This window comes from Lagopus muta, chromosome 1 (genome assembly GCF_023343835.1).
Source record: "Lagopus muta isolate bLagMut1 chromosome 1, bLagMut1 primary, whole genome shotgun sequence".
NCBI lineage: Eukaryota > Metazoa > Chordata > Aves > Galliformes > Phasianidae > Lagopus > Lagopus muta.
In genome coordinates, this window is record NC_064433.1 from 166,850,664 (window position 1) to 166,987,084 (window position 136,421).

The window sequence follows — 136,421 nt, forward strand, 5'->3', positions numbered from 1 at the left end:
ATGGCTTCCAGGGGAATTTCCACCATCAGCTTCCCAGAAATTGAGGTGAGCCTGTAACTACTGGAACCTCCTCCTTGACTTTTAATATAGTAGCAACATTTGCTTTCTTCCATATTCCAGGGAACTTGCTCTATCACTCATCTTTCAGAGATTATCAAGAGTTGCCTCACAATGTCATCAAGCCCCTGAGCACTTAACGGGTGCATCCCACCAGGTCTCACGAACCTATATAAGTTCAGTTTGAATGCTCCATAGCCTGATCTTCCTCCACCAAAGTTAAGGCTTCCTTATTCCAGACTTCACTGTTCCATTGTGGGAGCATACAGTTCCTGGATGTGGATGTTAACAGTAAAGTCCAACAAGAAGGCATTGAGTGTCACAGAACCATAGAACGTCCCAAGTTGGAAGAGACTCACCAGGATCATTGAGTGGCTCCGCAAAGAACCACCCAACATTCAAATCCTTTGTCTGAGACAACACCCACCTCTGCCATTTGCACTTAAACTACTAAAATGAGTTTAATTTTCTTTATGTGATTGGGATCTTTGTATGACAGCATTTATGGGGAAGAGTGCAGGTTAACATGTATGATATTAACTATTGTTTTGAAGCTAGTTGCTGGAAAAATTACAGGAGAATTCAAAATAGAGTAGCGTTCAAAAACAGGCCTGGAAATTCTCTCCAAAAATCCACTTCTAAGTTTCATCATAAGGGAACTAACCCGTCCTTCCAACCATTTTGAGTATTGATTTATCAGGAAAATTAAAATGTTTAATAGAGCATTTGCTAATTCAAAATAATATGCATGGTGTGTGTCCAAATCTTTGGTCTTACATGGATTTAGCCAACAGGCTTTGAACTATTCTTATTTTTCATTTTTAAAGGATCTTTTATTAATATGGTGGGAGAATGTCTGTCTGGTTTTGGAGCTATTATACAATTGTAAACACATTATCTTCCAGTTTCCTCCTATTGTGAATGTTTGGCTTGAGATAAAATGATTTGCCTAAAGGAAGTTTCTTAAATACTCATTTTTCCTTGTTTGTTTGGCTTAATTTACAGTTCAGTCTTGATATAGGTGTATTACATAAAAATTGGAAAGTGTAATTGCTACATTCTGAAAAGTGAGCTTATTTATTCTTGATGGGGTATGGCAGTCACGCACAACATCAACTAGAAACTCGCATAGATGTAGGCTGGATGTTTATGTGCAAATTACATTTCTGTAGCTGCACTTTGGTATAGGTCTAAGCAAGCTGGAAAATCCACTGGGAGAATTTCAGCTGCAGACGTTCAGGATGTTGAAATTGTGTGTTCACATAAAGGTCAAATATATGTCAGGAAACAGTTCCTATTTTTCATGAGTTAAACATGAAGTTTGTTATTTTTCAGTAAGCACTGCCCTTGATTTCAACATAAAACTCAGTAAGAAACTTTGTGATCTCTTCTGATGCAGATACCATCGAGCCAGGCTGCTGAAGGCAATGGTTGGAGAAATAGCTTTGTTCTTATGGATGGAAGGTTCATGTGATCATGCTGCATGCCTGTGTCTCTAACAGCTTCTGGGCCTGCTGACTGGTGAGGGGGCTTTAATTTCTATCAGTAGTTTGACAGCTTCGATGGAGAGAAACTTGGCTGGAATAAGAGAAAGCTCCCAGCAGGTGCTCACATCTTATTCAGTAGCAGGCACTGTGGATCAGGAGACCTAAAATCATGGAGTCATAGAATTGTTCGAGTTGGAAGGGACCTTTTAAAGGTCATCTGGTGCATGTCCCTTGCAACGAACAGGAACACCTACAGCTCCATCAGCTGCTCAGAGCCCCGTCCAGCCTGACCTTGAGTGTCTGCAGGGATGGGGCATCCACCACCTTTCTGGGCAACCTGTGCCACTGCCTCACCACCCTTACTGTAAAAAACTTCTTCCTTATATCCAATCAAAATCTCTCATCCTTTAGTTTGAAACCATTTCCCCATGTCCTAATACTTTGTGTCCAGGAAAAGAACCTGTTGGGACTTCTGTCCTTCTAGAAAAAGTCAATGGAGGATGAGACACAAATCTGTGGGGGAAAAAAAACAAACAAACACCTATAGGAACTGGGGAGGGGAGGAGAGGAGAGGGAGGATAGGGAGAGGAAGGGTGCTGTAACACAGCTTGTCATCAAAGGAGCAAAATCAAAGAAGTGCCACTACTTAGTTCATGCAGAAGGCTGTGTGCCCTTGAATGTGTGCCATGCAGCCTCTGATGCTCAATAGGTGTTGGTGCATACAAGGTTATTGTTTCCTGGTAGTGTGCATGACCTGGGCTTGCAAAATGCAGAAGAAGCTCCAACTCTTCCTTCGTTCTCTTGTTGAAGTGAAGAGGCCCAGGGGCAGGTTTTGGTATCAAGAAAGACTTGAAGGTCTGAATGACAGAAAACACGAGATTGGTTGTGTGATGGAATGAGATGCTGTGGGCTTACCTGAAGCAGTGACATGTGCGCATGCACAGACAAAAAGCAAGGGCAGGATTCATTTGTTCAAAAATGGTTTCCAGCTGAATCACTACTATGGAAGCCAACGGTGGTTTGTAATGACGTGTATCTGAGAGCTGTGTTCTCTGAAAGATGAGCTTTTGTTGCTACAAGTTGGGTGGGACGATGCCAGTCTGCCATGGCTGTGTGAGCAGTTACTGTGGTTAGGAACAACAGTAGGGCTGTCCTCTTACTGGCATTGTTTGCTCTGGTGTTAAGAGGATGCTTCGCTGTTATGGGGGAAAAACATTAAAGAGTCCATAAAGCTGTTGTGCTAAAAGGTTTGCCGGAATACCTTACACAAACACTCTCACCCGATTAGGTTGCTTAACTTAATGAAGAGTGTAGTTATCTTAGGCTCATTTTAAACAAAAAGATTACAGGTAGATTTAATTCAGAGAAATGCGCTTGTCTGTTGACTATATAGGCTGTGGCCACTGATTTTCAGCTGTTGGTTGAAACTGAGCCCTGAGACACTACTTCTAGCAGGGTGCCTTCTGTGAGCTTTGGAAGTCTTGGAAGAGGAAGCACAAGAAACATCCTTGCTGCAGACAGGGTGTTCCCCATGCCAGAGCACACTTTCTCACACAGAGAGAGGAAGCAGAAGCTGGGACTGAGCAGGATGGGAAGGGAGGGATCGGGACGGGGACATGAATAGGGCTGCATGGCTGCAAACTACAATAGGGCTGTGGTTTGTTTGCCAGCTGACCTTTATTTGTATTTAATTATCAGTACCAATCAGGATGAGCTGTACTCCAGAAGCAGTACAGGATGCCCGACATGTCCCAGGGACAGGATGTGCCTGGGGTTAGCAGCACTTTACCTGCATGTTGGCACATAGAGTCCAATATATGTGTACCTGTGTAACAAAACAGTGTGATGCAGCTGTGCATGCAAGGGTCTGTTTTGTACTAAGATAATGACATTTCCACAAGCAAGGAAAACCAGGATCAGTTAGTTTTTCTGATGTAGGTGCACTTGCTCTAAAGGCTTCTTTGAATAAATTGCATCACTGAGGGATTTTACTTTTTAGTACCCTGATCCTCAATACTAGCACAGATCTGTAAAGTAGACGCAACCCAGGTTGCAGTTTTCACTTAGAATGTGCAATACATAAAGTCCTTACACATCTAGAGATGGTTTTCTTATAAATAGATACATGCAATTATCTGAGTAAAAAGAAGGGAGAAGAAACAAGTCAAACTCAGGTCAAAATGCTTGATCAGTACAAAATCTCTGTAAATGAATCTCCAAGGGAGAGAACTGAAGGTATCCGTGCAAGATCTGGCTTGTGGGTTTGCATTTAGGTGTCACAGACACTCTCCACCCAGCCCTCGAAGGCACCAGTTCCTTTCAGATCTCTGAAGCAGTCATGGGCAGTGGGTGTGAGCATGTACACATCCAAGCTTTGCCTGAGACATTCCACTGGCAATTGGATTGAACACTTAATTGTTATGGATTTCCTCCCTTTGACTCTTCACTGTAGTATCTGGGACTCTGGCACCACACGGAGAAGAGCACAGTCATGGATGTGTGTAAATGCAGAGTGAAAATATTTTTGTGAGTAATGTGTCTAGAGGGAGCTTTGAACTGTTAGAGAAGCCAACAGCTAACAAATACCTCTCCATTTAGAGATAATTGGGTTGAAGTTCGTTCTGGTCCCAATGGATTATATATCAGTGCAGAAATATTCATTTTTATCCTTCGTATTTTTAATCAAGTATTTATTTAGGATACAATGATATCGGGGCCAGGCTAGGTGCAGTGTAAACAAGCGTGTTCTGAGTCTCAGAAATGCGCACTCTTTCTCCCCTTACCCTTGCCAGCATTTCCTAAGGTAACAGTTTAACTTAAACATCACCATGTTACTGTAAAAGGAGGCATAAACTCCTGAACATCAGTAGCTACAAGCCAGACGTTTCCATAGATTGCAAACCAGTGTAACTGCAAGGCAGTGTTACCAGTGGGGCTTCTGCTGGCCCGGCTAGAGGTGACTCAAACCCTTGGTGTCCTTGAGGCACTCTTGACACAGGACTGTCATTTAAATTCATGGATGCTCTGCATGGCTGCTCCAAAAAAGCATTGCTTCAGGCCTGCAGCATGCAGGGCTAGAGAGCAGCTCCAAAATATAGCATCATATCAGACATTATGAAAGAAAAATCAGCTCCATCCCAGCTGAAACCAGGACACCCACAGGGAGCTGGCAGGTACGTAATCACTGGTACTTGTACTGGGTCTCTGAATTTTACAGTCTTTGACCTGTGTTCAAGCAAATAATCTGTCAATACTTGGCACTTGGACTGATGTCAAGAAGTTCAGTGGCTTCAGTAAATACATTTATTTCATGCATCAGCAGAAGAAATGGTTTCATTAGACTCATAACTCAGGTGTTAGAGGTCTGCCCTAAAGCAGACAATAAGCAGGAAGACTTCATAGGCCGTGAGGTACAGTTAAGTCAGGTCACTCCATCACAAATATATCAGTTGTACAAAAACTACAAAAAGGAGCAAACTTCTACCTTATCTGAGCAGTCAGAGCCACCATAAAAAGGCTTGGCTTCATTTGTAATGAAAGCATGACTTTCCCTTTGGCAATTACTGTGAAACTATAGCAACACTTTTAAACGAAAAAAAAAATTCAAATAGCAAAATTACTTCAGGTTGTTCAGCAGCTGGGAGCAATGAGTCAGGCCTGCCTGAGTGGGGAACATTGCACAAACTGCTGCCTGTGTGTGACCTGCAATTTAAAAGCTGTTAGAACAAGATGTTTAGAACCAAGTTATTGTCCAATCCGATGTGAAAAAATAATTAATTCTCCGTTCTTATTACCTTTGTCATTTTACTCCAAAAGCAAAAGGCTACACTTAAAAGGGAAGGTTTTGAAATACGGGACTAAAATATTTAAATATCTAAGGAGGCAAAAAAAGAAAAGCAGCAATTTACATATAGCTTTACGCCTGCGTCTCTCTTATTGAGTACATACACACCCATTAGATCTTCCTCCATTTTAGGTGTAGTCGCTGTATCTGAGGGGTGGATTAGAGGTTACCGTAGCTCTGTTAATCTGCTGCCTCTCTTCTCCCTCTGGTTCTCCGTATGCTGTAATGTGAAGTAATAAGGGTATTTTTTAGTTATTTCTGAGCCTTGAGTTCCTTGTTTGATGAAAAACTGCATATGGTTTGACCTGAGCTCAGGCTTGGCACACTAAAGTTAGAAAAGTAGTATTTACACTGACACCGGTTGTCAACTGTTGAATAGGATACGATATTCCCTAAGCATTAATACACAGGGAGTTATGAGAGCAACACAAATTCTTTGTTTATCATTAGGGTGATCCAGGGCCTGGCTCTAAAAGCAGCTGAAGCAGCTGTGAGTGAACCGCCCAGGAGGGTGTGTTCCTTCTTGTTGACAGCTGGGAGGGTCGTGACCAAGTTTTCTGAGATGCTTTGCTCTCAGTTTGAGCTCCTCTGTGCTCTTAACACCAGTTGTGAGGAGAGGGCAATGCACTCATCAGTGGGTCAGGGGTCTGGCTTACTTTTCCAAGCTGGTAGGTCTGCCACTGTGGGCTGTTGTATAACTACTGCTGTGCTTATGCTTTATTATAAATCCAGACATTTGACATCAATCTCCCAAAACTAATTGCTTTACAAATGAATGATACATGTGTGTGTGTGTAGCAAGAGTCCTTACACATAAAGATTCTTCTTTTACTTGCAAGTTGCCACCTCAAGAAGAAAAAAAGGGAAAGAAGTGTGCTAATCTGCAGAAGTGATCTGCCTCTGAAGTGCAGATATGTGATCTCAGACAGAAGAGAATACTGCCCACGACTTTGAAGAGAAATTTCAAGAAGAATGAATTTCAAGAAGAATTTGAAGAAGAATCAACTCAAGTAATGAGCACACTTTGTGACTACATAGTTCTGACAGGCTGAGGGAGCTGGGCTTGTTCAGCCAGGAGAAGAGAAGGCTGTGAGGAAACCTCACTGCAGCCCTCTGGTATTTAAAAGAGGATTATAAACAAAAGGGGAATCAACTTTTATAAAAGGGGAGACAGTGATAGGACAAGAGGGAATGGTTTTAAAATAAAGGAAGGGAGATTTAGATTAAATATTGGGGGAAGCTCTTTACTGAGAGGGTGGTGAGGTGCTGCTAAGAGAGGCTGTGGATGCTCCATCCCTGGAGGTGTTGAAGACCAGGTTGGATGGGGCCCTGGGCAGCCTGATCTAGTACCAGATCTAGAGGTTGGTGGCCCTGCCTGTGGGGTTGGAACCTGATGATCCTTGGGGTCTCTTCCAAGCCATTCTATAATTCTATTCTATGAGCTGAAGCAGCCTCTCTTGACCATTGGTAGGTCATGCTGCAGCTCTGGCAGACAGGTATTTCACTCCTTCCCTTAGTACATCCTCAGCATTTACCTCATTTTGAGTGCTCAGTTCCATTTCAGAGTGGGCTCAGGTCCTCTCCAGTACCAGTAAGGGTTGGTGTTAGAGAAAACTGGTTTGCAGCAGGCTTGCATGGCCCAGAGACTGGGATTATGCTACGATACTATGCTCTTTAATATCTTCATAAATGATACTGACAATGGGTTCAAGTGCGCACTCAGCAAGTTTGTGGATGACATCCAGCTGTGTGGTGTGCCTGATACACTGAGGGATGAGTTGTCATTCAGAGAGACCTAGGCAGGCTTGAGCAGTGGGCCCAGGAGAACCTCATGAGGTTCAACAAAGCCAAGTATCTTGCATCTGGGTTGCGGCAACTCCCACTATCAATACAAGCTGAGATGTGTGGGGATAGAGCACAGCAATGCCAAAATAACCTGGGGGTACTGGTGGATGGTAAACTGGATGTGAGCCAGCAATATGCCACACAGTCCAAAAAGCCAACTGTATTCTGAGGTGCCTCAAATGCAGTGTGGCCAGCAGGGTGATCCAGCCCCTCTGCTTTGCACTGTGAGACCTCACCTGGAGTACTGCATCCAGATGTGGAGTTCTCAGCACAGGAGAGACACAGACCTGCTGGAGTGCATCCAGAGGAGGGCCACAAAAGTGATCCAAGGGATGGAAAACCTCTCCTATGAAGACAGGCTGAGAGAGCTGGGGCTGTTCAGCATGGAGAAGAGAAGGCTGTGAGGTGACCTGAGAGCAGCCTTTCAGTGTCTAAAGGGGAGCAAAAGAAAGAAGGGCAGGGTCTGCTGTGACAGGATAGGGGGAAATGGCTTCAAACTGAAAGAGGGGACATTTACACTGGATAGAAGGAAGAAGTTTTTTACAGTAAAGGTGGTGAGGCAGTGGCACAGGTTGCCCAGAGAGGTGGTGGATGCCCCATTCCTGCATACGCCCAAGGTCAGGCTGGACGGGGCTCTGAGCAGCTGATGGAGCTGTAGGTGTCCCTGCTCATTGCGGGTGAGCTGGACCGGATGGCCTTTAGGGGTCCCTTACAACTCAAACGATTCTGTGATTCTGATTTGAATTAAGTCTTTCACAGCAGCAGCTGCCCCGAGCGCAGCAGGGAGCCACAGAAGGAGAAAACCGCTCCAGCTGAGGCGCCGCCGTCATTCCGCCCGCCCACCACCTCACAGCGCCGCGAGCCACAGCCCTCGGCCGGTCGCCGTGCCGCCTAAAGCGGAGCCGCCTCCTATTGGTTAGCGCGGTAGAACTGAGCGCCCTCATTGGTCAAAAGGCATCCGCGCCCTGCGCCCTCCTTCTGAGTTCGGCGCCTTGTAGCGGGGCGTGGTGGGGAGCGGCGGCCGGCCCGGAAGTGACGCAGGGTGCGGGCGTTGACGCGAGTTTCCCGCGGTTCGGGCGCCGGGGAAGGGAGGGGAGCGAAACGAAGCGGAGCCCCTCGGTGGCCGTTTGTACGGCGGGGGCCCGACGGTCGCCATGCCGCCCAAGCCCCTTCGCAGGGCGGGCGCCGCCCGGAGCCAGCGCACCAGCCCCGAGGGCGGCGCCGGCACCGCCTCACCGCCCGGCGGCACCCGGTAAGCGCAACGCAGCGGCCGCGCCGCGTCCTCCGGGATGTATCGCAAACCCGTCCGCGAAGCGCACGGTGCCAGCGTGTTCCGCAATGCTTTTGTAGGCTGGAAGTGGGAGAAGCGGAGTTCGTGGCTCTCTGTGATGCGCTGAAGGCGTCGGACAGCGTGAGAGAGAAGGCCTGGAGGACGTACGAGAGCTTGGCGGCCGCCGACGGGGCTCCGGTGAGTGTGGGGGGGCTGCGGTCCGCTCGGAGCGTTGCCCGGCGGCACCGGGAACTGCTTGGGGTGACGGCGAAGTGACACAGCGCTGCATCGGGCTGCACGGGCCGGCTGCGGGGTCTCCTTCTTTGGAGATGTTTGAGACCCGTCTGGCTGCCTTCCCGTGTGAGCCACAGTAGGGAACCTGCTTTGGCACGGGGTTGGACTGGGGAGTCTCCTGACGTCCCTTTGATTTGTAAAAGCAGCAGGCTGTGGGCATCTTTATGCAGGTCACACTTTATCCGTGTGTCTGTGTGCAGACACCCATCGCCTCTTCTTGTGAGAGGCTGTGGAAGGGGTCTGCAAAAAATGATGTTCTCATTAAATGTTCCTCCTTACATGATGGTGATCTTAGAGCTGAGATCCCAGAATCGCAGCAACAACAAGGTTGGGAAAGACCTACAGGATCATCCAGTCCAACCATCCACCCATCACCAACAGTTCTCACTAAAAAATGTCCCTCAACACAAAATCCAAACGTTCCTTGAACACCTCCAGGGTCGGTGACTCCACCACCTCCCTGGGCAGCCCATTCAGTGCCTGACCACTCTTTCAAAGAAGTAGTGTTTCCTAACGTCCAGCCTAAATCTTCCCTGGCACAGCTTGAAGCCATTCTCTCTAGTTCTATCTCTAGTTACACGAGAGAAGAAGCCGACCCCCAGCTCACTGCAACCTCGCTTCAGGCGGTTATAGAGAGCAATGAGGTCTCCCCTGAGCCTCCTCCAGACTGAACAATCCCAGCTCCTTCAGCCGCTCCTCATAAGCCCTGCGCTCCCTCACCAGCTTTGCTGCCCTTCTTTGAACCCGCTCCAGGGCCTCCATGTCTTTCTTGCAGTGAGGGGCCCAAAACTGAGCACGGTGCTTGAGGTGTGGCCTCACTAGAGCTGAGTACAGGGGGAGATAATTCCATTCCAAGTTAATCACTGGGTGCACATAAATAGATTAAGGTGTTACGTGCCCTCCTGACCTTTTTTTTTCCCCTCACTGTATCACTGCTGGCTTGGAGAATAGCTGCAGCACAATCAAATAGTGATGCTGACCTGGGTGAGATTGAACATAGCCCACTGGGGAACTGTTCATAACTCAGGGTCTGGTGTGGGTTGGCATCCCTGTGCCTGGAGCTGATGTGCTGCTGATATAGCACCAATTGCAGTGTTCAAACCTCCCTCAGCTCTTGATGGGTTTGTGCTTGTCAGTGCTGCAGTGGCAGTGTGGGGGAAGCCGTGTGCTGCTTGGTATCAGATGGGCACTGGCTGTAGGGTTCCCCAGGGAGTGTTTACTTGAAAGCAAAGTCAAGCTTCTGTGTATGAACTGAAAGAGGAAGCAGTCAGCCCTAATGAGTGAAAACTGAGACAGGTTTTGGTGTAGTTCTGTGAATTTCACTTGCGGGTGAAGATTTCATTTCACTGATCAGGACTTAAAAGTGGACAGGTAAGATACAGAGCACTGGAAATCCTCCCTTTCTACATCTTCATTTCTCTGTTCAGGATGGGGCAATGGCTAGGCCTTCATCATTAAGTGCACTGATACTTATTGCACTGTGATGCAATAAAGCCTATCCAAGAGCCTCTCAGTGTGTAGGAAAAGGCCTGTGCTATATTTTAGCCCAATCCTGGCCATTTTCATCAAACTTTCTGACAGACCAACAAGGTGTTGGGATGAGGAAGCTGCCAAGGGTGCGCTTCCAACAGCTGCTGGAATTGATGCTTGTAGTTGAGATTAATGCAGGCTTCATTTGAGTCTGAAATCCAACAAATTAACTGCCTGGCTAATTGCTGCTTCTCTTCCCAAGTCAGGCTGTTACCATTTCTTTGCACCATGACTTTCTGCAATAGCTGGTGAGCACTCAGGATGAGGCTCTACTTAAATGTGTGCTGTTTTCTCCTCTGTGGTAGAGATAAGGGGTGTGAAGAGCTATCCTCGAGGTTGCTCTGAGAGCACCTGCTGTGCACATTTTTGGGCAGTACCAACCTCTCAGTTCAGAACTCAGAAGAAGCTGCTTATTTGGCTTCTTTCTTTCTTGGGTGGCAAGGGAAATAGCAGGACACAGACTGAGAAAAATGCCTACCTAAATGCTTGTTAGATTTGAGGCAGATTAAGTCATCAGATGGAGTGGAATTAGAGCTAGCACCCAATGATCCTGGCTCTCATCTTGGTACAGAGCATACAGACCTGAACCCTTTACCTGTTAACGCTGGCCTTGTTTTTTATGTCTGATTTCAAAGTTGTGCTTGCCAAGCCTCTGAGCACATGGAGGGGCAACTTGGAGGTCTAATGAAGAAGCAGTGTGGCCCTGACATGAGACGCTGTATAACTGGATGGGCACTCCGTGTGTGTAAATATGTGCAAAAATAATGTTTGCACTCCAAGAGTGCAAATATGGGCTTGGGCTGATCTGAACACCTGATATATCCTTGATTGATGAATGATTATAAACTTAAAATAATTAGTATTGGTTGTCACTTCGAGTACATGGAGCTGTGTGCTAAGAGATTGTTATTACAAACAAAGCTTATTGTTAATATTTTGGCAAATGCATACAAAAGATAGCTAGAATGCAGTGACCTATAAGCCTGGGTGTGCTTGTCCAGTAAGATATGTGAGGGTGCCTGGCCAGGCAGGCATCAGCCAGTATGAAAAAGGCTGGTATCTGCTGCTCTCTGAAATGAATCCTCTGTGCCATCATCCTCCAGTGCCCCCAAAACTGACTTGCTGTTTTTTTCCTTTAAGGTGTTACATCTTTTCATGTTGTGCTTTTCTTTTTTTTTCCTTTTTGAATCTGAGCTGCTAACGATCTTCTGTCTGTAATTTTACCTTTCTCACCTTGACATGTCCACACTGCAGCTTTTCATACAGCTCTCAGCTTCTTTGTTTCCTCAGCAGTTTGAGTCAAGGTTATGCAGCTGCTGTGTATCACAGCTGAGTCTTGAATCCTTGAACAGCTGAACGCTGGTGAGAGGTGTGCAGCAGGAGAAAGTATTGCCCTCTCCCTCCTATAGCCTGTATTTCTGGAAAATGAGAACAGCTTGTAGCTTAAAATTCTAAACCTGTGGAGAGAAGCTGTTCAAAACTCTGTTAAATGTGTTTTTCTTCTTCAGTGGGGAACATTAAAGCTGTGACAACCTGAGTTTAACTGCACTGTTTTACAGCAAAACTGTAATTCAAAACCTCTGAGGCAGAATCCCAAACGTTGATTCCTGAGATGCAGCACTGCTGATGTATGGTGTGAAAGAAGATATGTGATACGTGGCTAGAAATATGACTTTGCTTTAAATTCTTTCTATATCTGGTGGGCCCCAGTGCATGTTTCATGTAAACAGAGTAGTGTGTGTATACAGAAGTTCTGTGCTAATGTCACTGAAAGGCTTGGAATCTTGTCTACCAAACTAAGTTACTTATGTAAACAAAACAGTTGTTTTAGAGTTGTTTTTACAGTCTTCATTTCAAAAGTCTTACACCCTGACAGTTGTTGATTTGGGAAATTGGCTTCTTGAATGGGAACCTTTGTGCTCCAATTGTTTGTAACTGTTCCTAGATCTGTATTAAGAAGCAGTAGTGCTTCTGAGCCTCTAGGTGGAGTAAATAGGTATATTGGAGTTACTTATTGGTCTGTTTATTGGAGAGGACCTTGAAGCATGGAGTCTGCTGTGTTTCAGCCCATCTTGTTGCAGTACGTGGTGCCTGGGTAGAAGCTTTGCTTTGTTGTTTGCTGTTCCTCATGGTACTGCTTGCAAAACATGGCCTATCCTGCTGCTGCCAGCTCTTTGTACTCATGAATTCCTGAGTTGCTTTTATTGATTGTTTATCTAACTTTATTAAGAAAAAAAAACAAACCCTCTGAGGAAGGACCTATAATCACCATACTTAGTCTTCTATAGTTTAACCTTCCATGCCCATGAATCTCTTCCACAAGTACTGATCTAAACTGCTCTCATGTTTAAATTCAGGTGAGCAATAGTTATTTTGTAATCAACGAATGTAAGTATCACAGAATGGCCTGGGTTGAAAAGGACCACAATGCTCATCCAGTTTCAACCCCCTGCTATGTGCAGGGTCACCAACTACCAGACCAGGCTGCCCAGAGCCACATCCAGCCTGGCCTTGAATGCCTCCAGGGATGGGGCATCCACAGCCTCCTTGGGCAACCTGTTCCAGTGCGTCACCACCCTCTGTGTGGAAAATTTCCTCCTAATATCTAACCTAAACCTCCCCTGTCTCAGTTTAGAACCATCCCCCCTTGTTTTATTGCTATCCACTGTTGTAAACAGCCATTTCCCCTCCTGTTTATATGCTCACATCAAATATTGGAAGGGTGCAATGAGGTCTCCCTGGAGCCTTCTCTTCTCCAAGCTAAACAACTCCAGTTCCCTCAACCTTTCTTTATGAATATGTTATTGTCTTCTCAGTTTCAGTAAATCTAGCATCTGAAAGGAGTTTCTGTCACTCTTGATTCTGATTGCTCATCTTGCATTCTGAAACTCTCTCCACCTGGTGACTGCTATATGGATGCTGCAGCATACTCGACTCACTCAAGAGTTGAATTGTTCTCTTAACAGAGAGAACATTAAGGTGAACTGCAACCCAAACAGAAGAACGAAATAGTGAGTTTTAAAACATAACAAGTTTCCTCTAAATGTGCATAAGAGTTTGTCAGTGGGTCAAGTATCCCCAGCCCACAAAATGGGGAGCCCTCCAATCAGAAGAATTGTTTTCATTGATTCAATAACTTCCATGGGCTTCCGTTACTTGTAGCTAATATGTTTGATTTAATCTGTTAAGAACTAATAGTAATTGTCCATTTCAAATGTTTTTCTGTAGGAAGATTAAAACCATTGTTGCTGTAAATTGGAGGCTCTTTTCTTTAGATAGAACTTCTAAGGTCTAGGCAGTGGGTAATCGTAAACACACCTGTGAGTCTTCCTCTTGCCATTTAGTTCGTGTCTGTATTAAAATGTAGTGGCTGAGATTTTGGTAAGCTAATAAGTTAAATAGCTTCCTCTTCAAAAGTGAAATTCTGGTGTGACATCCTACTTTCCATTTAGTTGAAGTACCTGCCTGTGTTTGTGTGTTTCTCATGACCTTGTTTTACCCAGCACCTCTTCAAGTCTTTTTCCTGGATCACTCGGTCATGATAAGTGTTGTTGGAGATGTTGATAATTCTGCCAAGCCTTATCGTATGAACTGGAACCGGGACTTCCTCTTACTGTCTCTTTTTATCTGGAGGGCCCCTTGAGGTAGAGAACTGAAGTTATTTCCATTAGTGCCATCAATATTTTTGCAGTAACATATGGAAAGTGAAGCACGAAGGACCCCAGTGCACAGTAATTCAATTTGAGCATTTTAAGTCAATGACTGTTCCAGGTTGTTCTCACTAGATTTTAGGCAACTGGTGATCTGCTGAAAATAGATTAAGAAGTAGTAATAGTAACTCCAGAATGAGAACAGACCCGTATTGCCCAAAGTTACAGCATGATTTCCTCTGAAAAGCAAGTAAGTGAAACTTGAAATAAGGGTTTAATTACAACTATTGAGTACTGAATAATGTTGGAGATACTGATTGATAGGTTTTCATTTACGATAGGCTGAAATAAAGTTACTGGAAGTCACTTTATTGGGTTGACTGGCTGCCAAGAACAACTGCTGAGTCACTGTCCTGCCCATTTTCTGTAGTCTGTACTAATAAAGAATTTAAATCAGACTGTGGTCAATTAAGAAACAAACAAACAAAAAACACTAAGAAATGAGTTTCTGGCTGTGAATTTGTCTTGTATATGTTTCAATGCATTCAAGTCTGTCTGGGGTGGGTTGTCTGGCTTTAACTGTAGACCAAGCATTTATTTGTGTCATAGGGTTGGTTCCTCTGAGGGTATGGTATCAACAAAGTATTTGATCTGAGAGATGGTGCTGATTTTTGTTCTGCAGCTGGTTTTATCTAGTTTGTATAGGAAATTAATTGAAAAATATCTGCAAGCCAAGGAGGGGAGGAATATGAAAAGGAGAGCACTCTGCAGTCAGGTTTACTAGGAAGGACTCTTCTTACCTTGTTCCTCCTCTCCTACCTTCATGATATTTACATGTAGCCCAGTGTTCTTCTGTGTCTTCCAGGTTTTCCTCACTGTGCTGATGTTAAGAGGATAACACACTCAGATGCTGCTCACACCTGTTCTTTGCTAGTAGCAAAAAAATATGTATAATGATTTGTTAGTTTATCATAGAATGGCCTGGGTTGAAAAGGACCACACTGATCATCCAGTTTCAACCCCCTGCTATGTGCAGGGTTGCCAACCACCAGACCAGGCTGCCCAGAGCCACATCCAGCCTGGCCTTGAATGCCTCCAGGGATAGGGCATCCACAGCCTCCTTGGGCAACCTGTTCCAGTGCATCACCACCCTCTGGGTGAAAAACTTCCTCCTAATATCTAACCTAAACTTCCCCTGTCTCAGTTTAAAACCATCCCCCCTTGTCCTATCACTGTCCACCCTCATAAACAGCCATTCCCCTCCTGTTTATATGTTCCCTTCAAGTATTGGAAGGCCACAGTGAAGTCTCTCTGGAGCCTTCTGTTCTTCAATCTAAACAATCCCAGTTCCCTCAACCTTGCCTATCTTATGTTCCATGTAATTTTTGTGTTAGGCCAAAAATAATTCAGCATGTCTGATTGAGAATAAAATGCCCAAAGCAGTCTGTAATATCAGCAGTGGACATGGGAATAGTTCTGATAACTAGAGTTTGATTTGCTGTGATGGTTTGTATATGATTCAAAGACTGCTTCTGAGGCTGCCATCTTTGTTGGTCAAAAGAATGAGTTGGTCTCATCGAACCAATACTGTCTGGATTAGTTTAAAACTTCTTACAAAACCACATCTTGCTTCTACCAAGTAAACAATTGCTATAACATTGAAGCATTCATCATCCCTGTGTAGAGTTAAGCCTTCCAAATGAGCTGACCTTGTTTGGGTAGGCAACAAACTAGGAAAAATGGCACTATGGCTTTGCCCAACAAGACATGCTTTTATATGATGATGTAGGCTGTGTTTGCACTTGCTGATAAGACATTGTGAACTGACTCCAGCAGCAGTATTGCTCTCAGAAAGGAAATAGTCATCTCTAGGAGTTAACTAGTTAACCCTAATGTTCAAGACTTTTTTTTTTTTTTCCAACTCATAATAGATGTTAATGCAGAATATCCCAATCCTACAGATCATTTTTTTGTTCTTATGCTTTGGTATCTCATTGCACCTATTAGCAAAGGAGTGCTGGAGCTGTCTGATGCTGTGGGAATGTGTTTCTTAGCAAAGCTGTTCTCTGCAAAATCCCCTCAACAGCAGTGTTTTTATCTCTTGTGCAGGTTGCTGGTGGTGTACAGTATACACAAAATATCTAAAAAGGGAGGGCTTCCAATAAAAATAATTACAGTGACTATTTGATGTTGGATTCTTCTCAGTCTGTTAGGAGCTTGTTTCAAAATATGTACTGTACAAGTTTCCATGATTAATAGAAAAACTCTAATAGGAAAGTAACTTAAACAGCTGTCACGTTGTTGAAGGTGGCTGGTTAATCAGCGATCAGGTCTAGACTATGTCAGGCACAGGTGAAGTTTGGGCTCCATGATGTCATAAGGATACAGAATTATTAAGAGCCTCCAAAGGAGGGCTACAAAGATGCTGAAGGGTTTGAAGGGCAAGATATGTGAAGAGCAGCTGAGGTATCCTGGTGTGTTCAACCCAGAGCAGAGGAGCTGAGGGGCGGCCCGATGGCGGGCTGCAGCTCCTCACAGGGAGTGGAGGGCAGCGCTGAGCTCTGCTCTGTGTGACAGCGATAGGGCACGAGGGAACGGCAGCCGTGTGGGACTGCGTCAGGGGAGGGCAGCTGGGGGTTGAGGACAGGGTCTGCACCAGAGAGCAGTAGGGATGGCCATGAGCTGCTGGAGTTCAAGGAGCATTTGGGTAATGCTCAGTGTTTGAGTGTTGGGTGGTGCTGTGTGGAGCCAGGGGTTGGACTTGATCTTTGCAGGCCCCCACCGACTTGGGGTATTCTCTAATTCTAAGACTATAACTCTTTATCTAACTTAACATACTAACAAATAAGGCTTTTCAAGCTTTGCAGGAGGCCCCAGCCTCTCTTCACTGACTTACGAACACTGATCTCAAAAAAGCAGCAGAGCAGTTGTAAAAGACTTATTAGCAGCATCAGTGAAATTGTCCTTGTATCTTTTATGGGCAAGCTATTGGCTTCCAAAGAGGGCCAAATTCCTTATTTACAGGCTGAGTTGTGTGGACTCACTGGTAGTGGGACTGTTCAGGGTTTAGTCCTTTTTAGAAGAAAGCAGTGGGGCAACCATGCTAGTGCTTTGCCTGTAGTTTCCTCTGTCACCTTGTGGCCTCATGGCTGAGTAAGGGTAAGTTTTAAAAGTGGCCGAGAGGTCACAGGAGCTCGGTTATGGTTTGTTGGCAGAACCTGGGGTAGGTGCTACCTCCAGCGAAGATGTGGAGAGTGCAGAGCCTTCTGGGGGTGGTTTTGGAAGACCACATAAGATGGAGGAACCCAGATCTGGTGTGACCTGATTGCTGCTGCCTTTTGAAAGTATCTTCTTGAATGAGCTCCTGTGAATTGTCGTAGTATTGTCTGGTAGACAGCTAGTCAAGGTGATTGGGGAAGGAAAGAAGATAGGGCAGGGAGAGAGCTAAAATTGAGCAGTGTCAAAGAGCATGAGTTTGGTGTTTTGGCTCCCTCTGGGCTCCACTTAACCTTGATGGTCTTTGCTACTGCCTCGGTTTACTGCATGCATTTGTGGTTCAGCTGTGCTATTTAGATCTAGTAGTCGGATAAAGCTCATGAGTATTTATTTCTCAGTCCTCCTAATGACTTTTTTTTTCTTATGATTGCCTTCTTTCTAGGAAGGAACAAATCCATCTTTCCTCGTTCCTTAATCTCCTGTGTCTTGTTATGGTCAAAATTAGTTTGTGTCTGTAATAGCGTAGAAGCAACTGAATGGCAAGATCTGTGCAGGGAGAGAGATGTTGGCTTCCCTGAAGTAATCCTGAATAGGAAACAGTTACCATTTTCAATTTTTTAATTTTCTTGTAATTTTTATGTATGCATTTTGCTTTCAAAAAAAGGAGTTGGGGTGGATGCAGGAAAGTATGCAAAGCAGAAACCATTTCAATGAAACGAAAGCTGCTATTTTGCAGCCTTACTGAATTGTACAGGTAAAATTCATTACTCCCTGGGAAGATTTGAAACACTTGATCTGTCATCTGCAATGTACAACTTGTACCAGTTTCAGTTACCCAGTAATTGGTTATCATGGATGAATGTCTGCTTGAAGGTCTCTTGATTTGTCATTTCTAATCTACTGTGAACAAATTAACGTTCTCTATATACCACCCACTTGTATGACATAATAAAAATAAAACTCATTTTCTCTTTTTTTCTGAAAGGCTTATAACAAAAAGAAGAAGGAGACATGGGGAGTCTGTATCTTTATTGTAGCAATTGATCTGGATGAAATGACATTCACTTTTACAGAGCTGCTGAAAAGTTTAAGCACAAGGTGAGTCTTTCTGTGTGAATTTGTATTTCCATCTGTGTGAATTTTTGTGTGTATCAGGCTCATTGATTTTAAAATTAAGGTTACTTATGGGGATTACTGAGTATTTCATTGAACTAGGAGTCTTGCTATCATGTTTTAATTGAGGGAACAACAGTGTTTGCTTCAAATGAGATTGGTTTATGATTGTTTCACAACTTTAATTCTTGTTCTTGTTAAATCTAAAGTTTTCAGCAACTTTGTATAAATTACTTAACATTTGGTATAGGAAAAGAGAGATTTTCTATAAGAACTCTTTACAAACACTTAGCTCATGGAAAAAAGGGTTCAAATTGTTTGCTAATATGCTGCTCATTTTCAAAAACTTGAATGCCAGTTTAAATATTGTACTTTTCTAGGAAATTGCTGCTATTATATTTTTATATTTACCGTGCTCACGAGAAATGAGGCTTAAAGTACTTTTTAATTTTTTTAATGTAAATTTGGATGGTAACAGTGAGAGGTGTGCCCTTTCATCAGGTATATTAAAGGAACAGGATTCTGGTGCTGTCTGCCTAAATACCATGCCATGCATGTGGGACACATCCATGAGCAGAGCCTTTTCAGGCATTATTGTGTCCTGGCATTTGTTAGCAGCTTAGTACGTTTCTGTGGTCTTAATGTGCCTGGAGCCATTCCATAAGTATGTGGGAGATGGGCAACTTGTACCAATTATAATTGTGTTCCTTGCCTTCGTGATAGCAAAGGGATCAACTTGCAAGAGATTTTCTTTTTTTCCTGATGGGGGGAAGCCTTCACATCTACAAACCATGTTGTACAAATGGAAGAGCTACAGCAGGGGCTGGATATCTTGCAACAACGGGTTAAAATTTCCATTTCCTTCACACACAGTACTGAGGATGTCAGTGAGGAAGGACTCGGAGCACATCACAACAGTAATTCCAGGCTTGGAACAGAATATCCACTGGTTGCCATCATCAGTTGGGGATAGGCTTCCCCACGCCTCTTTTACCTCATGTAGTGTCCCATCACAGTGGTCAAGTCTTGTGTTTTGACTTAATCTCTTCAGTCTTGACTGACTTACAACTGCTTCTCCTTCCATGAAATGTAATTGCATTTGTGCAGTGATGTTCAGCGTGTTCCACTTGAGCACAGGATGCACTCACCCAACCAATGTGTTCTGCAGTCTGAAGGAGGCTTCTTCCCTTGGGGCTTCAAAAAATAAGCTGTTACTCTGATGACTTTGATTTTAGCAATACTCAATTGCTTGCTGGCCCTGGGCTTTTCAGCACTTATAAGGGCAATCTGGCAGAGATTTATGGCGGTCATCTCGCCCTGTGGAGCCACGTAAATAGATGTGAATGTTTGCTGTATTCTGTGGTAAAAGAATTTCTAAACTAACTCCTTTTCTTTATGAAAACAAAGAAACTAAACCCCACTCATAATACAGTATTTTTATACAGGATCAAAACATTTGATAGCTCCCTCCATCTTAATTTTTATCTATCTGCTCATTTTAATTATGAGTAGAAAGCTTTCTTGATGGCCATAGTATTACATGTTTACTGGGAAAGTAAACTGTGCAGTAATATTTCCAACAAGCAGCAGCATCCTTACCCCCACCCCCCAAATACTCATTGTAAGACATGAAATTCCATATAATTCAATGCATTTATTGCTATTTTAATTCCTGAATCTGTCTTTAGTACGGATGGAGCTATGGCTCATGTTCTTAGGGTAGTAAAAACATTCTAAATTTAGAACTCTTAGTCAGGATAGGAGTCAAGGTGTCACTGTTGGGTATTTCAGGTTTTCAATCACTGCTAGTGTTAGTAAAAATACATTGAAATCTGGTGAAGTGATGTTTTATGGTGATTTTTTTTTGGTGGAGCTATATCAGAATAGTCATTTTCAGAGTGATGTTAATCTACCATCTTTGTTTTTCAGTGTGTGCACATTTTTTCAGTTTCTCAAAGAGGTGGATGTTAACATGGATACTGTAAGCACTAAAGTTGATAGCACTGTATCAAGGCTGAAAAAGAAATATGATGTCTTACTTGCACTGTATCACAAGTTTGAAAGGTAGTGTGCATTTCTTCATTTCAAAATGATGAATTCTTGGTGTATCAGTGCTTAGAGTTTTGTATTTTTCAAATTGTGTGTGAGAAGTGCCCATTTCAATTGCTTGCTTTTACAGATCAGCTAAATGGAACTGTTTACATGTGCTGAATAAACACATCTTATATTCTGTTCCCTAACTGTTCCAATGCTCTGTGGAACATTCCCATTGTTGTAGTATAAACAGAAGTAAGAACAGCATGATGAATGTTTGCTTTTTACAAGTATAAGGAGGATTGTTTTGTGATCTAATATTTCTTATTTAATAGACTTTCCATTTTTGCCACACCCTACCCTCCAATTCCTTAGAATTCTCTCTAAAGAGCTTTGGAAAGGAGGAAAAAAAAAAAAAAACAAAAAGCAGGTGAGAATAAATAAGATTTTCTGTCCCTCAGACCTGGAGCCGAAGACAGTTTATTCCAGTCTATGGGCGCTGCAGATACAACTCTGTAATCAAGTCAAACCTTCCTAAGTGGTTTGGTTGACTGTACAGTCAAAATTGAGGGAAGCTTTTTTTTCTTTTAAATGGGGGTAAATTGAGTTTGCTTATGTCAACCTGCAAAGAGTTTTGTGTGTATCATTTAAAAATCAGGAGATTCTCAGGTGGAACTTCTTTTGGGATCCTGTTACTCCAAGTTGATGAGTAGCTGCTCTCTGTGTAGCTGTGCTTTGATCTGAAGTCAGAGATGATAAGAAGTCTATCTATGTTCCTCTAACAGGCTACTGCCTGGTAGCATAGGATGCATATTGGCAAGATCTGGTATGCTCTGAAGCAGTTTGTCTTGTCTATGAAATTCTATACTGTGCATACCAGTAAAAAACTGTTTAATATTTAACATTGATGAAGCATCAATAAAAAAATACTTGCATTGTGGGTTCCATTACTTCAAAAATAGTGTAGTATTTTTCACTTGCAAGAGTTTAAGCTAAAAGTCATAGTTTTCTCGTCTTGACCATGAAGAGGCTCTCAAACGTACCCTGAATGAGAGGGTCACTAGAATGTAGAAACAATTCACAGATGTGATTTAAATTATGTTTTTCCAAGGCTATTAGTATTAACTTGGTAATATCACAGTATTTTTGTAGAGTTCATAGTTGACTTAAAGCTGTTCAGTTCCATGCAAGTTGTAAATATTTAGTTTTTACCCATTGCAAGTCTTTTCTAAGCTATAAAAGCATCACTGCTTATTAACATGGGTATGTCTTGTTTTTCTGTCCCTCCTCTCACTCTTGAAACAGTGAATAAACAAATGAGAACTAGTTTATTTTTTCAAAACTTCTTTTTGTCCAGTGCATCACTGAGGGAAGGCATCGAGAGGCAAACTATGCAGGCATGTTAAAATATAGTCAAACTTACACATACAGAGTTTGAACCTAGCATTAAAAAGCTTTGTGTTTGAAAATGCCCTTTTTTTTCCTGTGCTTTTACACTGCTGCAGTTGAATTGCAGTTAAGAGTATTTTAACAAGAAGGATTTGAAATTCGTGTTCTGTTCATATTTTGTTTGATAGGAAAGAAACATCAACTGTCCCAAGGCTTGCAGTGGCACTGGTAAAAGTTAAGGTTTTAAAATGCCTTTGCCTTTATACAGAGCTGTGTGCACAGCTGTGGCACATGCTTTACTGAGTTTTACAAGCTGAGTAACAATGTACACACATCCATTCTTTCTGGAATAAAATAGTAACAAATGTTATTAAACCAAATTAAAATTGTTCTGCTGTTCAAGCTTGGACTTAAGCTCTTTTGCAATAATGTTATTACTTCAGCTCTGGAAGAGCTTTGGTTGGGCCTGTTAATGTTTTCTCTAAGAGTCACAAAAAAAAATATAAAATTCTCTAATGTTTTTGGTATTTTCTTACTGCATTGAAGTAAAAGATATTATATAGTTTCCTTTCATAGAGGTGCTTAAAAATAATGCAAAATTTTTATTTTCTAGGACTTGTGGCCTTATTTATCTGGAACAACCCAGTAGTGAGTAAGTTTGACTTTCCAAATTGTATTTGTCAAGATAAGATATCATTATTTTGTCTCCTAACTCATTAAAATTGATGTAAAATTATAGTATGCGGTGTTTAATTTAGATTTAGTGAGGGCTCTGGATTTCAGTGAGAACCATAGAATGGTTCAGGTTGGAAAAGACCTTAAAGATCATGAAGTCCAACCACAACCTGACCATACTACCCTAACAACCCTCTGCTAAATCATGTCCCTGAGCACCACATCCAAATGGTTTTTAAAAACATCCAGGGATGGTGACTCAACCACCTCCCTGAGCAGCCTATTCCAGTGCTTAGCAGCCCTTTTTGTGGAGAATTTTTTCCTGATATCCAACCTAAACCTCCCCTGGTACAACTTAAGGCCATTACGCTTCATCCTGTCATCAGTGGGAAGAGACCAACCCCACTCCCACTGCAATCACCTTTCAGATATTGGAAGAGAGCAATAAGGTCTCCCCTCAGCCTCCTTTTCCTGAAGAGCCCCAGTTCCTTCAGTCTCTCCTTGTAGGCTATATTCTCCAAGCCCTTCCCCAGCCTTGTTGCCCTTCTTTGGACCTGCTCCAGCACCTCAGTGTCCTTTCTGTACTGAGATGATGAAAGCTGCAGAAGTGATATGTATATATTTGATCACTTCCTGCATGAAGGATCGCCACCCAGTGGTGGGTGTCTCAGCGTGGTGGAAACAAGCATTTGGAGAGTGAGCTTCTTAATCATAGCAACAAACGCACAGATGAACAGATGCCTTAGCAACTCCCTAATGAGACTGAATTCATTCTGTGGCTTGAGAATAGGGTGTTAGTCAAGGGCATGAGAGGAAAACTGCTGCTAACACTGCAGATGTTGCCTGATACTTGAATGGCTTTACAAAGGACTTAATATTTTCTTATATGCGTAGTCTTAATTATGTAGGGAATGGAATGAAATAAGTAATAAGTGTAACTATATGGGGAACATCACATACTGTTGAAATTGCTCCACAGACTGAAGCATGTTTGTAGAAAATTATAGCTTTGTTTTACAGAGCTCTTAATGTGGAATCTTTATGTGCCAACTTACAGGATTTCTGCTGAACTCAGTTCTGTATTAGTCCTAAAAAATTACTGGATTACTTTTTTGCTGGCAAAAGGTGAGTTTTGATTAAAAACCATGTATTTAAATGAATATTGTTAAACTGAGTTTGCTTTGCATGTACTGTGTGGGAAATAGCATCGTTTGTACAAATACCCATTGTATAGATCCAGCATTTTCTGACTGCATGGCTTTTCTAATTAGTCAGTCATATTTCTTTCTATGCAGATCAGCTATTCTTTTAGCTGGTAATGCTGCCATTGTATAAATATCTTCTATAAATATTTCAATGAGTATTTTACTTGGAACACTGCTGTTCTGCACTTGAGATATGCTCTATAGTTTGCCTGTATTAGTATATGGCTGACTACCTGAAAAGACTGGCAGATCTTTTTAGACTAAGTCTCAGAAATTAAGTTCTTCAAACACTGTGATTCTTCCATGAAGAGGCTGAAGTCTCAGTGAAAGCTGGGTGATGAAATTTGGCTTTGGTAATGCAGGAAGTCCTTTCTTGTACTGCTCCTGTGATAAGGAGTGCATCATGTCTTAACTGCTTCCTGCTCCAGGTCCGTTTTTCTCAGCTGATCCTAAGCCAATTTCAGTAGCAGAGAGACTGGATCTTTTTAACTGGACTTCTCCAAGCATAGGCATAATCCAGAAGCCATAAAGTTTTTCTACCCTGTCATTTCTCTGAGAATCATAAGACAGACTGAAGTGGACCAGCAAGTATAATTTAAGTCCCTAGAGAGCCTGGGTGGTGCTTGTTAATTCACATTAGAACACAAGTAGTGGTCTGTAGCTGTTCTGAATTGCTCTTGGCTTTGAAACTTTTTATGGAAATGTAAGAAGTCTTGAAATGGCTCTGTAGATCTTCTCTGGCACACGAGTTGTACACTGGGAACAGCTGCAATAATGGAGTTCTTAAAGTATTCTTCATGCTAATGTCTTTATAATTTACAAACAACTCCCTACACAATGGAAGGACTGAAAGTACAGTCAGCATGTTTTGAATTTCTCTTTACTGTATATTAGGAGCTTATTTATGTGAAAGCTGCTAGATATTCAAAAAAGCAAAGCTTTAAGGTAATAAAAAGTGAGGATAGTGTAGATAGAGGTCTACACAGCTACTCCACTGTATAAAATGAAAAATGAAACAGGAAGGACTACTGAGAGCTTTAAAGAACGTTGACATCTTGCAGGATGTTTTCATTACTAATCATAGCGTGTTTTATTAAATAAACTTGTAAATCTTAATTTTTTCAGATAATGGTTTAAAAGTTGAGTATCTCACATCAACTTCTTAAACGTTTGCAGGTAAAGTGTTGCAAATGGAAGATGACCTAGTGATTTCTTTCCAGTTGTTGCTGTGCGTCTTAGATTATTTTATCAAACTGTCACCTCCTGCTATGCTCAAGGAACCATACAGTAAGGTTTTGAGTTTTTTGTTTATTACATCAAAGTAGAAAATAAATGGGTTAAATTTCCATTGGAGTCTTGCTAACATTCGCAGTTGATATAAAACTGCCAAAACATATTAAAATTGATTCTTTTTTAATATTTTAATTCAATTTAGATGATAATGGATTTGAATTAAGTTATTTTAAGGTGGCAATGTAATAATATTTCAGTTCTGCTGTCTGTTTGCTATGTCCCTGTATGGGAACTGCTGAGTCACGGCCTGAACCTCTGATTGATCACCTGAGGTGAGCCATGAGTCAGCCAGAGGAGCACAGGTGAAGGCAATTCACCTGTGCTGCTGGAAGGGGTGGAGCCAGGCTGCATCCCTCCTAGACCTATTTAAGAGCTGGCTACCAGAGGGGAAGGATCTCTTCTGGAGATCACCTCTCTTGGTGTTTTGTGGTGAGCCCAGCCGAAGTGTAAGCTCTTCCACCTATTCTCTTTTTGTGATTATTGTCTATTTTGCCTTACTCTCTTGATTATATTGTGATTATAACATCTTGATACCTATTGATTATACAGTCCCCTTTCCATTGAGTTGTTCAGAAGTTTGTGAGTAGTCTTGGCTTAGTAAAATAATTTATGTTCTGGGTGGACTATGAGGATTGAGTACTATTAGAAAGCTTGCTTTGAATTACGTAAAGAGAAAATGGTGCTATGGTTCTTATTTCAGTGATTCATAGCAATATGATGACAGCTGAAGTGTGCAAGGTACTGGACTATACAGATGCTAAAAAAGAAATGCATGATGGATTAGAAAAAATTACTGCAGTTGTAGCTCAAAATGGTAGAGCAAAAAGTAGATAATTTTTTTTACTGCATTCACTTTCTGTTAGAACCTGTTTCTTCCTCATTTTATGAAAAAGTGTAATGGATCTTAGCTGTAGAACTCCCGTTCAACAGAAACTGTTGTACATCCAACTTTTGTACATGAAGCATGGGAAATACCAATCAAAAGTCAGAGAAAGCAAGCATTTACTTTTCACTTGGAGCAACAGAAATCCTTTTTTTTTTTTTTTTTTTTTTTGTTGAATAACTTCTACAAGCTGTGGATTTGATATTCTAAAATATTTGCAGCCCTAGTAAGTAGAAAACAATTTTTAATTGAATGCTGGGTTTACCTGGTGTTGGATTTGAATGAGAGATTGGAATTTATGGCCTGAATCTTCCTGCTCTTCTCTTGTTTTACAGCTAAATATCCATAGGGAAAATGTGAAGACTGGCACCTCATTATTTAAAAAACAGGCTGTGTGTATTGTATCGCTGTGAAGTGTTACATTGTGAAGTGTTAAAATTTCTCACTTGTGCTGTGTAATAGGCACAGGTATTGTTCAAACTGTCACAAAGTGCTTCATTCCTTTAGCAAGTAACACCATTATTCAAGAGGCTTCACATTATGCTAAACAGTGTCAAGCTTTGTGATATTAAGAGTGTGGGGATTAAGATGCATCCACCAGAGCACTGTCGTTTGTCAGAATTTCTCATGGAACAGTTGTCAAATGCAAATGTAGTTACAGTTGAGAACAGCTCGCTCGTAAAGAGTATAAATTTTAAAGCAGGTAATTGTGTTAACATATGTTAATATAATTTGGATATTTCAAGCTGATGATATTGAGGCCATTTGCACTGGAACAGGTTGCCCAAGGAGGCTGTGGATGCCCCATCCCTGGAGGCATTCAAGGCCAGGCTGGATGTGGCTCTGGGCAGCCTGGTCTGCTGGTTGGCGACCCTGCACATAGCAGGGGGGTTGAAACTGGATGAGCATTGTGGTCCTTTTCAACCCAGGCCATTCTGTGATCCTGTGAAAATGCAACATTTTTACTGCATTTAAGTAAGGGTTTTTGCTATCTTCAAGGTGAAGTTTGTTTTTTGTACTTGTTTGGCTGGGGTATTTGGAGAAAGGAAGAACTCCCTCATGTTTCCACCAGCACTTGAGTTCTGCTTGACTTCATCAACCTTTAGAAGCATTAAGTCACTCTTTCAGCTCGTTGTTCCCCACTTCTGTAAAAACACAAGAAATAATTACCCATCTCTGAAAGCACAAGGCTTTCCTAGCTTCACAGAACAGCTGCTTATTTAAAGCTGCTTACAACAAATGCTATTAAATGGCATTGAATACTTTTAAAATCAAAATGTCTAAATATTGATACAGGAGTTGAAAAACTAGTTTTGTTTTTTTTTGGGGTTTTTTTTTGTTTTTTTTTGTAGGAATGTTTGTAATGGAGGTTGCTTACCCAGCTAAAGAGAGAGGGAAGGGAAAAATTTAAGACTGCCTGAGAAGTCATAAATATTTAAATCTCCAAAGTTTTTTAGGTTTTTTTGTTCCTTAAGATGACTGTAAACTTGTAATGGTCCTGCCTGTTTTTCCAGAGTCTGCTGTGACTGCACGGACTGTTAATGGTTCAACTCGAACCCCACGAAGAGGTCAGAACAGGAATGCACGTGCTTCAAAGCAAACTGATACAGATACAAAAGTTATTGAAATCCTTTGTAAAGAGCATGATTGTAATTTAGATGAGGTAATGCCTACGTTTTAATATATGTTGGATCTTGCTGCTAAACCCTTGCTGGGATATGAGCTTATTTAAGCATTTTGGTTTTAAAAGACTGCCTGTGTTTACTAATTATTCTCTCAAGTTCAGTAGTGAAGGTATTGTGCCATTGTACAGTTCTCTAGTAGGTAGGCTGAAAAGATTAAGTCCTTTGGTATGGTATGGGTGATGAGTTTCCCTGCTAAGGTTAACTGTGAAAAATGTATGAAGGTTCATACTGATCCAGCATCTAGTATGTGGATGCAGGCCTGCTCTGATGGGGGTTCACAGCTGCATCTCACGATAAGAAAATGACTGCAGATAATGCACTACTTCTGCATGGGATCTTGAAAGCCTCATTCTCCTTTTTCTCTGCTGAGAAATCTATTTCTGTGTGAAAATGACTTATTTCTGAATATCTGAGCAGATGAGTAGAAGAAAGAGGCTGGAAAGGCTAATTCTTTCCCAGTTTAGTTCCTGCAGAGGATTATATGCTAAATGCTTACAATTGGAGTGGGTCCAGAGGAAGGTCACAAGGATGATCAGAGAGGGCTGGAGCACCTCCATTATGAGGACAGTCTGAGAGCTGGGGCTTTTCAGCCTAGAGCAGAGAAGGCTCCAGGGGGACCTTTGTTAAAGCCTTCCAGTACCTGAAAGGGGTCTACAGGAAAGCTGGGGGGGACTTCTTATAAAAGCATATAGTGACAGGACAAGGGGAAATGGCTTTAAACTGGAAGAGGGTAGATTTAGACTACCCTCTCTAAATAGGAAGAAATTCTTTACTGTAAGGGTGGTGAGACACTGGAACAGGTTGCCCAGAGAGGCTGCTTCCTCCCTGGAAGCATTTAAGGCCAGACTGGATGGTGCTTTTAGCAACCTGGTCTAGAGGGAGGTGTCCCTGCCTATAGCAGGGGGTTGGAACTAAATGATCTTAAAGGCCCCTTCCAACCCAAACCGTGCTATGATTTAACTAAGTTTGGGGTACACAGGCAATTTCATTTTTATTTTCTTAAAACAGTGTCTCAGTTAGTTGACTGATTTCGAAACATGAAAGCAGGATATGCGTGGCTGCCTCTATGCATTTCTAATGTTGTTCTCTTTCTTATTTTCAGGTAAAAAATGTGTATTTCACAAGCTTTATTCCTTTCTTGAATTCTCTTGGTGTTGTAGCCTCAAATGGATTACCAGAGGTAATTGGAGTAATTTAAGATAGTTTAACAACAGTGCTTGACTTGATGCCAGCTTGCTTAAGGTTTGCTTTATGCGTTAAATGAAGTTCTAATAGGCTCTTCTGAAATCATTTGGCAAAAATGCATTGTTTTTCAGGAATGTAACTTAACCAGGGGTTCCAGGATTCATGGATTACTTGTAATTTTTACACTTGAATCTGCTAAGTGAATTTCCTGAGATCAAGCCAGTGGTTTTGCTCAAAGCAAAGCATGGCATAAGATCTGAATATCCATGATCTTGCTGAGGCCATTAATCTACGTTAGAACCATTACAGTGTCAAATCTCTAAAGTCAGTCTACAGATGCGTTTGACCTACCTCTGTGCAATTGTATGCAAGAGTAAGCTTTAGTAGATAACCTCTTGTAAAGTAATTACGTGCATTATTCTTTAAGGAGTGGGTTTAGCTGTGCCTCATGTTGCTGTGGTGATGTGAGAATAGGCAGCTGTGACAGCAGGTATGCCAGGTGCATCTTTTGTTCAGTTTCACAGTATCTTGAGTGGGAAACAAAATACAAGAGCCACTAAATGTCTTAATCTTTTTTAGGATCAGTGCAATATCACGTCAACATATTAACATTTAGATCAGCAGTCAGATGAGCTTTTGTATGTGGGTAGGCATAGCTTGGAAGCCCTGTATGAACTACCAGGCAAGGATCATTATAAAGCTTATTAGCCAGTCAGTGCTGCACAACTTAGCATAGTACCAAAACAGTTGTCTAAGACTGCTGATAGAAGATTCTACAAAATGATATTTGAAAAGATGTCCCGTATCACAAATCTTTCTGCTGCCACTTAAGTGTCTGGTGGATGTTGTAAAACCAAAGCAGGAAGATGCAGATATATTTCACAGAGGTAGCCAGTCCATGTCAGTAATAGCTGAGTTACTTGGTACAATTGCTAATAACATGAGATGTTTTTCATTAAAAACAACAAAAACCCACTGAGGTTCTAGTAAAGTTTAATGTTGTTTCCAAAACAAAAAAAGCTTTTGGCACTTGCTGTTAGTATTTCAATTGTCTTCACTGCATGCTTGATGGTCAAACTTTACAAACGAATGAATTAATGAATGAATGAATTGAGAACTTGTATTCTTGACTGAAGATTTCTCTCCAGTTAGCACCATGCAGCAATTTGGTATAGGAGCAGTTGTTTTTTGCAGTTTTTGCAGAAAGAATCTGAAGTATATAAAGTTGGCAGGGGGGTTGGTCTCGATGATCTCTAGAGGTCCCTTCCAACCCCTACAATTCTGTGATTGTGTGAAAGTTAATAGAATACTGAAATACTTAACAAAAGGAACACGTAAGCCATTAGGAAGGTAATGATAAGATAATGAATTTTTCCTAATGAAAAAATTAAAGGTGATGGGAATCTAAATATATCAATAACATCAAACTTCCAATCATGGAATTGATTTGGTGCAAATTTGCTTGGCAAAGATGAAAGAAGGGATGAGGAGCAAAGCTGTGGAGGAGATGCCTGAAGCTTGTTTTAGCTTGGGGCTGCTGCATGACTCATTTTGTTTCTTATGCACTCTTGCCTGTCTCTGTAGCTGGAACATGACAAAGTGCAGCACCATGTAGTGTGTTTAAGGGTTTAGGGAACAGATAATGGAGTTGACTGATTGCTCCTGCAGGAGCACAACAGCAGACTTGAAGTGGAAAGGTGGTATCAGGCTCCAGTTAAAAATTCTGTACTTTCAGTTAGTGTTAGTCACTGAGAAAATAACCTCACAAACTTTTCTTGCAAAATGAAGTCATACCAATGTGGGATCTGATTGGCTAAGATGCTTTAAAAAGAATCATAATTTTAAAAAAGAAGGATGTAGGATAATGGTTTGGTTTTATATAACTTATGTCACTTAAGAACAACATCAATACAAATATTAACATGTAATGAGAAAACTGTTTTTACACTTAGAACAAGATGACTTGATTTTGGATCTCTGCTTTCATCTGCAAACCAGCAGTGATGGAGGCCTAGTGGATTGTCTAGCAGCTGTTCAAAGGACACTCGTTTTACATTTCTTGTCCTTGGAGACACTTTTTTTTTTCTGGAAGGAAAGACTTAAAAGCTTGGAAACATTAGTTTGATTTGCAGGTCTACATCTTCTACTCCAGATATTTTTAGCTTGTTTACAGTATGAAGAGCTATGTATCTTCAGATGTCTTATGATCTTGGATTGTTCTCTCTTACAAAAGGCTACCTTTGTTTGTGCATGGGAACAATGGTTTTTCCTCTGGATATGCTTCAGCTGTTTGTATAAAAAGTGACTTTGAGGCTTCCAAGGTTACTCTGAGTTTCAGCACTATTCAATTGTATTAATGAGTTAGTAGTAGATTACATTATTCAGTAAATTTGTTCCTACTAAATGTTTTTTGAAATATTTTTCAAGGTTGACGTTCTCTCAAAACAATATGATGAGCTTTATCTCAAAAACAAAGATATTGATGCAAGATTATTTCTGGATCGTGATGAAACTCTACAGCCTGATGTTATAACATGGTAATATTTTCACCTACTGCTTCTGTATTTTAGTAGAAGGTGTGGATTCATGGATATGTTTTTTTCCTTCTGTGCTCTTAAGTGATCTTTGTATCCTGTTGATATTTTATGTTTGTAGTTCAGCTAAGATATTTTTGGCATCACTATCCTTGCTTTACATTACATTAAATAATCAGAAAGTAATATGAAAATTGTACTTCAGTTCTTGGGCAAGCCTCTGTAGTCCAGTGGCAGCTGAGGAATCACAAAGAGAAGGAGGCTACATGCTAGTTGTTATGTCCAAGAATGTGTTATGGCTCTGGGGCCAGCTGGGTCCTTGCTGTCAAACTCTTTCCTAAAACTGGCCGGTGATGCATGTAAGCAGCCTGCTGGGAATGCTCCTGAGTCCGCTCTGACTTCTGACTTTGTACACAGAAATCATTTGGGAATAGCAGCTTTCATTGAACAAAAGTCTGCCACTGACAATTTAACAGAATAAACAGTTGAGTGCTGATGCCTGGACGCGTTCCCTGGTGCTGCTGAGTGATACAGATGTATCTGAATTTTCTTAGTCCTACTGTAAAATATCAGTGGTTGCTGATAATGTAACATTTCTGTAACGTCATGTAATGTTTGCTCATTGTGTAAGAGTGTGACTTTATCTATGCTAGAAAAACATATTAATTTAAAACTGGATAAAAATGAAGCTGTATGTAATATAGAACTAGAAAATGTCTGAGGCTCTTAGGGCCAGCAGGGACAGCCAGAGCAGGTGCCCAGGGCCATGTCCAGGCAGCTCTGGAAGATATCCAAGACCCCACAACCTCTGTCGGACTGTGCCAATGCTGTGTCACCTGCACAGCACAGAAGTGCCCTTGGTGTTCAAAGAGAACCTCCTGTGCTCTCATTCATGCCCATGGCCCCTGATTTTGGCATTGGGTGCCACTGACAGAGCCTGGCTTTGGCCTCTTGGCACCCTCCCTCAGGGATTTATGGTCATTAAGATTTCCCTGTCTCCTCCAGGATGGGTACTCCCAGGTCCCTCAGCCTTTCCTCATTGGAGGAAATGTCCTGTATTAGCTCCACATTTAAATTAAATTGTTACAAATAAAATTCTAGAAAAGAATAAAGTTTGAAGAAAACTCTGGAGGTCATCTAGTCCAACATCTTATTCAAAGAGATCTCCTTAGCAACATAAATTACATTATTCTAGATCTTCAAAAATGTTTCAGAGCCTTTTTTTGTGTTGATCAATAAGCTTTTTGCAGAAGACATTCTTGTGTTACTTTAACGCTTCATAAGTTTATTTTCCATTTCCATAGCTCACAGTTGGAAAGAACACCAGGAAAAAATAATCCAGATGAGGAGGTTAATCATGTACTTCCACAGACTCCTGTTCGGTATGATTTTTTCACTTAAGTTGTGTTGTGTTTCTATCCTAACTTGAAATACCCTGAGTGTAGGTGGTTTTTGTTTGTTTTTTATAAGACAGAACCTAGTTCTGCTTACTAGAGAGTAGTGAGCACGTACTTAGGGATGCCTGGAGTCTTCAGTTCCTGGTTAAGTTGTTGGAAAACAGTTTTTTACTGAACTGTAGCGTGTGGTATGTGTAAAATAGTTCACTATATTTGTTAATATGAGAATGAAAGTTTATACTTTCAAGCTAGTACTTCTATAAAGTGATATTCTCATCCTTTTCCATCTTCATTCTAGCTCTAGATCTTCGTGGCTTTGTTTCCATATACTAAACTTTGTATGCACGTGCATTTCTTCTCCCATGATCTTTTCTTTCTAGTGTTCTTACCTCTTGTATTTGGGAAGATGAACATTTCTGAGTACTGATATATTCTGGTCTGTTGAGGAACAGATATAGCAGAAACGTGGTATTGATTGCAGTCCAGTACAGAAGAACTGCAAGAATCACAGAACTGTAGGAGTTGGATGGGACCTCAAGAAATTGAGTCCAACTCCCCTGTTAAAGCAGGTTCCCTACAATAGGTCACATAAGTAGGCATCCAGATTGAATATCTCCATAGAAGGAGACTCCACAACCTCTCTGGGCAGCCTGTTCCAGTGCTCCATCACCCTTACCATGAACAAGTTCTTCTGCATGTTAGTGTGGAACTTCCTGTGTACAAGTTTCAAGCCATTGCTCCTCATCCTATCACTACACACTTCTAAGAAGAGCCTGCCCTCATCTATTTGCTTCCCACCTCCCTTTAGGTATTTGTAAACATAAATCACATCTCCCCTCAGTCGTCTTTTCCCCAGGTTGAACAGATCCAGGTTAGCCTTTCCTCACGTGGGAGATGCTCCAGGCCCCTTATCATCTTTGTGGCCCTCTGCTGGACTCATTCTAGGAGATTCCTGTCTTTTTTTGAAGTAGGGAGCCCAGAGCTGCACCCAGTGTTATAAAAGTGGCTTCATTCATCAGGGCAGAGTAGAGAGGGAGGATCACTTCTAAGCTTGAGTTCAAGTTAGCCAAAGAGGAGGAGACTTGTGTGTATCATTTTTCCCCTGTGCCAAGCCACTTGTTGGCAAATTAGTATGATGCTGCCCAGTAGTGAGTGCTTAGAAATTCCTGGTGCTCAAGAACTAATCAGCTGCACCATTGCAATGTTGTGTGCTGTGGGGATGAACGTGGAAATGTTTGTAGAAGCAGTTGTTCCAGAGGTGTCAGCTTTAGTAAAATGTGACAGTGAGGTTCCTTTTCTGTGCTTGCTGTATAAATGCCTTGCACTCTAGCATTTTGTAGAGATGAAAGTCGTACGTAAACATAGTATTTTAATTTATCTTATTCTCAAATTACCTAAAATACTTTTGCTTTGTTTTTAAAGAAAACAATAAACTTTTAACAGTATAAGTGTGCTTTTGAAAGAATGAACTGGACCCTACATTTATGCAAAATCTGCTAAATATTGTCTAAATTGAATTGTTTAACAAGAAGATCATTGACAGCAAAGGCTATTTCTCACAAATAGCTTGTTACTAATGTATTTGGTTATACTTGCTTAAACAAAAACCTCTATTAGCCAAACATCTGTCACGGTGTTAAGTTCTTAACATGGAAATCTTTGTTGAAGTCCAGAAGTAGCAAGTTTCCACAGTCAGAATTTGAAATGTGCTAACCAACTCTGATCACAGAATCACCTGAGTAGGAAGGGACCCATGAGGATCTCTGAGTCCAACCCCTGACTTCACACAGCATCACTCAACAATCAGACCTGATGTCTGAGGGTGCTGTCCAAATGCTTCATGATCTCCAGCAGCTCCTTGTCCCCTGCCCTGGGCAGGCTGTTCCATTCCCACCACCCTCTGGTGCAGACCCTGTCCCAGCCCATGCTGTTCCCTCAGGCCTGTCGCTGTCACACAGAGCAGAGCTCAGCGCTGCCCCTCCGCTCCCTGCAAGGAGCTGCAGGTGCCATCGGGCCTCCCCTCAGCTCCTCTGCTCTGGGCTGAGCAAACCATCTTTGTTAGCCCTCCTTTGAACACCTTCCAATAGTTTTATGTCCTTGTTATACTGTGGTGCCCAGGGCTGCATATGGTACTCATTCATATTCTGTTTAGCCAGACTTCATGTATTCCAAAAATGCTGCTAATTATGACAGTCCAAGTGGAGGCTTGTTAATCAGCAGTAACTGTGGCTGTAGCAACCTGTTTTTCATAAAGCATGGGGCTGTCACTAGATGGCAGTAAGCCTTTGATCACCAGTGCAGAATAGGAAGTCTATAAATCACAGAATCACAGAATGGCCTGGGTTGAAAAGGACCACGCTGATCATTAAGTTTCAACTCCTCTGCTATGTGCAGGGTCACCAACCAGCAGACCAGGCTGCCCAGAGCCACATTCAGCCTGGCCTTGAATGCCTCCAGGGCATGGGAGGATGCATCCACAACCTCCTTGGGCAACCTGTTCCAGTGCTTCACCACCCTCTGTGTGAAAAACTTCCTCCTGGTATCTAACCTAAACCTCCCCTGTCTCAGTTTAAAACCATTCCCCCTTGTCCTATGGCTATCCACTGTTGTAGATTGATCTAATTAAAGTTACAATGAAAGAGCCATATTTATTACTTTGTCTTCTCATAGCATCCTTTTTCTGGAACTAGACATCTAGGACCTGCTTTTAGGACTCCTGAATTTTGTGAGAACATAATTTTCTTCAGTGGATTTGCGTCTTGTCTTTTATGTAAAAAATCAGTAGAGCAAATCACAGAATTGCAGGGGTTGGAAGGGACCTCTAGAGTTCATAGGGTCCAACCTCTTGCCCATGAAGTCACACGGGGAGGCATCCAGATGGGTCTTAAATATCTCCAGGGAAGGACACTCCACAACTCTAAGGGCAGTGCACTGCAGTGCTGCATCACTCTGACAGTAAAGAAGTTCTTCCTTGTATTAGAATGAAACCAATGGGTGCAAGTACTGGTTCAATGCATCAGGAGGATGGACTGCGTGATTTCATTCTAATTTTTTTAATCATCCTTGTACTTGTCATTTCTAGAGCTTTGGTAGAGGTGTTTTTACACTTCTGTGTTTCAGCAATAGGTTAAGGAGTAATGCATCTTTGAACTACTATAGTCGTAATAACTGAATGTTTTTTCTATGTTCACTGTGTTTGGCTCACATCAGTCAAAAACTGAGGCTAAACAGTGCTGAGATTTAAAATAATAAATTAATCGGAAAGTAATGAAACCACTGAAAGAATCAAACACTTTTTTTAGAGGAAGAAAAATCATTATTATAATCTTTCAGAAAGAGGAGAAACTTAATGATACTGCTTAATACAGAACTTGAATTCAGGTTTTGTGGTAATGGATACACGATTGGTTCCCTGTACTTGTGTGAATAACCAAGACAGGACAATCCATGATGTCCCCAAAAGCTGGAAATATGGACTGTTTGAGTGCTGCTCAAGCACATATCTTAGTGTCCCATATGGGAAAATCTTTGTTGTTCATATTTTCCCACATATCTGTATTTCAGTCATCTGAATAACGTGGACTGTTTGAGAAGAGACTGTGCTTTCTTATCTTAGAATAACGATCCTTCAGAAAGTTATGAAGTGTTTGTCATCAGGATTTCAGTTTTAGAGAAGAGTGAAAAATGCCTCCTTCAGAGAGATGCGTTCACCCTAACAGAACTTAATATGGAATAAACAAAGATCTTATGCATTTGTCCTAAGTATATTTTTATTTTTTAAACTATAGCTTCTCTAAAATACTGTTGTTACTTTTGTTACTTGGCTTAGCTTTACAAAGTTAGCTTCTGGTCTAAACTTCTAGTTATTCCATTGGATATCAATCAGTGGATATTGCTTGTATTTTTGAATCTGGTTTTAGCAAGAAAGCTGTAGTAAGAAATGAAAATAATACATGGAGGTGTCATCCAATACTTCAGTGCTTCCTATTTCATAAAATATAATATGTATTTTTGGTCCACTCTTCATTTAGCCTGTAAAGAAATTGTTCTACTTTGTAAGGAGATATTTGCATTTCTCAGGAACACTGAAAAGCTGATTTAATGTACATATCCTTTTCCCCATCCATAATGCTTTACAAGTTAGGAAGGTTTTCTATTTATGATCTTTCTACCTTCTGTATCTGCAGGTAGGTCAGAATTAGTATTTCAGCAAATTACTGCCTTCCTATTGGAAGCAAAAAGGACTGAAGTTAACAATTTTGTTTGGTTTTGTTTTGACATGATTTTTGGTTCAGATCTGTGGAGGGAGAGGGCTGCTAATATTCTCATGCCGTATCCAATGGGAACATCTGCAGCTCTACCTCTAAAAGTTGTTGTTTTTTTTTTAAATGAAGCAACATTGCTTTAAAAAGACTGTGTTGTCTCATGAATAGATAGAAAGAGCTATGTTTTAACGCTTCTTTCTTACTGCACTTATGAACTTAAGAGTTGAAACAAAAGTCATCTTCATTCACCAATCTTTTGTATTATTGATGGATTTTTTTTTTTGTATTTTTCAGGGCTGCAATGAATACTATTCAGCAATTGATGATGATTTTGAACTCGGCAACTGATAAACCATCAGATACTCTCATTGCATATTTCAATGTAAGTGACTTGAAGAAACTTGTGAAAAATTACCAGTCATTTAAAACTTATGCACAGAGATCTGACACGTTTTGGCAACTCCTTTATTACAAACATTTCTGAACAAGTACATTTTAATTAGGATTGTTTAATTACTTTTATTTTTGAAGGCATTTGTATCTTAACTGATGTGCACTGGAAACTTGTAGATCCTTAAATCTTTTTGTTACTGCACTAAATATTAAGGCTTATGTACGTATTGGATGGAGAAACAGGGAAATACAAAGAGGACATACAGAAAGAGGAGGAGGAGGAGGATATATCCATACATGATCTCTCATGTTCCCAGTCAGAGATTTAAAGATATTTTTAACTTGAAAGACAGTAACATACTTGGTACTACTTGTAAGTTGAGTTAGCTAATTACTGGCAAGATATTAAGTTGCAGTTTATTGAAAACTGTTAACAAAATATATATGTATATATTATATACATTTATACATTATATTATGTGTGTATATGTATATATATAAATATATATATATTATATACCCTATATTATGTGTGTATTTGTATGTATGTATTTAATATTATATATAATATCTTAAATACTCCACTCTGATTTATGCTGATGAGGTAACTAAGAGAGATGCTACCAGGTCTAGCAAGATTAATTTGATTAAATCATTGAAGTGCTTTGGAAATAAAACACTTTCCTTGCCTTTCCTTTCCCTCTCATCTTTTCCTGTACTTGACTAGAATTGCACAGTGAACCCTGAAGACAGTATCCTGAAAAGAGTGGAAAGTCTTGGCCACATCTTCAAAAAGAAATTTGCTGAAGCAGTTGGACAGGGATGTGCTGAGATTGGTTCACAGGTAAGTAGCATTTTGATTATTACTCATTTGAACTCTCTTGGTGCTGGCTAATGTGTGACCTTACTCACTGCCTTGTCTTCAGCGAAGATTAATAATAAAAAATACTAATCCTTTCAAGTTGAGGAATGGATATGCTTCTCTTCTAATGCTCTGTGAAGATAGCATTTAACAAGTGGTTCTTAATATATAAGATTGGATGGGGAAGAGGTATGCTGGAAATAGTTTGGTGAAGAATGGGAAAATTGATGGGCAAAATACATGCAATGGAAGGCATGCTGCCATTCATTAAAGTAATGTTAACCTAGAAATCTACAGTATTCTTTACATTTACTGCCTTATAAGACCAGTAGGCCAGCTGTGTTTTCTACAAGCATTCTTCTGGAAAGCAATTCCAACATGTTTGTACTCTACATTCTCTTGTGTATCAGCATCACTTTTTATCCTGTTAGCCCTGACTTGACATAAACCCTTGATTAATTGATCTTCCCATGGTTGAAGTAGTCACAAAGCTTTTTAGGTATCTCTGGTACTACTGGCAATTGGAGCTGAGGAGAACAAAGTTCTCTATTGTAGCTCTTCCAAACAAACAAACAAACCCAAACAAGCAAAAACAAAAAACCAAACCAACAAACATAGTATTCTTGATTTTTAAATTTTATTTTTTTCTTTTTTCCCTCCTTTCTGATAGAGATACCAGCTTGGAGTACGGCTGTATTACAGAGTAATGGAGTCTATGCTGAAGTCGGTAAGTTTAGCACTGATAGCTTTGTACTGGCATTGCATTTTTGAATCCTGAAAATAATCAAAGCTTGATTTATATATCTCAGGAAGAAGAGCGCCTCTCAGTGCACAATTTTAGGTATGTGCCAACAACTGATTATTATGACCTGTTATTTTATTGTTGGGATAAGTATTAATGATTTCCTTTTCCCTTTAGCAAACTTCTGAATGATAACATCTTCCACACATCTCTTCTGGCGTGTGCTCTCGAAATTGTCATGGCTACATATGGCAGTAAGTTGAATCCAAAGTGCTAAGGAACAAACAAGGAAAACGTGAGAAGTGAAAGAGTGCAATGCTCTTAATAATTATCTGCTTTCCTTGCAGGAACTGCTTCACAGAATGATGGTACCAGTGCTGAAACAGATTTGTCTTTCCCGTGGATTCTCAATGTATTTGATTTAAAAGCTTTTGACTTCTACAAGGTGATTGAAAGTTTCATTAAAGTGGAGCCAAGCCTAACAAGGGACATGATAAAGCATCTGGAACGCTGCGAACATCGCATTATGGAATCTCTTGCTTGGCAATCTGTAAGTAATGTTTTAAAGCACTATTTGTCCTTGTATGACATGCAAATCTAGGAAAAAAAATACACCTAGATATATGAAAGAAGTTCTAGTGTTGGTGAGATGTGCTTCTAGCAAAGTAAATTACAAGAGCTAAAGAAGATCAGTTTTAGCATGTCTTCAGGTTTTGGGAAGAAAAGGCTGTATCAGAGCAGAAGACTGTATCATAGAGCAGCTTAGCACTGCTGAATTTCATGCCAGCGTCTTTCATTATTCTGGCATGGATATTAAGGGTAATAATGCCCATAAATAGTATTTTGGTGCCAGTAGACAAGGCACCATTCTACATAAGAGCATACATTCTATGCTCTTATATGTAAACTTTATCCAGTTTTTAGTCCACTTGACAGGAAGGCATTAATTCTGTGCATCCGATATGATTGTTAATAGTACTTAAAATGCTGATTCTCATTGTAACTTGCAGTTAAATTCCTTTAATGTTTTTGAATGCCATTAAAAGCATTCTGGTAGGTTGGTTTTTGTGTTTTAGGCTGAATCTCGGTAAATCAACTGCTGTTTCTTTATACTGTGTCTTACTTATGTACCAAAAATGCTATAAATGCCACAAAACAGGAGATTATAAAGACTGCTGACAGAACGACACGAAGTGACCATTTAAGAACCCATCTGATAGCTTGTAGATCTGGGAAATCCAAAGAACACAATATGGCATAACTAATATGGTATTCTAACTGTGAACCAAGTTTGTGTATGATTTTGGTTAATGCATAATTTAAGCTTCAAGTTCTCCAGTACTGGTGATACTTTACCAGTCTGTGGGGTTGTACTGGATTCCAGGAACAGCATTGTTGAGTCTGAGCCACAAGAGCAGCATTGTGAGCTCAGGCTTTTAGTTAGGGAAAGCACACTGGCCTCTTTGTTACATGAAAGCAATTGCCATGCTTCAAGGTGAATCTGGTCAACCTGCTACGCTAAACAGCCTGTTTCATTTGATTTCCCTTACCAGCAGTCAGTGGACATGAGTGAGGCAGCTTCTTGAATATACTCTGTCAGGAAGGGGACCTTTTCATTACTGGACTAAGACTTGTGCATCTGGCTCTGTGCTCATTATTGTGTCACTTATGTGCCCCAGCATTTCTGATGCAGTCCTGTAACTGTTGCACCACACTTTTTTTTTTTTTTCCCCCTCTGCTTTCACATCTTTGAACTCTTGGTGAATTGCATGTGCTTCTCCACTGCTGAATGCAGGTTTTTTTTTTTTGAAAAAGACTGCCTGAAAGCTCTTGAAGATTGAGAACCTTGCACCAGAGCTTACAGAAGCAGGGTAAATGAGGAACTTTGCTCAAAACGTTTAAAGAATACTTACTTGAGAATTTTAGTGCTTGGAGGATAAAAGCAGAGATACAAATACTGAAGTTTTACTCTCCACAAGCAGAAATTGGCTTCTGACACCTCATATAGACTGGTTTGATGTCAGCTTTATCATAAGCAGCAAGGCTTTTATCTACCAATTTCTACTCAGTAATCCAAGCACAGCATGCAGATAATCTGATTCAGATTTGGTCTTTCAAACTGGAGAATCCATAACACAGTGTTTTCAGTATTTAATCTATTGTCTTGAGTTGCCTGAGGTGTTTAGTGCTGTCTTGGAGTGGCTTATACAGCTTATTTCAGTGGCTGCTAGTAGGTATCTATAAAATTGTAAAAGCACTTACTTTGTTACATTCTCATATAACGCTTGGCCACTACTTAAAACAGAGCTAAGAATTTGTTGATGATAGAGGAGGGGGTAAAAAGAAGTGTGCAGTCTGTGCTCTCCTCTTTGTTACTGGCAGGCTCATCACTAGAGGGCACAGCAGGGCTCTCAAAAATGGAGGGTAGCTGGCGCTGACAAGCAGTTATGTGCTTGCTGCAACAGGACTGTACAGGTACCCTGTGACTCTATGTTGGCTTCTGTGGCCTCTTTATAGAAGGTTTCCTTCAGCATTGCTGTCCATCCCTGTCTTCCTCATCTGTTATGTAAAGCATTTGAATAAATATCTTAATTCTTGCAGGTGTCTTGTAGTTTACAGTGAACTGAAATTGTGAATGTAACTTAAAGAATACTTCAAGTATGCTAGTGCTACATACAAAGAGTACAAAAAAAAGTTGATGTATCTGAATCCCGTTAGGTGTTATAGCTGCCCATAAGGGAAAGGTTGCAAGTATTAACCAGTCTACACGTGCATAAGCAACCTGAAGATGAAAGATGTTCCATGACAGGAAGGGTTGGACTAGATGATCTTTAAGGTCCCTTCCAATCCAAACCATTCCTTTAGTCTCTGACCGATGTAATGGTAGTTCAGGAGAGGAGTAGTGAAATGCTGGTAGTGCTAATATCTTGCTATGTTTTGGGTAATTGCAGTGTACATCATAAGGCTACAAACAAACTTCAGGGTTTTTTCTAGTACGGAATATCCATCGTTGCCTCACATATTGACTATTACAGCAAATAACCTACGTAACTGCCAGTTGCTATATTGCCAAGGCTAGCTGGTTAATTAACATTCAGGTTTAGACTACTCAGGTGCAGTTTGGACCCCGTCATGTAAGAATGGCATAGAACTGTTAGAATCCAAAGGAGGGCTATAAAGATGAGGAAGGGTCTGGAGGGAGAGAGGTTTGAGGGGCTGCTGAGGTCCCTTGGTGTGCTGAGCCCAGAGCAGAGGAGCTGAGGGGAGGCCCGATGGCGGCTGCAGCTCCTCACAGGGAGCGGAGGGCAGCGCTGAGCTGTGCTCTGTGTGACAGCGGCAGGGCCCGAGGGTCTGCACCTAATCAAAAGGAGGACATTTTTCAATGGCAGAAGTCTGCTAAAGGTTTTGGATTTCCTCAAAAGATTCAGCTAGTGAATGAGTGGTGATTTATTGTATTCCTCTGGTGTGTTCCCTGGATGATATCTCCGTATACTGTTGTGCAAGATGAAAAAAGTGTAATCTTAATTAGTAATTTCCTCCAGAAATAGTATGTAAGTTGAGACATACTTCGTAAATGTCTCTTACCTCCAGATACTATAAAGTAGGAGAGTGGCTAGGTAACTTATGCTTAGTTATAATGCTTATCTTACAAGTGATTGCTTAGGTTTAATTCTAATCAAATTGCCTGATATGTAAACATGAAGGAATCTTAAGAGGATTAATGTTTTCTAATATTCCTAGAGAATATATTTCCTTGAGAAGGTGTTATACTCTGAAGTAAGCATGTGGAACTTAGGCAAAACAAACAAACAAAAAAGCCCCCTGTATTTCGGTCTAGTTCTTACCTTCCCTTACAGGCAGAATTGTTCATTAGGGCGTTTGTCTGCTCTTGGGAAGTCAAGTGTATTGTCTGTGTTTGTCCAGTTTTTCTGCTTTCCAAAAGCTGACTGCTTTTGGAAGCAAGACTATAATGTGAGATCTGAAGGGACGGGGAAATTGAAGAGAGAATAGCAGAATTTATTGGAGCTTTACTTGTTGGAGAGTTTTCATGAGGAAAAATGCTTTGCATAATTTCTCTGAAGAAAAGCTCTTAAGAGTTCATCTAACCTTTATCTGACTTTGGAAGCTATATGCAGTGAATGTGAAAGATTGTATTTGAAGATAATATTTTGCTTCTTTGCTAGTCTGCATTAATATGTTTATTGCTTTTTGCACTGCTAGTTGATTTAGTTGTCCGTCCATCAGAAAAGAGATCAAACGTTTCCTTTCTTTTTAGGAAAAAAGAAATAATAAAAACAACTACCAAAAAAAGCCACCCCCAAATAGTGCAAAAATATGGAAAAGTCTTCTCAGTAATATTTAATTTTGAAAAGGGGCAAATGTTGACACTAATGATAGGGAAAGTATTTCATTTTCTTTAAATCTTAATTGAACCCTAAAGTTAGAAGCTGCTTTTATCCCATTAAAAGTTATTCACAAATGAGGTTGTGATGCTTACAGATGCAGATTATATGCAGACCAATTTGCTACATATTTTTTTATTCATAAAGTATACCAAAATATCTGTATATTTAACTGTAGAGCATTTGTGCCTCATCTCATTAAAATATTTAGGGCACTGCTTACATTTGGTAACTTTATTTAAAGGAACTAAAATTACTTTAGATTCAAAAATAAAAGTGTCTGTACCCCTTGATTCATTTTTATCTTATTGATATAAGTACGTTTTAAACCTCGGAATAGTTTGTCTGTTTCGCATGAGATGAAGCCAGCCTGGGAGCTCACATTCAGCCTTTTCTGTCAAACTGATCTCTCCTTGTGGCCAGTTTATAAAAGGAATTGTTTGAATATCTCAGATTAAGGCCATATGAATGCATTCCTGGATCTTTGAGTTTCCCTTAGGGAAAGCCCTGTTAGCTGCTCCACTGTGTGTTTGACCTGAGTGTTGCTGCTTGCTGCAGTGAATTCAGAAGAACCAGGAAAGAACAGGCTTTCAGTGCCAGTAAATCAGACACAAAATCTATCAACCTCCACAGTCCATATTAAGAGAAAAACATCTGGCCCATCTAAAATGCATTTGTTTCTTGGGACAGCATGAGAAGAGAAGGCTCCGGGCAGACCTCATTGTGGCCTTCCAGTACTTGAAGGGAGCATATAAACAGGAGGGGGAATGGCTGTTTATGAGGATGGATAGCCATAGGACAAGGGGGAATGTTTTCAAACTGAGACAGGGGAGGTTTAGGTTACATATTAGGAGGAAGTTTTTCACACAGAGGGTGGTGATGCACTGGAACAGGTTGCCCAAGGAGGCTGTGGATGCCCCATCCCTGGAGGCATTCAAGGCCAGGCTGGATGTGGCTCTGGGCAGCCTGGTCTGCTGGTTGGTGACCCTGCACATAGCAGGGGGTTGAAACTGGATGAGCATTGTGGTCCTTTTCAACCCAGGCCATTCTATGATTCTGTGATTCTATGACTTAGCTGGTTTTTTTTTGCTGAATTATAACAGAAAGTCAACACCTGTAGAGTCTTTGTGATTCGTTCCTACAAATCCATCTGGTTGTGTTTCCTACCTCTCAGCCATGAACAGGGAGGGCCAGGCAATGCATTTTTCTGCTTTCATGCTGTTGGTACCTCTGCTTGAGGACTGTGCTTTCGTAAATGCCTTTCCACAGTTACAGCAGGTGAAGAGGACAGCATACATGTTTTATATCATGTTTGGCATACTTGAAGCCATACTTCAGTGCATCTACATAAGCATGAGGAGTCCAAAGGGCATTCCTTGGAGGACTGTGTTTTTAAAAGGTTACCTGGTAGCTTCTGTGGTTGGCAGATGAGGGAGACTACTGTGTTGCCCCCTGCAGCCCCACAGCAGCCCAGAAGGAATGGGGAAGCCTTGTGAGCTGGGCTAAATGGAGTTAATTCTCAGTCTCATTTTGGGTGCTAGGCTTTCTTTTTTGTGTGTGAGACAGATGAACTGAAGCAGTGCACTGCACTACAAGTGGTGACACCATAGACCTCTTTAAAGGTTTCTCTACCAGGTTATTCATCTTAAGAGTTAAAATATAATCTGAAGTAGGATAGTGAACTTGGTGGTGTGCTGCCAATCCCATCTGGGCTTGAACCAGGGCTGGAGCACAGTGCAGTGCTAGCTCAAGGCTTGGCAGCTACACTGTGCTCCATAGTGCTTCTCCTCCATCTGCACCTACTCTGTGGTTTCTATAGGCCAGCATTTGCAACGGCATTTGCAGTGCTGTTCTGTCACGTATCACAGATTTAACATAATTCAATGTTTGCAATATCTATTTGTCAACTAAATATGTAGTTAATGTTTGTATTCAGCTGCCTCATCCCACAGCAAAGACTACTGTTGGCTTTAAATTATGCAGCTCATTGTGGAGGAATTACCTTCCTGAAGAAAACAGCATATTCCCAGAGAATATATTTGTGTCATAAATATGACACACTCCCTGAGCTGGAATAACAGCAGAGCTACTTTGATCATGCAGTACAGAGACAAACATTAAACAAGCATGTCTAGGATTTATTTAAACACTGTTAGACAAATCCAGGTTAAGATGAAGCTGCAAGGAGATACAGGTTAAGTACCCATTAGTATTTAGTAGACAATAAGCTTAACTATGCAGCCCCTAGTCTTTGATTCCACAAGGACAGGGTTATTGTGGTGCTCCCCATACTCCAGCACTTGGTTTCTTAGATGCAGCATACAGTTTCCAGTTAGATTTCTGTGCTCCTTGTAAGGAGGAACTGAACATCTAAAAATGGAGGTTAGCTAATTATCCGGAGGGCATGGAACCTTCTTAGCAGTCTTTTCTGTTAGGTTTGTCTGAAGTCTTATACCTCCACCTCTGACGGTAGATGTCTACATGCAGTTAAGAAGTCCTCTCTTTGATGTATGTATCTTAAGTCATTCCTATTAAAATTGGAAGGAGAAATAGGAGTGGCCAATACCGTCAACGATTTGGATGAGAGGTTACTGGATGAATAACGTGCTGTTGGATTAGTGGACCGACCTTAAAACCTTTCTGATGGGCAGCCAAGCAAGGCCAAATGGTGAGGGAGGGAGTTTGAGGCTGCATCTATACGAACAGCCTGAAAGAGGCTGTGGTTCAGGTTTGAGCACTGCCTGGCAGCCATCTGCAGTATTCTTCTAGTGACTTGTTCCCTGGCTCCTTCTGGCTTTGTCAGCACTCTTCTGGACAATGCCCAGGCAAGGTGCAGGGCATGATGCAGATCACAGACTATTTTCTACTGCCGGTATGGATTAATGGGTGAGGAAGCTTCAACTGTGTGGGTGAAAGCTGTGCTTTGCTGCTTGCCCTCAAGGCCTTTGCACAGGCCCTGGCTCGTTATGTGAGCGACTACAAAGGTAGTCGTGGATTCAACCACACAAGTGACCTCAGCGCCGGCTCTGAGTCACACATTCTCACATTGTATCTCCTTCAGGTTCCAAGAACTGTACGTGTTCCTGCACAGCACTTGGCCTTTTTTTCAGCAAATCCAATCTGTGTCAGACATACTCTTTCTCGTGTCTACTACATTTTACCTTTCAAAGACTTTAGATGTGGGAATATCTGGTTGGTGCTGTAGGCACAAAAATGCTTGGCTTATCCAGAATGACAGCTCCTCACTGGCAGGAGGTGATTTACTTAGGGAGCTGTACTGGTGTGTAAAGGTAAGGCACCTAATGAATAGCAGGCATCAGATTGGTAATGTCCACAGGAACGATCTGCTGTGAGCTTATGGATTTTAGGTACCCAAAATACCCCGTCTCACTGTGGATGCTGATACAGACAGTGATTTCTAACTTTGAATCTTTGAGGGTTTTTCTTAAAGATCAAAAACTGTGCTAAGTGCCACCAAGTGACGCCATCCCACATGCTTGTCATGCTCCTGGGAGTTATGTTAGGAGACTGCAACTTTAACCTTAAAGAAGGAACTGAGAGTTGATTTGAGGTTTCCTGTCTGTACAAACTAAATATACTTGTTGCATTATGCGTGTGTTCCAGAAGTGTGTGTGATCACACATATCACATCAGACATCACTGCTGGTTAGCATGATAGTACTAAGGAATCATAGTGGTTGTGCTGCACGTACTTATTTTTATTTTTAAGGTTAAAAATTAGCTCTGACACTTCAGTTGTGACAAATGGGGCTAGAAAAGCTGGATTGCAGGGTTCAAACAAAACTCTAGCTTTTTAATTCCTGCCTTTATGATACTGGGTACATTCTTAGAAGTGAGATGGCTGCTTTTTCTGTGTGTATATACCATATTATTATGTGCTTTTTTTAGCTTAAGCAAATACATAAAATCAACTGTGTAATATACCTATGTGTATATAAAAATGATTTTTCTCACCTTCCTAGCTATCTAAAGAGTTGTCTTTTATAGAAACAATACTGTGCTTTTAGAGGCTTGAAACCTGCCTTAACAGTTGAAAGCAGACTGAAAAACCAGGAAGACTGCTGAATGGTAATCTTCACTCCAGTGTCTGCACCATCACTTTGAAAATCTGTTTTGCCACTCCTATGTATCGTGAGGATGACTCAAGCTGTTATTCATGCTTGGGTGTTCCCATCCAGCTAAATCCTCTAGGCTACTGGAATAGAAACCAGAACACCTAAAGCTGAGGTCTTGCATTTCCTGTATTTGTCCATTTTGGTAATATGCTCAATCCTTGGCAGGCACTTAAAAAGGGTATGAAGTGCTCACTAGGGTCGTGAAGTGTTGGTTATGCTAGAACCATATTATTGGATTTATCTGTTGCAGTAAAACCAAGGCAGCCCAACCCTTAAGATGCAATTTAGATTCAAGTACAAACATGGCCAAAGGGATTACCTAAGACATAGCAGCTATGCAATGTTCTCATTCTCTGAAGTTTGAATGCTTGTTCTTGAATATAGATTTCAGTTTTTCTCTGCTTCATCTACTGCTTTAAAGGGTAGAGGTGGCTACTGGGGCTGCATTTCGCATTGATGCCTGTGGTTTCCCTTTATGAAAACCATGTGCAAGTAAACGACCTGCAGACCGTAACTTTATGGTTGCAGAAGCAGGGGCTAGGTGACAGTGTGACTCAACTACAGCTGCAATAGCAAGCTGGGTTTTGTGCCCTGTGCAGCTTGCAGCTAGGTTGATTGCAATATGCAGATGCCCTGCTCTGACTGTTCTGATCCCTATGCAGTTTTAGCCACAGAAGTAAGACTTGGTTAGCATCATACCTTGCTTTTTAGTGGTTTTGTTTTTGTTTTTTTTTCCCCCTTAAGGTTGTCCCGATCACTAGTAATGTTTTAACCAGAAAAAGTGAAATAGCTTTCTGGGAATCATTGCTTTTCAGTTTCTGTACTGTTCAGTGTTTTGGTGACCATACCATGCCTGTAGGACTCCAATTTTCAGTTCTACTCTGTTTCTAGGCAGTATGAACTTCAGGTAGTATGAATTCATTCTGCAGCACTGCAATGTCTGCACTGCAGTGACTTGCACATCCATCTGGATGCCTACCTGTGTGACCTATTCTAGGGTACCTGCTTTAGCAGGGGGGTTGGACTCGATCTCTTGAGGTCCCTTCCAACCCCTGAAATTCTGTGACTTTGTTGAGATTTTCAAAGGTTGCCCACGAGGAAAAATATAAAATTCAGAGCAATGCTTACAGTTGTTTGATTTTGTAAACTCTGGCAGAATTGGGGGAAATTTAATGGTACTGTCACATAGAATGCAAAAGTAAACAATACACGGATTAAATTCTGCAGCTGCATCCCTGCTGCTCCCAACTTGGGTAGGCTTATGCTCTCAATCTTTGTAATTTTGTAAGTGTTTTGTCATTTGGTAGAATACAGATTTTCTTGGCTTGCATGTTTTTATGTGAGTCACGGTCCTCTTTAGTTATCAGAAGCTTACATTGTTCTTTCTATCCTTATTTCTGAGTTATTTGAGCCACTCCATAGTTCACTTTTCCATGGAAGATAGTGTTTGTTTTCATTAGTAAGCAAAGTAGGTACCAAATAACACATGTGAATGCGTTTTTCCCCAGCTTTATGCTCAGTTTTCAAGCTCTCAAAGGGCTGATACTCTGTTGCCAAACTCAAATTACCACCATACCACACGTCATTAGAAAGAGGTTTTTTCTTTCCACTTGTGTTTTCTCTGAGTTATTGCATACACATATGAATGGTGTATTCTGTTTGTTGTTTTTTTGTAGGCCAAACAGGTGCTTACCTCTTTTATGCTGTGTAAATATCTGGTATTTGTTATGCATCTGTATCATTGTGTGCACCTTACAGTAATTTTCCAATAATACAAAGTCTTTATCTGTGATGAGGATCCCACTCTGCTTACACCTGTTGAGCATGCATAGTGTTCACAGTCCCAGTCTTCCAGGAAGGTGATTTGCCTGTGTTTTGTTGAAGCTTTTTGATCAGATGGAGTTTGCTGGTCACACTGGCTGAGAGAACAAGCTGCCAGAGGCCTGTGGTTCAGTTGTGCTTTAGAGATAACATCTGGACCTGTATGGTTCAATCCTTATACAGAGACTTCAGGCTCAGTTAAAACCATAACTTGTCTGAACTTGGCTCAGGGAAGTCCCCGACCTGCTGTCACCCTGCCCACCCAGTTTGACATGCTGTTTCCATGGTACATTTCTTTACTATGAGAGTGGTGAGGTGCTGGCACAGGCTGCCCAGAGAGGTTGTGGATGCCCCGTCCCTGGAGGTGTTCAAGGCCAGGTTGGATGGGGCCCTGGGCAGCCTGGTCTGGTATTAAATGGGGAGGTTGGTGGCCCTGCACGTGGCAGGGGGTTGGAGATTCGTGATCCTTGAGGTCCCTTCCAACCCAGGCTATTCTATGATTCTGTGATCTGTCTCTGCTAGTTCTTCCTTGCGGACCAGCTTTGAGTAGCCCAAAGGAACTTGCAGATTTTATCTAGACAGAACAAACTTCGTTTGTTTGTTTGTTTTCTCGGTTGATAGGGTATTTTTTTAATGCACTTAACACAGAGAAGCTTGTGAAACAGGCTATGAGCATGTGGTAGATAGCACTTTTGACTTGTGAAAGAAACTTGTGTAAACAAGCCAGTAAAAAGCTGCTGAATTTGGTTTTCTTACAGATAATTTTACTTAGGCTGGAAATGCAGATTTATCTATACATTACTCTCAATTTATTGTGTTTTGCACCTAATTCCTCTATTAAGAGATACCTGCAGTGCTACAAGTACTTTCTTCATTACTTGATAATAACACCAAAGTTCTTTATTATAAATGATTGTAACTTCAGTCAGGTGTAGTTCTCGGTGCTGTGGTGAATGGTGAATTAGCCCACTCCTTAGCAAGCAGGAGGGCTTTTTGGTTGGGTTTTTTTTTTCCACAGTTTCTTATTACATCAATAGTTGCTTTTATAAATATCCTGCCAGGACAGAGAATCAGTAGCTCTAATGTGGCATAGCTTACAGGAGGAAGACTTCAAATAATGATATGTATCCTTTCATAAAGAAGCATTTTTAGCAAAACACATCTGAAAAGCAAAAGAGTGGGTCTAGCTGCAGTTGTTTTCATGTGAAGCAGACTTGATATTATTCCCAAGATAATGGCATTAATTCCTGGTGCCTCCTGTTAATGGTGTCTTTCAGATGTTTTTTTCTTCAAGGCATCAACTGGCTGTTTGAAAAAGATGAGGGTAGGGCACATCTTAGAGCTGCGTGTGTGGGAAGTTATTCTTGTGAAGAACTGCCTCTTAATATAAAGCTGGGAACTTTTTGCTGAAGGCTTTCCTTTGTTATTCCTCGTGCTTCACTTTTTCATATTTAAACAAAGAATTCTTAATAATTCTTCTAGTTTTGTTCTAACTGGAGCAGGAAGACTGCTCGCTTAATAGAGAAAAGGGTTTTAAGTCTCAGCCCTGAACTTTAGTTGCCCAACAAAATGAGAAGTTTTATAGAAAAACAGATGCTATCTATTTATATGCTTTGTGATAAGTTCAGTTTTCTTGAAGGAAAGACTGAGCTTATTTTGTAAGCAGTTGTGGAAGGAAGCAGGAGATGGAGGGAGATGATAAATGCAAAAGGCTGCAGAGCACTTCAGTGCCAAAGCAGAGTTGGAAGACAAGAGCAAACTTCTCCATGCAACTTCTTGCGGAAGTGTTACGCTGTCGGCATGGCTTTCTAGGTTTACATCCATCTTTAATGAGCTCTGTTGTGTTCTGAAAGCACACTCATTCAGTGATTGTCAATTGTTTTTATACTTAATGTTTTCAGCACTGATAACCAGATAAAAAGTACAGGCCAGGCATTTGATTTGAATGTATACGTTTTTTAAATTTAAATTTTGCATTAGCTTTGAAATGTATTCTGCATTTTGTCAGTGATGCTTAAAGGAAATTGTCAGGACTTACAAGTCTGCCCAGGTTTCAGAATCTTATGATATATTTGCTGTTGGAAAAGTATGAAGGCACTGCTCGTCACTGACAAAACTGAAAAATGAACTTGAAAGAATAAACAATGCCAGGATTTACCATGGTCAGGTGGGATTTCTGAAAATACCTCTGGATTCACTGTAACTTTACCAGAGTTCTTAATGTAATTCCTAAAATCTCATCTCTGGTTAGAATGCTGTTTGCAGTTGCAACTGAAAAATCAGTTGCTGTTTGCTAGACGTGATACAGGAGTATATAATAATCAGGTGTGATACAGAAAGGCTGTCTGGCAGTCAAATGCTCCTTGCCTTTTCCAAAAGAAATGAGGAGGTAGTACTGAAAGCAATGAATTGAAATCAGAAGGTGGTGGTTTTGTTTTGCTTTGTTACCCACAACACCCAACACAAACCTGCTGCAGAATGGTTTCTCACCACACATACTTAACACAAACCTTTTGCTGCAGAATGCTGCGGATGTTAAAGTTGGCTAAAGTTGAAATCCAAAATAATATAACAAGTTTTAAATGGAAAATATTTTGTTGCTGAAGTAACAATATGCTAAATGTTATTTTTGATATTTTTTCCCCTTGTGAACAGATGGTTTATTGTCTGGTTAGCAACTGCTGCCTCTTTTGTCTTAGATCGAAAAAAGAGTTGACTGAACTTTAATTGCTTTTATTTTCGTGGGAAGTGGGCGCTATCTGCACTCTGTATATGGAGAAACTAAAATACAAAGAACAGATCTGCATGATGTGGTCCTAAAAATGGACTCTGAAACCCTGCTGTGAAACCATTCCGGTAAAAATACAGCACTTTTAGGAAGTGCTGCATGCAGTGTGATATCAGATACTCGGGAGCTCTGTCAGTGTAAGCCATTTTTGATTGGGATGCCTTGGCATGACTTAGGAGATTAACTCCTCATCTAGATTTAAATTTTGGCACGAGCTCCTACCAGCAGAGTTGATATCAAAGGCAGGATTAGACCGAAGGGGTGCAGCTGTTCAGGAAAGTACCCATGGAATGTTGCTCTATGCACTGCTCTCTAGGATAATCTTCCTACAAAACTGGAAAAGGAGGAGAGCTGCATTCAATCCTGACCAGCTGGGAGCATGGTCTTATATCAGCTTTTCTGAGGGGAATACAGGTTTGCTCCCTGTCTTCTGCATTGGTCAGATCAGGAATTTCTCAAGTAACAGATACTGTAAATTTGAGATGTTCCTCTTCTACATGAAGAACGTGACTGACTACAAATGCCAGTAGCCAAGTTTGTTTGTTTGTTTTTCCAATCATTCCTAATACTAAACAGGCTCTTCAAGACATGAGGGATGTGTATCTGATTTCTGAACTTTGGGCTTCTCAGTGACTTCTTATCTAAGAAACATAGAAGTTTTCTACTCGCAGCGTTTTTTCTCATGAGAGAGAATTCTCATTCTCTCTCATTTTTTTCCGGAAGATAAATCAGGAGATTAAGATTTCCCAACAAAGAGCATTGCCCATCTCCAACTGTTAGTCTGGATTTATACGCTTATCTCTGTAATTTAGCTCACAGTACTTGAATTTTCCTTTCACCAGATGTGGAGAATGACTACAACTGAAAAACTTAAGGTACTCATACTACAAGTTATCAATACTGCTGAATTAGAAATTCAGTGTACAACTTACTTATGATAATCATGCAAAAGCACTCCAGATAAAGTGCATCTATAATGTACTGTGATAGCCCAGTATGCATTTTGGCCTGCACTGAGGCACTGAGTTTTGGATACTGCCCTGAAAAGTGCCTCAATTAGAGTATTGTGTCTGTGCATTTAGTAGTACTGTAGCTGTGTTGCAACTGACTGCCCTAAATCAACAATGTAATTTAATTTGCTTTTTCACTCCATTGTCCTTGGGGAGGAAAACCCAACACTTACTTCTACCTTTTAAGTATTTATTGAATGTTACAGGGATGTTAAATTAATTTTGAGGAAAATGTACACAATGTTTTAATAGCCAGGAAATGTGTGTAGCAGGACATTTTAAAACACTCCTGTGTACACACTGCTGTTTGTAACATTATAAATAGACTTCTCTCTTTACATTGGCTTTGACTTTTCAAAGCGTCTCGATTAATATTGCTGGTGCACAGCCTCGAGTAATTTATTTTTATGCTCTGTAACGTTTGCAGGAGAATAGCATTTGAGATTTTAAATGCTAAAATGTTAAAAATCAAAGTTTTCTCAGACAGAGATTGAGAAAAGTTCATTCTGAACAGTACTGTGCTTGAGTTGCTTTGAGAAACTAATTTCTTGAAAGAAATATTTTGGCTGATGCATATACTTTTAGTTACCAAAGCTCATATTTTTTCTAGTAACAAACCCCTAAGAGATTGAATTACCTACTTGGAGGATGTTATTTTGCTTAAAACTTGAAGAACTTTTCACAGAAGAGTTTAATAAGGTTGTATTGTACCTAAAGCACTCGCTTCAGTCATCAGAGGTTCCTGTAGTTATAATTGCACAGACATCTGAGACAGAGACGAGAAGAAAAACCAGTTTTTCTGACATGTTTCCAGAAGCCCTAAACTACCTGAAGATTTAACTTCTTTATGAGGGCAAGGCTTGTGGAGGAAGAATATTTCTATCAGATAAGTGGAAGAAACAGAACAGTCTTTCTTTTTAGTTTTGAAACAGAAACAGTAGTATGAAGCTGGATCTGTTGAGAATAACTGTTATTGGGGTTAAAGTGGGCATGTTAATTTGGATAATGAGGGAAAAAGAGTGGTTTGTAGCTGTGGAGAAAAGGGATGTTAGTGGAGGGGAAGATACCTACTGTTTTTATGGGAACAGCGGTGGGTCCATAATTTACTGCTTAAGGAAAGTGAAGGGCTGGTATGGGAGAAATTAAAATCTTGTAGCACGGCGATTGAAGCTCCTCACAAGCATAATGAGGGAGGAAGCTGCAGGGAGAAAAAGGGGTTAGGAGCAAGGGAGGGAGAGCGAAAGAGGAGATTCAGAGGCAGGCATGCCAGCTGAACTTACACGACCAATATGATCAGTAACTGGAGTCTGTAGTGTAAGCCAATCAGTTTCGCCCCCCTGTCTTGAGTAACTTGGGAATTGATGCGATTATTTTAAAAAAGCAGTTTTAATTTTTGGAAAAAACAATATTTTCCATTTCTCTGACTTGACAAACCAGTCTTTGGACTTTCGTAACCGAGGCTGAAACCAAAAGGTTGGTTGTTTTTTTTTTAAACATAAAAACGAGTCAAAACAGACATCTGATAGAAATTCATAAAATACTTTCTCTGTGTACTGTTAACACTTTTACAGTCTTACCATAAACATTTTCTAATGTGAAGAAGTAACGTTTACAGACCAGAATATATTTTCACAGCTGAAGAAACGTGCAGGCTTCTAATTCCAGTTTAGTCCCAACAGTCTCCTAATACAGTTTATCTTGGAGAGTCACTGTCAAATATTTTCATTTTTATGGTCTGAAAGCTGTGTTGCAGAAAGTTTTCTGACAGTGGCATTTCAGAGAACCTGTTATCGCGTGTTCTGGTGAACCTGTTGTTTTTGATCGAGTTTTGGATTGTATCTGAGGTGAAATAATACACTATAGGATCAAAACAGCAGTTTGAAACGGCGATGCATAGGGTGACAGGGTACATAGTCCTGACCGCAGTCACCACCGAGCAATTAATCCACGTCTGCGTTCTCATCAGAGAGTAAAGTATCAAGGTAATGTTATAAGGCACAAAACAGAAGCAGAATATCACCAAGTGGACAAAAATCATTTTGAGTACCTTTTTCTTGCTTAATTTATTCCGACTTAATGTAAGCGGTTTGTTCAGAGTCCGTAAGACCATGGTAGAGCAGGTGACGTTCAAGATGAGGGGAATGAAAAACCCCACGATTTCAATGAAGATAACGATCCTGGACAGGTAAGTCTTCCAGGTGGACTCAGGGAAGTTTTCAAAGCACGTTCTTTGTTCTGTGTTGTTTTGGCGGTTTGTGGATTGGAAGAAGCTGGCTGGCGTGCTTCCTGCCAGCACCGTGATCCACACCGCCACACACACAATCCTGGCGTTCCTTTTGGTGCGAAGAGTCTTAGAGCGAAAAGGGTGCACTATCGCTAGGAAGCGATCCACGCTGATGCAGGTCAGGAACAGAATGCTCCCGTACATGTTGGTGTAGAACAGCGTGACGGAGATCTTGCACAGGACGTCTCCGAAGGGCCAGTTCCTTACCACGAAGTAATAAATCCTGAAGGGCAAGGTAAACACGAACAGCAGATCCGATATTGCCAAATTCAGCATGTACGTCGTGGTCTCGTTCCGCACTTTCAATGTAAAAGTGAAAATGTAGATAGCAACGCAGTTGGCTATGAGGCCGAGAACAAATACCATGCTAAAGACACAGCCATATAAAGTGTATTTAAAGGAGTCCTCAGTGGAGCAGTTAGAGCTTACCATTATAATGGTGTATCAGAAATACAAGCCTCAATTGCTGTGATGCGCAGCTTTCTCCGGTGTTTTCAGGGCAGCGTTTAAAAACTTCCAGCACTGTTGCAGATGTGCTTCTGCTCCTCCTCAGAGCTTCAGAGAAGCACTGTGCGTGGTGGGGTTCATCTCCAGGAGCTCGCTCCTCTCTTCCCACCGCCGTTGTAATCATGCAGCACGTTGTTTGCGGCAGACCAGGTAAGCGCCAGCCTTGCTTACTTCCATCTTTCCTCCCTCGGTTCGGTGAAGAACTTTCCGCCTTATTCTGAGCTGCAGCTCATGTCGTCCAAGTGGAAGTAACCGGGCACGACGTGGGTTTCAGAGAGCCGTTTCCCGGGCTCGGCGAAGCGTGAGAGCTTCCATGTCTTTTCCCGCAGCCCTCTCTGCACAACGAGCTCTGCAGCCCGGCGGAGCGCTCACCCCGCCGCGGGCGGGAGGCAGAGCGGCTGCGAGGGCAGGGCGGCGCCGCGGCGTGTCGGCTCCTGCGGGAGGCGGGGAGGGAGGGAGGAAAGGAGGGGAGGGGGCAGGCAGAGCTCGCCCCATCCGTAGCGTGACATCACGGGGAGGAGAGGCCACGCCGGTCTCTGCCAGCCCGGGGTCCGTGGTGGTACGGCTGCTGGGCGGTCAGTGTCCGCGCTGGGGCTGCCGGCTCGCCCCGCTGCAAGGAGGCGTGTATCTGAGCGGCTCTCGCGCCTAAAGGTTAACCTGTTTCCTCGTTGGGGTTTCCTGTTACATGTGCAGCTGAAGCTAAGCTTACGCCCTTGGAAAGACATGTTTGCTTGTGATAGATAACACGTTAATCACACCAAATCAGCTGAGGTGCTCGGTGTTGATTCCCCTGATACACCAATATGTTCTTCACGAGGGACAAAGTAACACTGATAGATAATTTCACCTCATGATTTACACAGGGTGAGGCACAGGCGTGGCAGACCTGGAGTGACCCTGGGACATCCCTCCAGCTGAGGGCAGTGAGACAATGTAACCTGTGCTAGGAAACCTACTGAACCATTAGGATTGGAAAAGATGGCTAAAATCATCTTGTCCAACCACCAACCCATCCCACCATGCCCAATAACTACGTTCCTCAGTGCCACATCCACACGGACCTGGAACACCTGCAGAGAAGGATGGTGACTCCACCGCCTCCCTGGGCAGCCCGTGTCCACTGCTCTTTCCAAGAAGAAACTTTTCCTAATATCTAACCTCAACCTGCCCTGGTTCAACTTGAGGCTGTTCCCTCTTGTCCTTTAATTCAGCTGAATTAACTTGATTCCTCACATGGGAAATTTTAGCTCGTATCCCAAATTACTGCTAATCAGTAAGATGGTGTTTTTCACAAAGCATGTTTCAAATACTGCACTGTGCAGTTGGTTTTGATAATATAATGGGGCACTTACCACTTGTGCCCAAAATATTCCCATTAGTCACCGATTAATGAAATGAAAGCATGTTGTAACCAATTAAATTGTTAAGTAATACTTTTTTTTTTTTTTTTTTTTTAAAGCAGCTCTTGTGCCTCCAGGGAAGGCAGGTAGGAGATGCATCTCCATTTAGATAGATTTGTTTATTTAGCATCAGCATGGACAGACAGACAGACTCACTGACTTCTGGCATCAAACCCAGTATGTTTCAAAGTCTTCAAACAACAAACCTCTTCATATCTAGCTGGGTGGTGTGGCTCTTTGAACATGATTTTAATCAGCTGTGCATAAGCAAAGCTCTGCTAGACAGAAATTGTCCAGTCTTTTGTAAAGGAGAGTAAGTAATTTCAGCACAGGGTTTTGACGTGGTTTCTTAATGTAGGATATCCCAAACAAAATTCAGAAATATGTTAAAAAAAAAAGGAGCTTGGCTTATTTCAGTTTTGCTTCTATGAAACCCGCTCACCTTGATTTGGAGGTGAAGTCAAGTAGTTTCCTTCAGTGGGCCATAATCACTAGAAACACATATATAAATATATTTAAATATTTCTGAAATTCATAACTGTAAAGCAGAGTAGTGAAAAAGTGAGTGTGGCAGTCTTGTTTATTTCACTGAATTTGTAGCTTAACATAAAGTTGCCTTTCCTGGCTTTCCCTTGCAAAAGCAGTTGTAATGCATGGTTAAATGTTGTTTCCTGACAGCCTCTTAGGGCTAAAGGGGACTTTTTAGGTTTTTTTTTTTTTTTTTTTTTTTCTTTCTTATGCATCCTGCATTGGGTCTCAGGAGTAAGATTTCACATGGTAATGACCTTCCTTACACACCACACCTCTGCTGCCGGCAAACCTTCCTTTGGGGTGGGGAGGTGGGGGCAGGCAGGAGGAAACAGCTGCAGGGTGGACCCTGGGGGCCAGGAGTTTTTTCCTGCAAAGGAAATGATGCTGCTGCTGAAGGGAGATGTGTATTTGAGTCTGCCTGCTTTTCCAAAGGCAGGAATGTCTTAAGCTTATCCTCTGTTGCTAGTGGTAGGTGAACAAAGGCTCCTTTTCCATCAGCAGGAGAGGGAATGACAGGAGAGTGAGCGTGGGCTTCTTGAAGCCAAGAGTTGATGTAATGCTAGAAATCATCTCTCACTTCAGCAGTGAGGATTTTGTAAGCTTCTTCAGTTGGATGTCCCTTAGCTCTCCTTACCAGAGTATAGACATCCAAGCTGAGAGAGCAGTCTTTGCACCCTTGAGTGATGTTGAATTTATATGGCGGATCTGTTCTAGCACTGAGCAGAAGGAAGAATCCTTGTAATCCTAGCAATTGGCAAGTAAAGCAGCCGGTAGGACCCTATGCTGTTTCAACTGCTGCATCTTTGTGCCCCCAGATGTCCTAGAACTGAGTTTGCTCTCAGATAGGGCATAGAGCAGGAACCCTTAACTTCAGAAGTCCAGGTTGAGTTGCAAAGAAATGTTTCACTGAAATTAAAACAACTGTCTGAAGGCTTTCCAAACTTCTGGATTTTCTGACCAGCGTTGCATGTTCCTCTAGTGTTTTTCAGGTCTTCAGTGCTGGAATAATACAGAAACTGCAGGCAGTTGTGAATTCTGAACTTGTGTATCGCATTGTTGCTTGTAATAAATGTTCCAACTTATTTTAGAGGAAAAGCAGCTTCAACACTAATAACACTATAATGAATTTAGAAGCACTGTAGTACACTCTGCTAAACAGTTTGTCAGAGATGTGTGCAACACTGCATGCAGCTCTATTATAGTGTAAAGAAACAAATGTTCTGCTTGTAGAGACATCTGCAAGACAGCGGTCATTTGTTCCCACTTCAGTCCAGCAAGCTCATGCAAAAGAACTAGTGCTATTTGTTGCACTGAAAAGAAACCATAGCAGGATGTTTTGGTTGTTTTTTTTGCCCCAAGTGTTATTTATTCATTTTCATAGGTAATGATGACTCCTGAAGTGCTTTTAGTCTATTTACTACAGTTCCTGTTTGAGTGTGTGCGTGCATGTACAGGAAGGGATTTTTAATGATTGAGATGGGGAGCCAGGAAGTCTGTTTCTAGTTGTCAAAGATATTTTCTTCCAATCTTGGTAAAGTTTTCTGTGATACTGTTCCCTCTGTCTGTGTAAGAGCTAGTTCACTACTTCTTTGCAACGTGAGGCCATCTGAATTGTTAAAAAAGATGGAAATCCTTGGATACTGATCCCTTTATGAGATTGGGATGATTATAGTAGCTAGAATGTCTACCGTGTGGACAAAATGGCACCCACCGACTCCATTGGAGTGCTCACTGAACACTTCTGGAGACCAGTCAGTGGATGTGAGCACAGCGAGGCAGTGGGCTGGTATGTTCCAGCTGTGGGTCACTTCCACTGAGCAGATTTTCATGAGCACGGCCTGCAGGCACTTATTCATCGCTGACGAACAAGCATAGCTCACGGTGGTGACTATGTTGAGAAAGATTATTTTGGAGCTGAGAATTTGCTCTATCAAAATGTAACTGTACTTTTTGTATCTGTTGTTGTTTCCATGGAAATAGATAAGAAGCATTGCTTTCAGAGCAACCTACACAAGCACACTGAAAATTGCCTTTTTCCTTAAAAGCAAACAAACAAAACAACAGCAGCAAAACCCAAGCGTAGCAGACAAGTCTTAAAATGAGTGTTCCATGGTTTCTGGTGAACAGATAATTGTTATCTAGCCAGACTAATACTGGATGACTTATAGTTTTGCCAGTAAATGACTCCTACATATCAGGAAATGTGCTAGCTTGATGCAAATGAAACTGCACATACCAATAGCAAGTAAAAGTTAAACGAAAACTTAAATATTTTCCACCAAAAGTGGACATTTGGACTGACTAACCAGTTTTTTGGATTAGTTTTTGTTTCCCCAAGGATGTTCTAATACATAGATACCAAAAATCTTTCAAATATTGTTTAAAGGATAAAAAAGTAACAAAAGCTGAAGTATTTGGCGAAGTGTTTGTGAGTTTCATACGTTCTTGTAGTTAAAATAATTTGTGTAATTGCTTAAAAAGGAAAAAAAGGAAGCTCAGAACAAAATAAGAGTTCTTCGTTCCTGCACATCTGAAATGCTTCTCTCTTCTCTTTAGAATTGTTTGAATTTCCTTTATGGGAAGCACAACAGTTCCTTCCCCGCTTGCAAAAAGAGGAAACAATTTCTCTCCTTTTGTTTAAATTAAAGTTGCTGGAGGCCTTTTCCCCCCACTCCTTGTCTTCATGTAGAGGCAGTGTTTTGGGTGCAAATATAGATGTTTTGTTGGTGTCTCTATCCAAGTCAGGCTTGAAGGGTCAAGCTTGAAGGATTGATTTAGTTCTTTGTTCTTAAAAATATGTGCAATTAATGTGGAAATCTTAGATTGAAAATGCCACTTTCTATTGAGCTCTAAGATTGTGGGGTGGTGTATTCTGAAACACTTCTTTCTATAGTTGTTTGATGCCCATGTATGAATGAGCAGTTTCTTTGGACCACTTCAGCTGTAAAAAAATCTCTTCCCTGCTTTTTGCAGTGTCCTTTATACCTAATATTTGAATGAAGAGTACAGAGAGCATATTTTTACTACAAAACACTGTGTCAAAGCTTATATAGAATCATAGGATGGTTTGGGCTGGCAGGGACCTTTAAGATCATCTAATTCCAACTCCCCTGCTGTAGGCAGGACACTTCCCACTGGAGCAGGTTGCTCGAAGCCCTGCCCAGCCTTGAACTCTCCATATATAATTTGAGAGGAAAATGAGCATAAGTTGATTAATATCACTTTTAAGTAACTAAGAGGCAAACAAGTATATTTTGTGCTTTTCTCTCCATGCTGAAAGTTCTCCTTTGCAATGGAACTCAGAAAGCTGTTGGGACTGTGTTCAGGCATTGCAGTATCCATTAGCATAATGTAATCCTCAGTAAGACTTACAGGTCTACCTGAAGTTTATACTCTAATTTACAGAGGAAATTCTTGAGAGACTAACTAAGAATCTTTGAAGTGCTCCTAACTTGACTTTTTCTCTTCTTGTTTCATTTTCATTTCGCATAAAAGGAGCAGGATTCAGGGAAGAATTTCCTACAGTGATGAGAAAAAGTGCAGAACTAGGTCCTGAAGTCTGTCATACAAGATACTGCTAGAATGTTTTATTTCAGAAAATATATGTCTACAGCTTAGAGCTCATTCTTGGCACTCTTTGGTTTCTGTTGAGCAGTTTGGATGTTAGCTGAAAACATAAGGTTAATTTCAAGCACAGAACTGCAAGCTTGGAAATAATTGTTGTAGTAGCACTGATAGGAATATGCAGTGTCTAACAGTGAGAAGAGCTTTGTTATCTCAGAGTTCCAGTTACCTTAATTAACATGAGGCTTACCTAGAAGTATGTAAATGGCATAGAGGGATATGCAGATTGGTCGTTTGCATTATAAATACACGTGAACAGTTATAGCAGTGTTTGAGGCCACTAAGATGACTGATAAATATTTGCATAAAGGTTCTTGGTTTGCATTTTACGTGCAACTCACGGAAATCCTAGCAGAAGTTTTTTTCTTAGATTCTAGAATTATTTTGATGCTCCAAGTAATTCTTTTTTTAAGAATCACAGAATGGCCTGGGTTGGAAAGGACTTCAAGAATTCATGGATCTCCAACCCCCCTGCCACAGGCAGTGCCACCAACCTCCACATTTAATACCAGACCAGGCTGCCCAGGGCCCCATCCAGCCTGGCCTTGAACACCTCCAGGGATGAACAGGGCATCCACAACCTCTCTGGTCAGCCTGTTCCAGCACCTCACCACTCTCATAGTAAAGAACTTCCCCCTGACATCCAGTCTAAATCTTCCTTCCCTAAGAACTTGATTATGAAGATGTCAGGAGGGAGCAAGCAATAACTGGATAAAATATTTGTATGTTGTTGATATATCACTTGTTATCTGGTGCATTTAAAATGGTGCCCCGCACTTTTGTCTAATAAATGCAGCAACAGCAGGTAAGAAAAGCATCATTTACTACTTACTCCTTCCTTCCAGCTCAATTTTTACTGTTTGTAGATACAAACAGCAGCTGTGTCTCTGGGTTACAGGATGCCAGTTTAAGCCTCTTCCCCCTCTACATAGACATGCTTGAAGGGAGAAATTACTTTGCATAAAGAACAAAATTGCCATTTCTGTTACGTATCTAATGGAACAAATCTCCTTGGCAAGAAGGGAAACTCTGAAAGGTGATAAAAATGCTGCTTCTGCTGTGTGGTCTGGTCTTTCTCTGAGGCTGTATGGTATGTGTAGGAGATGTTCTACAGCTGTGGGGGCATTGACATTGGGAGCAGGCAGTTTTAAATGGGTATCCAGACACAGCTCAAGATGATGTTTGAAGCTGTGCTTTATAAATTAATAGAGGAATACTTCTTCAGGTGCACTGCAGTGTATTCACCTGTGAAGAGATGGTGTGGAATACATTGGACATCAGAGTTCCATTGTAGAAGCAGAGCTAATAGGACAGTAGGTTAGTTGATGGTTAGATAACATGAAATCTTTTCAAGCTGTAAGCTTTCAACTGAGTGGTTTTAAACAAATGAGCTAAAAAGTAAAGGATCACAAATATGAAAAGCTGAAAAGTGCACTGACGTGATTCAGAGGGAAGGAAAGTGTTTCCATTAGGATTAGTGAGCAGTCTTTTAGTGAGCAATATTATTTAGAATGGGTGGGAATAGGATGAAACTAGTTTCTTAAATGTCGAGTAGGAAGAGAGATGCCTTAATAAGAATGAAATACCTGAATTGTTTGCATTTTTAAAAACGTTTTTAATTAAAAGAAGGAATGTATCCAACCATTCAGCAAACGTGATTGAAATATTTACTAGATCTGAGATTTCTCTCAAATTTGGATATATAAAAATAAATAAACTGGCTTTCTTTAAGACTGGTATATTCAGGCTCTACTTAAGTTTGTTCTTTCTAAATCATAGCATTAGAAATTCAGAGTTTAAGTGAAACAGGTGGAAATTTGCAGAATGTTCAGTGGCAGAAAATTCATATTCAAAATAATGCAGGTGTAGAAATGTGGCTTTTTCACAAAAGAACTAAAAACTCAGGTGGCATAATTAAGAGAAGATGAGGCATTGTGAGAAGCAGATTGAAGGCACTTCAGTAATTATTTTGGAAGCCATTCCAAACATACAGGATGAAATGGGGACAGACAGAACTTAGAGAAAGAAGGTTATAATTTGTTTCATTTCTAAGGTTATTTTATACTTGTTATTTTTTTAGGTCTTTAGTCAAAGCTTGTGCTCAACATCTCTTCCCATTCTTCTGTTCCCAGAACTGAAGTGGGCTGGTTCCCTGTGAAGATAAGTGCTATTTATCCACATAGGTCTTTAAGATACATTTCACTTCCATGCCAAATTACTTGCAGCCACCACATCAAGTACTTGCAGGCTCTTGCAACTTTAACAAAGTAAAGCCTCTGCCTTTATATGAGAGGATTTTAACCTCTGCTTGTCAGAGACCACACAAAGCCCACAACTGCATTCCTATTCTCATTCCTATACAGGACAGCATTATGAAGCTATTGAAAAAATTTACCATAGTCATTCTCTAAGATTTATGTGTATTCATAGAGCTTTTTTATATTAAAAACAAAAAAAAAACCAACCATGGAATTACTGTGGTTTCCTTCAGAAAATGAGAATATAAGAAGTTGGAAAAAAACTTTCATAAGAGTTGTTCAAACTGGTAAACTAATTAAGCTGAGATAAATCCTGACATGAAAGTGCTTGTCTGGGGAAAAGTGCTGCCAAAAAAGCAGATCTTGGACTTGATTAACGTGAAGAACTATTACTTTCTAAAAGTGTCAGTCAGCAAATAAACCTCTTTAAATTCTGCATCATAAGATCACTGTAAATGATTATGTAGCATGTCGTTACTACTGGTAAACAGTCTTACAAATACTTCAGCTGACTTTATCCCTACAGTGGCTCTTTCCTTCCAGCCCAGTTTTCTGAAACTGCTGTGCCGAAACACAAATTCATTTTTTTTGTTGTGTGGACCAATTTGGGCAATTACTTTTCCAGTGTGTCAATCAGGTTGTACCTAGAAATTAGAAATAGCTGAGACAGGGGAGGTTCAGGTTAGATATCAGGAGGAAGTTTTTCACTCACAGGGTGGTGATGCACTGGAACAGGTTGCCCAAGAAGGCTGTGGATGCCCCATCCCTGGAGGCATTCAAGGCCAGGCTGGATGTGGCTCTGGGCAGCCTGGTCTGCTGGTTGGCGACCCTGTACACAGCAAGGGGTTGGAACCAGGTGATCATTGTGGTCCTTTTCAACCCAGGCCATTCTGTGATCCTGTGATTCTATGAAATTAAGAACACAAATGTCAAAACTTTGGAGGAAGGACACAGGGCTTCTCATGACTTTTTTTTTTTTTTAATTTTCTGCTGAAATCTTGGAAATAATGCAGTTGGACAATCCAAGCCAACCAAAGCAGCATAATTTTAAAAAGGAGAAGCGTTTTTTTTCCATCAGATAAGCTTCTTCAGGGTTCTTAATCTTGAATGAGAAGACATCTTTCATGATGGAAATAGGTTGATCATGTGAATATTGATTAGTAGCCTTTCTGGAAGAGTTAAGCTGTTCTGGGAGATAGACGTTTGGGTGGCCCTGTCAAAAGAGGGAGGCTGGAGTCTCTCCCCCTGGCCTCGGTGCTCTCTACTGAGCACTGACATCAGAAGCCTTCCTCTGTATTTTCCAGTGAGCCATCCATGTGGTATGGTTTAGGTTTCCCCATGTACTTCTAGGTTATAAACTTGGGCTACTGAATGAGGAAAATTACTTAGTTTAAAACTAATCCTAGCAAATACATAATTTCCGTGGTCATATCAATGCTAACGTCAAAGACTGCAAAGGTCATAGTGAGATCCAGCTGGTGGCTGGCAGCATGTGCTGTCATGCATTCCAGTTGCTCCCTTTTCTGGGTTTTGTGATACTTTTTCAGCTGCTATCTGTGATGATTTGGCAGTGCACTGATAGAGATGGAAAAAATTAACTTCTGTCTACACAGATCCTGCTGTTCTGTGGTAAAAGCAGTAGTCTTGAAAGCTTCAAAAATTATCAGTAGTTACCAGTCATATAAGTTTTGAAAGAAAAAAAGAAAACATTGGTTGATATGGGTTGATAAGAGTGAGTGCATTGGTACCTGTTATTTAGTGAAGACCACAGAGTTCCTACCTCTGTCTACAGATATTTTTTAACTGTGTACATCTTGAGCCCATTAGGTTTTCATGTTTCTTTGCATCAAACAGGGAAGGGTATGGTTTGTATTACATTGGCTTAAATGTGAGCTGTTGCTCAAGGTAATCATCCTGCCTTCCCTTCAGTCCTGTTTTTCCCCTCATGATTTACGTACACATGCAGTCTGTTGGATGAAGAAAATGATTTGGTTTTAAACAAATCCCAACAAACACGTAATGGCTGTAGTTGTGGCTTTGCTTACAATCTTAAAGCAGAGGACAGAGCTCAAGGTGCAGATGCTCAGGGGCCGTTAGGGACATACCAGTGCATGCAATGCTGATTTAGTCCAACTGTGAAATTTCACAGTGAGTGTTGTGGGTGGATGTTCAACTTCAAGGCTTTCAAATCCTGTTTGTGTTCACATTTGACGTGAGATCAATGTAGTGTTGGCCACGTGAGGCTTAGAAGTGTCTGCTGAGCTCAAGAGTGAGTTCTCCATTTCTGATGTTGCAGCCTATAATTTATCTTAATGTAAATGGTTTGAAGTAGTGATACTACTAATAAAATAGAACCGTATATGCTTGATGAATTATTTCACTAAGGGCCGTAAGTATGAGCAGTAACACGCTGTGCTTTGCTGTTTGAGATCAATAGAGATGTGATGCAGGATGACAGCCTAACAGTTGGCACTGAAGGTTCTGCATGTTTTCTTACTTCACTGTGGCGGATGCTTTGAGCTGACAGTCTTCAGTACTGGCATCAGTTTCCATTTTCCTTGTCGTGTTAAGATCTACTGACTCACGTCAACCAACCTAGATAGTTAGAAAACCACAAACAAACACGCCACAGATACCTTGTGTAGCGTGCAGTTAAAACAGAAGGACAAAGAAGCTGGGTGCAGAAAGAGAAACTCAGATTGAGGCTGTCAGTTGTGTGTCTGACTTCAAGAATTCCTTCATTTGCACCCACGTAGTTCACTGCAAGTTAGCAGTAACATCTGTCTGCTGCTTTTGCTATGGCCAAATCACTGATGCACGTGCTTTAGATAGCTGCAGAAAATGCTCAGTGGGTGATAAAAAAGGAGATGGTTAGATATTTAAGTTCAAAATCTACAGAAATCTACTTTGCAGGACAAGTACTAATTGATTATTGCATCTGAATTGAGGTGCCTCGTAGGAGATTTCCTTAAACAGCCATTTCCATGTAAGGCTTCTGCCTGCTGTTCTTACGCCCCTGTGGGTGCATCTTGGCCTGTAATATGTTCACATATGCTTTGGTTTCTATACTTGTTTTAGATTGTTACATTTGTGTTTGCACTGATGACAGCGAAGCTGCCCATAACAGATATGGCAGTAACCAAAAGCAGAAATAGGCATTTACTATAGAATAAAGGCTATAGCAGCAGAGTAAAACTGCATCCCAAAGAAAGTCATTCCTTCACATTTGACAGCTGTTTCCACGTGCTATTTGTCTGTCTTCCTTTGAGAGAGAGAGAACAACACTGGAATGCACAGAACAACTTTATATAATACATGTATATACATGGCTGAGAGTGAGTTGGTGTAAAAATGCTTCATTTCCTTACCAGAAGCATGTTGAAATCTGGGGGTTGACTTGTATTTTTAAGTATTCATTTCATTCCTGATTTTTTTTTTTGAAGGAAAAAGCTTTTCCTTATTTGAATACAACAGAGATTAGAGCTATCACTTTCTAAATCCATGGAAATTTAAGGTAATCCTCTCTGAGTTCATTTTCATAGCAAAGTTTTTTAAATCTATATATATGTATATATTTAAAAAGGTGAATCCTTCATGTCCTCTGGCCTGGCAGAGGTGAGTTGTACTCCACGTCTGCACAGCTGGAACACACAGAGCTTCAGTGTTGAACTGCATGTTTATGGTTGCAAATGGGAAGTATGTGAAAGGTGGGATAAGGAGAAGTGGTGAAGCTGCAGTTATGGTTTGTCTTTCAAGTGCAAGATAATAAAGAGAAGCTGTAAAATTCAACAGACTTGGGATTGCGTCACTGTATAACGTGCAATCTTTACGCATTCTGGAGTTGGAGAACTAGAGGGAAATATTCTGGGGGACTTCTGTAAGGCTGCTGAGGTGCTTTCTGTTGGAAAACGTATTTCGAAGGTATGAGCTTGCTGTGGGAGTTGATTTCAATGAAGTTTCTTCCCAAAGGGCTTTCCAAATAATAATAATAAAAATAATTAAAAATAAAAAAGTAATCTTTAGAAGCTGATTTCATTTTCCTGAAATTTCAGGAAGTAAAACTTGAAGCAGAACACTTCAATTTTCTCAAAATAGGAATTGTAAAATGCAGTGATTTCATCAGAAACGTTGAAACTTTGGGTTTTTGCTCCATTTATAAACGGCTGAGAATTTCTGACAATAAAAAAATTCAGAAAGCTTGAATATATGTATTAAAAAAAAAAAGCATGTTGTTACTGAATAATGTGACATTTTTCTTGTGGAAGCAGCATGATGCTTTATTATCATAGAATCATAGAATGGCCTGGGTTGAAATGGAGCACAATGATCATCCAGTTTCATCCCCCCTGCTATGTGCAGGGTCGCCAACCAGCAGACCAGGCTGCCCAGAGCCACATCCAGCCTGGCCTTGAATGCCTGCAGGGCTGTTCAGCTGTGAAATGGGAAATCTGCTATTGACATGTCAGAAAAAAATATGCTAGCTTCGCCCTTTTGTAAAAGTTGATTTTAAAGTCTGATCGTGATTAATATTGCTGCCCTCAGTCCCTGCAAAGTTATGCAAATCAGAGTGTTTTAAGTGCAGGCTTTTGTGCTTCATAGGCATCAGCAGGGCTTATCTCTTGATCTAACTTGCTTTTGTCACAGCATTTCAGTGCTCAGGCACTTCTGTCCGCTGACATGTTTCTGCTAAAGTCACTTATCTTTACATGGCAGTTCCTGTAATTCAAAGAACTAAGAAAAAAAAAAACCCAACACTGTATATTATTTTTTAACTGCCTCAAAGAAGCTAAGAAATGAGAAGATTGACTGTGTGATACTGTCACCTGACTGCTGCAGCTGTCTACATATCTGTTGTTATTCAAATGATTCGGAATGGCAGCATGCAGTTTCCTCTAACCCTTCTTTGTACCATCCATCAAACTGCTGAAATGAATTAAAAAACATTCATTTTATATGAAGTAATAATTAAGAATTGCATCACGTTTGATTACTCCGTATCACATTATATCTTTGGCCCTTGTATATACGTGCAACACCATTCAAGGTTTGCCCTTTATGGTGTGGATTAGAAAGGAAGTGTTTCAAGCACTATAAATCAGTAATTTTCTGCATCATTTCCTTTCTAAATAGCTGAGGGGGAGATGTTCTGCCACCAGTCAACCTGTTTTTCCAGAGCCTGATGAGTCTTCAGAAACAAGTGTTGATGTGTGGCCACGAGGAAAGGCACTGAGTGTCTTGTCTTACCTTATTTGCTGAAAAGTAACCTGGGTTACGTTTGGCAAATGTTGGATTGAGCTTCTTGTATGTGTTACTGGCATCCTAGTGACCAGTTTACTACATAGGTGCACTCTCTTGGATTTCACGTATAGATTTTATCACATTTTTTTCCTCTTTTTATGATTTTTGCCCCTCCTTTCCTATTCAACTGCATCTTACTATGTTACAAGTGTATCAAAGCAGGTGTATTTTGCATTTTATTAAGGTTTCTTTCATATTTCTGAAGATCTTTTGATAACTTTGTGGATTCTTTGGACTCCCATCATTTGTTGGTAATACTTGTGTTTGGGTACATTTTTCTGTCTCAAATGTATGAAAAGCTAGTGTAGATAAACAAACTTTAAGGTTGTTTCTGTTATGGATGTACAGATTTATAGCTCTTAGTCAGCCAATGCCATGGGTTGGTGAAATTGTTCTCATGAGCAAGAGGAGAAGTGAAACAACTAGAGGGAAGCCTGGGTGGCAAGGAGGCCAGCAAGCTTCGTAATAGTAGAATTAGCTTAACAGCATTAGCAGTAAAACTTACAGAGAAAGCAGCAGGAAAAATACTTGGTAAATAATAAAATACCAGGTTTGTAAAATAGCTAAAAAGTGTGAAATGAGTGTAACATTAAAAAAAAATAAATAAATAGAATCTTCTAGGTTTTTCTCTAGACAAATTATTGACAAGTTTGAGTTTTCTACTGTTCTTTTTGATTTTTCTACTGTTCTGTGTCATACTGCCAAAACTGAATTTCTTATGCTCAGATTAGAAGGAATGTGTTTTTAATGAAGACTAATCAATCCTAGAATACTTTGGGTTTGGAAGGACCCTTAAAAGTCAGTAAGTCCAACCAAGAATTCCTTTCATTTTCTTAACCTGACCTCCCGTGCACTGCTCTCTGTCTTTACAGTATTGCATCTTATCTGATGGTTACCCAATTGCTTCCAAGGCAGAAGCGTTCATCTGGAGGCATCTGGTTTGCTTTGTCATTGTGCTCCAACAGCTGATGGGCTGTGGGCTGAGATAGCTGAGCTTTGTCTATTCCTTTGCCTGTAATGGTGATCACAAAAGTGAAGGTTCAGACTAAAATCAAAACTCATCATAAGGGATGGGTTTACACCCAAAATGTTGGTGTGCTTTACTGTAAGAATGTTTTGCTACAAATCTATTTTTTCTTTCATTTTTAAGTGTATTTTTTTTTTCAGGTGGAAATATTTTCCTAAAGTGATCGTTGAATATGTTTTATACAATGGTATTCTTGCTTGTGTTGTAGTATTTCAATGTGAAGCAAAACAGTGATGGTCGAATCACGCCATAGAATCATAGAATGGCCTGGGTTGAATGAGCATAGAAATGCTCATCCATTTTCAACCCCCTGCTATGTGCAGGGTCACCAACCAGCAGACCAGGCTGCCCAGAGCCACATCCAGCCTGGCCTTGAATGCCTCCAGGGATGGGGCATCCACAGCCTCCTTGGGCAACCTGTTCCAGTGCATCACCACCCTCTGTGTGAAAAACTTCCTCCTAATATCTAACCTAAACCTCCTCTGTCTCAGTTTAAAACCATTCCCCCTTGTCCTATCACTATCCACTTATGTAAACAGCCGTTCCCCCTCCTGTTTATATGCTACCTTCAACTACTGGAAGGCCACAATGAAGTCTCTCCGGAGCCTTGTCCTCTCCAAACTAAACAATCTCAATTTCCCAACCTTTCTTCATAGGAAAGGTGCTCCAGTCCTTAGAACCCTTTCTTGTTACCTTTCACATCCCTCACCACGTTCAGCTCCATCCATGTCGTATCATGGATATCACACTGCTTTTGGAAATCCCAATTTCTTTGCCTCATTTCCTACTTTAAACTATACAAATCATATTGCAAGTCGCAGTAATTTTTACTTTTCAGTATCATACATTGTTCTGCTCTTACTGCAGCTTCTTAATGTGACTTGTCCCAGTTCATGCTCCTTTTCTAGAGGATTGCTCTTTTAGTATTTGCAATTCATGGTAGCAATCCTTGTTCTCGACAGATTTTTGTTGCATCTGGTTTTGTCCAATTGGAAACTCAGCAAATCCTTGGCTGTGTTAAAAGATAGTGTTTTGCTTTTTAAAAAAGGGCTGTGTGCAGAATTTCCTGGCACGCTTACTGCTTCAACTGGATTAAGAGATTTGTTGGTGATATATTATGCCTACATTTGTCCAGCTAATGAGAAACTGGGAAGAAAATGAGACTTGAAACTGAATTGTTGGCTTAAAACAAAAATCTAAGAGACGCCACGTTGTTGGTACCTGAAGGATACTTACATGAAATGGGTTCTCATGAGATACGTGTTGCCATTTGAAGTCAGAGGTTTCAGTGCTGTGAATTCTTGCAATGGATCACGCCGGGGCTGAGCTGGTGCACCATGATGTGCACCCCAGCACAGAGAGAGTGCAATAAAATGAAGAGCTTACAGGCTTGTTTCCTGCCTGATGTGGGGCAGGCAAAGTCGCTTGTTTTCATCAGCATGTCATTATGCTTGCTTGTTTTCGTCCACGTTTAATGCTGCTTTGTAATCACGTTGGAGTGTTTTGCCAGGTAGAAGATGAGAGATGGGAGAGCAGTGTCGTGTCTATGCTTGTACTTGGGAAAAATAATTCCTGGAACTCTTGGTTTGTGGTTCTGGGAACAGCGACTGCGTAAGTCAATTAGAATAGAAACAACTAGAAAGAGGGGGTTAGTGTGATACGGTGCTGTAACAATCTGCTCGCTTGTTACCACAGCAATTATAGAAATTCGTCTTTACCAAAGCAGGGATTTAGTGACCCAAATTTTCTTCTGAAGAAAATAAGTGCTTAAAGTGCTATTTTGCTCCTGAGTGCAGTGATTTTTCATGTATGAGAATAATTACAGGAGTATTGTTCTTAATACTTTTGGTCCTTTAATGCATCTCATCTTGCTTTGCTGACAAAGTCTTCACGCTCTATAATGTTTTCACAGTTTAAGGTTGTTGATACAGTTCTCAACCTCAAGATTTTTGGCAGGACATTTTGTTGCTGACTGATGCATCACCATTTCCGACAGTCCAATGGCTCTCATCGAGAGGGTTTTAGTTCACATACTATGCTCAATCTCTTGTGCTGAGAGAGAAAACACCGGTTCGAGTTCCCTTTGTCTTTGAGACCTTTGGCTCCTGCTTAAAAACCTTGGCAAGTTAGATGTGTCACAGATGACTCATACTGAAGCCCGGTTACAACTGGGAGCAAGGTAATAAACATGCTAATAACTTCAGATAAGGTTGTTCCTCTAGCAGCACTGCCAGTTCAGACCAAAGATCTATCTGGAAGAGGCGTGTGGCAGTTCCTCTGGGGAAAAACTAGCCTACAGTGTAATTTTCGTAGATAATGTTCAGAAAAAACACATGGCAAGGATTTTGTTGTATTCTGTAGTGCTTTGTAGACCTTTTGTATGGTTGTCTTTTGAAGCAAGGTGTTTTGTATGTTTGCAGTGTTTTGTGCTGGCTGCTTCCATGGCTGTATGCAAAAAGAACAGTTGCTTTTGGCTTTCAGTTTTGTTGCCTGCTAATTTAGTTTGATGACTTTTTTTGCTATGCTGTGGTTACAGTACAGGCATAATGATAATTCTATTTTAGTACTTTGCTAATAATTCTTTATACTTGGACTTCTGAGCCATGAGTTGGCATTTTCAGCATTACTCACATTGGCTCTAAATATCTCGCCTTGAAATAACAGTGACTTCAGAGCCCTATGGATTGTCAACGTAAGGTCATTTTTCTCTTTGGTTTTGTTTTTGTCATCAAGTACTATGGCTACTTTATCGTCCAGTCATTGAAAATCACAAGATCTCTTTGCATTGTCCTCCAGTTCTTGGTGCTGGTGCTGCCACTGAAAGATGCTGGCTCATGTCATCCTACAGCTGCTCGTTTGTCTCTTTATTTGAGCTAGTGTGCTGGCACTGCCATAAAGTGCTATACGTAGGGAAGCTGCCCAGAGTGTAAAACTAAGCCCAAGGCCTCCCCTGCCAAGGGGGTTTAAGCAAAACAAGAAACCTTCACCTAGAAGAAAGAAGAAAATCAGCAGAACAGAAAAAAAGCACAGTTCTGTGGTTTGAGACTGTGTCTTTTAGTGCAATACTGGCTTATGCTGACTTAGAGCAGTTGTGTAGTGAAGGCTTTAATGTGCTGAATATTAACCCCTTAGTTACTCAGAGAGCCGTGTTTTAAACTAAATAGTGGTTGAAGTTGTGTGAACGTTAAGCAGAAAAGCTGCTGAAGAAACACATGTGGGAGCCTACTGCAAGCCATGTAGCCTTCCCAAGGTCATCCTGAGTAGTTTAAACAAAGAAAGAGCTGAGTGAAAATGTAGTCCTGTGCTTGTAGGCTGGTCTTCAAAACTCCTTCTGAAGCAGTTCTTCCAAAAGGTGGTTTCATTGTCACAGCAAATGGGAATGGCCTTAAAGCCCGTGGTTCATTTTTCTCTTCAGTATTCAACTGGTGATTGGGTTATAGATGTGTCAGTTGCCTCATTGTGGAACACCTTCCAGTGCCTGAAGGGAGCTTTTAAGCAGAAGGGAGAACACTTTTTACACAATCTAATAGTGATAGAACAAGGGGAAATGGCTTTAAACTGGAAAAAAAAAAAAAAAGGAAATTTAGGCTATATGTTAGGAAAAAATTATTTGCTTAGAGGATGGTGAGGCCCTGGCACAGCTGCCCAGGGAGGCTGTGGATGCCCCATCCCTGGAGGCATTCAAGGCCGGATTGGATGGGGCCCTGGGCAGCCTGAGCTGCTGGGTGGCAGTTCTGACTGTGGTCAGGGGTTGGAACTGGCTGGGCTTTAAGATCATTCCAACCTAAAACATTCTATGATTCTTCTATCTTGTAGTGAGATGGTCCAGGATCTTATGCTGAGCGACCACGTGAAACACAGGGGGTTGGTTAATACAGAACCACCTGACGAAGAGCAGTCTTGGGAGTGGAGAGAAACTGTAAAGGGAAGCTGTAAAGATAATGGATTTACAGCCTTACTTAAAGCAACACTAGTTTAAAATGCATAGCCTGGCTCTTAGGACCTGATGTGCCTGCTGTTAACTGAAGAGATCTGAACTCATTTCTCACTAAGCCTTCAGATATCTCTTTTTTTTAGGAAACTGCTGCTTCCCCCATTAGAGTTGCTTGATTTCATGTTGATACATTTGTATATGTACTTGAGACTACCTAAAACAGGTTCTCTAAATCAGCTATGAAGGGTTCTAAATATCAGGCCACAAAATAATTGCTCTTTTTTTGGTGCGGTAACTGATTCTTGTTTTATAAGAAGCTGAAATGTGAGAGAACTGGACTTGAAAATTCCTAATAAGTTTGGAGCCAGGACATCCATTCAGATCTGCTGTTGGTGTGCTTGCTGTCAAGGACTTCAAATCATTGGAGTTTACATGATTTTAAATGTCATCAGTATGTGCTTGTCACTTCCTTGGTAGTTTATGACTTTCCATACCTTTTGTGAGAGGAGGAAAGCCTTTCAGATGCCACAACTAGTTGTTTTTTTCTCTACCTTTTTCTTTTTTTCTTCCTCTGCCCATTACACGTTTAGATAAAAGGAGATTATCACAAGGCTTGATGACAGCATTACGTTCTGTAAACCAACATTATGCTGTTTTTTAAATACCAAAGATCACTAGGAGAGCCTCTTGTATTAAATAAACAAGTGCTCTAAGGAGTTAAAAGCAGATTGGACAATATTCTTATATGAGTTAGACTATTAGGCAGGTCAAGAAATGGACACAGATGTTACATTTTTTGAAGTTAACATCAGGGCAGCCTGGTCTGGTGGTTGGCAACCCTACATACAGCAGGGGGCTTGAAACTTCATGATCATTGTGGTCCTTTTCAACCCAGGCCATTCTATGATTAGCACTGTAATTGTTAACGTCAATGTTTGTTTTAATGAACAAAAGTCCTAATAGAATGATAATTTAGTTAACACAACTCATTTAGTAGGAGATATGTACATATAAATAAAACAAAAACATTGTCCATAGTCTTGTATTTCATGGCAAATACCTTAAGACTGTGAAGTATATTTTGCTGTGACAGTCCCAACCTAATTCTCAATTACTCTCAGAATTCTCAATGCCATTTCTTGTGTAATGTTTCTGAAATACAACTGCAAACAAGAGTCTGCTTTCCAGTCCAGTAATTCAGTCCTGGACAAGAGAAAAGGAAATTGATAGTTCCCATACAGTCTTTGTGCTTCCATTCCAAAGCTGTCAATTCTAAATTGGCTTTGTTTCGCCTTGCAAAATCGCATCCACCTTTTATCATAGTATGAAGAAACGTGTTTGTTAATGTGATGTATTGCGTTGATCGACTCAGTAATTTGTGATGGTGTTAATTGTTACAAAACAGTGTCACTAGGCATTGAGACACACGGTGCAGTGATAAACGTGGTATTAAAATTTATGGTGGACAAATAATTGGAAATTAAAAACAATTAGAAAATTACCGTAAGGAACGGAAGTGTAAAGCAGTAGAAAACAAGAACAAAAACAAAAGCAGATTCTAAAATATTATAAACTGTCAATTAATACTGCCTGAGAGGAAAGCTGCTCTGGGACTTCCTTTATAGTCAGTGGAATACACCCCAACCCAAAAGGGCAGTGGTGCTCTGTATTTAAGGCCATAGGTCATTTGTTTAATCTTCTCATGGAAACCAAAGTCCAATCAGACATAGAGGTGGGACAGAGCTAATGTAAAGACGGCAAAAGTGGGAAGCATCCGTGTGTCCTGTAGTTTCATCATAGTCAAATAAAGATTAGCCAACAAGAAATTCAACCTGTTTTGTCCATAAAAGGAGTTTGCAGGCTGGAGCAAAATGACTGCAGGTGTTTGCAGTGCAGGTATCATCACTCCCTAATCTGCCCCCCATAGCACCATAGAATCACCAAGGTTGGAAAAGACCCACAGGATCACCCAGTCCAACCATCCGCCCATCACCAAAGCTCTCACTAAGCCATGTCCCTCAACACAACGTCCAAGGGCTCCTTGAACACCTCCAGGGCCGGTGACTCAGTAATACCCAGTTTGGTTTTGCAGAGTTATGGTTAGAGGGGAACAAGTCACATTTCTGTCTTGTTATTGATTCTACAGCCAATGCCTGTTTGACTGTGAGAAATTTTAGCTCTCACATCCTTCCTCCCTTTTTGCATCTCTTGAAGTGGACCTTGGCTAGCTGTTGCATGGCAGATTCAAATTAAAAGCAGCATTTCATTTTATCAGTAGAATTTATTCTGTGAGTGCATCTAGTATTATGAATCACTTGCTTGGCATTGAAGTAAAAACTGTGCAAAACCCCTTTCATGTGAAAAGAATGCATTGGAGGTGACCTGTTGACCTGATGTGTTGCTTAAAAGCTTTAGAAAGCAATACAAAATTTGTACTAGATAGTGTGAATAATGTCACTTTAAAAAGAAGTTACTGATAAACATTCCAGCAAGATAAAGCTGGACCTGGGGGTTAAAGTTCTTTTGTGACTTACTCAGAGGACTGGTAAATTGTCTGCTTGTTGACATTCCACTTCATTGGTTCAAGCAAGATGTAGAATCTTGAATACCAAATTGTGTAACCAAAGCCAATCAGAATTTGCACCAATAAACTCTGGTTAATACATTTCCTTGAAAAATCACTGCAAGTTACAGAAGAACTTTCATGTTTAAATGTAAAGGAAGAAGTCAAGGTTACAATTAAACCCATCAGCAGCTGATGAATGTTGTGTGGCAGAGGGTAGATGCATTTGCAGAAACTCACCTCTGTGTGTTTCAACATCTTTCAACAGTATCTGCTTTTCATTTGATCATTGTGGCTCTGCATTTGGAAAGCTGCAAATAAGAGTGGTTTTTCTCCCTGGGAGAAGAGCACATATGGTTTTACCATGGAAATTGTGATTATCACGATGCTCACCTTCCTTTTCACCAAGTGAAAAAAATAGATGTGCAAACCCCATCACTGACACAGTTTTTTGCAGGCTTTTGAAGAAACCAAGTTTTGCCATAGGTCTCCCACTGAGTCATTGTTTTAAGATGTCCAGCCGTTGCTGGGAACCAACTGGGATGTGACAGCCACTTATTTATGATCATACACTGTTAACCACTGGCTTAATGAGAATTCTGGGGAGACAGAAAAGGCATATTGGACTTGCTGTGTCTTGCTGCTCTAAGTAGATTTTGCAATGCAGTGTATATTTTCTTGCTTATTGTACTTCATGGAACTGATGGAAAGTAGGACATCTCATAAATTCCTGTAGAGTAAAATCCAAGGTGAAAAATCAGCTAATCTAATGGGTTGTTGTGAGTAAATGCAGAAGTTCCATACTTGCTGTTTTCTTCTCTTTCCTACTTGCTCCCAACCTTTGTGTGGTTGCTGCCCTGACCTTAATGCTTCTTCTGGCTCTCTTGGCTCAATTCTCTGCAGAGCTGATTTAAGTCAAAATGATGTTTTGTGTTTTCTGTTGACTTTCTGCCATTTTGGTGCATCGTGTTGCCCTGTGCAGAGGCTGAATTAATGTCAACGCTAGCAAACAGGGGGAAAGGAGCAGGGAAAATGATGTAAAAGTAGGCAGATCCCTTTCATAGGTAGCAAGCTGCTGTGTCCTTTCTCGCTATCTTGTTATCAGAGAGTTTAATGCTGGAGTTCAAGGAGTGTTTGGACAACGCTCTCTGACACAGTTTTTTGGATGTTGGGTGGTGCTGCATGGAGCCAAGAGTTGGACTTGATGATCCTTATGAGTCCCTTCCAATTTGGGATATCCTGTGATTATCTGCAATGAAATCACACTCCATGCAGTGACAGTTGGAGCAGGAGGGCCTGGAACTGGAAGTGTCAGCTTCAAAAGCTGCAACTTCTCCTTCCATTTCTTCACCTGTCCCTCCCTCGCCCTCCATCAATTCCATTTCCTTTTAATAATGCTTTATAGAAAACAATACTTTTCCAATTATTAATAATTAAAATGTGGATCAAATGAGGTGAGGTTTACTCTTAGTTGAGGAATAGATATTTTCACCATGAATTAGTGACAGCTCTTGGAAAGAAAACTCGGGTCCCATAGTGACGTGCTGGTGGGAATAATAAAAAGGAAGAAACACAGTGGCCAGAAGAATGAGAAGTGGAGAAGGTTATGTCTGTGCATTTCCAGCAAGAGCAGCACTGAAAGAAACAAGTGAGAAGCACGTGCACTCCTAAATACAAGGAAAGATGATGCAAACCAGTCCAAGGTCGGGTTGAGAAATGATGGAGAAATAACTCTGTGGTTATGAGTCAGTAACTTCTGTTTTGTTCTGTTATGAATGGAACAGCTTCAGTATTGCCCAAAAGCATAACTTATAAATTACACGGTAGGAAAAGTTGTGAATCTCAAGTCACTCTCATCTTATTGATCTGACTTGGTAGTTGATACATTTCAGAAGCAAAAGGCTCTTTTCTTTTTCTACAGCAAAGACTTCATTAAGAGGCTCTTCATGCTGGTTTTAATCCTAATAAAACTGGCCTGATTTTGCTAGATGTTTTCTTATGACCTTCAGCCAAGTGACTGCATGCTGCATACCTGGCTGTTATTGTATGTAAAGATTTGTCATTTGTGCTGTCATATTTTAGTGTTAGTAACACGTGAATCTGTAGAACCAAACAGAGCTTGGACAGCAAAATGATGCTTTATGCAGGCAGTGTTGAGCTGATCGGCTTTGTGGCTTTTAGGGGACTGTTAGGAGGTAAATGCTGCATTTCTGGTTGTGCCCCTGTTTGTTCCCTGTCTGTAGGAATACTGCTTTCCCCTCTGAGGAGGCAGCTGCTTTTTATAAGCTGTTCTTCCGTTGCTTCTGGATTTCTCATGCTGCTTTCTTGCAAAGGAACATCATCCACAAGGATGAGAGCCATGTTTCAAGAAGATGCAACAAACAGGAGGCAGCAACCTGGTGTTTTCAGAATTAATGATAACTGTGGTGCCAAAGTATTTTCCTTTACAATCTTGATGTCTCAGCAGAATTCTACTGCATACGTGACACACAAACAACAAAAGCCTGAGACACTGTTTCTGCAGGGCTGCTATTTATTACAGCAGTAGCACTAATGTGACATCAGCCAGATCCATCCTCATTCCACTTAAATCCTCTCTTCATTGCTTCCTCCCTTGAGCTCTTAGTAGGTTCAGGCTTATTCCAGCTGCCTTGCCTAATGTCCAAATAACTGACTTTAAAGTTAAAAAGTGTGGACTCTTGGAGGGGGGGGGCAAAAGAAAATAAATATATTGAACATATCTTATAATATCAGACTGCTGTTTCCGTGTCCCTCCATCAGCATCCATTGAATACAGGGACAGTAACCTACCAAAGTAGGATCAGGTCACTGTACTTTTAAGGTCTCAGTCGGGTAAAAGGGCAGAGACTGAATGCATGTGGAGTTAGCACAGCAATTGCCAGAGGAAGCTCTGGAACAATCACATCCAGAAATGATATTGCAGAAGTTTGAATGATTCCCACTGCAGGCAGATGAGTTATGAATGTGCTTATATGTTATCTATTGGATGTGAAATGTTGGGGAGGTACTGCAGCAGAAACGGTGCCTTTCTTTCACTAGAGCCTTTCAGGCAGCCACGTGTTTTTAGGGATCATGACCTTTTGTAATCATACTTGATGTACCGTGTGCTTTTCTCTTTAGGAGTGGCTATGAAATAGGAAATAGTAAGAGACTCTAGAATGCCTCAGACTGTACCTAATAGACTGCTATAGAAGAAGTTTGGTGTGTTTTAATAGTTACAATTGATTGATACTCTGATGAGTTGTGTATTCTGAAGTATTTCAAAGCATTAAGCTCCTGTTGAGAAGCATATTTTGGATGTTATTTTTTAGAGGAGGAACAACGTCTGTCTCGTGTGACTGGCTTTTCTCAGTGTAATGTACTCTTACTGGGATTTTTTTTTCTAGGATTCACCTCTGTTTGATCTTATCAAGCAGTCAAAAGAACGAGAAGGTCAGACCGATCAGCCTGAGCCCACTTCCACCCTAAATCTGCCTCTCCAACATAACCACACTGCAGCAGATCTGTAAGTGATGTACATGCTTGATGTCTAGTGAAATGTATAGAATCATGGAATCATAGAATCACCAAGGTTGGAAAAGAGCTAAAAGATCATCCAGTCCAACCATTCACCTATTACCAATAGCTCTCACTAAACCATGTCCCTCATAGTGGATATCTCCTTCAATATTTAAATCCAAGCCCCATCAAACTTGTATTTGCAAACTGTTTTCTTCCTTGCCTAGGAATTAATAAATCCTCTTATCAGATAAATGTTCTTGGCTGGGTGTTAGTTGAAGTTGAAGCAAGTGGAAGGGTGTGAGTTTTGAGAAGAGAAGGGAAGGAGGAGAGAAAGGAGCAACTCCATTGTGTGCTGTCACTAACACATTTCTCTTGCTGTTTTGAGCTGTAGAAGGAAAGAATACAGATGAGTAATCAATTCATTCAGTAATTTGAATTGTTAATTTATAATATGTGAATAACAGGTTACAGTACCAATTTGTTTCCCCTACTGGCGGAGAGGGGAGAGTTTGTTCCAATATTATTCATGTAAAATTGTTCCTTTATTCTGTGATGATGAAGTGCTTAACAGAAGTTAAATCCCCAGGTATCTTTCTCCTGTGAGATCTCCTAAGAAGAAAGCATCTGGACACCCTCAAAGCGGTACTTCTAATCCAGATGCTCAGCCATCTGCGACCTCACAAACACAGAAGCCACAGAAATCTACCTCCCTCTCTCTGTTCTACAAAAAAGGTTTGTTGCTGCTGCACATACTGGAGTTGCAAAATTTCTTCTTGTTATTTGTCCTTTTCAGGTCTCAGCATTACTGAATGGGTTATAGCAGATATGTAGCAAACACGGTACAAACTCTTAACTGCCACTGAAAGAAAGAATAAAAAGTTACCAGAAGGTTAATACATGCACTCTACGTGGAATCATAGACAGATTAAGGTTGGAAATGACCTCTAAGGTCATCTAGTCCAACCATCAGCCCATCCCCACCATGCCCACTGACCATGTCCCTCAGTGCCACATCCACACAGGTCTTAACACCTGCAGGGTCAGTGATTCCACCACCTCCCTGGGCAGCACTCTCTGGGCCTGGCCATCCAGCCAGTTTTTTACCATGTAAGAGTTTACCTGTCCAAGCCATGAGTCCCCAGTTTCTCTAGGAGAACAGTGTGGGAGACACAACCAAAGGCTCTACTAAGTCTAGGTAGACTTCATCCACAATCTTTCTCTCATCCACTAGGCATATTAAATTTCAACTAAAAGAATGACCATATTGGCTCTGATGAAGGGTTCTTCTATCATCTTTTTCCAGTGTTGACCACAAATAGGTGTCGTGGGCAGCTTAAGAGCTGGGCAAGCATATCTGGTGATTCCCCTGAATGCTTTCCCAAGCTTTGACTTTTTCCAGCTCAGAGTATTCTCGAGCTTTCTGCAGTATGTCTGTTTAATAACTCTAATAGACTGATTCTCCAAATGTTTGTCAAGACTTTTAATCAACATAGACAATACATGTTTAGCATGGATGTGTACAGTACATCTGCAGTGTAGACTTCCAGATGCCCACTACCTGCTGTATCGAGTCCTTTCCATTCGTTTTGAACCCGGCTACTTCATTTCATGGGCTGTAGCCCTTGTGGTAGGACTTGGCAAACACTTAATTGCTGCCCATTCTCCATCACATTCCTCTTATTTTGTATTCCTCCTGTTTTCTTCTGTTTCTCAAGTGTTTCGCCTGGCCTATCTTCGATTGCACACCCTGTTCTTTCGGCTTCTCTCTGAACATCCTGACCTGGAGCCGTTGATCTGGACCCTCTTCCAGCACACACTGCAAAATGAGTATGAGCTGATGAGAGACAGGCACTTGGACCAGGTAACATTTTTAAACAGTAAAATAGAAGGTTGGAAAAGGCTTTCCTGAGCAGGAATGTTCCTTACACGTTCTTAAGATGTCAAAAATTATAATCTGAGGTTTTTTTCTCTGTTGATGACTCGAAGCAGAAATTAATTCAGTTAAGTGTCTTTTTGATCAGCTCAGGTTTGCTTGTTAGATTTTTTTTTTACTATCAAATATCCAAAATACCATTTATTGCTATTTTCAAAATAATGAACAGAGACTGCTAATTTGTGTAAGAAAATACTGATTTTCCTTTGGAAGATGTTTGGCTGAATCACCTTTTTTATTGTAGCCTGAAGTTGCAGTAAGCAAAATGAGTTTCAGAAGTTATTATCAGCTCTAGTTAGCTGATCACCTTACAGAAATGAAAGAAAAAGTAGGTGAGATATTATCTGGATGCTTGTGATGTTGAACTGAATGCTGGCTTAGAGAGCACAACCAGTAACAGCTTACAAACTGAGCTTTTGCTTTTGTTTCCTAATGACAGATCACGAAATATGGATTAAAACTCAGTAGCAAAGCTTCACAATGCTGGAGTTTCTTTCTGTTTTAAAAGCATGAAAGCATCAACTAGCAGAGAAAAAAGGATTTCTAAACTTGAAATGAAAAGCCATCTTATTTTGTTCATTTCCTGTTGTCTTTTCCTGTTTTGTTGATAGATCATGATGTGTTCCATGTATGGCATATGCAAAGTGAAGAATGTGGATCTTAGATTTAAAACAATAGTTTCTGCATACAAAGAGCTGCCCAATACAAACCAAGAGGTATGGAAATGTAATATTGTCCCTCCATAAAATTGTTATAAATTACTTGCTTGCTTCAACCCACAAAACAAGCTACACACTAGGATAGGAATGTTCATTACGAACTGAGCTTCATTATATTCTGGAGAGACCTCATTGTGGCCTTCCAGTACTTGAAGGGAGCACATAAACAGGAGGGTGAACGGCTGTTTATGAGGGTGGATTGTGATAGGACAAGGGGGAATGGTTTTAAACTGAGACAGGGGAGGTTTAGGTTAGATATCAGGAGGAAGTTTTTCACTCACAGGGTGGTGGCGCACTGGAACAGGTTGCCCAAGGAGGCTGTGGATGCCCCATCCCTGGAGGCATTCAAGGCCAGGCTGGATGTGGCTCTGGGCAGCCTGGTCTGCTGGTTGGTGACCCTGCACACAGCAGGGGGTTTGAACTGGATGATCATTGTGGTCCTTTTCAACCCAGGCCATTCTATGATTCTACATATTTACCCTGCAGAGTAGAAAATCAGCTCTAGTACTGAGTATCTCTGTAAGCATCTTGCAAAATAGTAAATATCTTGCACCAATAGTTTGTTAGCTTCCAGAAAGCAAATTTCCTTCTGCCCTTTGAATAAAAGATAGCAAGTAACAGTTGATGATTCTATTTGGAGACTAGATGAGAAGTTCAAGTGTAGCACTGATAGGATTTTTCAAAAGCAACTTAAATTCCTTTAAGAACCACTTATCTTTCCTGGAACATTGAGGGGGAGTAGACAGATGACTTATTTCAGTAAAAAATATGGTCATATGTCAAACAGGTCATATATATAGAGGCCTGTTATAGTTTCAGGCTTGATTCTAACATGCAAAAGCTCATTAAGGCACTTACAAACGAAAGAACTTAATTTTTATTTCTCACTCTGCAGACTTTCAAACGTGTTCTTATCAGGGAAGAGCAGTACGACTCCATTATAGTCTTCTACAACTTAGTGTTCATGCAGAAACTGAAGACAAACATCCTACAGTATGCCTCCAACAGGGTAAGGTGTTAGTTGTATCCAGAACTGTTTATTTAACAGAACAGGAATTTACAGATAAAACCTTCTGATACTGTTATTATTTTATAGCCTCCTACGCTGTCACCTATCCCACACATTCCTCGCAGCCCCTACCAGTTTTCCAATTCTCCTCGGCGTGTCCCTGCAGGCAATAACATCTACATCTCACCCTTGAAGAGCCCCTACAAATTCTCTGATGGGTTTCAGTCTCCCACAAAGATGACTCCGAGGTCCAGGTACGTTGGTTACAAACATCTCACTGTGATGGGGAGATAGGATGGGTACATGGCAGGTAGTGACAGGACAAGGGGGAATGGTTTTAAACTAAAGGAAGGGAGATTTAGGTTGGATATCAGGGGAAGCCCTTTACAGAGAGAGTGGTGAGGTGCTGGCACAGGCTGCCCAGAGAGGTTGTGGATGCCCCATCCCTGGAGGTGTTCAAGGCCAGGTTGGATGGGGCCCTGGGCAGCCTGGTCTGGTATTAAATGTGGAGGTTGGTGGCCCTGCATGTGGCAGGGGGTTGGAGCTTCATGTCCTTGAGGTCCCTTCCAACCTGGGCCATTCTGTGATTCAAACTGTGGGTCACTGGCTCTTAGCAGAGGATGACAGCAAAGGAGTCATATTATCTGTAAACAGCATTTCCATCTCAGTATTGAAAAGCCTGTGCAAATCTGTAGTGGGCTTTTCCAACTAGGCTATGCTATCACACATTTTAGGTTGAGGTCTTGTATGGGTTTGATTAGCAAACATCTAAAAGTAATGATTAAGGGCTGATGATCAGGTACTCAGCATTTCCTTTTGATAAGGGCTGGGTTTTGTGGACCTTTCATTCTTCCAAGCCACAGCTTCTCAATTATCAGTGTAGGATGGTGGATTTGACAATTAGGCTCTCACCGGTCCTAATGGAAATGTGAATAATCTGAATGCAGCAAAGCACGGTTTGAGTTTGCACTGTTAGAGAGCTTCATTAATGCCTTAAGAAAGTCTGTGCAGATTAATGGGTGCTTCTCTGTGGAGGGCAGCTTCACTGAAATGCTTGTTTTCTTCCTTTGGCAGAATCCTGGTGTCGATTGGTGAAACGTTTGGGGTGAGTTTTACAGTTCTGATTGTCTGCTCTTGAATGCATGGTGTTAGAGCCAGGGGGTTGCCTGCTGGCAGCCAGAGAGCTGGCTCCTGGCTCTCATTTAATGTAGTCATTTTATGGAATTTGTAAGCACAGAGATTACAGAGCTGTTCCCTTCACTTCTTTCAAACATTCAGACTTAGCTTTTAAAAAGTACAGCATTGTATTTTAGTTGTTGTGGAAGGAGGTTCCTCCCTGGAAGCATTCAAGGCCAGGCTGTATGGAGCTTTGAGCAACCTGGTCAGGAGGGAGGTGTCCCTGCCTACAGCAGGGGGCTGGAACTACATGATCTTAAAGGTCCCTTCCAACCCAAACCATTCTGTGATTCTACGGTTAGAGTTCTTAGGCTGCAGACTCACGGAGCTACTAAAGTTTTAGTGGATGATTGGGGAAGTTTGGGGAAGTTTATTTTCAAGATTTATTGACCAACTTTTTCACTATTTTCTTGTGATTCCAGACTTCTGAAAAGTTTCAAAAAATAAACCAGATGGTGTGCAACAGCGAGAGCCACGTAAAGCGCAGCGCAGAGCCCAGCGATGCCCCTAAGCCACTCAAGAGGCTGCGCTTCGATATAGAAGGGCAAGATGAGGCAGATGGAGGGTAGGAGATGGTGGCTTTCTGCTAAACTGCTTAGGCTTGGTTCATGGGGCCTCCAGAATGCATCCTAACTTCTGCTCGAGGGTGGTGATGCACTGGAACAGGTTGCCCAAGGAGGCTGTGGATGCCCCATCCCTGGAGGCATCCAAGGCCAGGCTGGATGTGGCTCTGGGCAGCCTGGTCTGGTGGTTGGTGACCCTGCACATAGCAGGGGGTTGAAACTGGATGAGCATTGTGGTCCTTTTCAACCCAGGCCATTCTGTGATTCTGTTTATTTCTGAACTTCCATAAATACATTAAATGAGGGACGGTAGCAAAATACTTCATTGGACATCGGGTGTTAAAAGCAGGGATGTATTCAGTGCCTCACACTCAGGAATTTGTGCTGAGGGTAAATTGTGCTGTTGTCTTTAGACAATCTTTAAAAATATTTTTTTTGACGTATGAGAAATAAAGCATCTCTTGAGTTTACTGTGGAGGATAATACAGTTTTATATCTTTATAAGATGAGGCAACAGCAATGAAATGAACTAACCCTGATTTATGTGGGTGGGGTTTTTTTGTTTTTAACTTCCCTTTAATCAAATGCTTTCTGTCTGCAGCAAACACCTGCCCCAGGAGTCCAAGTTCCAACAAAAGCTTGCAGAAATGAGTGAGTATATTCTTCTGGTAATTCCTCAGCAGCGAGTACCTCGCATAAAACAGTTTGTGTCAGTTGAGACAAAAACACTGCTATCATTTCAGTGCTTAATTTTTGTACTTGCTCCACTGAAACGCAGATGATTAAATGAAAATCCTCCAAAGCCTCTTCGGTGCTGTTAAATGGCACAGTGGCATAGAAGTGCTAGAAAATGAGCACGATGTGTTCATCCCTAATATCAGAATTCTTGAAAGGGAATTAAATGGTTTGCTGTGCTCTGGGATGTGGCACTGCTCAGCCCACGGGCACTGGAGCAGCACAGCACAGCCCTGCGTGAAGCTTCCCATTGCTTGTCTGAAGGCTGAAAGCCAAAAGGGAGGGCACAGAGACAAGGAGAGCTTCAGTGCGTGGGTGAATTCCTTCAGGTGTGTGAAATTAAGCAAGAATTGCTTGAAATAACACAATTATTGAAAAGTGCAGGATTTGTTTCATTTGGAAGAGCACACTTCTGTTATTTCTTGGGTCATGACCGATTTTGCAAGAAATAATCCCGTCCAAAATACTTCTGAAGGAGGCATTTAACTTCGTTCATTTTTCTTGCTAGCATCCACTCGAACAAGAATGCAGAAGCAGAAACTGAACGATGGAAACGATACCTCAGCCAATGAAGAAAAGTGAGAATCTCCTCAGGACCAGGGGCTGCTGCAGGCCCTCCCAGCTTTTGCTTTACTGCCTTCATTCACTGAGTTGCTTTTTCAGTCGCTTTTATCTCAAACCAATAGTTGAAAACCTTTGGACTTCTTTATTTCTGTCAAGGTTTTTCATGATACTTTGCCTTACGATGTAGCACGTATGTGATGTAAGCCACTGAATTTAATTTATATATTTTTGGAGGATTTTAAAAACCAGCTTGGAAAGTGTCTTAGTTTGCTATTGCAGCGTTAGGGATTGAAGCCAGTTCAGTCTACCTGGATTTGAATTTTTTCTGTCTCAAGACAAAATGTTAGCTAGGGATCTGAAGTGCACTAATTTTACTTCTTAGATTTCATTTTAATGTCGGATCTCAAAGCATTATTTGCAGATACTGAAAATTAGGGGTCAGATACCGCAAGGATTTCTGTCTCTGTGTGTAATTAACACGTCCAATTCCCATTAACTTAAGCTGCACAGCAGCAGTGGAGGGTCAGGGTCTCCCTGCAGAGGCAGGAAGCAGTGAGCACATGGTGTTAGCGCTACTACTGAAAGCAGTGAGCTGTGCTGTACCTCAGGTACGTCCCGTTCTGCACTTCCCCAGCCCTCACCCCACGCAGTTCAGAGGGCCCAGCTTCAATTTCACTGAATCTCACATAGATCAAATCCCACGAAGCACAAAGGTGCGTTCCCCAATGCAAAGCACCACGTTGTGCACTTTCACATCTTGCAAAACCTTCATGTAAAAAAACCAAGAAGTAGAACACCCCCAACCTACGCCACACCTCACACACGATGGCAAAGATCTCACGCTGTAGGATTCCCTTGCAGCTCACAGCACACAGCTGTGTGCCTTACCCAGAAGGCAGAGCTCCACAGGCAACTTGGGAACAAATGTTTTTAAGTGTATTTATAAGTTATGGATTCAGAGAGTGGATTTTTGTTGTTTTTTCTTGCAGTGGTAACAGGTCTGCAGAATAGCCAGCTAAGAGAAAAGGATGTTTTCTTTCTAGAGAACTAAATACATTAAATGAGGTGCCACTTTTTTAATGACCCATTTGAATGAAATCTAGCTCGTGCAGCTGCTTAAATTGAAAGTTAGGGTAGCAAAGCGTGCTGCTCATCACACAGTAACACTTCTCTGCATAGAAGGTGTTTAGAAATGGTGCAGTGAACCTAAAATGCCTACAGTAGTGCCTGCTAAAGACCAGTTGTGGTGTTGACCAAAAGCTGAACCTGGAGCCACAAAAACCCTCCACTAATGGCACACTGATGATTGGTCACCGAATTGTAAAATGAAACTGAGTTATTTTTTTATTCTCAGCACAGCTTCAACTGTCGTCCTGAAGAATGTACAGAACTGTTAAGAGTACATTACGTTTATTTTTTCACTTAACAGAGTTTTACAGACAGGATGTGTGTTACACTGGGGCTCGCTGGTCCCAAGCTCTCTTACAGCAGCTGAAGTTCTTCAGTGACCCTCGGGTGAGAGCGCTGCAGGCGCCACATGACAGAGCCCCACACCGAACAGATCTCCTAGTGCTTGACTGTGGCACTGTGTGTGTGTGTTTGTTCCAACAGACTGAAGGCTTTACATCAAATGTATGACAATATTTTATACAACTCATCCGTTTATCTTCTTTCAAGATGAAATAAAATAGCTTTTAAAAGATCTTTAGTTGGTAGCTTTATTGGATGAGAAGGCAGCTTTTTATGGTGACTCTGCCCATCTGTGTCGCACTGCCTCCGTGATTCTGCAGCTGATACGAGCAGAAGCTCCATCAGGAGAAGGAATGGCCTCAAGTTGTGACAGGAGAGGTGCAGGTTGGTTACTGAGACACATTTCTTCTCAGAAAGAGCGGTGAGGCAGTGGCACAGGCTGCCCAGGGAGGTGGTGGAGTCACCGTCCCTGCAGGTGTTCAAGAATGTGGATGTGGCATTGAGGGCCGTGGTGAGTGGGCATGGCGGGATGGGCTGATGGTTGGACTGGGTGATCTTGGTGGTCTTTTCCAACCTGAATGATTCTGTGTCTGAGTTAATCTGGAACTGTTCCTGATGGGTCTTTTCAGGAGTTATCGCTGGTAACACCTCTGCCCATGTGCAGCTGCTCCATGGCCTGCATCGCCACCACAGCCCTTGCAGTGCTGCAGTGCTGCCTGAGCCCTTCGGAGACAACGTTCACATCACCACCACTTTTCATGATGGATTCTTTTGTTCTGAGAACTGCTCAAAATAGCCCAGGGTGTCAGAGAGCAGCATGAGCTGCCACGGCCTCCTGGCCAGGTGTCCGGCTGCAGGCAGGCAGGCAGCCCCACACACTTCCTGTGCTTTATGAGCCCGTAGCTGCCTGACGGCCCTGCTGAGCTTGCAGTGCTGTTTGCAGGACAGGCCTGACATAAGGCCCAGAGCACAAAGAGCACTCACTAACTCACCAGCCCCCGCCCCTCCACAAACATTTCATCAGCTGTACGCAGATACGTGTGCAGACAGGCATCCTGCAATTAACAGCCTTCTAATCAGGGTTTGCAATCTTACCATTCTTAAGTAGCCACCTCACCGCAAGACCTGACTTCGGAATGGCACAGGCTATTGAACCCGGTTCAAGGATGAAAGAAGAGTTTGGAGCAGAAGAGACAGGATGGAAAACATGACAGCATTTTGTGTGCTTTCATGGAAAGGCTCAAAGTCCATCTGTGAGCGCTGTGGAGGAACAGACAGCCCTGGGAAGGGCTTGCGGGCTCTGCTCCCCTCCATGGGAGCCAAGGAGAGCTCAGTGCTCGGCCATGCGGGCGGCTCAAGATGGCGGTGCCGCTCCTGGAATAAGCTGACTGTCCTGTGCGTTTGCTTCAGAGGCTATTATGGGTTGGGGGTCATTTTATTGATTATGAAATCATTTTTAGGGCATTTATTTAAAAGGGGGAAATGCACTTCAGGACATTCTGCAGCCCTTCTGCTTTGCGCGCTCCTCGTTTTGCTTACATCACCTTTATCTGGGGACAGCTATTTTCTTTGAAACACAAACATCTCTCCCAGATACAGAATCTATTCCTTTTTTCCCCTCACGACTGACCACAGTCAACTCAGTTCACAAATCCGAGCAAAAATTATGTCAGACTTTCTTCCCTTCTTCTGAAAGAAAAAAAGACACAAAGAAGTGCCAACCAAATGCGATGCTGTTTTTATTAATGGTTTGTTAAACCCAGGCAAGTTTATAAAGAAACAAGAAATCAGAACCTATTTGTATGTTCAGGCTGTAGCCCTGCTGCATCGTTACGTGGTACCCAGCGAGCCCTGGCTCTGCGGGGCAGCTGAGCACTTTGTTGTACAAGGAAAGCCTATGGAAGTGACTCAGCAGCTCCCTGGTACCAGGACTGCCCACAGCCCTGCAGTGCTGACTCTTCAGCAACTTCACCTTGAGGTGATCAGCTTCTTGTCGTGTCTTCTCCTTGCAAATTCCACTCTCTGTTTCCCTTTCTTAAGCAGAGATCCCTCTCTGAGCCCCAGACACATATTGTGCTCGACCATATTCTCACATAACAATACCCCTTTTTTGTCTGAGGTGTCCTAAAAAACAAGAACCAACTCTTTAAGTATTTAACCTGCAGGATCCACAGTTTAACTTCATTGCAGACTGCTGTACAATGGCAAAATCCACCCTGAATTTCTTCCCAAATGCCCCCACTAGAGGGTTTCAATCACATCTATGCACACTCATCCACGTTTAACCACTTACACCAGTATGTTTCTTAAACACTGACCATTAAGTGCCAAGGAAAGTGCATGCAAACAAAAGTTAGCAAATAAATAAATAGAAGTCTCCACGAATACAATGCTATCCCATCCCGAACCGACGCTACGTATGATGTGAGGGACAGCCAACACTGCCATACTACACCCATAGCTGCCTTCGCTCAGTGCACAGATGCTTTCTCTCAAGATGACCGTCTTTGTCAGCCACAGTGAAACTGCAGCCAAGCTTTGCTGTGCACAGTAGGTGGGAAATCATACACAGGAAGGACATAATTTTTTTAGAAAGGCACCGTTGGTTACGGTAAGCCAAAAAATGCCTCACTAAGAAAGCGTGCTGTATTGACTGCAGTAGTTTCTATCTGGGGGTTTCAGGTTGTTGAGCTGCCCCATGGATGTGAGCCAGAGTAGAACACGGCTGCACTGCCCAGGGATTTCTCTCCAGAGAGCCAGGCTCTGCCCAGAGCAGCGGACAGGTTTGATCAGGTGTTGAGCAAAATAAGAAGTGTTTTTTAAATGTTAGAATCTTAACATTTTGACGGTGGGAATATTTGGAGAACATTTTTTGAACTTAATTCCAGCTCTATAAATACCATGACTGGGTGGAGGAGCTTTTGCCCTTCCTACACAAAGCAGTGCTGCCCAGCTGCCTCCGGCTCTCCTTGGCATCCAGCGGCCCTTTCGCCCCGATCTCCCCGGCTGCTACAAATGTGAGCTCTGTTGTTTGTCCAGGCTTGTGGCAGGCAGCCACGCTTCCCACCCACAGCTGCAGCCTTGCCTACAGCCAGTAGTGTCACAGAACCACACAACAGCCTGGGTTGGAAGGGATCTTAAAGCCCCAACCCCCTGCCATGGGCAGTGCCACCCGGCAGCTCAGGCTGCCCAGGGCCCCATTCTACACAGCCTTGAGTGCCTCAGGAATGGGGGCATCCACAGCTTCTCTGGGCAGCTGTGCCACGGCCTCACTGCCCTGTGAGTAAAGAATTACTTCCTAACATCTAACGTCTATTAGTTTTCCCCTTGTCCTCTCACTATCTGCCCATGCAAGCTGCTCCCCAAGTGCAGGGCTGCAGCACAGTCACTTGGTTCTCTGTGCTGCCAAGGCCACGCTGGCAGGTGACACTGGCAGTTCTCAGGCCCTGGGGTGCACAGGACTGAGACTTCACCACGGCTCAACCAAATGGGCAGGAATTCCCCAGCCTTGGCTCACACAGTGTTGCCTTTTATCTGCTCTCTCAATACGATTAATGTTGGGCTACAGCACAGTGAACTTGCGCCCCACCTGAGGACAGCCTGATCTGTGTGCCTGCAGCAAGGCCTTCTCAACACAGAATTACCACAACACACCATTTCCCCCTTGGGGAAGTTGTGGTTTCGATGAGATGGCAATATGTACTGGAAAGTTTTGACCAGTTCTATTTGAACATAAAACACTGACACAGCAGCTGAAGTATGGGTCTGTGCTGCTGGAGGAAGCTGTATGACTACAGGATGGCAAAATAAACTCGTTAGCAGTAGACAATACAATATACTCCTGGTGACAGTTTGAGGGAGAAGCCCAAACTGCAAGCCACTATTTAGCACAGCATTTTCCCAAAATGATCTGCTTCCAGCTTTCTGCCTAAGTCAGTTTTGCCATCTGCACACCTTACCCATCCTATCACAACTGCAGAGACCAATGTGACGAGAGCATCTCCTCACTCCTCTTCTCTGAGAACTCATTTCTCCTCTTCCTTCTCTTCAAGGAATGCGACCGCTTAAGGAATAATTCTGATATGACAAAGGACAGTAATTCCCACTTCAGAAATGAGGAAATGAGGCTGAGCTCGTTTAAAGGAATTCGGTTCTTAGAAACCGCATTTGAGGATTGGGATAAGTCATCACAGGACTCTGGCAGGGCACGAGTCTGAGCGAAGGTGGCGTGACACAGACCAGCACACTGAACCTGGCCATCCAGTTTTGTAAGATACTGCAGCTGTAAAACACTGCAGCTGCCCCTGCTGCTCTGTGAGATCATTCCTCAGAGTTAATTCACAATTGCCTGTTACAAAAAATTCCAAGGAACTGCTCAGCATCTTCTGTAAGAGGGCGACCCTTCCTACGCGTAACACAAGGCGGGATTTTATCTCAGCTCATGTTAGTCAGTTAGAAATTAAGTACCCACTCTGCCTCACCCATCCCACTCACCTCCGTGGCCAGTGCACAACTCCTCTCATCTGACACAGGGAGCATTTCTGGTGTAACAGAGGTTTGTTAATTGTCCAGAACAATGGGCATATTGGCCAGCAACTTCAAATTCTAATATCCAGCTGAAGCCCTTCACAGTTTTGGCATTTACACTCCAAATAAGCGGACGGTGAGACAAAACCTCCCACTGCTCAGAAAGCCTCTCATCCTAAAGAATTTATAGTACTTTATCAAGTACTCAGAAACCAAGTTTGTCTCTAATCTGGATGACGTGGCACAAAGCTGCCAACCATGGCATATTAGCTTAGTTTGGTGACAGAAGTGTACTATGAAGGTTTTAGCAGCAAGGATGTCACTGCTCCATAAAATCCAGCTGCAGGTTGTTTACATAAAAATAATATACTCAAAATAGCCATGAGAATGGCAGCTTAGTTTGCTTGACTTTAAGTGGGGAAGAGTAGTTACTGCATTAGGTTTTGTTCTGAAATTCTGAATGCTGGCTCTCCCTACACACCTATGCTGCAGTCATCTTTTCAGACCAGTATGTCAGCAGACTTCAAGGCATTTCCCAAGCTGACGGACACTGAGTCTCTCTTCAAAGCTCTCCAAAGAAGCATTCCCAGGAGGAACGAGGCTGTGCTCTTCAGCTTGGTGGTAGTCAGCTCTCAATTTCGGAATGCTCCCACTCTGCTTGCTTTGCTAATGAAGTTTTTCAGGAGATCGTGGTCCATTTCTGCAAAGCCTTGTGTTTGTGTTACAACAGTTAAGTGGTTTATGCAAAATCTGAAGCAAAACTCTTCCAAGTCCTGAAAAGAAAGAGAATTAATTTATAATATGAATGACTGACAGCAAAATTATGATCATTCTCCCCTTCCAAATCTATCAGTTAATAAGCAGACACCATATCAATGACCAACCCTTCTTCCATCAGTTTCATCAGATCACGAATGCCAGGATGAAAACTGTAAGCACAAAGTTTCCACAGCGTACATTAGAAACACACCTAAAAATAATCTGTAGCAGCAGATCTTTGCATTTCCCGATGACAGGACAAAACATTCTGATCCTAACAGATGAAAAGTCAGCCTTCCGTTGATGTTCTATGCTAATGGTAGATAAACACAGCACTACTATCTTTCACCTGCACAGTTCACACACAGTAACAAAAAATCAACCAAACAAAACTAATTTCTCTTTCTGAACTACCAGGGCTCTTTCACAGCCCTTCTCAGGACAGCCTTTTACTGAAGCACTGATGTGCTACAGATGGCTCTCAAATCAGTTTTTACCATATTAATGTAGTGCAGCCCTGTCCTACTTCACAGTTCCTTAGACAAAGGTTATCCCATTACTGAAGAAGTCTTTGCTGCACTCCTCAGAAGCAGATCAATCCCTTTCTGAGCTGTGGATGAAGGAAGGAGAGCAGTGATGTACTCCTGAGGTTGGCACGTGCTGCTCTAGAGGCAGGTGAACCAATTCATGGCATGATGACTGTGTTCAAGTGTTGCCTGTATTTAAAAATTCCACTATTTGTGCAGAATGTATTACAGAAGGAAGAGGGGAATAGCATACATACAGACATTTAGCCAATCCCTTTTACTGTGCTTCTGCCATTGCAATTCTCTGGTACTTTGGGCTATTTTCCCTACTTCAGGATACACTTACATGGATCTTTAACTACTCCACCTGACACAGCTCAGTGAAAGCCTCCTCTGCTTTTGAGATGGTCAAAAGTGGTGGAAAGCTTCTAAGAGGAAAATCTCCAGAGTGAACGTAATGAAAACTTCTACACTTCAGAGAACCAAACCGTTTGGTCCCTCTTCTCCTGCCCAATTTTCCCTGTTACATCAGGCCTCCACCACCACAGCACACTGAAATCACAATTCCTCTTCTTTGGTCTCAGTTGTTCACTGATTATTAGCCTAGATACCTTGGTTAAGACTGATCTCATTACTCTACCAGCAGCTGGTATCCTTATCATCTACTAATCAGATGTTATTCCTGCTTGCTTTCTGAAACTCACTGTAAACATCCAGCCTCCTCTTTGCAACTCTTATACATTATTACATTGCTGTCATACAGCAATATTTCATCCCAGTTTCAGTTCCCTTTTTGCACTTGCTTCCTGTGCCTGGAACTGTCTACCAATGCATCTTATGTAAGCATCTGCTTTAAACCCCATCCTGCATCTTACAATGGAGCAAAAACAAAAGGAAAATGAATATAACTAAAAAAAACCCACAAAAACACATATCAGCTCCATAGAATTATAGAATCAAAGAATCATAGAATTGCTCAGGTTGAAAAAGACCTTAAAGATCATCAAGTCCAACCACAACCTGACCATCCTACCCTAACTCTAACAACCCTCTGCTAAATCATGTCCCTGAGCACCACATCCAAACGGTTTTTAAACACACCTAGGGATGGAGACACAACCACCTCCCTGGGCAGCCTATTCCAGTGCTTAACAACCCTTTTTTCCTGATATCCAACCTAAACCTCCCCTGGTGCAACTTGAGGCCATTTCCCCTTGTCCTGTCACCTGTCACCAGTGAGAAGAGACCAGCCCCGCTCTCGCTGTGAGCACCTTTCAGGTATTGGAAGAGAGCAAGGTTTTCGCCTCAGCTTCCTCTTCCCCAGACTAAACAGCCCCAGTTCCTTCAGTCTCTCCTCATAGGCCATGCTCTCCAAGCCCTTCACAAGCCTTGTTGCCCTTCTTTGGACCTGCTCCAGCACCTCGGTGTCCTTTCTGTATTGCCCAAAACTGAACACAGTACTCGAGGTGAGGCCTCACCAGTGCTGAGTACAATGGCATGATTACTTCAGTTCTGCTCACCACACCATTCCTGATACAAGCCAGGATACCATTGGCCTTCTTGGCCACCTGGGCACACTGCTGGCTCGTATTCAGCCAACTGTCCATCAGTACACCAAGGTCTTGGTGTCATCTGCAGTGGAGACACCACTCGGGATTGGCTGCCCACTGGATTTAACTCCACTGACCACAACTCTTTGGGCCCGGCCTTCCAGTCAGTGTTTCACCCAGCAGAGTGTACGCCCATCCAAACTGTGGGCAGCCAGCTTCTCTGTGAGGATGCTGTGGAGGACAGTGTCAAAGGCTTTACAAATGTCCAGCTAGGCCACACCTAGCCTTCATCCACTAAGCAGGTTACCTTGTCATACAATGAAATCAGGTTTATCAAACAGGATCCACCATTCGTAAACCCATGCTGACCACACTTGATCTCCCGGTTGACCTTCAATTGATCTATGATGGCTCCTCTTTATCCATTCCATAACCTTCCTGGCACTGAGGTGAGACTGATAGCTCTGCAGCTACCAGGATCATCTGAAGATGGGCATCACGTCTGATGGGCATCACGTCTGATGGGCATCACGTTTGCCAGTCTCCGTTCTCCAGGACATCCCCAGTTAGCCAGGATTGCCAAAGAATGATAGAGAGAGCTTGGAAGTCACATCCACCAACTCCTTCAGCACACCAGGGTACAATCCACCTGGCTCCACGGACTTGTGAGCTCCAGCTTTTGGAGCAGGTCCAAAACCAGCTCCTTATGGATTATGCAGGGCCTATTCTGTTCCCCATCCCTATCTACTAGAGCTAGGGGCTGTGTGCCCAGGGAGCAACCAGTCTTACCATTAAAGACTGAGGCACAGAAGGCATTGAGTACCTCAGCCTTATCCTGATCCTTGGTCACTATGTTCCCCTCTGCATCCAACACGGGATAGAGATTCTCTCTAGCCTTCCTCTTACTGTTGATGTATTTACAGAAATATTTACTGTTGTCTTTCATGTTAGCAGCCAAGTTCAGTTCCAGCTCTTTGGCCTTTCTGGTTTTCTCCCTGCACACACTCCCTATGTACCTGTAATCCTCACAAGTAGCTTGCCCCCTCTTTCAAAGACCATAAATTTTCCTTTTGTTCCTAAGGTCCCTGTTCAGCCAAAGCTGTCTCATTCCCCGTTGGCTCATCTGTGACATGGGAATGGTCAGCTCCTGCACTTTTAAAATTACTTTTGAAGTATTCCCAGCCCTACTGGGCTCCCATGTCCTCCAGAACAACCTCCCAAGGGACTCTCTTAACCATGGTCCAAAAGAGACCAAAGTCTGCCCTCTGCAAGTCCAAATGGCAGTTCTGCTGACTCCCCTCTGTGCTTCAACGAGGATCAAAAAATCTATCATTTCTCAGTCACTTCGCCCCAGCCAGCCTCCAACTTCTACATCCTCCACAAGACCTCCTCTGCTAGCAAACAGCACGTCCAGGATTTCTATCTCACCTTTTGGCTCTTCAGAAAGATCAGTACTCCTGAGCTAACTAGGCTGCTCTGATATATCAAGTCTAAAATAAGAACGTGGATTTCTTGCATAACCAAACCCACCACACTGTTATATCCACAGCACAGCATTGAGAAGCTGAGGAAAGGAAAACATCTTTCCAAGTTATTTGTTTGTTTACAAATAAAGTGCTTGTGGTACCGCTGGTGAGGTGCTGGCACAGGCTGCCCAGAGAGGTTGTGGATGCCCCGTCCCTGGAGGTGTTCAAGGCCAGGTTGGATGGGGCCCTGGGCAGCCTGGTCTGGTATTAAATGTGGAGGTTGGTGGCCCTGCCTGTGGCAGGGGGTTGGAGCTTCATGATCCTTGAGGTCCCTTCCAACCCACAGCCATTTTGTGATACCATGATTTTTAGTGCTAGCGAAACACTCCAGGGCCAAGGGCAGGCCAGAGGACAGGATATGGAGAAGAGGATAACAACAATTAGGTAATTAGTTAAGCAACACGGTGAAAAGTATATAAGCACGAGGTGAAACAGGGAAGGGCTTTCCAGGTAAATTTTCCCACTGCCTGTAAAAGGCAGCAGCAGACAAAAGGAGCGGGTGGAGATCTTCAGGAAGTGAACAGGCAAAATCTGAAGGTGGAGAATTAAATGGCAGTGAGACATGTGCATGCCATCCTGTGCTACATTACGAGACAGGAAGGAGATTAAGAATCCTGACTCACAGTTGCAAGCCAATGGGCAGGAAGATAACACTAGTAGCTGCAGCTTTTATGGCTTAAGTGAGGGAAAACAAATACCTGGGGAGCCAGAAGGGGCAATTGCAAGTAATCACGACTTGTAAGTTAAATGCAGTTATGCTTATATTAAATACTTTCTCAGACAAAAATTGTTTGCCTGAAGCGAAATTCTTCCTACCTGAGCTTCATATTTGACAGCAGCAGAAAGAAGAGCGATCGCGTTCTCTTCACAAATGCCTTGTTTGATTGTTTGCTGGCAAAGCTTTTTCAATCTGTTTTCTCTATACAGTGTTGCCAAATCTAGCAGTCCTGCAAAAATTCATACACTTTACCCATCCTGGTGCAAAAAATGTACACTTCTACTCAAACAAATCAACTGCCCCATTATTTTAGGCTGAATTTGAATTAATCAGACTTTTTCTCTTCTTCCTCCACATAAAACATCCTTTTTTCAAGGTCCTCAGATGATACATCAGAAAGAGACACTTTACTAGAATGAAAGCCTTTGTCACCTTCTTCACTGTACTACACCTCATTCAGGATATAGATCAGGGACTCACATTAATGTGCAGGGCAACTCCTTTTTCGTTCATGGTAAAAATGCTGCAGTCATTGAGACAGGAAAGTATTATGATGGCATCAGTGCCTTCGTAAGGAAAAAGCAGTTCCTCAGAGGAGAAGCAATAGAGTTCTTTCTGGATGTAAACTTTTGATCTTACTGTATCCCTATTACTCACACTCCAGCATCCCCTCCTCCTGACAGCTGCCAAACTGAAGATTTAAGTGCTAACAGAACTCAAATTAGCAGCACTACTTTCCTCACCCCGTCAGATGGCACAAATTCAACTTTTCAGAAACAGAAACCCAGAGTTGTTTCCATTTATGGCAAATACCTATGGCATCTTCAGGGGGGAGCCTAATGCTGTCTGTATACAGGTACTCCAGAAAGGCTCGGTACACAGGATAAGAAAATTCACTCATTTCTATAATTTCATCATCATTATTCAGTATGGAACGAAAATGTTCACACCTGCAAAAGAAGAACAGTTACAGTAAGAGTTACAAGTTACAGTAAGCTTGGAAGATGAGCTGCAGTGAGATGTTGATGAAATAATCAGTGCCTACAGACCAAATACACAACCACAAACACTAGCTGTGTGATTTCTTGGTATAAACACATTAATTTCTTCAGTGCTTTTTATGCAATTCAGAATTGTATTTTCCTTCTGCTGTTAGTGCTTTCTATTCTAAAGTTCTTAAGCAGTAACAAGCATGCTTTCATCCCACTGTGGAACAGACCTTGGGATGGGCAGCTGTCCCAGTGGTACCACATAACAGTAAAATGTCAGAAGAGAAAGGTGGTGCACACTGCTCCCTTAAAAATAAATAAATCAAACCCAACTGCTCCTCATCCTTCAGTTCACAAAGTACCCTGGAGTGACTCAGCCCAGGAGTGCCTCTGGCAAAGAGGAAATAAGGCATTCCAAACAGAGATGGTAGGCAATAAGCAGTGTGGGTGCAACGTGATGAAACCAGTACAGAAGAAAATAGTGATGTCAGTAATTGGAAGACTAAGAGGGGTGCAGAAGAGAAAAAACAAAACAAACATATATATACACATATATAAAGAATTAACACAGACATTTAATTAATGCAGTAATATACATGAGATTACAAGCATGAATCAGGATCAGAGATAGGAGAACAAAAGCAGCGACACACAGGATGAGATAATAAAGCATTTTGTGAAAGAAAATTGCAAAAAGAGAAAAATAATTGTAATAAAGATGGGAAAAAACAGCTGGCAAGAGAGATCTAAAGCAGTGTATCTAGAATATTTTAGTAGAAGTTGTGCCAACAACTAAAAACTAATTTCTGCATGTTATTAACAATGTGATTACTCCATAGATCTGCACACCAAATCTCATTTTAAAGTGGTGTTAACTTGCAGAAAGCACTAAAAACAAAAAGGGAAGCCAGCATAAAATTCAAATGCTCTGATAAGAAGATACAAAACAAGTAGGATAAGGAATGTGACAGATAAGGAAGAAAAAAGATAATCTGAAGAGCATCTGTGGAAGATGCTGACACCGCTGAAGGGTCCTGTGGAAGGCAAGAAAGGCAAGAATAAACACAGAAGTCTCAGAGCATCCAAATGGAGGAAGCCAAGCAAAAACAGCAGGAGAAACTGATTAACATCTAGGAAGGCAACAGAAAGAAGTTGAGCCTTTTTAATCTGGAAAAGGTAACTAGTAATCAGGGTCAAGGCTGCTAAGGTAGTACAAAGGAGGGTAGATGTCAGATGGAGAAAAGTGTGGAAAAGGCTGGCAGTAAGCAGTGTGTTTGGAATGTCTGAGCAGCAAGGAAGTGAAGAAAATTGCATAACAGTGAAGGAGAGCTGGTGAAACTCAAGCCTGAGGGAAAAGAGGGTTTGTGCAAAGTAAAGATTTTAAGCAGCAGTGACTCAGCATAATGGACTGCACTATACAACTGACTGTATATTCAACTATACAGTCTGTGCCTCACCTAATTTTGAGAAGAACTTTATGAACATGGATGTATTTTCCATCCACCAGGAACTTCAGGTCTGCAGTTTCAGGGTTGTCAAATTCCTTCTTCAGTGACTGGGCTACTGTTAGATGGTCATCAGGCTCTAGGATAAAAAGGGAAATTGATAGTGAGTGGTAACACACATGATGACGTTTTGTCAGCTACTAGCATTCTTAATAAATGTAATTTATCATTAATAATAGCAAAAACCAACCAAACATAAAAACACATCCATTATGAACCTCCAGGAAAGCAAATACAGGGAAGCTTTACTCAGTTGATTCCTGCTCCAAACAACAAGGCCTCAGAAACAAACAGTAAGTCTCACTCCTTTACCTCATCTGTGGAAGACCATAATAAAATTAATGACTAGTCTCAGAATTGTAATACTGCATCTGATGGGAAATGCTGCCAGTTGTCAGTGGATAAATCATTCTAAATATAAGGCCTTGCTTATTATAAGATACACAAAAAGTCAATAAAACTCAGAGTATGATTTTCTAAAATATTCCAATGAGGAGACATTATCTCAAAGCAGAAATAAGGCACTACATATAAAACTGACCACTGCAATACAGCTAAGAATAAATACCAATAGTACAAGAGCTGCAGATACTCAGAAAGTGCTGTCCCTCGAGTTTTGGTCTTAGCAGCATTTCTTGGATCAGTATATTTCTGTGTGCCACAAATGTACTTACATCCCACTGTGACACTGCAACACTTGCATTGTGAAGTTAACAGCTTTGGAAAGCCACCTATTGTCCACTTCCACATCTCCTGAACTGGCTCCAGTTCTGATCCTGAACTGATTCTCTGTTATCAGGTAGCCTGAAATAACTATTTTCTTTAATAACATTAACAAATTAAAGACCTCAAACATCACTCTTAGTCTAGAGAACATTTCCTTCTTAGGATCAGAACACTTATTATTTCTTATACAGATTTTGTGGATTGGCAATGCTAGGCCTGCAAGGCTTTAAATAAAAACAGCATTCATTTGAGAAAAGGGAAACACCTCCATCACAAGCATTAAAAGAAACAACACTCACACTTTGATACTACTATACAAATGAAATTGCTCAGTAATACGTTCAAGAAAACGTACCAATAACTAGTTATTAGCATAATAATGACACGAGTACTTTGGACTACAGATGAAAGGATGAGGGAAAAAAAACCAATGAAATAATAATAAAAAATCCTTCTAAAATAACAATACTGTAAAACCACTTTGTTAGTCTTATTCTGTATAAGGTGGGTCCAGACCTCTGCTATCTGAGCAAGTGCAATGACTTTAAAGACCAATACAAAGCTGAAGTTCCACTGTAATAGCTCAAAAGATTCTGCAGGATTTAGTTATGAATCTTCAAAGTCAAATAACAACTGAGATGTCCATCCATATGCAACTCCAGATGACTTCTGCAGTCCAAGGTAAGATAAATAAGATGGGGTGAAGTTATGAAATTCTCAGAGAGAAAATAGGTGCTTTTGTTTGTAGCTGTCTTTCTGGGATGAGTGAAACATGGAAGAGGCAGTTTTTACTTCTTATCCTCAGTACTCTGCACTAAACTGAAGAGCAATGTGGAAATGTGGGAGGAAATCTAGGAGAACTGCGCTGAATATGAGACACAGGAAAGAACATTCATTCCCAAGACTTAGAGAGGGCCTATAAGAAAACGGGAAGAGATCCTTTATCAGAGTATAGTGAAAAGACAAAGGGTAATGGTTTTAAACTGAAAGAGTATGGACATTATTAGATATCAGGAAGACATTCTTCAGAGGAAAGTGAGGCCCTGGCACAGCTGTTCAGAGATGCTGTGGGTTCCCCATCCCTGCAGGCACTCAAGGCCATGCAGGATGGGGCCCTGGGCAGCCTGAGCTGTTGGGTGGCACTGCCCATGGCAGAGGGAAGGAACTGGATGGGCTTTAAGGTTCCTTCCAACACAAACCATTCCATGGTTCTGTGATCTTAATAGTAATCAGGTATCTGAGATTCAGTAACTTGCCTTTTTAGAAGGTCAGGTAATGATCACTTGTTAGGAGACACTAAGTGTTTGTGGCCAACTCTGAACGTGGGAATTAGGCTCTGTCATTCTTTGCAATCTATTTAAAAGACATACGTAGGCACTGAAGAAAGGTTCACTGTTCCTAATGCCTCTGCATGTCTTCCTAAATTCAAATGCATCTTCTCCATGGCCACTGCACAGTAACATTCAGTGGTTGCACAAAAGCTGAAGTATGAACTTTCTACTGAGACCATCATTCCAACAAAAAAATGCACCTAAAATACATAAAGAACCAAGGCACTCCCCACAGAAGCAAACTGCACCAAAACAGACAGTCATTTTGCAGTGCCATTAGGGTTTACCAATTTTTGTAACTCCATACATTTATAAATTCACAATTTAGAATTCCTGGAACATTTTTGCAATAAAACAAGTTTAAGCTTCAAACGCAGGCACATCTGTTTTATGCACTTGATTTTATTAACTTTATGAACGTTAAACCAAAAATATTTCAGCTCACCTACTGAGAGAAGACGCCACATAACAGCAGGGGTAGCAAAGCAAGCAAACACATCGTCAGTGCAGGCAAAGTGAGTGAGGTGGGGAAGGACCACAGACTGGCCGCGGCACTGGCCCCACATGTACACCTGGCCGCTCTGCGTCTTGGCAGCCGAAGTGTGAGCAGAGTGGCAGGCTGCAATCTCTATAACTCTAAATTTACAAGCAGAAAAAGAACAAAAGCAAGTCACTGTCACAAGAACAAAACGCAGTGAAAAAGCTCATACTTCCTGCATTTCCCTGGTGCAAAACACATAGACAAGCACACATGCACTTCAGATGGCGAGAACGTTTTCCTATGCGAAGTAACAAAATTGAAACGGTCATCGGTGTTTCTTTAAACAGCGTGCACTCAGAAAGTTCCTTGGTGAAAAAGCATTTGGGGAGTCAGGCAAGTAGGACAAGACAAGCAGTGCTGCAGCAGAGCACTAGGCTGCAGCACACGCTCTGCTGACCCCTTGGCTCCCTCAGACAAAGCCACAGTGAGTTCCAAGTCTCCGCTCACCTTTGGTGGTCCTGCACAGCGAGGTGAGCTGTTGCATTAAGCTGTGGTGAAGGAGTATTTGAGAAATGGCAATAAACCAACGACCTAAACAGCTTTCTTTTAATTAAAATACTGAAGTGTCGTTACTCATGCGATTCTTACTGCTTACATTTAACAGACTTTCATTTTGAATATGAAAAAAATAAAACCAAACAGAGCACTGAAAGCTGCTTCTAAATGCATTCTAGTTACAGCAGGCTATCTCAGTAATCCTACAGTTGATTTAGGATTTCATAAATGCCTCTGTGTACAGCATTGCACAATCCTCTGTTTTGCAGTCTGAACTATATCACCTGTTTGCTTGTTTTTCCAGCTGCTTGGGGAAAGTAGCTGGGAAACAACTTGTTTAAGGCTGCATGTACAAATCCTGCAGGCTTTAGTGAGCTAATATCCTCGCTCACACCAGGAATATAGATTCTGGCAAATAGAAGGGGAAGGCAATACACAGTATTAAAATCCATACTAAAATATGGTAACATTTCAAATGCAGCCAAAGTGTCTGGAAAAAAAAAACAGTTTAATTTTAAGCAAAAGCACAAACACAACCAAATAGCAATGTTCAAAACCAGGCCGTGTCTCATCTCATTGCCACAGAGGAGTTCTCTCTCTTGTCACTGCACTAACAGTCACAGATATCTTTAAAGGGTCAGCACCCTTTTCTTACTATCCACAACAGAAGGCCAAAATCAACACCTCAGCAGCACAGAACAGACTGAAACATCAGCCCATACAAATACATGGCTTTGAATCAGCAGTAAAAGAATTACCCCACTACCCATCAACGACTCTTTCATTTGTAAAAATCCAAGCTTAATTTTCAAGCAGAGAGAGCAAGAAGAAACACTTCCCTTTCTCTCTCCTGAGTTATGTAATGGGTTTAACAGCAGATATAACACAAATTGCAGTCCACTCCTTGTGTGCATTCTTTGTCAAACATAGCATATTAAAATATAATTTCTGTTCAGAGGCAATAAAGCTTTTATTCTTGACTTCAAACAATGAAACCACCGAAGAGAAACTGCAATTAAGACCTATGAAGTACAGAGTGAGCTGCAGCAGAAAAATAGCACATTAAAGCCCAGAACATTCTGTTTCTCAGGGGTGGTTATAGGATGGATTCAAGCACTCCCAGTGAAAGTCAAATTTTGATGAACTGATTTTGTATGTCAGACAGACTTTCAATCCGTTTGCATTTAGCAACAGAACTGTGTGTAAAAAATGATAGGCTATTTCTTGCAAAAAATAGATTAAAAATGCCATAGTTTAGTGCTGCTCTTTTGAAAGTGTGCCGACCAATGTCTGTTTGAATATAAATAAGTATTACCTGTCCTTATCCACAGTAACTGTAGTAGGGTAAGACTGGTTGCTTTTATTCCCAGTACCTAACTGGCCATATGAATTGGCTCCCCAGGCATAAATCTGACCTTCATCTGTTAGCACTAATGTATGTGCACAGCCACAGGCAACCTATAAGGAATAATAAACAGAAAAATCTTTTTTATGTGATAGGAATTTAATACAGACAGATGTATGTTATGTTATACATTAATATCACTGATTCTAGGCCATTATAAAGACGGTCGATAAAAATGACAAATAGAGGTAAGATTATGCAAATGGAAAGCAAAGGAGAAAAGTGACTGAGGAAAAATAAATCATATGATCTCAAGAGTACAAAAAAGAACAGCCAGGAACTGAGAAAGAAGGAAAGCTACAGGACAAACAGACAGTATGCTGAAGAAAGACAGGCCAACTCTTGCCCTGACCCTGCCCTACGGGCAATTGCTCCAACCTGAACAGCTTACCACTGTAAAAATATGTGAGGTCTCTCTGACTGCTGACTACACAAAAGCAGCTCCCTGTGCCAGCTCTGGTGCTAATTGGACCCTCTGTGGAGATAATTTACATCACTGGAAGGAAGCTCTCTGCATGTGGGCCTGAGGACCACCAGCACTCACATAAAATAAACAGCCATCCAGGAAGGAGGGAGAAGAGATGAAACTCCATCTAAAACCAATTTGCCTTGTTCAAAACTGGCTCATGAACAATAATACAGCCTGCAAAGCAGATGTACTGTAAGAACACACAGTCCACTGACATCCATGAATAATGAGATATGATCTAAATGATATTAATGCTAAAGCTATTTGCTGATCGGAAGCCCACAGTTTAGTACTGATGGGTACCAAACACATGAAGTGGATGAAAATAGGAACTATGGCAAACATACCAGACCACTCAATACTCTCAAAGCAGCAGAACACATACAGGAGAAAATGTTATTCACTTTATTATATTATCCAAATGTTACCAGCAAAGCTACAGACTGTATCCCAGGACATGAATGCAGAAGTATGTTCATTTCAATAGATAGTAAAAAAACAACTTCTTAACTTATCTGATTAAATGTGATTATTAGAATGAAGAATTCACTAAAGTTTTGTAAAATCTCACTGGATTACAAAATAAGACCAGTCAAGCAGAATGTGTTGCTCTCCTGACAGTCCTCTGCTTTGGATAAATCATTTTAAGACTTTTGGTATCCATTCTGCATTCACTTTAAATATTTCTAACTGGTAAAAAGAACTGCTGGTCACACTGATGGCAACTCAGTCCTTTAGTAGAGTGTAAGAACCACCCAAGTTCAAGACCTGCTATGGAAACATACCAACATACCAAAAGCACCAACGGATGATTTGTTCTGAGTTCAAACACCCACTAGTCACTGTGGTTGAAGTACAATTCTAAAAGTGACATTAAGTCTAACAGGACAAAAAGCTAAACTGTGGCCATTTTCCTAGGGGAAAAAAAAAAAAGATGGGCTGTAATGAAGAATGGAGTAGCACAAGAAGAGTTATTAAAATAAACAGTTATTAAAAATTGGATTTTTTGAAGAAAAAAAGAAATGACCAAACGTTCTTAATTGCCCACTCCTCTTTGAGTGAAATCCTCACCTCACTGAAATTAATGGCAAAATTCCAACTGAACTCTCCAGGGTCACAGTTTGTCAGAGGTCCGTTCTAAGACACATGCTCTTATTCTGATAAATGGTATTTTAAACAAAGAGATAAAGAACTTCCTTCACATAAAAAATATGGTCTGGTACCAGATCTGGAGGTTGGTGGCCCTCCCTGTGGCAGGGAGGCTGGAACTTGCTGATCCTTGGGGTGTCTTCCAACACAAGCCATTGTATGATTCTATGCTGATTCTATGAATAACCCTGAGCTTATTTTATTGTTCCCAAAGGGTTTGAGAAGGGCACTGCACACATACCCGCTGCACACGAACGCCTTGCAAGGCTGCTATTCGGCACGGCGTTGGCTGATTGCCGCTGCTGCCCAGCCCCAGCTGGCCGTTACCATTGTAACCCCAGACATAGACCTACAAGACAAAGACAGGGATTTTAGCTGTTTGCCATTCCTTTGAAAACAATGTAACCACTTCACCCTTCCAACAACAGTTTCCTTCAATATTTCAGCTTCCCACACCTGGGAACTTAGGATCTGCACTTTATAGGTAGATACTTTCATGTGTACAGGCACCAAAAGTCCAATCCTTCCTCTTCACCCTGCTCTTTAGAAGTCATAGCAGTGAAAAACAAGTGATTCACAGGGCTTTTCCCCAGCACAGAGCAAATTCAGCAGGAATACTTCCCTTTTTCAAAGAGTTAGTTTCTCATTCAAAAATCCTCTAACACAAGAGAACACATATTAAATCAAGTATCAACTGGAAGCTATACACAGCAGTTTGAATAGACTGCTCACAGTTTCATGCTGTAAAAGGAAAATAGCGAAGGCTGAGCATATTCCTAATGCAAACAGTCAATAGCTTCCTAGGTCTAAACTGAAATGCTTAGAGCAATGAATCCAGAGAGCATTTAGGCTGCCCAAAATCTTCAGCTCAAGTGAACTAAAGCAATAGGAAAACGATATCCCTTTCATATCCTCACAGAGATGGAGATAAAAGGTATGAGAGGGGCTTGATGCAGTGGAACGAACATTTGCTATCAAATTCATTTTCTGTTGGTTTGGATTTTTGTCTTCATATTAGCTGTGTCTATACAAAGACTGAATATTAAGATAGCACTCACTGATTATTCTCACATTCTTGATTGATAAGATTCTAGCACAGAGCAGATAATTAATTTTGCCGTAACTGCTAAAGACAGCAGTGACACAACATCAGTCAGCACCTTCATTTCTGCAAGAACGTAATACCAACTGGAAAAATCAAAGTTAAAATTAAATCAGTAATAAAAAGTTACCTTTTTATGTATGAGAAAATGAAGCTAGCATGAAATATTAAGTACACATATATAGCTTTTATGATTTGATCCCCAAATTTATAAAAATCTCCTGACCTTTAAAACGCTGTGTTTTTTTTTTCCCTTGAGAACTGTATTTTCAAGTCAATTTTAAATTTGATCCCTGAATTCCTTCAGGTCAAAGCCAACTTCAGTAGCTGATACTAAGTAATAGCTGATCAGTTTTGAGCAATCTCATAAGGCAAAATTTCTCTGTGTAACTTCTTTCTAAAGAAGATGGGAAAAGCATTATGGATAGGAAGATGTGCTTAAGCACACTGTGAGGATATGCAAGCCGATTCATGACAAAGACTTTCACAAACAGTGTAAGAAGGCAAGTCAGATGGACTCTGGAAATAAATACTTCCTTTCTCCTTGGCAGCAAATTACAGAGAGGTTTTAAATGACCTCACTGCTGTCGTACATACAATAAAGTTTAGTCTGAAAATTCACTTAATATTTCTTACCTCTCCATTTTCCACCACAGCCATAGAGCACATCTGACCACAGGCTATGTTAACTACAACTTTATTTTGTAGGCAGCTGGTAACTCTTCGAGGAATTGGCTGATTAGCAGTTGAACCAGATCCAACCTGGCCTGAGTTATTATAACCCCACGTGTACACCTGTTGTAAATGAATTCTCGTAAGTGAAAGGTATATAACAGACATCTCTAAGTACACATTCAAGAGAGAAAGATTTGTTAGATGTGAAAGAAACACACATTTAGGTTGTATTCATGTGCTCTTCTACAGATCCGGGAAGCTACACAGGTTTATAATTTAAGTGTTTCCATCAAAAATATGCAACTTACAGTATTTTTTATATCCTGTTCCTTAATGTTTCTCCTACCAAAGATAAGAGGCAGCACAAGAACTGCACTCATACTGAGAGATTTCACTGTTAGTTTACCAGAACCCAAAACACAATGGCTAACTGGATTCAAATAACATCTGAAAGTAAATGACAGAAACACTTCTTCCTCCAGTGGGTAGAACTTCTTACTTCTTACTTCTGATGTCATGATTTAAACTGACATCAGCTTTAGTGATATTAAGTATCTACAGTAGGATACAGCATAGAAGAAATGGTAATTTCTTTTTATAAACAGAAGTGACACAAAAACCAATGTCCTGCATACACTTCAAAGCTGATAAACTCCAATATTTTCCATTTTTCTTTAACATTTTTGTTGCAACATCACTCTGTGAACAGAAAGAAGGAAGACTAATACATCAGGTGCAGTGTGTTTTCCTGTTCCTCCCATACCCAAATTTCATTAGGAGAAAAAAAAAGATTCACTCTCTAGCTTTTCTCACCTCCCCATCAGATGTTAACACCATAGAGTGATGAGAGCCACAAGCAACTTCAATGACTTTCTTGTTCACCAAGTTGGTAGAGACTTGACAGGGAACCAAACCATGATTGGTTGTACCATTGCCCAACTGACTGTAAGCATTATGACCCCATGTGTACACTTCTCCTTCTGTAATAAAAAACATAGGAAGCTACTAGGAAATCTGTTTTTCCAAAGACTACAGAACATGAAATTACAAACTAGTAAGTGAAATTCAGCAAGACACTGTATGTAGTTAAGTATATATATGTCCTTTTTGGCTCTTAATCCCAGGGATATACTACTGCTCTTCTCACAGCATTTAAGACAAATCCACAGTGATAGTATCCATAATATCCACACAGTCTTCATAAAAGAAATCAGAAAGCCAAGAGAAAGGAGATCGATAGAGCAAAACAGAAGAGTAAAAGATGAAATGACAGCCTGTTTCAGTTCATGCTTTTGTTACTGAGAATGAATCAAAATTTCTGTATAAGCCCTGGCCCTGTGTTTCCCATTTTTGAAAGCTCAGTCAATTTTCATCCTATTGCAATATAAGTAGAGATGCTTGTAAGAAAAACAATTACGTAATGCTGCTGCTTATTACATCAACATATCATTTGCGTCCTGTATTTTGAGAAACATGGTAGTAAAACTAAGAATGCAAGAAATGTGGATGCCCCATCTCTGGAGGCATTCAAGGCCAGGCTGGATGTGGCTCTGGGCAGCCTGGTCTGGTGGCTGGCGACCCTGCACATAGCAGAGGAGTTGAAACGAGATGATCATTGTGGTCCTTTTCAACCCAGGCTGTTCTATGATTCTCTGTCTGACTGGGTTAGACCAACAGTCTGCTGCAGAACTGTGTGTCTGCCTGGTAATTAAAAAAAAGTGATGCTTAAAGGTAACTTGAACCTGAGCCTGGTCACTTTTTGCAGCTCATTCCCTGGGTACTTCCTCAGTACTTACAACCTCTGGATTAAAGATATTATAATTCTCCTGATTCACTTAAATATATGTGTACTGGTCTTATTACCCACGAGGCTATTGTATTTACTTTTCTTATCTGTTTTACATCAGTTGTTCTCTAATTGCAGTAGCCCAGATACAGTGAATAATAGTTCTACATTCATCTTGTCTATCATCATCATTTTCTAAACATCAATTATGCTGTTATTCTAGGAGAGTTAGATTTGACACAGACCTCCTTCAGATCTCTAGATTCTCTATTTGATATTTTCACCAAGGGTTCCCTCAAAATTACCAAAGCAAAATGTGCTATACTAAACCAGTATTTCCCTCCAGGTTTTATCTACTGACTTTACCCTGACAAAAGCAAATAACATGAGACTATGTACTTCAGAACATACATGAAACAGGTTCACATAGAAATTGTGGACTAATTGAAGTGAACCATTCTGAAAAAAGTAGTATTTGCATCATACTTTACCTTCTGTAGCAAGAACAACATGAGGACCACTTCCATAACTCAGACAGGCAATCTTTTTGCCACACAGAGAATCTAATCTCTTTGGCTCAATTGTGCTCTGCACATCTCCGGTTCCCAAACACCCACTGCAGTTCATGCCAAGCACAAAAACCTGTTATAAAAGAATCACACAATCATAACTTAGGGGAGAACAGACCGTCAGAGGCCAATTAGTCCATCTAGTCCCTTACTCAACAAAGGCATACATATATCAGTTCACTCAAGGCCATGACCTTTCGAGTCTTGGCCACCACCAGGGTCATTAAGCTCTCCAAGATGTAACCACTGACATGGTAATAAAAATATTCTAGTATTTCATTGGAATTTCCCATGTTCCAACTCGTGTTCATGCACCTCCAAGAAATCTTTACCTTCATCTTTTCTTTATTCCCTGAAAGTAGTAAGAGGCCAGCTTTAATTGCAAATGTCTTAGTTTTAATGAAAAGGTTCAGGTATTCAATATGCAACTTTTTCTCAGTATGCAACAGTACCAGCTTTCACAAAATCTTGACACATAAATCAGAAACCTCACACTCTTGGACAATTACCTCATCATTTTCAGTTACATACAGCACCTCGTTACCAGCACTGCCAAATACACAGGCTTGACGAATTAACTTGAGCTCCTCTTGTGAACAAAGGGAAAAAATCGGCCATTTCCCAACATCCAGCATCTTCAGGGCTGATAATAATGTTGCCTCCAAGACCTGATGTTACAGACAAATTATATCAAATAGCTACGTAGAGAGAAATATACTTTTGCATGATGAAAAGGATAAATTGAGACAAACACCACTACCTGCATTCTCAACCACAGAACAGTATTTTAATTCCAGAACAACACCCTCAGCAAAACCATTATAATAAACAAATAAACTGTATCCTGATCTAGAAAGAAAGGATCTGTGTGCATGAAGACAACTACAATGTAAGACGTTAAATGCTGTGGTCACATTTTTGCTGTATCCATAGAATGTGACTACTACATTAGAGGATTCAAAATACAGGATTCTAATACTAAGATGTAAAGTATACATCCAAAATCTGAAAGCAGTGTGCTAAAATTCTTGTTGAAAAAAAAAAAAACAAAAACAAAAACATGAAAGATATCTGCCCAAGAATGTACTTCTCTTTGAAAAAGGCACACATTCGTTTTCATGCATTAAGGAAAGTTGAGAAAACTCAAGAAACCTTTTCCTTTATCCTTTACTTCTGGAACCGTCTGTGTTTCAAAAGTTACTTTCTAAGAATATTTGTGTCTGTAGGTAGATATATAATATGGAAAAAAAAAAAGATAATAGAACATTCTCCACTTCATTCAAGGAGAAACAACAACTTCCTAGCAAAGGAGAAGAAAAATAATTCTCTCCAGACAGTGAAACTAGTTAATGTCTGATTTTCACTCAACATTTCTACTGCTTCAGCACAGCATGAATCAGAAAAATGTTCCAGTATTAACTTTTAATAGCAAATTTTGCATGGAGCACTGATCAAATTTTCTTTTACTAAAATTAAAGAAGTTCTGGATGTGAAAGAGAAGTAGCAGTAACTGGTAGCTCTGACGAGGAGTAAGAATAGATTTTTCCTATCACTGCATTACACAGTTCACCATGTAACAGCAAGGACTGCATCACTTGCTTACCTCTAGGAAGTATCAGACTTTCAAAACACTCTGTCACAGGAAATACACATCTTATCTATATTTATATATATAAAATCTGTGACTGAAACAAAGCTGTGAATAAATTCTAGTTTAGAGTCATCCATGTTAGTTGTAAGGATATCACTTTTGTGACTAACATCACTTATGAGAAAATGTATGCAGAAGCATAGATAGAAACATTTCAAACTAAAGAAATCTTCAAAATTAACTGTGAATGTCAATCTTTCAACAAATACACTTCTAAGGAAGGAGAAGGAGGACTGGTCATGTTCCATAAGGAAAAGCTGTGGTTTTGATCGCAGTTTATTTTCCCATGTCCTCATAGCAAATAATTTCATTTAATAACCAGTCTAGAAGCTGGTTATTCGGTTTTGTCATACAGATCACCTTATCAACACATCATCATGAAGCTCAGAATCTAAATGACGTGTTTCCCTAAGTTCTACAGGCAGAGTGTACAAAGAAAGAGACAACAATTTGCAGTTTTCTCACCACATTATGCTCTAAAAATTAATTATTACAAGTCTGTGTTGTTGAAACACTAAACTGAAGAACGCAACTTTGAAACTTAATACTAAATTAAACCAATCTGGTAAGCCAAAAAATTCCAACTGATTAAAGTGAATCTATTGACTGATTTAAATGAATCTATTTTAATATTTTGTGGATCACATAAGTAACATTTCTTCTGCAAGTATCCTTTTTCTACCTACAGTTTTGGTTTTCTGTTTATCTTGAAAGCTACTGGCATGTACTAAGCTAGTAATAAAACCGTGCTTCTTTCTCTTGAGTCGAGATGGAATTCTCAGCACGAATTCTCACACTCTGACCTTGACACTGACTCCTTGAGAAGGAGGAGGTTCATCTTCCATATGGATTTGTGCTGGTGTCCCTCTGCAGAGAGAGAATTGTAGTTAAAATCACCGTATCATTTTACTGCAACCTACACACTTTTCGTATTAAGACCAAACTCTTTGTTTCTTTGAGAAAACAAAAATCATGAAGCTCAGACAATTTTGTTTTTACTTTCAACTGTATGATGGTCAGTGACTCAATTTTCTGTCTTTTCTGTTCTTACCAAAATCTTGGAGACAACTTTTTTAAACAAGTAGCATAATTGAAAAAGTTTTATTAGACACAATACTCCAACGTGTTTTTACTGGAGTAAAAATGAATTTAAAACCTTGCTGATGTAATTTTCCAAGACGTTTTTTTCAGCAAAGAAAAAGCACACAGATACAACTTCCCATTTCTGGCATAACCCTTTAAATATTTTTATTCCTTCTTCATTCTGAAAGGCAGTGCATGGGGAAAAAAAAACAAACAAACAACACCACAAAAACATTTGGACATTTTCAGATTTACTGAGAATTGCTAGAATATTCATTCTGTTTCTGAAACAACTGGCAGCTCTGTAAGTGACCTGCATGGCTTCTATGATGCATCACCAAGGGAAACAAATCTTCAGATCAGCTGCTTCCTCCCTGATGAGGATGGCCAACCCTACTGCCCTCCATTTCCCAACACAAAGCTGTGCAAATCCATTTTCAGTAGAAATGTACAAAAGAGCACGCAGCTCTTAAGCCATGCAAGCTTCTCTTACTTGACAAATGAGAAAGCAGTACCCATCATTTTCCTGGAGATACACTGATTCAGCCAATTCTAAAAATATCTTTACCTCCCACAGAAAACCAAACATCTGACAGCAGGCTGAATGACATCCAAGGGACAAGCAGCTATCATTTTACTCAGCTACTCTTCATAGGACTGCCAGACTTCAAAGAGGTTTTATAAAACTTCTAGTTTTATTTAAGTGAAATTTAAGTGAATTTAAGTGAAAGCACAGCTCTGTATCTCTGCATTTCATCTGCAAGCCATTTGATGCACAACTGATGGTCATTATTCTTCAAGTTCTGATATTTCAATTTGGTTGCCTTAGGATGGAGCACTGCAGTTACTGAATGAAAGGTTCTCCAGCCCCCTACTTTTTCAGTGTTCCAGAAACATACTGAGAATTTTGAGTTAACTTTGCAACACAGATCGCCTACATGGCCTCAAAATGCAAAAGCTGCTTTATTTTAAATGTAACTGAGAAAATTACTCTGCAATTCCATTCTTCAAGATATTTTGCAAATGCAGACATCTTATTTCCCATCAGTCCTACAGGAGTGCATGGGACACCCCAGATAACATCTGTTTATGCAGTTATTCAAATTCATTTGTTCTCATACACATTTCTACCTCTGCAAAAGTGTTCTTTGTAAAAGCTTGTAAGTGATTTAAGATTATACAGAGACCGCTGGATCCTGAAAGCGAAGAAGAAAACGAATATTAAATCGTTAAGCCTACCTAAGAAACATTCTTATTTGTGGACCTACTGATTATTCACATTTTCATACTCTTTTAGGAATTCTTCCTCCAGAAAAAATAACAGTGAAGCAAATGAAAAGCAGTACTTTCATCAATGATTAAAGAATAGAACCTGTGCACATTTGAGGACTCCAGATACAGAAGAAAAACAAAGTCCAATCTATTACAGACAAGTTATTCAGACTGTTTATCTATGAAGTTTTAAAATACTCATTTAATCTCTGAGAATTCTTACTTTAAAGTAATCAACCATTACTTTTAAAAAAAAAAAAGCAATACTTACTTTTGAAAGTAAATAGGTAAGCAACATATACTTCTCATGTATTAAAACTTTATATTCACTAGCTGCTTTTCCCCCAAAAATCTACCGTGCCGATCTAAAAGAAAAAACATCATTTTTTTGTGGAAGTACACAAAGTTTCAGTACAAAAATATTTATATTAAACTTCACAAATCTCTTATCTGGAATCCAAGTACAATCTAAGAATCTGGACAGCGTACTCTGGCAGTCTGTGTCAAGACTTTTTCTGTCTCTGGATCTGCTCCAACCATGGTCTTGGCACAAGCTATGTATGCCTTTGTGGTATAGATAAGATTGAGTTAAGGAACATAAATGCTGCTTCTATTAGCCAGGTTCCATTAAGAGTCTAACCAGATCACTTAATACTAAATGTTTATACAGGTTCACTGACGCATTCAAATGTAAACATTCCTGCAGATTTTCTCTCTAGGAACTTGGCAAGCCAACAGGTTGGTTTTTTGTTTTTTGTTTTTTCTTTCCAGAACTCCACTTAGCATTTCCTCCCGCTTAATTTGAGCATTTATGAAACTCATCTGCTGAACCAAAGGTCTGTCTGGAGTATCTTGCCCCAGTAACTCTAACCACAGGCTTTGGAAAAAGCAGGAGGGAAAAGTCACAGGCAAAAAAGGACTTGCTGACACCCTTAGGAAAGGGACCTAAACTTCTCTGATTTTGATTTCTCAGCAGCCACGCACAAGAGCAGTCATGAAATTATGCTAACCTGTCCAAGTGATCTCACAGGAGAGGACAGAATGATAATCACAGAATCACAGAGCAGAAATTGGGGAGGGGACCTCTGGAGATCATCTAGTGCAATCACCTGCCAAAGCAGGTTCCCTACGGCAGGTTGCGCAGGGAAGCATCCAGGTGGGTTCTGAATATCTGCACAGAAGGTGACTCCACAGCCTCTCCGGCAAGCTTGTTGCAGTGAACACCTTTCACCTATCACCCTTAAAGTGAAGAATTTTTCCCTTGTGTCTCTATGGAAATTCCTATGTTCCAGTTACTGGTCATTACCCCTTTTTCAGCTGGGCACCACTACAAATAGCCTGGCCCCATCCACTTGACTCCTGTCCTTAAGATATTTATAAGCACTGATAAGATCCCGTCTTCTTTGTCTAGGTTGAATAGCCCCAGGTTTCTCAGCCTTTTCTCGTAAGGGAGATGCTCCAGGCCCTTAATCACCTTTGTAGCCCTCTGTTGCACTCTGTCTAGAAGACCCCTGTCTTCCTTGAACTGAGGAGCACACAGTATTCCAGACGCGGCCTCACCAGTGCAGAGGGGGAGGATCTCTTCCCTTGACCCGCTGGCCACACTCCTTTTAATGCACCCCAGGATCCCACTGGCCTTCCTGACCACAAGGGCACACTGGTGGCTCATGGCCAACCTGTCATCCACCAGGACCCCCAGGTCCTTCTCCACAGAGGTCATATTATCAACAGCTACTCCCGCTGAAGAGATTACATTTCCTTCCCAAAAAGATGTGAGTCTACATTCAAAATTAACATCCTTCTTCATGCACAGTGAAATGTCAGTACTTTGTCCGGTGCTGAGCATAAACTGACAGAACTCAGCTTTTCATTTATCTCCCCACTGATGCAACATCGTCCATTACCAAGAAAATGCAGACCCTGAAAAACAGTCAGTGCTTGGTTGAAGAGCTGCTATCTCCAACTAAAGAATGGTCTTCTCTCATTCTCTTCTTGCTTCCTGACACCAGACAGTGACTTCTCAGCTCCTGATGCAAGCTCCTCTGGGTGCATACTAATTTCAAAAGCAAAGGTACACATAATTTAAAAGCTAAATCCATGAACCTTTCAAAGACTGAAATCTTGACAGTCTTCCAGATTGTCATCCTTGACCTTGCAAGGCAGCTGCTACAGAAGTTTTGAATTAAAATGACCTAAGACAGTGTTACTGTCTCACTCCACAGAGACAAAACTTTAGCCAAAAACACCTTGTCAGACGCCGTTTCTTTTTTAGCACCATAACCAGTTGTACCTGTTGGCTGGGACAGACCTCCAGAAATACCTCACTGAATTTATCAGAGGGCCATCTACATGCAGAATGTGTTTTTTGGAGCTGGATACTTGAAATCTATTTGCAGAGGCCTTTTTTTTTTCTTCAGTAATATCATCATGACCAGAAAGAAATTAATTGCCAAAAAGGAAAGCAGTGAAGAAGCTGGAAATAATAAATAAAAAGAAAAAATGGACACGCCAAAAGCAAGGACCATAGGGAGAACACTGACACATCCAGCACCGTCCTTTACTACAGGTTCAATACCACTTTGATACAGCCTAAATACTTCAAGGAAAAACATTTTGAAGCACATGAGAAGTAGGAAAGAAAATGTGAGCTTTCAACTCTCCAATGGATTAAAAAGAAGTGTCTGGGTGTAATGTGAAATTCCTGCTCTAAGTGACAACACTGCTTTGAAAATCCTATGCAGATTCCTGGGACACCTTCCTCTCACATGCAAAAAAAATCCTGGGAGATTTGGACTTGCAAGAAAATCTGAGTTTTATAAAATTCAATAAGACTTTTCTAAGTCTTAAATAATAGAGATGAGAAAGCACACTGTCCATTACTAACATTATTTATTTCCCCTATCTCTATTCTAATTACTCTTTTTCCCCTTAGAACTGCTGTGAGATATAGAATGGCGTATTGTTTACCAGTGAGCAACAAGAGTGGAACTGACTGGAGAAATACATCATTATCTACCAGAGAAGAAACGTTTAAAGCAGAAGAAACAATTCTCCAATTCCTTTTTCTCGTTCTACAAACCCTCCAGCTACCCTGATAAAAATCTGAAAGCTTTGGCTTTCCATCTGCTGGTTTAGAAAACAAGAAAAGAGAAAAAAAAAGAAGTCAAGGTCAGCTGCTAAAAAAGTCTAATTAAAACTGTCAATCAAACGTATTTTTAATTTAAAATGTTTTCACTTATTTCTGCAAGTGCAAAAACACCTTCTGAAGGCAATCAAGTGTTTCAGATTTCGCAAAGTGAATGCACAAACTGCCCTCAGTGCTCAACACTGCTGTAAGAATGCCAGGGTCACTTCCACATGCCTACTTCTGCAGTAAAAAAGAGTATTATCTCCAGATCTTGAAGACATTAAAATAATCAAATATTTTCTTAGACAGTTTCTGGGTAAAAGGATGTTATTCCTGTATCTGTTTCTAAGCTGAGATGTTGAAGAATTTCTTTTTTTAATGCCTGATCCCAGATGCAAAAAGCAGTTTCTCTTTGCTAAACTGTTAGCCAAAATCCAAACACGCTTCAGTTCCTGTAATCCGTGTAGATACAGACATAACAAAATATTAACAACTGATGCAGTTATTAGCTCCTGTCCATTTAAAACACTACATAAAATTAAATTCACTATGTAGTTGATTTGGTATAACTGACACACACTGATTCTTCATTTTGACTCTCCAACATGAGAATTCAAAGAACCACCTTTAGGGGAAGAAGAGTATTCAGATTAGTTGGCTTTAGAAGATCTTTATTAAAGATATTAATTAAGTAGCATTAATTCAAAATAATGCAATAAGTGTGAAAGGAATAGATGGTTATTATATCTTTATAAACTTAAGAAATCATAGTACAGAAAATGTTTAAGGTTTAAGAATGTAAGAAATGCTAACAGCTCACCAAGTCTATCAGGATAAATTGTGTACAAGCCCAAGATTTAAGTAGTATTGCAACTGCAAGGGGGAACCTGACTAAACACAGATCGAACAGCATAGGAACAGCATGTCAGGAAAGGGTCTTTCTCTTATGATGTAACCACAACTTCCATCTTGCATTTACAGAAAAATAACAAACAAATTCACTTACATTATTATGCCTCCTCTGTGGGAATCTAACCTACCTGAATTGCTATTAGACAGCAGTTACCTGACCCAGCCAAATTCTGATCCACAGTAGCTCGTGAGGATCTTTGGACTTCATATTCTCCTTAAAAGAATTTTAAGGAGTTAAAGAAGAATGCAGCTTCCATAGTTGTAATCTTTGACCACTTCCTTGGATGTCCAAGAACGATCTGCCTAGCTCCATTTAAGCTAAACTTCAATTTACAAAATGTACCTTCTACAAGGTACAAAATCAAACAAAAACTAACTAACTAAACAAGCCCATAAGCACTGCACTCAACCACTCCATTTTCTCTATTCCTGGCTTGTTTAGATTTAACACAGTTTTTCAGCACACTGGGTCACCAAGATAAAGGCTTTTTTTTTTTTCCAGATCATGTCTAACTCTACCACAGCATGAATCAATGCCTGTAGATACACTTCCCTCTTCTCCCTCTAGCTCTAGGCACCTGCAGGAGAGTTTCCCACAAATCAAGCATAAAAGATCAGGTAGGATAGGAGGGGGGTGCATACCCCAAACCTTCCTCCATACAATGTCAGAATCTTCAGGATGTTTTACCTCAATTTTTTCACTCAGTGGTCTTATTTCAACTCTTTCAACTGTTTTTCCTTACACGATTACAGAAGCTCTTGAAACTCTTGCTTCTAACTAACTCAGACTTTATTCTGGCAATTTTCACTCCATCAGTACACTTTATCTCCTGCAGCTTTCTTTGTTTATCCATCCCTTTTCTATTCTTTATACCCAAAATTCTTTTCAAAATATATAAAAATCAAGCAGACTTTTTTTTTTTATACTACTTCCAAATAAATTCTACCTTTGGCATAAAACAATTTCATACCTTCTTTACTTCCAGGGCCCTCAGGACTCCTGTACAACTGATATCTCACTAACTAATCCCTTTGAATGTTCAAAGTTGCCCCTTCCAACATCGTGAATTTCAATATATCTTTGTTTATCCCTGTATTGTATTTCTATAATTAAACTAAAAATGTGGCAGCAGGCCAAAAGCTCTTCTCAGAATTTTTTACACCTAATGAGAGTGACTCTAAGGCAATGCAGTACCTGCTCAGTAAGCTTGGAGCAGATGTATGCGAGAACAACTGGGCTTATATGTCATCTGTATTGAAAAAAGAACTCCACCTGTGACATAATTCCTGATGGTATCACACAGTAAGCACTATCCTTACCCAAATCCAGCTCTTCTAGACTATAGCAGAAACCATCAAAAGCTCTTATAATTTTTTTAATCAAAGCTAGATAAGCTTGATTCTTGCTTATCCACACAGCTTCCTCCTGTTACTTACAGTTCATTGTAAGGACATGTGTCCATGTCACACTGTCACATCTATTTCTCATGTCTGGACAGCATTAGCACTCCTAACTCACATGCATCAAGACTGTTATTTTCTCCATGTTTCTCTATGTACCATGTCATCCTTCACCACCAGTCCAGCCCAAATGTTTCACAGTGCTACACAAAACCAACTGTCTATGGACCTTACTCAGTCTGTAATAAGGAGTAAAATCCCTCTGCTAATTTTACCCTTTTTATTATCTATCAATATTAGAACTTTCATTTCCAGAAGGAAACGCAGTGCGATTCCCTAATCTCTCAAGCCTTTGTCATTTGTTAAGTCTTAATTTCCGTTTGTCTTTTTCTGCACTGACTGTGATCAAACACTGAGCTAAGCTTGCCTAACATATTGCAAACTTCATACTGCTTCATGAGCCAGCAAGGTGCCCTCACAACCCAGAAAGCCAACCGTATCCTGGACTGCATCCAAAAGCAGTGTGGCCAGCAGGGCGAGGGAGTGATCCTGCCCCTCTGCCCTGCACTGTGAGACCTCACCTGGAGTGCTGCATCCAGATGTGGAGTCCTCAGCACAGGAGGGACGTGGACCTGCTGGAGCGTGTCCAGAGGAGGGCCACAGAAGTGATCCGAGGGATGGAACACCTCTCCTATGAGGACAGGCTGAGGGAGCTGGGGCTGTTCAGCACGGAGAAGGCTCTGAGATAATCTGAGCTGCCTTCCTGTATCTAAAGGGGGACTGGAAGAGGGAAGGAGACGGACAGGGCCTGCTGTAACAGGACAAGGGGAAATGGTTTCAAAGTAAAAGAAGGGAGATTTAGACTGGATATAAGGAAGAAGTTTTTTGCAAGGGTGGTGAGGCAGTGGCACGGGTTGCCCAGAGAGGTGGTGGATAACCCATCCTTGCAGACACCCAAAGTCAGTCTGGACTGGGCTCTGAGCACCGGGTCGAACTGGAGGTGTCCCAGTTTGTTGCAGAGGAATTGGACCAGCTAGCCCTTATGGCTCCTTCCCAACTCAACGGATTCTGTGATTTATACTTCACGCTGAGGACACAACTCCCCAGCACCACACGCACACTCCTGTCTGAGAGTATTTATATGTTTATATAGACTGAAAACACAAAGCGACGAACTGTGCGACACAACACCCGCCCGACAAGACCCGCCCATCTTCCAACAGCAGGCTACTGGCAGGACCCCACGACCGCCCCCCGCAGCGCAACTCCCGCCAAGCCGCCCGCCGCCCCGCCCTGCCGCAGGGCCGCAGCCAACAGCAGCGGGCGCAGGGCGGGAAGCGCAGGCGCGCAGCGCCCTCCCTTTCCGTCCCCTCCCCCGCCGCGGGGCGGCCGGCACCGTTCGCTAGAGTCCCGGTAGCGCTCCCGAACGCCGCTCGGCCGCAGCGCCGTGCCTCCGCTCTCCCCAGCGGATCTGCTCTACTCGCCGCCCGGGGGAGGGGGACACGGTGGCGGGCCCCTCGTTCCGTCGCTTACCTTCTCCGCAGGCGGCGGCTCCTCCTCCCCGCGATGAGACAAGGGAGGATGCCGCCGCGCTCAGGCGCCTCCTCAGCCGCGGAGGGGGGAGGGAATGAGGGAGGGAAGGGGGCAAGCGCCTCCCAGGGATCCACCTCCTGCGGCGGGAGAGCCGTCTTCCTTGCGAAGGCACGGCTGTTTTGGCGGAGCGGCCGCCTTGAGGAGGATGAGGTGCTTCGAGCGGGCACGGCGCTGAGGGGGGGTAGTGCGAATCGCTATCACCGAGCGTCTTCCTAGGCGCAGCATCTATAGCCTGCTGGTCACGTCTCTTAACCTGCTGACCTGCCTTCTTGCTGTGGTGTGTGTTCGGAGACCTTTGCCGCTGTATTCAGTGATAGCAGGGCGTTGGGAGCCGTATTCAGGAGGAGAAAGCTTGCTCTGTGGCTTAACAGCAATCTATAAAAGAATGTCGTATCTTGCTCCAGAAGTAATGCCTGCTGTTTAGTATAAGGGTTTTCCTCATAAATTACAGGATTGTACTGTAAGTACCCAAGTCTCTTTAGTCAACAAACCTGCTTTGGAAGCACCATAAGAAGGGTTATGTTATCATAGAATCATAGAATGGTCTGGTTTGAAAAGGACCACAGTGATTATCTCGTTTCAACCCCCTGCTATGTGCAGGGTCACCCAACCACCAGACCAGGCTGCCCAGAGCCACATCCAGCCTGGCCTTGAATGCCTCCAGGGATGGGGCATCCACAGCCTCCTTGGGCAACCTGTTCCAGTGCATCACCACCCTCTGTGTGGAAAAACTTCCTCCTAAAATCTAACCTAAACCTCCTCTGTCTCAGTTTGAAACAATTCCCCATTGTCCAGTCACTATGCACCCTCATGAAACAGCCATTCCCCCTCATTATGAAATGCTGTTTTTTTATATAGACTGAAATTGCACTTCCAGATGGAAAGAAAAAAAAGCAAACAATTATTGAAATGGAGTTTTCTAAGATTTTCCTTCTTCATTTCCTGCTTGTGGTAGATTTCAGAAGTTGGATGTCATTTCTTAGTCCAGACAGTTTTGAATTGATTTCAGAATCTGGAAAAGTTTGAGACTTTTTGTCTCCTATCTGATGATGAAGAAGAAATAATAGCATAGACAAATACTGGTTTCATTTGTGTCATTGCAAGCACCAGTCTCAGCTACAGGAGAGCAGACACGAACCAAAGCTCCTTAGTGTATTAACTATAGTACTTGCTTGTGGTTTATGTGTGATACTAGTTTAAATGCCTAAGTTGAAGTACTTAAGGGACTCTGATATGTGATAATAAGGGGGAGAGAGAGAAATGGCCTGATAGTGATAGGGTAAGGGGAAATGGCTTTAGGCTAAATGAGGGGAGATATAGGTTAGATGTTAAGAAGAGATTTTTTACTTAGAAGGTGGTGAGGCACTGGAAAATGCTGTTCAGAGAGGATGTGGATGCCCCATCTCTGGAGCTGTTCAAGGCCAAGTAGGATGGGGCCCTGAGCAGCCTGAGCTGGTGGTGGAAGCCTGCCCATGGCAGGGGGTTGGAACTGGATGAGCTCTAAGGCCCCTTCCAACCCAAGCCATTCTGTGATTTTGCATAATGGTTCGTGTAGAATGTGCGATGGAGGACAGCAGACTTGGGGATGTTGTCTTCAATAAGGAAGATAACGTCATTCTGTGTAATTTTGTTCTCTCTTTATGTACAATAAACAGACTGCTGTAAAACACAAAACAATTTATTGTATGTTACCACGTTCATTTCTCTGGTATTTGTTTTCTTGAACCCTTTTCAGGGGGTTAAAAATGTTGCTGGGTTTCAGTAGTGTGTAAATACACCTGATAATGTCGGTCTCACAGGCAGTGGTAGCAAGTTATTCGTTTTCAGATTAACAGCAAGGCAGGTATTTTTGGTAGGAGTAATTGTCCCCTAAGTCAAATTTCGTCTTAGGCTGTGAGCTGTTTATTGATTCTTCAGTGAATGTTTTCGAAGAATATTGGATATTTTTCTAAAAGTTATGCTTTATTTAACTGCAGGAAGCACTATTAGGCTGAAGGTTACACTTAGAATCAGTGGAAAAGATCACCATCTTGACCCACTGAAACAAACTTTGGTGTAGCGCACTATAGTCCTTAAATCTAGAAGCAATGGATACAGACATACATCAAAGAAACTGAATCAATTGGTGAAAGATTGAGGTTGGTGAAAGTGTGGACGTAAGAAAGACTAATGTCATTTTTAAATGGATAAAGAGAGTTGTGAATGGAAGTTTAAAAAGGCAATTTGCCTCCAGTAAACAGTATAATAAAATAACTACTGGGACACTGCATGTAATGCTATTATACTTTTTAATAGAGAAGCTGAAAATGGGATGGCATGCTTGAAGATGGTCAGTGGTTTGGAAATAAGAGATACTGTAAGAGGTAGTTTATAGAGTTATTTACTCTGTTTTGTGTAGTTTACTAAAAAACAGTTTAAGGGTTTTTATAGTTTATAGTTTCATTTGAAAGAGAAAACAATAGGCATTCAGTGGCATTTTAATTTAATGGAAAAAGACTGAGAAGCAATGGGGACAAATCCAAGTCACAGGAATCCAAGGCAGACATTAAGGATGAATTTCTGACAGTAAAGGTTATCTCCATTTATTGATGTCTTCCTATGAAAATCTGATCAAGTTACTTCTGCATTTCCATACATGACAGTTGTTCTATACCTGTCTCCTTTTCTACCTTTCATCTGGGCTGTTTCCAGTTTGATTTTCTTCTTTGCTAAGTGTAGTACCAGATTAAGAACTCAACAACACCGAGTAGAAAGAAATACATGTCTGTCTCGTCTTGCAAACACACTTGTTAGTATATACCAGGATTGTGTTTTACTTTTCTCCAATAGCAGTATTCTCCTCTGCAGTTTAAGCTTTGCATTTCTTTCTTAAGGTATTTTTCCACTCAAACTCCTGCATTTTCCTTTGGTCTTCAGAATAATATTTGATGGACCTGATTTTCTTTTCTGATTAGCAATGGAAGAGACCCGTTTTGCTGCACTCAGTTGCTAAATAAGGTAGTTCAGTAAACCTTTTGCTGTGTTTCTTCTTAGACAGTGTGTCAGCAGGAAATGAGAAAGCTACAAGTCTTTTCAGGTCAAAATAAAACCAGCTTTCCACCTCAATAGCAGGGCTCCCAATACCTGTGTTGTGGTTTGTGGGGATGTTGTGTGCACCAGGGGAAAATACTGGAGGCCTGCTTCAGCCTATGAGAAAGTGAAATAATGTGAGTGGAAGGCAACCATAGTTTGTTAAGTTCTGGTACTAGATGGAAGATGAGAGGATGTTTAAAAGATTTAACAACTGTTTTTATGGAAAGCTGTCAGACCTGAAGACATAGCAAATTCAAGAGGGGGGAAGTTTCCAAAAAGCGGGTATTTAACAAGAGTTAAAGGCAAGGAGATCCTTACAAGCAAAGTTATGCAAACTTGTGGAAATTGACAAATCGTATTTATCATGTAAACCCTATATCTCATTTGTCATAGGCCTGCAGGCCAGCAGTGGGACTGTGTTAAATTTCTCTAGGGAACTTCAATCCTCTTTGTGCATACGTCTGTTTACTTTGGTAGAGTGTTTCAAGCCCATGTAGCCTGCAAATAGGACCAAAGATCTGGAAGCTAGCTGTCACAGGGACTGTGGGTCTGGGGGTAAATAGTGGAGAGACAGGGGATCTACAGGTTGGCTACCAGAGGTCTACTGGGTAAACCACAGGTCCAGACCAGTTACTGTTGAGATTGATTGTGTCTGTGTGTATAATGAGAAGAGATCCAAGTACCAGCAGTACAGTAGGACTGTGAAACTTTGGGACTTTTAGGCCTGTGTGCCAGCAGCTGAGGAGAACAGGAGATCTGGAATCAGTTATAAATGAACGTAGTGTCCAAGGACACCTGGGTGCATGTGTATGTATGTCTGCATACCACTGGCAATCTTCAGACCTTTGTGCCGTATGTATGAGGGATGGAACTGGTAAGGCACTTCTCTCTCTGTTAATCTGCCTGGCTGGCAGTGAGTGTACTGTGCACGTGCCTTGGGAACACATGCTCAGCCTTGCTACTGGCTGAACCCTGGGGCATGGAGCTGCAGTGTCCTTGATCTCATTCTGTTTTCCAAGAATAACTTTACAGTAATGGTAGACAATATGTCAGCCTCCTCTCAGGACTTTTTACTGTCCTGTAAATACTTCAGCCCATCAGGCTTGTTTCTACAGTTTATCCTCCCACAGGGTATGGACGTGTGGCTACATGAGCAACTCAGTTCATTTGAAACAGAAGTACGGATCAGATGTGGCTTTCACATCTTTAAGATAAAGCAAATTTATTTTCTACCTGTTTCTATATTAATAAATCTATCCTTGCCTAGAGAAGTTTATCCCATGCCTAAAAGATACCTTCAATTGGAAAAGTTGATGTTGCTAACCAACAAAAAGTTCATCAGAAGTTAAAGTCAACGTAAAACAAACTTGGGAAAGGACTGAATAAGTAAGGGTTATTAAAATGAAGAGGAATGGACTGAGGGTGATTGAAATAACAATTGTAAGAGGTTGCACCTTCCACCAGTATCCTGTTACATGTTGTTGCTGTGTGACAGATGGCAGCAGAGGAACAGTGACAAAATGGCACCTGAAATGGAAGTGCTTATGAAGCAAAGGCGTGTCACTGAATTCCTCCATGCATAAAAAAATGGTGCCCATTGACATTTGTTGAAGCTTACTGCATGTGGAGCCCAACCAGTGGATTTGAGCACAGTGAGGCGGTGGGTGGTGTGTTTCAGCAATGGCAACAGGGACAGTGGGTCACCTCTGCTGGTGCAGATTTTTATGAGCATGGCATGCAGGCTCTTGTGCATCGCTGGTGAAGATGTGTGGCTCCTGGTGATGGCTGTGTTGTAGCTGAGAATTCGTTCTGTCAAATAATGCCACTGTACTCTTTGTATCTTTTGTAGTATCCAATGACATAAATATGAGGCACTACTTTCGGAGCAACCTGTATGTACCAGCATAAATAATATTTTACTATTTCTCCTGATGAGAAAAAAAAAACACCATGGCTTTGCTATCTGTATGATTACAATGCTGAGATATTATCTTTGAAAAACGAGCTTTAATTTTCTGTTTAATATTTGAAGTCCATGTTTATGATCCATGTATGTAACGAGTACCCAGGTTAATTCTGAAGGTTTCTTTTTAAGTTTTCTTTTTAAATTACTTCATAATTTGCACAAGAAAAAAAAGGAAACAACACAAAGAAGTGTGACTACCATGATTTTCTGTAAGAACTTTTATTTAAATCCTTGCAAAAAAATGCTATTTCTTGCACCACATACATCATTTTCTCACACAAAAAAACAGTTGCAGACAGGAAATGTTTGGGATAGTGTAACAACATTTCCTGGTAAACATTTTATCACAGCTTGATAACCATTTCCTGTTGGTTAGACTTGCTATAACTACTGCCATTTTATTATCCTTACTATAATTAACACACATATGTGATCTGGCCAAAGGTGCTCGTCCTGTCAAACAAAGCTTTCAGTACAGTACACGTGGTTGTAATGCAATGCAAGAATTTATATTGTCCATTTCCCATCATTTACACTTTATGACAAGAAATAGAATTGCAACAAATATGAGACATTCTGGGAACTGGGAATTCCCAGAAGGGTGGAGGTTTCTCAATATTCCAGATATTTTCTCAAATGTTGTCAGCTGTGGGCTCGGTAAGCTTCTAAAATAGCTTCCGATCGGAAGGTGGGACTTGATGTAGGATCTAATTTCTCCATGCTGAATAATCCTGGAAGGGCATCAGAAGAAGTCTGGCATTTTCTAACCAGCTTTAAAACATTGTCATTTGCAAAGTAGTATTAGAATGAGACCACATTTAAGAATTTACTCTATGGAAAGAAAGATCATGCTTTCCATCAGCAGAACCACATTCACCATTTTTTGGAGTTACCTCGTTAGTTTAATAATAAGAGAATGGCACTTAAATACAGCTGATCCCAATTCTCGTTCACACAAAGATTCTAAGCATGTTTGAGTATGCTTTTACTAAGCAGTCGATGGCCAGCATGAGGACTTTGGCCCTGAAGCCTCCTGACATAGCCTAGCTCATGTCTGTGTTGTTTATGGCTGTATTTCTCTTCAGGTCAGACTGGCCAATTGATGCTACGTAGCTCTTGGCCACAGAGCTCTTCTGTGCTGCTGCACATCCTCTGGCCTTCAGATACAGCATCTGTGGTGTTCTTATACTTCATTGTGTTGGAATGTGACTGTTTATTTTTAACTGTTTATTACCTTGCTTGTCTGTTGTAGGCAGATACATTTTACGTGCACATCCTGCAGGTATCCTCAGGAAAAATATCCAGGGAAACAGAATGTAAGACAGAGTGAAAGTTTTTTTTCCAAATTAGAGTGAGTGAATGAATGTTTTGCTTCAAAATGTTGATCCAAGTCACGCAATCCAGTGCTGAATGCATAAGCTATCCAGGCATCTAAAAGAAGGTAACACTGACGAAATCATTTGTGTCACTCACTGAAGATGTGAAATTGAAAGTGCTTGTGGGACAGGAAAATGAACTCACATCCTTGATTTATAATTCCAGAGCAAAACCAAATTGATTGCACAGAATCCAGTAATGGCAAGGATAAAGTGGATTGATTTTCCATTACTGGACTCCAGCAATAAATAACGGATAAAGCAGTGTGAAAGCTCTATTTGGATTGTGTATTATATTCATTATTATCATTTGCTTTCTGCAGAGCAGACATTTCCTTTGAACCTAATGGATAAATCAATTTGTGAAAAATACGGTAGCAAATATGTGATGAGAGGTGAAATTTTCACAGTGATTTGCAAGTTATTCTATAGGCTGATGAAAAAATAAAGAAAATAAAGGGTTTGCTTTTGAACACGTGATAAGAAAACAATATGGATGACAGGAACATCCTGTTTTCTCAGGAGCTAAGAGCAATATTGCATTTACAATTGCTTGTAAATTTACAAGCATGTGAGCTTGTAAAACCAGTTGTGAGAGGAACAGGCTTTAATTCACAACGTTGGACCTAACAATTCAAACTAAAAGCACTGTCCTCACAAAGTGCAGTTCAACCTGCAGAACTTCCTTCTGTGAGATTCTGCGAGTGCTGAAAGTTTGCAATAAGCAGAGATTGCTCAACACAGAGTCAGGAAGTCTCCAAGATACAAACATTCGAAAGCTGGGACAATGTTTAAAGGAAGTTTCATATTTGCTTACCCCACTCTTTTTTTTGTACTCTCTGCCAGGGGACAGATTTTTTTTCAGCGCTGGGAGAAAACATGAGGTCTGGTAAAACTTTGGCCTGACCCCCAGTGGCCCTTTTTCATTCTCTGTCCTTATGCAGAGGATGTTTAATTATGCTGTGGCGATAACACAGATACGCACTTTTTTCTTCCTGTGAGGAAATGCTCAATGCTTTCTGGGATTGCTTTTTTTTTTTTTTTCCTTTCTGGATGTTTTTTGTTTTTAAAGGAAGCATTGCTGCTGTTTGTTAGTTCTCTTTTAAGGTCAGAGGGATGGAAGACTTGATAGTAGTCCAGGAAGCGTGATGCAGGGCTGGCTCTGCAGCTGGGCATGCCCAGACTCACCCTGAATCAGAGATTGAGTACTTTTCATATATGTTGTACTAAAACATCCAGAAATTATCAGTTTTAAAAAAGAAAAGGTGTCATATGTTCTGCATAAATTGTATTGCTAGGAGAAATGTTACAGTGTAACACTAGATACCTGTTTTAGCATGTGTACATCATATATAGGTTTTAGCATACAGTTAAAATGCAGAGACATATCAGCTCTAAATATGACTTACAGAATGCCATATGTAAGAGATATAGACGGGCATAATTATTAATCAACAACTATGTCAAAAAATTTGGCAAAAATTTGAAATGAGGTTAAATCAGAAAGTCTGAGCCTATTTAAGGCAGTGAACATCCATGAAGTATCTGCCTTCATCATCAACCTTAATATTTTTCAGCTCTTCATGGCCTCATTGACCTGCATGTTGTGAACAGGTGAACTGGAGAAGAAGAGTTACCTGCTCTGTTACCTTTCTAATTTTGTATGTATGGGCTCTGTTACACATCCTCTGTTTATACTTCTCTTAGCATTCCCAATGCCTACTGATGCTAAAATATTTTCTTACTTTCCATTAATTATTTTAAAATATTTGATTGATTCAAACAGTCCACTGTCAGCACATGGCTGTCGAGTCGGTGTGTCTGTACAGTATTTAGTACTCTTTGTAGGGAACGTGATACAGTAATAGAATTTATTGTGTACATTTAAACATGTTATGTTTTCCCCTAAGTGACATATAACCAATAGTTTTCACTGTACATGGGGAAATGAAAATAAACAAGTCGTTCAGGGTAAAGAGCTGGAATTAAAGAGGTGGAGTTCCTTGGGCTAGTCACAGACAACTCTAGTTCTCATTTTCAGGTGGAACAATCCTGAAACCTTCAATCTTTTCCTGTAACAAGGGTCTCTGGATCACCACAAGGTTTTTGGTGCTTTTTTTGTACATTGGGGATTAGCCTATACTGTGTTTCACAGCTTTTTCATATATTTCTCTAACTGCAAGTCATGCTGTCTGACAGTTCAATTAATCACCTTGTCAGCTTCTCTTCCCTTGGAAAAAATGAGGATGATTCTGAAAAACAAGATGGAAGCTGTGCCTTTCAGAGAAGCATTTGCTATCGGGACAAACTTGGAAGAATAAAGAAGCCCTGCCCAAATCCTAATTCTGATGTCGAAATATCTTAAGTAACATTAATTTAGTGGAGGCAAGAAACAAATTGAACTTTAAGGGCTAGCATGTCAAAGCCTTAAAAAAAAAAACCAACATATTTCAGAGTTTTTTTTGCTGCAGTTCTGAAGCTTGAAGCATTCTGAGTTTCTCTCTCTCACCATCCACAATTCCGCCGTGCTCATTTAAGGCTGCTTGTGCTTCCCATCTTCCTTGGCTGACAACTGGCTCAGCACTCCTGTCAGAAAGACCTGTAAAGAAGATTCATGTCCTGTAAAGAAGACTCATGTCCTTTAAAGAACATTCGTCTCTCTTGGCAACATGATCTTGCTGAGATGGTTTGGAGAGATCAGGCACAGCAAGAAGGTTTAATACAGCTGATAAATACCTTGAGAACACCTTGTGAAAGTAGATCTGATTTTTCTTGAACATACAAATTAGACTGCTCTGAAAACTCCCCCAGGCTATTGTGAAGAGGCAGTAAATCCCTTCTGAATCTGAGTTTAAGCTTGCTTTTGCTGGGCAGTTGATTAATGAGGTAGGATGCAGTTCCTCTCACTGTTTTGATGATGCTTATGTTGGACTCTTGATGCTTATAGTGCCCTGCTACTTCTGTCTCTCTGCATCCATCACGTTGAACATAGCTTTAAATCACCTCAGTACTTATCAGATTACAATGCAAATGCAATTGCATAAATGTCACGGGAGTTAAATGGGAGTATGAACAATGTAACAGTGAAGAATGAGTGTAGTTAGATTGAAGACTTTTTCTGATACTGTGGCTTTCACGTCATGAACTGGTGTGTATAACTTGGTTGCCCACTTTTGTGAGATGATTTAGTGACCAAAGACATCCTTATAGAACTCCACTCTGTGAACATCAGATGACATTCATTCATGAGCATGATATGCCGGGAGTCAGCTGCTGTCGTTGCTCCTGTGTAACTTCCAACACGCTGTGCACCAACGTCATGGAACATGCCACCTGTGTGGTGAGATGCTCCTCTCCTCAGGTATGGCAGGGAGCAGCAGGACAACAGAGTGCTCATGTAATGTGTTTACATAGCCAAACTGTACCAAGAAGTCTGAGATTGAGCGCATAGTGATCCTTAAATATGCCAGTGGATTAGGTTGCACGTTTGTGCTGACCTTGTCATTTGTTCATGAATGGACAACATTCTCCTCAGAGATATGAACAGACAATTCACTACACAACAGTCCTCTATTCATGGATGAGAAACCTAGAAACATTCTGGTGCTCTTGCGTCAGCCCATCGACCAAATGATCGAAAGCAGCATCCTATAAGAGTAGCTTCCCAACTTGAGCCCTGGGCAGCTCTTGTTGGCTGGGCTGGGGCTGCTGCCTAGTGAAGGAGACACCTGATGTATGAGAGGCTGACAACTTCATCAGCGGGTGAGGTTAATCACAAAAGGCACCATCCCTTGTTAATTTGACAAGTGTGCTTTCCCCCCTTCTCTAGTGTACTTACGTTTAAATTGTTTGAGTTTCATTTAGTGCACTCATGTTTGAATAGTCTGCATTTTGCTCAGTACAGTTATTTTAAAATTGTTGTATATTTCATTTAAAAGTAGGTATTTGTGCAGCTAAGGTTCAATGCTGTGATAAAATCGCTGTATCTTGGCATTCGATTTGTTGTCCATCATGCAAAGAACTCCATTGTCCTGTGACTACCTGATATTCCCTGGCTGTCTTTTTCTTGTCTCTGCTGCAGCCTTCTTGCAAGGCCTTGTGCTAAGCACTTCTGGAAAGATAGTTCTCAAAAAATGGCCAAAGCAGCCATGTGCAGTTTTCTGTAACAGCATAACAGAACGAGGAATAAAGCCCAGCAGTATCTTCTTCTCTATAATTATAGCAAGTCAGTGCTAGAGGATAGTCTACTTATCTCTTGTAATCCTTCAAGATAACCACCATTTCATGTCTGTGTTAAAGTCCCTTGTGTCCTTTCTCTTACAGAAAATATTTAGGGGAAAGAAAGTTTGCTCTCTGGTTCAGTGCCTTGGTGTTGCCAGGACACAGGTCTGTGCAAACAAATGTTAAGCTCTTTAAGGCTAAGCAGTAATTATCCAGCTTTGCCTGCTGACTGGTTGACTTGCTGCCAGGGGACTGAAGCAAGGCTTGTGACTTCTAAGCATACTGCCCAACAAGTGACAGGACGTACATCAGGGATAAGGGTTGAGATTAGCGCATTTCAGTGAACAGAAAACAAGCAAAATGTAGCTGAGTGGGGTGTGGTCAAAATGGCATTAGATCATCTGGAAGCCATCTGGACCTCTGGGTGCAGAAGCCGGGATTAAACTATTCAAAATTTCATGAGGAGTTTCTCCCAGCTCCAGTTTGCCAAAAATATTTCCTTTGTGAGTTTTTATCCCCTGCAGGGGCTTCAAATGCAGATAATCATCCTTCAGAAACTCTTCCTTTGCAGGAAAATTGGTATTTGTTCTTTCTTCGTGGGATTTCTTTCTTTCTGAGGGGCTATGGTTGCAATCCTTCTTACTCTGTTCATTTTTATTCCCTACAATGTTGCTGTAAGGAAAACGTTAACCTCTTTTAGTTCTTCCAATCCAAATGGCTAATCAAACCCGTAAGTTAACTGTGAAAAAACATGCATGCTTTCCCATCTGCTCTACAGAAAGAAAATGTTTCAGAGACAGTCAGAGATCACATGAGCAAATGAATGTAGATAGAAGTAAACCTACAGGAGGAATGACAGGCAAGTCTTTACTTTCTGTGTGATATCAAGAGGAATCTGGCTCTATTCCCCAGAAGCAAGGGGCTTCACAGAAGTATGAGCGTTTTCCCTCTTTTATCAATCTAAAATATTCCTTCTTTCATGCTGTGAGAAGCCATGACCTCCTAAGTGGAAAACGTGAGCTGCAAGAAATGCCTGATCCTCAGTGACATTGGATTCAGTCCCCACACAGGCAGACATTGTGGGTGAGGGCGTCTTTCCTACTTTCAGGTGTTTGCAGGGTAGACCACTACAATCCCTTATGCATTTTTATGGTCAGAAGAGAATAATTGTCATTTTGAGGGGTGATTTATTTCATTTTAGGTATCTGCTTTATTACAGAACAAATTAAATCCTGGCAATGTTTCCTCCACTCTACTGACTACAGAGGGAAATTAAGATAGAGATCCTTGTCTGACAGAGTCAATCCATCACTGGCTGCCACTCCAATTTTGGGGCACACAACTGCTTACAAAGCAGCAGTATGATAACGACATGTACTGAGCCTCTGGGTGACATTTTAATAACTATTACTTGAAGTTGTCTATTAGGAGATGTGTGCAGAAATACTGTTGTACTTTAGTGAAGCACGTAAGTATGAAGAGAAAAATTCACTCTCTTTTTATTTCAAATTCATCAGAGCAAATGGCTTACAGTCACACAACTCTTTCGTACTGTGATTTGTACACAGAATTAGACATGTCTGTTCTCTGGACAAGTAAGGCACAATCATAGAGCACTTAAATTTAAACTGGTAACTTTTCTGGACATTTAAATTACAATTAAGATATTAATCTACATGAATAAGTAAAAAGAAAATCTTGATCTCTTTTTAGAACAGTGACATAAAAAATAAAAAAGACACTGGAAATTATTAGTTTCAATATGTATTGGGTTACTTAAAATGCAAATTGCTTTCTGAATCCCCAGACCTGAAAGTCTAATTATTGCTATCTATTCTTGTTACTGTCTAGCTCTCTAATAATAATTCTAGTGCTGTTTCTCTCTGTTTCTATTTTGTGGGAGTTCCTCATCACTTACATTTTGCTGCATTCTTAAACCAGCTTTCCTGAATAAGAGGTCCATACAATCATTTCTTTTACCCATCCCTTTCCTTCACCTCAGTTAAAATCTTGTTTTGACCAAATTAAACAGGGTGTAAAGGTTTCTCGTACTACTGTGCTCCTACCAGATTTGTGGAGATGGCAGCTAGATGGAGTTGAGTTCACATCAAATAACTCTACCAATGGATAAACAAGCACACTCAGCCCATGATGCATTGATTTTGGCAGCTGCTATGTGCCCCAGTATTTGCTTTTCTGTGGCGTTAGAACACAAGGGGACTTGAGGGACGTTTGAGGTGCTATAGAATGAGCACATGGATGCAGATGAGAGGCAGCTTACAGGGACTGAAACAGTAAGTTTGACTGACTGCTTAGTTTTAATGCTCATGAAGTAATTTATTTGTATGCCTTATTTTTTTTTTCCTTCCTGGTTCATTTTTCTCTACTTTGCCCTCTTTGAGTGAACTGATAAGAGCTTTTTAAACTTGTGCAAATATGCAAGCAGACTGAAAACAGGATCACTTTGACCTTGGTTTGCTGTCTCAATAAGCTTTTCAGGGCCCTTTTTTAAGAATTCCAGGAAAAGTGATCTAGTCTCAGAGTTTTTGTTCAAACTCCTTGAACTCAGCAGCAGGGCAGCTGTGTTTGTGGCAGATAATAGCACACACTTTGTATGCACCACGGTTAGCATATTTTTCTTTACAAGTGGAAACCTCGAGTGGCATTGTGGCCTCTTTGACCTTGATGATGTACAAATGTACATATACAAGAGAGAGACTGAAACACAAACCTGAAGGAAAAACCATTAAATGCAGGGGCTTTTTTATGAAGATCAGAGATAGCCAAGAACTTTCCACCAAAGTGGCTGTCTTCAAAAAATATCCCTTACGTGAAATGAGAAATTCTTTTGCACAAATCCATTTGTCTCAGCCACATTTTTTGCATGAGATAGGAAGAAGTCCTGGATTTGACTGGCCTGTGCAGAAACCTGCTGCTGTGTGGAGAGTTATGGAGTGATTCAGGTTGGAAAAGACCACTAAGATCATCTAGTCCAACCATCAGCCCATCCCCATCATGCTCACTACCCATGTCCCTCAATGCCACATCTATACTCTTCTTGAACACCTTCTGCAGGGACAGTGACTCCACCACCTCCCTGGGCAGCCTATTCCAGTGAATCACCACTCTTTCTAAGAAATGTTTCCTAATATCCAACCCGAATATCTCCTGATGCAACCAAGCACACCCACACATAGGATAAAAGCCTCTCTGGATATTCAACTATCAGATGAATCTTGAAAGCCTCATCATGCCCCCTTGTGCAGATGTCTTGTTTTGGGAGTGATCTCTGTGAATTGGGATGAGCTCCCCACATCTCTTAACCCATCTCAGGTGGGACCTTAGACCATAACCTGCCAGACCACTGTTATTGGATATGATCCAAATCCTTTGTTACATCAGTCTCCTGCACAGAGCTGACAAATCATCAGGAATATCAGGTGCAGAGATCAGTTCCCTCACTGGGTAAGCAGTTCCCCTCTCAAAACTGTAAGTAGTTTTTCTAGAGGGGATGTGGCTGCAACTGAACACTTCAGGGAAGGCATGGGTAATTCAGTCTGGGGTTGCATGTGGAAAGAATTTCATCTTGTATGGCTGTGTTACCCTGCTAGTTTGATTGATCTCCTATCACATATCTGTTTTGCACTGCCTGCAGTTTCTTCACTTCTAAGTTTTGGCCTCTTTTCTTGCAGAAAACTTATTAATGCTCTGCAACAGAACAGTCTTTACCCCATCTTGACTGTGTTTTTGTTAACCCTCACCACGCATTCAACCATGGAATATACTTTAAAATTTGCAATCTGGTATTGGTGTAGACCGAGTTCTTTGCTAGGTAGTATCAACACAATGCTTTAATAAAGTGCTATTAAACTTTGAAGGTTAACTGCCTTTTTTTTTTTTTTGCCTCACTGTTCTTTGTTATGAGCATGTGAGATATTAAAAAAAATAAAAAAATAAAAAATCTTTATTTTCTTGAATATAAATGAAATTTTCTACTTTTCTCCTTTCTTTTCCCCATATATTATAGTTACTTCAACCATCACAGTCTCTTATTTTTTAAGCCACAAATTGTAAGGCAAATAGTTGTGTTTGGACTGATGGAAACCCGAACTTGCAGTGAACCAAAGAAGGCAGCGCGTTGTGTCCCTCTTGCTGAATAGATTTCAGACCTCAAACATAAGTCTTTTGGATTAGAAGAGAGAGCTGCAGCCACATTTAGAGAAGTTAGTGTGAGTTGGTGTGGGTCTGTTTAAAATGGAAAGAGTTTGGAAAATG

At 41.1% G+C, this 136,421-nt stretch overlaps 3 protein-coding genes across 6 annotated transcripts; 1 reads left to right on the plus strand and 2 right to left on the minus strand.

Moving 5' to 3' along the window:
* The first annotated feature begins 8,265 nt into the window (after nucleotides 1–8,265).
* On the plus strand, nucleotides 8,266–88,355 carry RB1 (RB transcriptional corepressor 1). 3 transcript variants are annotated; one of them, XM_048957327.1, is made up of 27 exons: nucleotides 8,266–8,485; nucleotides 8,584–8,701; nucleotides 18,179–18,291; nucleotides 20,236–20,370; nucleotides 22,343–22,381; nucleotides 23,462–23,529; nucleotides 24,786–24,896; nucleotides 27,300–27,448; nucleotides 28,573–28,650; nucleotides 31,083–31,192; nucleotides 32,494–32,571; nucleotides 37,146–37,233; nucleotides 37,972–38,088; nucleotides 38,777–38,833; nucleotides 38,916–38,947; nucleotides 39,026–39,102; nucleotides 39,196–39,398; nucleotides 79,840–79,958; nucleotides 80,541–80,686; nucleotides 81,670–81,815; nucleotides 82,499–82,603; nucleotides 83,502–83,615; nucleotides 83,703–83,869; nucleotides 84,690–84,720; nucleotides 85,214–85,356; nucleotides 85,956–86,005; nucleotides 86,598–88,355. In XM_048957327.1, exons 1-27 carry the CDS (start codon nucleotides 8,388–8,390, stop codon nucleotides 86,669–86,671), a joined length of 2,766 nt encoding a protein of 921 aa, XP_048813284.1. In that variant the 5' UTR covers nucleotides 8,266–8,387; the 3' UTR covers nucleotides 86,672–88,355. The 3 variants fall into 3 exon arrangements, 2 of the variants coding, with proteins under 2 accessions (XP_048813284.1, XP_048813289.1); XR_007379260.1 differs by lacking the exons at nucleotides 83,502–83,615; nucleotides 83,703–83,869; nucleotides 84,690–84,720; ... (1 more) ...; nucleotides 85,956–86,005; nucleotides 86,598–88,355 and having other exon boundaries at nucleotides 80,541–80,684; nucleotides 81,667–81,815; XM_048957332.1 differs by lacking the exons at nucleotides 8,266–8,485; nucleotides 8,584–8,701; nucleotides 18,179–18,291; ... (12 more) ...; nucleotides 39,026–39,102; nucleotides 39,196–39,398 and having other exon boundaries at nucleotides 79,848–79,958; nucleotides 80,541–80,684; nucleotides 81,667–81,815.
* On the minus strand, nucleotides 54,525–56,404 carry LPAR6 (lysophosphatidic acid receptor 6). Its single transcript, XM_048957640.1, has one exon. The coding sequence runs from the start codon at nucleotides 55,720–55,722 to the stop codon at nucleotides 54,700–54,702; it is 1,023 nt and encodes a 340-aa protein (XP_048813597.1). The 5' UTR covers nucleotides 55,723–56,404; the 3' UTR covers nucleotides 54,525–54,699.
* A 1,467-nt stretch (nucleotides 88,356–89,822) lies between the features above and the next one.
* On the minus strand, nucleotides 89,823–121,563 carry RCBTB2 (RCC1 and BTB domain containing protein 2). 2 transcript variants are annotated; one of them, XM_048957503.1, is made up of 14 exons: nucleotides 121,452–121,563; nucleotides 114,750–114,843; nucleotides 112,927–112,990; nucleotides 110,982–111,140; nucleotides 110,395–110,545; nucleotides 108,931–109,097; nucleotides 108,079–108,237; nucleotides 106,582–106,689; nucleotides 104,633–104,775; nucleotides 102,727–102,917; nucleotides 100,177–100,303; nucleotides 98,544–98,680; nucleotides 97,829–97,959; nucleotides 89,823–93,423 (listed from the first exon to the last, which is right to left on the minus strand). In XM_048957503.1, the coding sequence occupies exons 2-14, from the start codon at nucleotides 114,785–114,787 to the stop codon at nucleotides 93,283–93,285; spliced, it is 1,716 nt and encodes a 571-aa protein (XP_048813460.1). In that variant the 5' UTR covers nucleotides 114,788–114,843; nucleotides 121,452–121,563; the 3' UTR covers nucleotides 89,823–93,282. The 2 variants fall into 2 exon arrangements, with proteins under 2 accessions (XP_048813460.1, XP_048813471.1); XM_048957514.1 differs by lacking the exon at nucleotides 114,750–114,843 and having other exon boundaries at nucleotides 121,452–121,526.
* Between the last annotated feature and the right edge of the window lie 14,858 nt (nucleotides 121,564–136,421).

Coding starts and splice junctions, on each gene's coding strand:
- LPAR6 (XM_048957640.1), bottom strand. CDS start 55,722: ATGGTAAGCTCTAACTGCTCCACTGAGGACTCCTTTAAATACACTTTA.
- RB1 (XM_048957327.1), top strand. CDS start 8,388: ATGCCGCCCAAGCCCCTTCGCAGGGCGGGCGCCGCCCGGAGCCAGCGC. Junction 38,948..39,025: donor CTCTCAGTGCACAATTTTAG/GTATGTGCCAAC, acceptor TTTTCCCTTTAG/CAAACTTCTGAATGATAACA. Junction 81,816..82,498: donor GAGACAGGCACTTGGACCAG/GTAACATTTTTA, acceptor TTTTGTTGATAG/ATCATGATGTGTTCCATGTA.
- RCBTB2 (XM_048957503.1), bottom strand. CDS start 114,787: ATGAGAAGTATATGTTGCTTACCTATTTACTTTCAAAA. Junction 111,141..112,926: donor CTCAAGGAGTCAGTGTCAAG/GTCAGAGTGTGA, acceptor CTGTAACATCAG/GTCTTGGAGGCAACATTATT. Junction 97,960..98,543: donor CCCCCCTGAAGATGCCATAG/GTATTTGCCATA, acceptor GAATTTTTGCAG/GACTGCTAGATTTGGCAACA.